The sequence below is a fragment of the Mastacembelus armatus genome, chromosome 5, assembly GCF_900324485.2.
Source record: "Mastacembelus armatus chromosome 5, fMasArm1.2, whole genome shotgun sequence".
NCBI lineage: Eukaryota > Metazoa > Chordata > Actinopteri > Synbranchiformes > Mastacembelidae > Mastacembelus > Mastacembelus armatus.
In genome coordinates, this window is record NC_046637.1 from 25943773 (window position 1) to 26081677 (window position 137905).

Here is a 137905-nt window from a genome sequence, read left to right on the forward strand (position 1 = left end):
CAGATTAAACTCTGTCCCTTTCACCATGGCAACCATGTACAGAGAAACAGCACATAAAGACCTGTTGCCGTCTCCCACGCAATACACACAGCTGCTCACCATGCACACACACACACACACACACACACACACACACACACACACACACACACACACAGAGAGTACGAGTTAATTGAAATATGATACATGGAAATGATAATTAATGATTAATCATGTTATCTTTGTGCTGTCTGTTCTCTTGGAGGTACAGTATGAAGCCACTCAAGTGCATCCTTCTTCTCTTGTGTGTAAAATGAAGTGCTGTACTACACAATGATACTGAAGTTCTCTAACTATAAAACATTCATCGCTATTTTTCGGGTCTTTCCCAGCAGGACAGCAGTTGGGATTAGGTTGTACAGTTATCAGTCCCTCTCCACAGTAACTGGGATGTTTCCTGAGCCTGTGAACTTCCTCAGAGATGCTTATTTAAAGCACAACAATGTGAGGAGCACTCGGTGTTCAGCTCCTTCTATCTATCTCCATCCTTCCCCTCCCTCCCCCTCCACCCTCACCCAATACCCTCCCACAAAATGCAGCCTTCTCAACAACTCGTTGCTATTAGATACTGCCAGGCTTGTCACCATGGCAGCAAATTCTCAATCGTTTTCCACACATACACATTTAGCTGTGATGTGGGAGGGTTGTCCTTGAGACCTCGAGTGCTCCCAGGTCCAGCTGAGGAATAGTCCACCTGTGAACAGAATCCAAATGCTGTAACCTAGAAGGGATGCCATGGTATGCATTTCCATACCACAGTTTCAGCATTTGCACACGCAACCTGTAGCATTTCATGTGCCACTAAAAAGACGCCTCTCCTGCATCATGTGGCAGATTTTTGCACCCGGTATTTGTGTCTGTGCAAATATTTTATGATGACTTCTGAGTCGATTTATAAATAATAAACAGTGACACATGACAGCTGAAAACAAACACAAATAATGGTGTCCAAGCATGTGGATCATCACATGTGGAAGCCTGATATGTTTCTAATTCTATTTCCTATCCTTAAGACATGAAACACAAATATATTCCTCTGCAGACCCAGATATAAACTTTGTGACATATTTAGTTTAGAAGAACTATTTCAAAAACAGATTTTTAATGCAGCATCATTCATGACGCTCTATCTCCAGCCTCACTGCAAAAGGAAAGCGCTAATAAGAAAAAAACTTAACACCCAGACGTGATGCGAATTTTTACATCCTGTCTCAGGAAGCTGACGTCAGCTCATGGAGGATGAAATGTACACACAGAGAGAAAGAAAGGTGAGACAGAAAGGAGGGAAAACTGAGTGAGGAGTGAGAGATAGGAGGATCGGCAGAGCTGATTTTCTTTCTCTAATAAAAGCGACAATCCCCCGGTGTTGCTATGGCGACCTCCTCTCTCTCCCTTCCTTTCAGCGAGCTACCACTTATCCTTGCTGCTTTTCAGTCAGCAGGCCATGTGGGTGTGTGTGCTTTTCTGTGTTGGCTCCTGAATGAATCAAGCAAATGAAGGGGAAAGCCATTAGAGACTGTTACACACACACACACACACACACACACACACACACACGTATAGACACACAGATATACAATGAAACACGCTGGTATATGGCCTCAAGCTGGAAATATGCTTTAAATCTAACAGTCAACTGATTTCTTTCTCTTTTTTTTGCATTCTCTGTCTTTCTGTTCTTTCACTTCTGCAGTGTCGTCTCTGTTTCCTTGTTTTCTTGCTTTCACAACCGTTCTATCAGATTTTTTAGTTAGCACACACCTAATCAAATAAACAGATAACATCTCGCTCTATCACCACTTCCTGCAAATGTGAACTCCAGTGGAAGACAGAAAGATGAAGCTAAATAGGGAACTTTAAGGCTTTTTCCATTAGTGAAAGGTCAGCGATCATAAAAGCAAAAGGTGAATCCTGTACCAGTGAAACTGAATCACCTGCAAACTGTGACAGGGACCAAGACATCACACAGTATGCAATGCCCTCAAACTGAACTTGAACTAGAAAGAGCATTTACAGCACTATCAGATTTCAGCAGAGAAGAAGATGTCTCTACAGCACATGCACTGGTCTCAAGTGATTTTCACAAAAATACACGATACACAAACATGCTCACATAGACACTGTTTTTGTAATAGTCTCGTAGCACTTGTTTTCATGATGAGGAAGAGCTGCCCAAAGTCTGTGCGATTCAGCATCGGCACTGGTGTATTTTTCATCACTGACCAGAGGTTGTGTTTCTATATTCTCCTCATTCTTCAAAGGCACATCATTTAATAATCTCTCAAAGTGCTAAAATAAAAAATGCATATTCTCATGGAAGTTTGTGCCGGCTGCATGCGTTGTTTGACCCAGTAAAAACCCTGAATGTCATCATTTCAGATTGTCTGAATATTTAATAATCAGCATCAAAGAAAACTTTCAACGAATTTTGTCTTTTGTTTTATCCTATTTATACATTTGCAGCAATCAATGAAGTAAAACCTCAGGAGGGTGGAGATTCTGTATAAAACATTAATCCAGGACCTTTTGTTATTCAGAATAGCTTTGGTTTGTAGACTTCACAATGTCAGTGAGGGTAATTTTGACTCTAGTATTCTTTCTACGAGTGTCTTACTTGCCATGCATGGCAAGAAGGGACAAAGACAATTGATGCAGAGAGAAAGAACTAGAAAAAAAGTATCTTTAAACTTGCATTAACTGACTGGCTGGGGGAGTCTGTGAACATTATCATGCTCTGTCTTGCCTTCTTACCCCTTCAAAAACAAAACAACACCATTCATTTGGAGTCTTGTTTGTGTCCACTTGAATTTAAGGCCAGTATTGGCTCTGTGTTTAGTTTTGTTTTGGTCTCTAAGGCCTCCTCCTAAACCTTTACAAATGTTTGGTTGGATTTAGGCACTAAACAACATGGTTAGGTTGTGATTTGTGATAATCACTATGGGCTACTAGGGCTTTGCCACATCAACCCAGACAAATGTTGTTTTTGTGCACAATAACAAATTCTGTCTTTTTCTGAGCATGATTTCTAATTCTCTGTAGATTCTTGCCATGAATGATTTGTGACATATTTTACAAATAGATTTATATTGTTAATATAAAAATATTAATGATGGAAGCTTTGAAAATGTACTGAACCAAACGCTGATTTTCTGTGAGGCCCTGTCACAGAAACTGATTTAGGGACCAGTTGAGTTGTTTTGTTTGAACTGCACATATCAACCATCATCATTTCACAGCACAGGTTTCACAGTGTGATTTAGGTTTTCAAGTTATTTGCTCTGAACACACACTGCTGTAACTGCAGGTGGTCTTTACACAAACTTCCCCTTCTGTCTCCACCTGCTTTACACCATTTGAATCAAATGTGGAGTGAATAAGTTAAATCCAGTGGGAGACTACTTACAGCGCTGCATGCGTGATATTGATCATGTTACTTCTGTATTGCTGCAGCCTGGAGCAACTGTCATACGGTAATGCTTTTTCCGTTTTCAATATACAAAGTAAAGTAATGCCATGAGTTATTCCTTAAAGACCTATAGTGATGTTACTGAAAATATGTACTCTCATGCTGCAGTAAGTCTGAGAGCCTCTCAGTCTGCACCCAGAATGGACTAAATTACTGTGCTTCCATACATAAATTACCAACAGCAGCCACCACCTGTCAGTGTGGCATTATACAGAAGCTGTTAGGAGAGCTGTTCTGGCTTTAAAACAGAGTAGGAAGCACTGATAATGGCGGAATCAGAGAAATGTAATAACTATAAATCCAAAGTCAATTCACATTCTCTCCATACGCAGCCTCTTTTCTGTCTTGCTTTCTCTTTGAGCACCATTAAAGCGAAGCTCTTATAAGCCTTACTGCTACTCTGTTATCTAAGTTTACACAGTGCAAAATTAATATCTGAAATCATGTCCTGCAATTTAGACTGGAGATGTGCAAAGCTGCAGGGACAATAGAGATGAGACACAGCTCCAGCTCTAACAAAAAGTTTGACATTCCAGTTGAATTTTAGACAACGGCCAGACAGCAGTGAACTAGCACTGTACCATAGATACTGAAATGATGAAACGATCATTCTCTGTCTCTCCTGCTGTTTTGAATCCTTTATCATTTATGATCTGACTGTAAAACCAGGTCTTTCATCTGCAGACAATGACAGAAAACTTCAAAGCCACCAGGAGCCAAAGAAAACTTCTCAGCCAGCAAAAACAACACACTACATGTAACACTAACGCTTGTGACACAGGAAAAGAGACTGGTGAGAGAGTGAGGCAGTAGAAAGAGAGGAGGAGAGGGACATGAGCTCTGCTGCAGAACACACCTCATCTCCTCTTTAGCTGGAGGGAGAGAGGGCGAGAGAGGGAGAGATTCAGTCTGTGCCAATTTTCTCTTCAGCTCCAGTGACGAAGAGAGAGAGAGAGAGCTAGGGAAGTGATATTTCAGGAATCTTAAGAGCTCCATGCACATGTATGATCGAGAGGGGGAAGAAGAAAAAGCATCCCAGCACATGAAGCATATGCACGACTGACAGCGAAGCAAGCAGGCAAGAAACGACAGCGGGAAATGTAGTCAGCGCTTCTGGTGCGGTAAGAAACCTGGGATATGTTGATAAAATTTTCTAAGCATACATGACACTGCAGCACTCTCATACACATTTGTGCTCATGCACATGTGCAGCTGATGATCCATGCATGCACAGTCATAAAAGAGTGAAAACAGTATCGATTCAAAGGTGTTGGCAGCAGGTGAATGTGAATTATGAAATGGAGGAGATTGGGGCATCGGGGGGGACATAAATCATAAGTCTGTTTGCATGCTGGAACAGATTCAGCTGCAGGGCAGTGCATCTCTTATTATTATTATTAGTAGTAGTTTCTGTATTCAGCATTTCATCTGTCATACATCCCTCTCTCATGCTTTCTAAATCCACCCTCTCTCCTTTCCACCCTGTTGCAGTGTCTCTTTCTGTTGTAGCTGTACAGCACAAACAAATCTTATGCAATGGACCACTTCATGTCAACATGTCTTTTTACACCGTGACTATTTTTCTCCCTGCATCTTTTAGGAAATATGGGTTTTTAAAAGACTTTCTTTCTCTGCTACACTGAAAAAGGCAAAGTCAAATGGAGTTGACCTCCTGTAGAAGCATGAATGTGACAGTTCTGCCATTAATTGCCAATTAAATGAGAGATACCACCATGTAATTAATTATCTGACTGACTTTAATTAACTGACTGTGCCAAATCACATGGTTTTAGAAAAACAGAAATACTAAAAGATATAAAAAGTAACTTTCTCTTTAGAAAACAAAGTTTGTGAGTTTGTGTAAGTGCATATGTTTTCAGTGTATGTTCTGAGACCTCATAGTGAGTATGTGAGAGGGAAACACTGTAAATTTGTTCAGAGTATTCTTATGAGCGAATACTGTTAAGTATTCATTTAAAACAAACAAGACAAATCTGTCCAATAATGATGTGGATAGATTTGTTATTGAGCCAGAAACCTACACCGCACTTTTATTGAGTAGAGGGACTGATACGACCATCCAACAATCCAGAAAAGCTGAGTAGTTTGGAAAATTGAAATTCCACATTTAGATTTTTAAATTTGAATCTATGCTGTGATTATAAAGAGCATTTGCAGAGTACAGTAGGATGGACTAGTGGGATAGAGTGAACTGTAAGTGTGTATTGATGTGAGGTTAAAGCGAGACATGTACTGTACATACCCTGCATGTTAAAACCACAGCTGCATTACTAATACAGCTGTGACGGATTGATTTATTTGGATTAGGGCCACAACAGTCATTATTGATCATTCTGATAATTATGTTCTTAGTTAACCCAATAATTGTTTTGTCAATAAAATCTTTGATTGCCCATTCTAATTACCCAGAGCTCAAAGTGATCTTCTTGTTCTGTCAGTCCATAAGCCAAGAACATGCAGCTTTGTCAAATATGACAAGGGGATTATGAAATTCTGAGGTTTGAAAAGCTGGAACCATCAAATGTTTTCTCATATTTGCTGAAATAATTATTCAAAATATTTGAATGTCCAAACACTTTCTGATATTAGATCAAATCTAATCAACTCTTCTAATATTTCTGCTAAAAGAGTGGGCACAGTCTATTTACTATGACTTGCTGAACCATGAGCAATACTTGTCTCTCACCACTCAGCTGTAGCTCACTTAACCAGCATCTATACCATAATGCAAGAGAAGTGAGTCTTGTTTTGTAACAAGAATTTAAGGGAAATGGGGTCAAAAGCCCTTTAAAAAAAAAGCTATGCTATTTTTAACTCTCAGCATGACTCCATTTTCAATTTTGACTTTAATCAATAAAACCTTTTGTGGTCTATGCAACCATAAAAAAGTCTGAATCAGCAGGGTGAGATGAGGACAAAATATTTTGATTCATCCACAGGCCATATAGATCTACACTACAGATTTACACTCGTTTTCTGAACAGCTAATTTTTACACTTAAACATGGTGTGTGGACGCTAATACCTTGTATCTTTGTTTCAATAAATGTGCTAAATTGAATATGTCAATGGTTTCTCCTTGTTATTGGAAAAGACTTGGCAAGCATCTCCACACACATTAAAGCCGCAGAGTTATACTGTACTTCCTGTTAGTCATGCTGACTGCAGACCTCAGCGACAGATGTAGAGTTTTACTGCACCAGCTGGCAGGATGGAAAGACTTTGCACATGTCAGAAAAGATTAAAAGTTAATTAAACGACAACTTTACAATCACACAGCAGTTCATCACAGAAACAAGAAGATTGTTCATGGAGGAAATGCAGCGTTGCAGTAATGATGGCTCCTTAGTGTTGTTTTAGCGACGCTTTTATCAAAAGACACACAGATCTGACCAAAACTAAGTCGAACAAAGTAAATCTCACAACACTGGCACAGACTGAGACTGCAAGATTTGTTTCCATGGCAACTATGCAGTAAGTCTTACATGGCCTGCCGACTTACGTGTGTTTCTCATGTATTAGTTGTTTGTTTTTTTTTTTAATTGATGATAATACTAATTATAGTCAATATTTTGTGCTTATTATCCAGTGCTCTGAATAGGTATAGATTTGCTTAAAAAACACACACACTAGGGACACTTTGATAATCGCCTTGCACAGTAGCTTACTGCTGTGAGTCTGTGAGAGTACGCACATCAAATTGTAAACAACTGCAGAAAGGCACTATATCAATGTGGTTAAAATCTTACTAATTATAGTTAGAATCTGAAAAAAGTGTCAGGGGTGACATTCACGTGTAATTCTTCCTACATCAAAGTGCTGTCAGTATTGCAATAATAATACCCATAGTCCATTAAGAATCATTCAGTCAAAGCCAGAAAAACACCCAACATAAAATGGTTACTGTTCCTATAAGTACTTCTCTCATAAGTTAGCACTAAAGGTAATTATTTGGAGTTGAATGCTCTCTTGTTACAAAATGTTTATATGCATTTATAGTTGATTCTTAAATAGAGTTTATCCAGAAATAATTATCAGCTTTCTGCTTTCAAATGATATACATGATGCAACCTCAACAACAATCATCTGATGGTCAACAAATAGCACCAGGCAAACAATTAGCAGGTGAACAATAATGATAATACCAATTATTATACAAACAGACGTGTAAATGAATGGTAAGGTTGCTTCATGACTTCTTAATGTGTAAATAGGTCACTGTTAGTGTTGTTGCAGTAACAACTTTACCAGGTGACAGTATGTCAGTGTTGCTTGTCAAATCACACCACAGTGGACAAAAATCAATGAATACTGGTTAAGGGAAGCTAAAAAATACTGTGATAAATACAAATACTAGCCTACAGCACACCTTTGGCCTGTATTTTCAGTCTTACCTAGAAAGTAGAATCTGAATTGTGTGTACTATGCAGTATAAAAATGTTGTCAAAAACAGGTTGACACCAAATTTTTTTCCTGTAGAGTGTTTTTGCACCATTTGTCAGCTAATTGCTGGGATGATCTCATTGCTGCCAAATGATCAGTTAATTTGACCAGCTTGCTGAGCAGTAAGTCGCTATGGATAAGTCTGCCAAATGCTGTAAATGTAAATACTGATGTAACGCTGATGTATTTTGTGTGTGTGCCTCTGTTTATGTATTTGTTCCAGCAGCAGCTACATTCATGGACTCACTCTAGCCTTAAGTACAAAACGCTGATAATATAAAAGATCCTTGGAGTCTTTTTAACTGTTACATAATGAATGACATTTGTGGGACACTATGCTCTAACAGGCACTGAATGTGAAGTACTAACATGAAATTTTTATATGCTACATGATTTCATCACTCCTGCATACTTACCTTTTCTGCTGTAGACTGAAAGTAACACTTTCAGCAAAGCACTGTTTTTAATCTCCATTATTTCTTCCTATATTTTCTTTCTCTCTCACACGTTTTGCATGATTGCTTTCATCTCTGTCATTCTATGAGTAAATGGGCTACTACACGAGACTAAGGCTCCTTTAGAAAATACAATCGCCTCTATTTGTTCCTATTTTTCAGCCCATTGTCTTTTTTCTCATCCTGAGCCTTTTTGCTTCTATGGTTCTGCATAATACATCCTGTAAAACTTCATGTGACCTTGATAAAGCTCTGATGGCAAAACTCAAAAGTTCTACAAATCCTCAGATGCTCTTCTTTGTGAATTGAGAGAAAAACTTTAAAAAGGTGTTGGTATTTAAATGACAGAATTAGTTTAAACATGCTGTATTAAGCAGTTGATTTTAGTCTTGGGTAGGTTTGTTCTTTGCTCCTTTCCTCTCTGAATCTATTTCTTTCTCCTCTTTTTTTCTGATAAACAGTGAGCAAAACCATTCGTCCCCCACCTGTGGCGAGGATGTGAGATCGATGGTGTGACAACAAAGGCCGTTATCAAGCTACAGCCATTTGGCAGTCCTTGTTCCCCCACTGCAGTCAAAGCTACACATAAAAACACTCTTGGTATAGTACAGTCACGTTCAGCTACAAAGGAAAGATACACATTTCAGTTCATCATCTCCCCAGTCATTGTACAATGCTGTCAATAATATAATCCCTCTTTAATTGGCTACCACTTTATGAATCACTGAACTGTTTGGCCTACCTTTCACAGTTTGCACACACACCTTTAAGCTGTTAAAAACACCACTTCACACACATTTCTGGACAAATGATTCATCATACATTCTAATCCCATCATAACAAACTCATCCTCACTTTGTCTGAGTCAATACCTGTGACCCGTGAGGATTATGAGGCCGACTTTAGTGCTTCTCCAGTCACAGTGTCTCCTGTGTGTGTTTGTTAGCGTGTGTGTGCCCGGTGTTTTGGGCTCGTTACCCCACGCACTGCCATGGCACGTCTCCTGCCCGGTGCGGTGTGTGTGTCAGATCAAGCCATGGTTCTCCCCTGATTCGGTGTACCATGAGGCTCCCACTGTGGACTGCAACGACCTGCTGTTGACCAAGCTCCCCTTACCCATACCAGCAATCACGCACACCCTGCGCCTGCAGAGCAACCTCCTGTCTGAGCTTGACACTGGGGTGCTGCACCGACTCCCCAACCTCACCGACCTTGACCTTTCCCAGAATCACTTCAGCCGTGTCCGAACAATAACTCAGAGCTCCTCCCTGCCCTCTCTGCTGTCTCTACACCTGGAGGAAAACCGTCTCGGTCACCTCCCTGAGGCTGCCTTCTCCTCACTCCCGGCTTTGCAGGAACTCTTTCTCAGTCACAACAACTTACACTCTATTGCACCTGGAGCCTTCACTGGTCTGGACGTCCTACTTCGCCTTCATATCAACAACAACAGACTAACCACCGTTAATCCTCGGTGGTTCAGTGCTCTGCCCCGGTTGGAAGTTCTCATGCTTGGGGGAAACCCTGTGGAGGCCCTTCCTGAGCGAGGTTTCATGGCCCTAAAATCCCTCCGGAGTCTTGTGCTTGGTGGAATGGGTCTGAGAGGCCTGGCTGAAAAAGCACTGGAAGGATTGGATGGCCTGGAGAGCCTGTCTTTCTATGATAACCTGCTGACCAAGGTCCCTACACAGGCCCTGAGGAGAGTCCCAGGACTGAAGTTCCTCGACCTGAACAAGAACCGCATCAAACTGATCGAGACAGGAGATTTCCAAAATATGATGCACCTGAAGGAGCTTGGCCTGAACAACATGGAGGAGCTGGTGTCCATCGAGAAAGCTGCGTTGGCGAATCTTCCAGAGCTCACCAAACTGGAGATCACCAACAACCCGCGTCTTTCTTACATTCATCCGCAGGCTTTCCTACAGCTGAGCAGACTGGAGAGTCTAATGCTTAATTCCAACTCTCTGAGCGCTCTGCACCAGCACATCATGCTTTCCCTGCCCAATCTTCAGGAGGTCAGCTTACACTCCAACCCACTACGATGTGACTGCCTGTTTCACTGGGCTGCTGAGGAGGCCTCCCACCCTCACATTGAGAGAGACACACAGACAACTCGGATGGTGCGCTTCATCCAACCCCAGGCTACCTTGTGCTCTGAACCCCCAGAGCTGAGAGCTCGCAGGGTCAGAGAGGTGTCCTCCAGGGAGATGTCTGCCTCCTGCCTCCCCATGATCCCCACCAGTTCCCTCCCCTCCTATGTGGGAGTAAAAGAAGGAGGCAAACTTGTTTTGCACTGTAGAGCCCTTGCGGACCCGCAGCCTCGGCTTTACTGGGTAACTCCCTCTGGACTGAGACTCGGTCCTGTACCAAGCCATGCATCCAAAGGTTTATCAGCTTCTGCTCTGTGCCAGACTTCCTCTAAGGGATTCAATCACACATCGGCCTCCAGTGTCTCTTCCAGCCATGTAAAAGCTGATAGTCCCTGTATGCCTTCCAAACACTACCAGCTACTGCCTGAGGGAACTCTGGAGATCAACAAGGTCACCCCCAGCGAGGCAGGACTGTATACCTGTGTAGCTGAGAACGCGCTGGGAGCAGATACACGCAGTGTGACAGTGGGAGTGCATAGCAGAGGAAAGAAAAGAAACAGGGGCATGACTGCCAATCTGAAGGCATTTCCATTATACAGAGCGGATGCAAGGTTGGAGGTGATGGAGGTTGGAGAACACTATGCTATCCTATCCTGGCAGAGCGGACGCAACCTCCCCTCAACTCGCCTATCTTGGCAAGCCATATATTCAAACGCCCACACTCCCACATACACCACACGAATCCTGGCTGGCACACAGAGCTTCAACCTGACTCACCTGCAGGCAGAGACATTTTACCGCGTGTGTCTACATTTAGGGGTCAGTGAGGGTGCAAAGTACACCAACAGGAGACCAGGAGAAAGCAGAAAACCTCAGTGTGTTTCATTCAGGACCAAGGATGTCCCAGAGATTCAGCCCAGCCTACAGCTAAGCCCAGAGCTGACCTCCACAGCAGTTACACTCCTGCTACTCGCAATCATACTGCTGCTGCTGGCAGGCCAGGGCTGGGACACTGAGCCTGATGAGGGGGCAGGAAAGCTCCACAGCACCCTCCTCCAGGACAGCCCCAAGGCTTTGATCATCAATCAAAAGACAGAAGGCAGCACCAAACATCAGCCAAAGCAGAATGAGAAACTGCTATTACACCAGGACTGCTGAGATAATTGTACACATTTAAATGGAGACAAAAACTCTCACACACACATACAGATATACACAATGTCAAATATACACTTTGTGAATCACAGCTATAAGAAAGGAGTCATAGCTCAGAGCAGTGGTGTAGAAAGAGATTTGTATTTATTTTCTATACAGTATAAAGTATATATTGACTTTGTTTCTGTGTTAAGCTGTATTGTTAAGAATTCCTAAACCCTAACTAGGGGAATAAAAGTGGACAATCATTCTCCTGCTGCACAGAGAGTGAACACAGGAGGGACAAATGTGTCTGAGCTGCTGATGGCCACTGGACTGAAACGAAAGAAAACCTGATTCAATCCAGGGACACATATTTACAGAGGAGAGCAACTCAGACCTCCAGGGTATTTGTCATGTTTCCATGTACATGTTCCACAGACTGAAGTATACTTCCTCCAAGCAGATGAAACTCTGCCTAGAGACTGACACTGAATGAAACTCCTGCTTGTTAGGGCTCTGTAAGTCAAAGTGATTAATGTAAACAAGTTTTGCTTAGCTTTCAATACCTTGGACTGGGTAGTCCGTCTTGCAGTACATATACAGTATATTCATCCAGATTCCCTGCCTAACTTCCCACGTCCTCTCTCAGCATAAAAGTGATCTAAAGGTGATTGTGTTAAATTCTATTTTGAGCTATTATACAATAAAATCTTTTTAATTTACACACCCTTACTGTTTATGTCATTGTCTGAGCCAACACTTGAGTTTAGATTATACTGAAATTTGACAGGGCACCATTAGCATGAGCATAGCATGACATATGAGAGACCATTGACCAGAATCTCGCCATAAAAACCACATATCACTGATTCATCTCCTTCCTTATCTGTATGCAGTTGCTGCTGCTCCACAGTGCAGATAAGTATGATAATTGCTCAGGACATCACAAAAAACACAAGACACAGTGTGTCCCCTGCTGGATAAGACCTGCAACTGAGGAGTCTTCAGCCAGCTTAAAGGATAGGTTCACTTTTTTCACAACTGTCTTAATAAATACCCCCAAATGCCCACTTAGCATGATTATCATACCTCTCCACATGTCTGCCATTGCTCGCGACGGTGTCCCACTACTAATATCTTCAGGTTACAGTTTGGACAGGAAGAGCAATTAGTCCAACCAGTAACTCTTTCAGTGTACATATGTCATGCAACGATGGTATTAGGACATGGAAAGAATTTGAATCTACCCTTTAAAGGTATCATGTGTAGGTCCAATTGGCCAATCAATCAATACAAGCTGTTTGTGTTTTTTAGCATTATACTTTTTTGGACTTCAGTCACACTGTGGGAAGTAACACACTAACAGTACAGTAAATACATCTATTTTTAGTGGTACTTTGATTAATTTTCAGGCACTTTGCTGAAGTATTTCCATTTTATTTTAATTTATACTGATTCCTCTACATTTCAGAGGGAAATGTTTAACTGTAACTCACATCTAAAGTAGCTAGTTACATTACAAACAGATTTTCCATACAAAGATAAGCTTATGAACATAAGATTTTGCTTTGCAGCTGTATATTAAAATACACCTGTTACAGTATTTTTACACTATCGCTACTCTTCCCTAAATAAAACACTTCAGTTCTCTTACACCACAGGTTTATTGTCAGTTATCTTTAAGACAACACAAACACTGGTTTACTTTAGTGTCACGCTCAGTAGAATTATATATATTTGAATAAAACCTCAATTTATGTTAATTACAGGCTAATCCTTCAATTTCACAAACAAGTACAGGGAAATTACTGGCCAGTAGAAAGTGACTTTCAACAGTAGTTAGACTTTGTATTTATTCACACAAAACAATACATCTCCTTCAAAAAGGCAACACATTACTGTATATACATACATTAATCTATATGTATATCATATTTTATGTTGTTATTTCGCACTAACAACATGTCATTCTTTACTATCACTAGCAAATGTAAATAAATAGTTTAAGAAGTCATGAAAAAAATTACCAGATGCGAAAACCTAGTCTAACTGTTACCACGTCCAAGGCAGCATCCCTTTAGTTACTGTAGTATTTTGTGGTTAATGATATATTTTAGCTGCAGTTATTTTTATCAGAGCAGCATTAGTTCAATAAAAGGAATATAAAATCACATTTTTAGCAGTTATAAACTCCAACACCAGTTAAATACTGAACAGAAAAACAATATATGAAAAATGAAAAAAATCAACTATATTGCTTTTCACAAATGGCATTAACAGCAGTGGCAATTTTTCTCATTACATTTACAGTGACATCATCATTAGGTGCTGGAGTGTTATTCATAAACGGTATGAGGTGCTTGTGGGATGAAAATGTGGCCGATACTTTAAAAAAAAAAAAGTGAAAATATTTTTTAAGAGTAACACAACAATCCACGGTAATGAGCAAGTTGAATGTACTGTACATGATGCACAGTGAGACTGTTATGTTAGTTTAATACCCATTCTCTTCACAGCTGATAGGACTGTACACTCAATTTACAAAAATATACTTCTTTTCTGCATTAACAAATGACAGCAGTGATTAGCGCCAGACTAGAAGTTGAAAGGACCTTAAGTGACACAAATAAAATACATAAAAGGTTTAGAACCAATAAAACCATGAGAATAAACAACTGACATCAAGCAATAGTCCTACAATTTTTATCACTGTATACAAAGCACAAAATCCTGTATGCTCATATGATACATGAGCAGTAACTAAATGCTCCCAGTGCCCGTGGCCATGTCACTCAGATGTTTTTGACCTGCTTTAATTCATTTGAGGTTGGTGCCTCTGGCATGTTCACTAAAAGTGTCAATGAGAGCTGCTCTTTCGTCCCTTTGAGTTCTGTTTTTGCTGTGCACGGTAAGATAAAGAGTCAGAAATCAAAACTATTGATTAATTCAATCACCAAGGGCATCAAACACTCTTGGAATGTAAAAGTAGACTTTTTTAAAACAAACTCCAATTCAACATTTATAACCAGTATATAAGAACAATGAATAAATGTTTTTAACACATTATAATGTAGCTGTAGCAGATATAAAGCAAACAGTAAATCAATGTTTGCTATCATACAATTAACACAGTTGTAACCTAATATAATCCTTTTAAATAAATTGTTTTAATCTTGTTGTCCATGTAGGCACATGAGAGGCAGTACATGTAAATACTTTATAACACATCATAAAATTGTAATTATAAATAATTTGTTACATGGTGAAGGTATATATATAAAATTACAACAATGTTATATTGGGTTACCAATTGTTGATTTCATTTGGAGGTAAAAACCTTAAACACTTGACCTTATAACTGCTACAAAAAAACATTGCAGTGTTATAACGTGCCATAAACCCTTGCACCGCTCACAAAGGGCAAACTTACCCAAATCTATAGTGAATGTATGACTGATAAGGCAATGCAGTGACTATGATTCAAAAGAAAGCTTCACATCATTCATGTGTTGGATGTCAGAGATTTGTTCCTGACTTCCATCAGCATAAAGCTCACAACATAGAGATTAATCTTTACATCTCTTAACATGAACAACACACAGTAAACCTCAAGAACTTCACACAGTTATACACTCAGATATGTGGGATAAGCAAGAGCATCGTCAGGACTTTTCGCTTATCACTAGAATATTTTCAGTTCACTGGGATATATTTAGACTATATTCAGACTAACAGACTAACAGAAATGCTGGATTAGTTTAATTGGCAAAAATGTTGACAAACACCATCATTTGGCTTTTTGGATGATTTGTGAGTTGTGTTAGCATTTTACAATAAACCACTAAATATTTTATTTTTATTTTAGACCACCGGTCAAACAAAACAACTAACTGAAATATGTTACACTGGGCTCTAGAAAAAGTAAAATACTTTTACTTGTTACCATTTTATGAATGCAGTTGATTTAGGGATTCTAAATATTTTTAGATTGTTCAAAAAAAAGATTTAATTAATTAAAATAGATGAATTATTCAATTAGGGTTAACTGACCATGAATATAATTATGGCCACACTGTTCTGTCCTAGTATGACAGACATGATGACAGTAAATACAAATTGTGAGAACCAGGTATTATCCTTGCATCTAACGTGCTTCCGCCTTACATTAATAGTCTGTTTTTTGTTATTTTTATTGCTGGATTCTAGTTGTACATTTTTTTCTTAACTGTTGAACACACAACTGCTGATTATTAATGAGATAAAAATGAGGAACATGATGTTGATCTGCTTAGGGAGACCATCCTATAACCAGAAACAGCATGTTCATTCCTCAGTGACATCAACTTTCCCTCCTACAGGGCTTCCAAACAAGATACAGGCTGAAATAGTGCGTAAATCCCGAGCCTACTCACTTACTCTGTGACATTTCACTGTGTCCGTCATGTGCACAGGCTGGCAGAGTCATAATCAACACAGTTTTTAAGGTGGGACGGTAGCTACTTCATTCTTTGTTACCACACAGACCACACATGACTTAATTGATCAGTAAAACCAAATTGACAAAAATATACTGAAGAAAAGACTAATTTGACATCTTTTCATCCACATTCACCATCGGGAACAGTATCTTTTAACTTTACAGTTTTCTACCTTTGAGTAGCAAGTACATATAAAGATGTTTTCTGTAGACAGCACTGATAAATAAGATTTAGTCCATGAATCTCTACCAGCGCCAGGAGCACTGTACTGTAACAGACCTTTGACCTTCCTGTGAAGCTATAAACACAATTTTCCTATTTCATGAACCAAACAACATCACAAACATGAACGAGAGAAGTCTCCAGAAAATGTAAAAAAAAAAAAAAAAAAATTGTAGCCTTTACTGGTGCTCACATTTGCGGCTAAATTTGTCAAAAGATTGAGTATACTCATCTTTGACAAATACACACATGCATTACACACACACGCAGACACACACACCTCAGCTGTAGTTGTAAGTGAAGTTATATGAGCTAGGCTCCTTCGGCACAGGGGGCGGGGCTTCTGGGATTGTGATGTTCTCAAGGTCAAGAAGGCGGAGCTTCATCTCCATGCTGATGAGAGTATCTAGGTCACTGCGCGTCAGGTCACTGCCCATCTCTCTGCCCAGCAGCGCACACAACCCATCAGTCCAGATGCAGTACTGCCCCGAAAATATCACATACACACACAGTGGAACATGCATGAATCTGACAAGTGTCTAAACTGCCATTAAAGGAAGTTTTATTGTCCTATGTAAGTGATAAAACCCAACATGATATATGAACCACAAGAGTCATGCAAATATAATGTGTCTTCACCAGCTCTAAGCTGTTTGGTTAAAGCCATATTCATATTTTATGGCCACTGAGGGGCAGCAAAACAAGCTGTAAAACTAGCATTAACATTTTACCACTGTATAAAATTGACATGGCAAGTATGTTAGCAAACACAGGTCAACATGTTGTTTGTGCTACTTTTAGCTTAGTGTTGCTCTGCACCAATCACAGCCCCTGTAGCTGCTAAATTCTTCTCTTGTGTGTTCACCAACTAGTTACTAACTTTGTCCGTCTGCTCTTTGAGGCTGGGACAGGAGCATCCAGCGAGTTCATCCATTGTTGTTTTACTGAAAGTAGCTGCCTGCTGTTGCAGGAGGAGGACGACGAGAGACTAATTCAAAAGGTAAAGCTGTGGTTTATAAAAGCAGAACCACACAGCGGCGAAGGACAGGTGATAGTCAGTACAAATGAGCTCTTCCACGCTATACATAGTAACTTGACACGTTGTTAATGTATGTTAATGTAATGTAAAAAATATTGATTAGTGTAGCTTTGAGCCTCAGTTGCTCTCCTTGCAGAGGTCATGCATACTACAAACCAATTACAAGCTGAAATCAGCAGTGAACAGGGCATAAACAAGCATAACTACTTACCTCATACTTGTTGGGTGCAACAAAATTGAGCGTCTCATCTGGATCATAGAGAACTGAGAAGGCTAACTCTAGCACCTCCTAAAAGAATCAAATAGGTCAAACAACACACTGTTCCTACACTGGGTGAAAGCAAAGAATAAGAGAACAGCTATGTGGCTAGAATAACAATAAAAACAGCTGATAATGATATTACCTTGTTTTGTTTCAGAGCACTTTTCTCTTTCATATGAGGGCAGTCCTTCCCTGTCACCACAGACTTGATATCTGAGACGGGGACTGTGGGAAATACAACAAAAGCTTATAAGTAAGTAGTGAAGTTTAGTAACAGTATGAACTGATACAGTACGGTCTTGTTACTGTGTGTTAAGCAAAGTTTATTAACTGAGTTGATAGAATCACTTGGAGAAATAAAGTCTTCAATTTGTCTTACTCTTGTCACTGAGTAGCTCAAAAGGCACTTCACCCTGAGGTGACTCATCGAGGTCCCCATAGTGCAGCACTTTGTGATTCAACGAGAGTCTGCAGAACCAAAACTTCTCTACAAAATAGACAGGAAACACATGCTTAACTGAGTCAATACCAGCAGTGCTCCTTCAGCATTTAAAAGCCAGAGGACTGTACTGACAGTGCATGTACCTTGCCTTCTGCGGTTCCCCAGTTTACGAAAGCAGCTCCCCTCACACAGTCGGTTCAGTCGCTGTTGCTTGATGAGCTCTAAGATCTCAGGCTGAATTCTCTCCCGCAGCTCACTGCAGCACAGACACAGCATGAGCAACAGGGACAAAGTCACAAGACAACATATATAATACTATACTCTTTACTATTAAAGTGGCAAAGCAGGTGGGGACTTGATATTTGAGCAGGATCATAGTTGGCCACCAAAAGAAGACTGAAGTTCTAACATTAATAATAACAAAGTATTACTCAGGTAGTACAGACAGACATACATGATAGGTGGAGACTGGAAGTCATCCTGGCTCATTCTCTCCGACTGCCGCAGACGCAGGATTTCTGAATAGTTGAGGCCTCGCAGTTTATTCTTCAGCTGATCTAAAGATGACGGCTTCATCGCCAGAGCCCTGGTGATCTGCTCACGGACGACCTGCATCACCTGATCAGGTTAACGCACACACATATACACGAGATGACTGAAGAAGGTTAGACTAAAATACACTCCATATTAGTATGGAGTATGAGAATGTTTTTCTCATCAGTTGGCAGGGATGTAACTTACTCTTGTAATGTTTATAGATCAACCTGCATTGGTTTTTAGCAAGCCATGAATATCATTATATTTGTAATTCACAGAATCATTATTTTCCCATTTAGAAGCTCACTCTGTTGGCAGACATCTTTTCCCCATCTAAAGGCATCAATACATAAAATATGGACAAGATGGCTGATTTTATAACAAGAGATTATTATTCATTTCAATAACTGTAGCAATCCATTTAAAAAGTGTTCATCAGGACAAAGTATTTTCAATTGAGATAGACATATATATATATATATATATAATATAACTGCTCTAGTTTATCTTATCTTTATCTCCAGTGAGCCACTCGATTATGTACAACAGAAGAAGCAGGAGCAGCTACAGTGGCTAAATATGTGTAAATGTGAAGTCTGACATTGCTCGCATTCATATTGAACAAGCCTACACTGATGGTGGGTATAATAATGACAGTCAGCCAGTGTAAACAACATGCTATAACCGTCTTTTAAACTAAATGACAAGTAAAATGCTTCAGCATCATCACATATAGAATTTGCTGTTTATTGAAAATACATTCAAACACTGCTTTTTACAGGACCTAATGAAATGCACCCCTGTATGAAGATCTGAAAAAATAATGTTTTATTTTAACAAGAATCACGCTAGAGGCAGCCATCATGTTAATAGCTCTGTGAGATAGCTCTTAGCCACAGGGGGCAAATGCTGACATGCTCACAATGATGGTGCTCACACGTTGTGTAGCAGGTATAAAGTTAGATCATCATTTTATGTAAACACTTGTGTATCCGTATTTAACACGTTGTTCTAAAAAGACGAATGTGAGAGTGCTTTATTCTCAGACCTTGTTGAAGTCCTCAGCTGTGGCCCTCATCTCCTTCCATGTTTTATTAAGCAACTGGATGCAAACGCAGAAGAACTCCTCCCATGCACGGTCATGGGTAAAGAACATGGGGTGGTAGTCATTGCAGCCCTCATTAGCTACACAAAACATATGAATTGTTAAATGTAATAAATGTTGTAAAAGAAGCATTCTTCTTCTCTTTTTTTTTCTGTCACACTCTCTGCAAACACTGGTCCCGAAGACTCTACCTTTATTCAATGTCAAAACATTTTAAGATGACTGAAGCAGCACCTCTTGTCAAACATAAACCTACTTACGCAATTCTCCAACCTGAAGGATCTCGCACAACATTCTGGTGAGTTCAATGGCACATCGCCCGAAGGGACATTCGTGCTTGTCCTCTCGGCTGCTGTTCTCCAGGACAATCTGTTACGAGTGAGGAGACGTGTTTAGTCTGGCTGACTGAGCTAAACAAAGTCATGCCTGAGGCCAAACCTCACCCTGATGTACGTGTCCTGGTGAACTTTGGCGAGATACAGCATGTTGTCCAGAGCCAGCATTCCTGGTGGAGTCTGGGTGAAATCCATGGCTGGGTTCACATGGTTCTGCATTTGAAACAATTTGAACAAGGAAACAGCAAAGCAGTTAGAAAACACTGAACTGCTTCCACTTCAACCGGTTTATAAACAGGTTTTACAAGTACTCCCAACCAGAAGATACTCAAATCTGGAGTAGGGACTCACAGTGAAACCCAACATCTTATAGTCCTTGGTATACATGGCCTTTCTCTTCTCTGTACCAGTGGGGTCAATTTCTCCATCGAAGGCAATCCTGCGCAGCTCAAAAATAATATCTCTCTGGGCCTGAGTCACAGAAAGATAATGTGTGTTTTCTGTTCCTGTGGTGCTTTATCAAACTTTAAGCAAGATTATTTTTTCAGGAGATTAGCCTTAGCCTTGTGACAGTCAAGACATATATATATATTTAGTTTAGTTTCTTAGTTTAGAGGATATCTCTTAGTGTCACATTTTACTACTATTAAAGTATTACCATTCAATATTGTTTTGTTGCCCTTAGCAGTTTTAAAATGCTTATATAGCATTATGGAAATCAATTGAAAAAAATCATCATTTAAATCTTTACCTGATCATTAGGATCCATTTTGGTCATCATTCGTTCTTCCAAAAGGTTAAAGGTCAATACCTGCAGCACATACAACTGATGTGCCATTTCTGCTTTGATTGGTCGGTTTCCTCTTATAACATGCTGCAAAAGAAGAACCTTAATTTAGGAGCAGAACCTCTACACAGGCTGCAAATTTTGGATCAGCAACGGCACAATAAATCACACAGCACAAAACACATCCACCTCTGAAATATAAAAGGAAGGGCCCAATAAATTGTCCACCAATGACAAGCTGAAGGGCATTTGACAAAAAAATTCTCATTTTTATGGCCTGGTTATGCTCCAAGTTAAGCAATTGCAGTAATGATCAAATGCAAAACAAAAGCAAAATAAAGTGATGCAAATAATATGGCATTATAACAGATGATAAAAAACAGACACTGTGAACCTGGAACATGTAACTAGGTCTCATTAAACAGTCCACAAATTCACAGGTTTTGGTTCCATCAGAGTGCACAGTGCTGCGGCAGCTCCAGGATGTTTCCTTGCTCCAGGACGCAGGAGCGCAGCGTCTTACTCACTGACATTTTCAGCCAGTTCACTCAAGCACTTCCAGAGGAGTCAGTGCCAAAAGGAATTATTTTCAGAGCAAATTCTGTTCCACTTCATGGACTTCATGCCATATCACATTTGCTGGTTCTGTGTAAAAGCTCTCCCAGTGAGTATGTTTCCACTTTTTGAACTGTTTGTCTCAGGGATGGAACTCCCAGGCCCCAGTGACCACCAAACCTAACACAGAATAGTCTCAAAGAGTGCTAAGCAGTAATGTTTTGTATTTTAGAAATGTTTTCAATGTGTTAATAGTGACTAGTTTCATACACACAATCTCTTAAACTGCTCAACTACTGTATTCTCACCTGGATATTTAACGGCTATCTGAAAGCTCCAGCTATTCACATCGCTTCAGACTTGATACTCACATTAAGGATGATGGATCGCAGGTGTTTCTGTGCCAAGGTGCTTGCCATTTCCTGAGTGTAAGAGATACAACAATCAAACACACAGGTCCATTGTTGGAAGCCATTTTAGTACACTGCAAAGCAGTACACAGAAGTAACTCAAGCCTGCTTACAAGAAATGGGGATTTTTTAACAGTTACTGAATACTGAGAAGCCACATATCTATCACAGGTTTGAACCATTTACCCTTCACACCTCCTGCAAAACATGACAATCTGTCAACAGAGTCTGTCTGCTGCTGCAGCAGGCTATGGTTCTATCTTAATTTGCATGGATTATGCAGCAGCTTTCCATGACACAGAAAAAGCTAGAGTGAAGGAAGAGAAGGGCTGTGGGGTGGAGAGGATGGTATGAGATGCTGAGGGATGTGTACTCACAGTGAGGTGCTGCTCCAGCGGGTTAGTATATTCCTCCTACGGGTTGGAGGGTGGGAGGAGGGACGTGGGTGTAAAAGTAATGGAAACAAAGAGTGCACACACATAGATCATGAGATACAGAGATACATCACCAGCACAGCATGCAACGGAATAAGAACATGAGACAGCATCACGTCAAATAGGAACATCTAGTAGTCAAGACATATAGCTCACATATATGTCTTGCATGCCTTGAGAGTTCTGAAGACTGTGGATTTACTGGTTTATCCAAATGATTTTGAAAACAGAACTTAAAAATTGTATCAATCCACAGAGGAATCGATTTTGAAACCAACATTTACACATGACAATCACAGTGGTGTTCTGCTGGTCCCCTTAGCAGACATGTTTGTCATTTCCTTCCTAACTAGTAATGAAAAAAGACATCGAAACTGAAGACACAGCTTTATTGCTTTATTTAACTCAAACGCACTTAATGAGCTCTGAACTCATATTTAGTAGTTAGTAACTACTTTAAATGAGCCAACCACATACAGTCTGTACTGTATGTATGTACTGTATACTCTAGTGTTTATCTCACTAGAACTGACTCAGTTCGCCCTCCAGTGGTCAATGACAGCAGCTGAATATAAATGCATGTTCAAGGACAACCATTGTAAACAAAAAAGCCCACAATAAAAATAAAGGCAAATACAGCAACTTCCTGTCTCACAGGTATCAGTGTCATCTTGTATTTGTATTATTTCTTGTATTTGAAAACTATTTATTATTATACATGCAGAATATATGTGTTGCATTTTGTGGCGAATAAATATCTATAATGTAAAATCCAAATTTAAAAATGTCATCTTTTTGTTAGTGGTGTCTGTAGTGTCTGCTTCTACTATACGATGTTTTTATCCTGTGTGTTCTCCTGCAATTTAAATCTCATTCTAATACACAATAGAAAAGAAGTGTTGTTAAGATGTAGTTACAGTACAACATGAAGAACCCTGTTTTAGAAACACATCAGATAGAAGACAGATGAAACAGGATGAGAGACCACACTATGCCTTGTAAGCAGGAGCAAAGTTATGACTGCAGTGTGAGCAGAGCACCGACAAATGAGTGATTACTCATGTACCAGAAGACATCAAAAGAAGCACTCCCTCCTTTAGTTCTTGAACATTTGTCTGTGCTACAAAGATATTCCAGATTGTTTGGATTGTTATGAGAGACTGTTAGTTCAAACTGAATTTAATGTCATGTTTATATGTATTTCTGTGGATATGAATAAAGCCAAGTTTCACTCAGTATTTCAACAGAGAACAGTTCTTTTCAATTGAATTTAGCCTATAAATAAATCTTTGATTACCACATTCTGCTTGAATTTCTTCCCAACTCTTTGTCTACGTGACAAACCGTCACATCCTTCAGTCACAGTTGGATGGCTTGTCTACATCAATGAGCTACTCTGAAATAACTGCAGCTAATAAATGTGCAAACTTCAAAGGAAGGTGAGTGCTATTTTGAGTACGTGTGTCATTACAGCGATGACTGTCGAACAGAACCCACAACATGACAGCTGGCAGACAGACATCTATTCATGAGATTAGCCTTAAATAACTTACTGCTGCAAACATCAGCAGCAAAGCAGCCAGGCAGCAAGGCAGCAAGGCAGCAAGGCAGCAAGGCAGCAAGGCGCCCCCCCCCCCCCCCCCCCCCCCGCCTCCCCTCCCACATGACTAATGTTTTCTTTTAGAGATAATATGAAGATGAAATATTAGTAGTCCAGTTTTGTCTATCTATTTTGTGTTTTAAGTCCTTTCCTCTAATACACCGCACTGTGCTGCGAGTGGTGTTCACTAACCTGCCGCCTGTCCTCTGGTGCCTTCAGGAAAAGGGCATTGATGAGGGCAATAGCGTAGGTCTGGATCTCCTGGTTTGACCTGAAGAATTACCCATTATCATAACAATCAGTTAGAAGCATCTTGTCCCACACATTTTCAATCAGAGCTCAAACTATAGGCTAACAGCTACGTTACATTACACTTAACCCTACCTTCACTGCTATTAATATCGCCTATGGTGGGTACAGGATTTTTAGAAGCCACTCTTTCAAATTAACAATTTTGAATGTGTGTTATTGTTAAATTTGCTGTATACTCAGTAAAACAAAGAGAATCTGGGAAACAGTGCAAGGATATTGGTTTTTGATTTGGTTTTTTAATAAAATTTGAGAAACAGCCTCTGTGTTCAGTTGGGCACATCCAAGAATCCTGAACTCACCCTTTAAATAGTGGCAAGAGCCAAATAATCATTCAAATATCCACTACGTTTCATTCCTGAAATTACCCCACACTGCTGCATTCACTCATCTGCCCCCCGATATCAGAGTGCAAAATGCCCCTGTGCATGTGTGTGTGCTCACACTTGCAGGTGCCCGATGAGCTGTCCCACGGTGATTTCCTGGGCCACTCGATGGTAGAGGTTGTGGCTGTTAAGGACCATGCTCTCCAGGATGGCCAGAGAACGCTGCAGGATGGACACATCCACCATTGGCTGGTTCACATACCCTGCAATCTGAGTGAGGACGGACAAAAAGCAAGATGGAGATAAGTCAATGTTTAACATGTTAGCTGCACATTTCCGAGATCAATGTAAGTGTCATTCCAATATAAGCTTGTAATCCTGAAATGTCATAAAGTTGAAAGATGAAAAACAAATGGAGGTCTGTTCCAAAAGGATAAGTTCACTTCTTCTGTAAAAGAAAACCAATTTAGGAGTTCAGCAAGTTTTCCTTGAGTGACTGTCAAGGTCAGATGTAAGCTTTCTGAAGAACAGTCACATACACACCGAAGGAGCATCAAATAATGTGAGGAGTTGCTAGGCAACAACACCTACTCATTTCCGGCATGTAGGAAGAAATGAAGGTCAAGCAATTAAAGTGTTTGAATAAAAAAGAATAAAACCTTGAAATGTTTAACAGTGGAGAATTGTCAGACAGGATGTCTATGAAACTCTAATGTGTCAGATGAATTGACCTTTTGTTGGAGGAGGTACCTGTTTGATAAAGGACAGTGAGATAAGGTCCCAGGACACAATGCCATGATCCATTAGCTCCAGGAAGGCAGTGAGAGTGAAGGCCAGCATTTCACCAAAGCTGAAGGAAGTAAATGCATCCAGGTTAGTACAGTACAATAATAGCACAGTCACTGAAAATACACTGTCATCAATATGCTTTATTACTGCTAACACAAAAAATGGGGCTCACTGGGTGCCACTCTCTACAAGGCGAGCCAGTGTCCCAATGCCTTCCATATTGATGAACTCTGTGGCAAAAGTTGGGTCTGCGGAGAGCTTGGCAAGCTCTTTTAGAGCCTCCAGACGAGCATCGATGCCGTGGGACTGGATCCTCTCCAGAAGCTGACGAGCAGCACGCCCCTGTCAGCCACAAAAGATATGACTTCCATGAAACATTTGGTCAAGTCAAATTCTGTTTAAAGACCCTAAAATCACAAATCTGCCTCAACAGACTTACAATCTGTTAAAAAAATAAGCGCTGTGGCAGCACTTTTAGTGTGTTGATGTTGGGGGTGTCCCCAAAATGCACTTGGAAGCAGGGCAGCATTAGAATATTTTACCATACGTTATTATTAGTGTGTGTCAGATGCTGCTGCTATCAGTCATGACAAATCACCTCAGTTCATCTCACCCTTGTAAAGGAAATGCTCTCCTACCATGATGTGAAGTGCACTTGTCTGAATTAACAGCCAAAACTTCCTAACGACATGCACAACTGAACAGGAATATGAGTAAAGGTGACTCACAGGTGAAATAGCTAATCGAAGGATGGTCCCGTTTTTGATTTCACCACGGCTCTAAAAGATAATCAAGGAGGCATTTTGGTACAAGTTCGACCACAATTCCAATGTGATCAACACAAGGTTAGGAAGAAAACAGTGAAGTTCACCTGCTCAGTTATATAAAGCTGAGGGCCATCAGCATAACGCAGAGCAAACTGCTCAGATCCTGACAAAGACCATCTGAGGAGAAGCACAGAGAGAAAAAGTTAAATTCATTTTAAGTGTTAAGACACCAACTACCAAATCAGTGGAACATAGTGGAGTTCTGTTATAATGCAACATACTCTAGTATGCCAGAACAAAAGGCTGAAAGTCAGTTTGCTCCCCGCAGAAGTTTGTTTTTACACAAGTGGCATACTGAGAGATTGTGGAGGAGAATTATTCAGTGGGTGTTAACAGTAAAGTGCAAACATTTTTCTGTATCAGATGGAAAGGGAGATAGTGGGTAGATAGCACAGCCAAGAGGTGGATGGTTGAGATAAAAATTTGCAATATTCATCACTACATGTCAAAACAGCAAATATAAAACACAAAGACATAAGTGAAGCCCAAAACCAAAGGTCAACCCATGAGAAGAAATGTGGACAGATAAAAGTCACAACGGTGTGTAAGAACAGTTATGTAAGGGATCCACAGCCCGAGATTATCCCAGTGTGTGAAGCACTAAGGTGCTGTGATATATCTGTAACAACTATACAACTGCATCAACTGTGAATGAACTGGTCATCACGTTTAATAGCTTTTTTCCACAAGTGTTTTTTTTTTTATTATTATACACATGCACGTACTTTACTGCAAGGTAACACACTTAATATAATGATAAGAGCAGGGGTAACTGACGTTATGAGTTATTTTACCACACAACCCTGCATCGATCAAAACCACAGAACGCTCATTCTACTTACTGAGAATCCAAACATAAGAACAAGCAAAACAGTTTTTCTCTGGACATGCTGTTGTAGGTGGCACAGACACCTTAAAGGTCTAGGCTTTGTCATAAATACACAGGAAAAACAGGCTGTTGTGTCTGAACGCAGACCTGATTAAGAGTGTTCATAAAGAATAACTAAGTGTCACTTGAGTGCCTCTGGGTTAGAATAATAAAAAAAAAATCTCTGCTGGAGATTAATGGCAAAAGTGGTTACTGATGTACAGCGATGGATTATTTTTTCACTTTAGGTCAAAAACAGAAGATGACTAAAGAACATAATACTTTGCAACTCTACGAATATTCAATGTATTGGCAAATGAACAGAAACTCACAAAGAGTAAAAAATTATCAGAAAAAAAATGTGTAAGCGTGATCCTTACCCATCACACACTTCCCGTATTATTGAGGACAAAGGTCTTTTCTGCAAACATAAAAACGGATTGCAAATATGCAAAATTATTACATCAAATTGCTGAAAGAAATCATCATGCCGTATTATCATATACCTCATACATTTAAAAAGAAAAATTACATTCCTTAAATCTAATGCTCATGAGGACAGATTTGTTTTGATGATCACTGCAGGCATTTTCCTGTAGTCTCCAAAGCTAAAGCACATCTGAGTAGATACCTGGTCCATCTCTATGAGCTGAGCATTAGCACCTGGCCATTCAATAGCCACCTTTACGATGTCAGCTGGAGGTGGCATGGCTGTGGTATTGCAGCACCCTGAAGAAGAGAAGTGACATTTGTTTTAATCTCTTTAAACACTACTTCATCTGTTGAAAATATGTTTATTCAGAATACATTTGAATCAACAGTGAACTGCATTTGAATGTGAATATGAAATGACATGAAATTACAAAAGATAAATAATGAAATGTGTCAGTTTAAGTATCATTCTGTTGTTAAATGTATATGTATATTTATATGTTTGGACCATAGCTGAGTAAAACCATGATTGGGTTGTAACTTCAAAATAACATGAGCTAGAGGTTATGCAGTGCATCACCTAATGGAGAAGTGTTGAGGGGGTCAGTCACTCTCACAGCTCTGTTGTATAAACCAGTGTATCAGCTCTCCTGTGAACACACAAACCCACACAGTGTCATGTCAGTGCAGAACCTTGTTTTCCTTAAAGCGCAGAAGAAGAAGAAGTATGCTACATCTCTGCATTTTCTCTCATCTGCACTGAATGTGTCAGTGAAAGGATCAATAAGCACGACTGTTTTACAAAACCACCCCCATACACGCACACGCACACTGTACATATCTTGACTGGGTCAAGCCTCCTGCCTACAGGACTGAGGTCTGCTGTGTTTTGATGCTCTGACTACATTTGCACATTATTGCTAATACATAAACCGAGTATGTTTACACTCTATTTGCGTTCCACCTCTCTGCAACCTTTTCTGACTGAAACTGTGGAGGCATCAAACTGTGTTTCTGTTGTGAAGGAATAAAAAGGCAAACACAATTCTTTCATGGCTAGACCTGTCAGAAAATAACAGTGGAGCCCAACTAATATATATGTATCAGCCTGGTGGATATTATCTGCCAGTTTTAGCTTATCACAAATATACTGTATTTGTTGCATGCCACAGAACAAGAAATTCATCATTCAAAACAGCTTTGTCATCCTGCAATTTGCCTCCTGAGAGCAGTGACAAAATTATTTTTCCAGCTCTCCAATGTCTCACTCAGTATTTTTTAATCTAATATTATCCATAAATATAATGAGTTTTCTCGGTGTTTCTCAGAGCTTTTTCAAAGATTTATTACAAAATCCCAGGTCACTGTTCACACTTTAATAACATCTTACCTATCTCTTAATGCAGATCACAGATTTCACATTTACATTTCCACAGTTTCTCCATCGACTTTATAAGACCTTACCTTTAATACAAAATTTCACAGCAACACAGACGCTTATTAAACAGTTTTAATTATTTATAATGACTACTCTAAAATACAAGAGTAAGAACAACGCAGTAGGGACCGGTGTTTGGCAGCAGAAAGAGATCTCTCTCTCTCTGGCCTGACATAAAGGGAGCGTGAAAAGCTGTCTGACAGACTCTGCTGATGACTGCAAGGAGATGGTAAAAAATGAAAAGACACTGCTGTTCTCTAAAAGACGCTTTGCATTCAGGGTCCTTTCAGGATAAAGCATGCTGTATGGCTTAGAGCAGCTCATCTGAAGAAAAAAAATCTTAATTACTACCAAACTGTTACGGAAGAAAAAAAACCCTCCTGAACCAACCTGAGAAGAAGATCATCTTCCCCTGGGATTTACCATTGTTATAGTGCATTTCTAGCACTGCAGCACTTTCTTTCTGAAGTTTCAATGTTTGTCTGAGTCTATAAATATGATCTCCTGACAGTTTACATCAACATTGGCTCTGACACTTTTATACTTTGATCACCCATAAAAAAAAAGATATTTTGTTCTCCGACAGATATTTTTTGAGAAAACAGCCTCACTTGTCAGAGTATCATGATGAAAACATCTCAAAGCTGGGATAAATCTGGAGTACTACAAATAAAAAGCATGCCTGATTCTTTTTAACGCAACAACTTTGAACAACAGAATCAGTGAACTGAACTCTCCACATAATTTGTCATAACAGAGTTTAACATGGTGCGATAAGGGGAAATATATGCATTACTGTAGCATATTAAGGTAAATTCTGCAAATGACACACAGTGAAAACTGCCAATTAAATTCAGTTTCCAACCCGCCATCTGATGGAGAGACTGCACCGCCTCCGCACCTTCAAGCAGACTGTCCATCACATCGCGTAACATGTGATCTCTGTGCCTGCCTTGCTGAAAACTTTTCCACCAGGACTCAAGTTCCGGTACTAATTTGCAGATTTCAGCACCGACAATTAGCTAAAGGCTCACCTGAAAGTTATGCACTACATACTGTTGTCTTGTTAACTATAAAACACACTTATTTAACTGTGGGGTTGGACAGTATGCCAAAATGTTTAAGGTTTCCTATCCAATCTAGTGTTTTTAATGCTGTTTCTAAAGTAAGCCAAATTATCCTTGCTTCCTAAAAATGAAAGAGCTGCAGTATAACGCCTTGTGTGTTCTCTAAACTAGATATTTGCTCAATGTTTGAAAGCCACAATTCACAACATATGACAAAAGACCTTAATAAAGCTGTGTACTGTAGATATAACCTAGTTATTTTGCATATACTGTAAGTTAGGAAATACACTATGACAAGACGCACGTAGCTGTAGCTTTGACAGTTCCACAGTAAGGACATACAGTGGGTACGGAAAGTATTCAGACCCCTTTAAATTTTTCACTCTTTGTGTCATTGCAGCCATTTGCCAAAATCAAAAAAGTTCATTTTATTTCTCATTAATGTACACTCAGCACCCCATCTTGACAGGAAAAAACAGAAATGTAGAAATTTTTGCAAATTTATTAAAAAAGAAAAACTGAAATATCACATGGTCATAAGTATTCAGACCCTGTGCTCAGTATTGAGTAGAAGCACCCTTTTGAGCTAGTACAGCCATGAGTCTTCTTGGGAATGATGCAACAAGTTTTTCACACCTGGATTTGGGGATCCTCTGCCATTCTTCCTTGCAGATCCTCTCCAGTTCTGTCAGGTTGGATGGTGAACGTTGGTGGACAGCCATTTTCAGGTCTCTCCAGAGATGCTCAATTGGGTTTAGGTCAGGGCTCTGGCTGGACCAGTCAAGAACGGTCACAGAGTTGTTCCGAAGCCCCTCCTTTGTTATTTTAGCTGTGTGCTTAGGGTCATTGTCCTGTTGAAAGGTGAACCTTCGGCCCAGTCTGAGGTCCTGAGCACTCTGGAAGAGGTTTTCTTCCAGGATATCTCTGTACTTTGACGCATTCATCTTTCCTTCAATTGCAACCAGTCGTCCTGTCCCTGCAGCTGAAAAACACCCCCACAACATGATGCTCCCACCACGTTTCACTGTATGGATTGTATTGGGCAGGTGATGAGCAGTGCCTGGTTTTCTCCACACACACCGCTTAGAATTAACGCCAAAAAGTTCAATCTTGGTCTCATCAGACCAGAGAATCTTATTTCTCATAGTCTGGGAGTCCTTCATGTGTTTTTTTCGCAAACTCTATGCGGGCTTTCACGTGTCTTGCACTGAGGAGAGGCTTCCGTCGGGCCACTCTGCCATAAAGCCCCGACTGGTGGAGGGCTGCAGTGATAGTTGACTTTGTGGAACTTTCTCCCATCTCCCTACTGCATCTCTGGAGCTCAGCCACAGTGATCTTTGGGTTCTTCTTTACCTCTCTCACCAAGGCTCTTCTCCCACGATTGCTCAGTTTGGCTGGACGGCCAGGTCTAGGAAGAGTTCTGGTCGTCTTTTTCCATTTGAGGATTATGGAGGCCACTGTGCTCTTAGGAACCTTGAGTGCTGCAGAAATTCTTTTGTAACCTTGGTCAGATCTGTGCCTTGCCACAGTTCTGTCTCTGAGCTCCTTGAGCAGTTCCTTCGACCTTATGATTCTCATTTGCTCTGACATGCACTGTGAGCTGTAAGGTCTTATATAGACAGGTGTGTGCCTTTCCTAATCAAGTCCAATCAGTTTAATTAAACACAGCTGGACTCCAATGAAGGAGCAGAACCATCTCAAGGAGGATCAGAAGAAATGGACAGCATGTGAGTTAAATATGAGTGTCACTGCAAAGGGTCTGAATACTTATGACCATGTGATATTTCAGTTTTTCTTTTTTAATAAATTTGCAAAAATTTCTACATTTCTGTTTTTCTCTGTCAAGATGGGGTGCTGAGTGTACATTAATGAGAAATAACATGAACTTTTTTGATTTTGGCAAATGGCTGCAATGACACAAAGACTGAAAAATTTAAAGGGGTCTGAATACTTTCCGTACCCACTGTAGTTCAGCTAAATACCAAAAATTTAATTTTGCAACAGGTATCACCTCAGTATTGCAAATATACAGCATGAAGTCCAACACTGGATCACACCAACTGGCCAGAAAACAGTATGTTGTGTAAACTGCAATTAATTTCTACTTGTGAGCAAGAAAGCCAATAATGATTTTTAAATTGCTAATAGTAACAATCACTCAGGTGTTCAGTAAGCCATGTGTGAGTGAACCAGCGTGCAGGGTGCCAGGACCGAGTAACTGAAGAAACAGCATGAATGAAGCCATCATTAAAGACATTATTTACAGCTCTATTTCCTGAACAGGAGTCAGTAGCATTATTGCACATCTTTAGACCTTTTCCACAACAGGCACAGCTTTCTTTAGGCGTTGCAGAGAGTAAGGCAAGTGAGGCAGCATGCAGTGAACCCTTCAGCTGCCACATCTGCAGTTATTGTTGTCACTCTCCCCTGGTCTCTCCTGCAGTCACATAACATGTGATGTGAACCTGCTCCTGATGTCCTGTGCAGCATTAGAAAGGTGTTCATTGTGTGGTGTGAGTTACAGAGCAGAGCCGCTGCAAGTGATGGGAACTGTCCCCCCTGATCCTGTTGTTGTTGCAGCCCTGTCACCTGTACTGGGACCAGTTCCGGACTGCACGCGCTGTGGTGGTACGTGTAGCATAGCAACAGCTGCTAAGGAGCAGCAGCCTGAAAAGAAACCCCACCGTGTCATTTCAAAAGACACCCCCAGCTTATCCTGCCCCCACCAGCTACTTTCCACTGACGCCATCTTACTGATCCTATGATGTGGTTTGCGGCTGACTGAAATAAAAGGGTCGCACGTTGCAGACTGAGAGAAGCCTAACTTTTATCATAGCTAGTTAGCTAACTAACTTAACTTAAACTGTTGAATATGTAGAGTGGCGCCCCCTCTGGTAATGAGACGCGTATTGGGAGATGACTGCTCACTGAGTGGGGGGAAAAACACTGTGATAAACGTGTTTTATTCTCTTCACAACAAGGTTTTAGCGGAATATTTGACATTTATTTGGCGTGAAACGAGACCGCAGCCATCGGATTAGCTACATGAGATGGACTGTGTGTTGGCTCGCAGACGTTTCCCTTAGTTAGTTAGCAGTTATGGTTAATTCAGTGAAAACTGTTCATTTTAACTATTGTATTTCATTTTAACCATTTTATCTGAGGCTTTAACGTTAACGTGGCCAACTCATGAAAAGCTTTGAGGCCCCACAACAGACACGACAGGACTGGAGCTACAGGGACGAGGGGACCAACTGATGCTGCGGTTTGAGCCTTGTGGTTTTTCAGCGAAATCAACCACAACTCGTGATAATATCGGTACATGAAACCTCGGTTAGTGCAGACACAACTATGTCTCGTTATCGTCCGTGCGGAGGTAACACTAAACGCCACACTGACTCGCTATTACAGCCGGTACCAGCGGTATTTCCCCCCCCCCAAAGGCGGCTAATGTTATTCAGTCATCCAGCCAGTCCCTGCCTGCTCCTCCATTGCGGTCATGATGCAGCCCGGTGGTTTTTCAGACAATGTCCCCGTCGTTACCGGGCTCTGTCTGTATTATAGCGAAGGCTACTTAACTAGCTGCTAATGTCGATGCTCAGTGTTACTCACCCTGTACCCGGGCCATCGATGATGCTCTCAGTAGCTCTCTCTCTCTCCACTGAAATACTTTGGGAAGAAGGCAGCTCCACGCCTTATAGGCGGGACACGATGGAAATGTCACCGTCTGCAGATGAGACAGTCCATCTATCGTTGTGCACAAGCCGACACCTTCTCTAAATGCAGTCTGCCCCTGTACCGAGGGTCCCACATCACTGCTAAAACCAGAAATTACATGACCAATTGCAAATATGTGGCCCGTGTTTTTTTTTGTGTCACATACTGACATGGTTCGTTTTGCTCAACCTTTAAAAGCAACTGTAATTATTGGTATTATTTCTGTGCCAATGCGCTGCAACTCATTGGAATATGCAAGAATGTAATGCAGCTTTGATTCTTTTTGCGGAGCAATTAAAGTCCATAGTGTATTCACAGTCCCTGAACTACAACTAGTCTAACAAGGTCCTTATTGCTGCCAGATGTATATAATCAGGACAAATGTGCGACAAATGAAAAAGTAAAATACTATTAACATTCACAGCACAATACATTTTTATTTAACACACAAACCATGTGTACAAGAAAAATATACACAGCCTCAACGGAGTAGGTAACACTGGCTCACCTCATGGGATAGCTGCTGGTGAAATGTGAAGGGGCAAGCAGACTGCACTTCAATGCACTGAGGAAACAACTTCTGAAAAACAGCAACAGCTGAATGGATTTTAGCTCTAAGTCACATGTCATGCATGACATAAAAAATAGTATTTCTGATATAACATGTTCATCAACAGACACAGATATAACCAGTCTCAAACGATCGACAGGCACAGACATTGAGTTAAACTGTTGTTCTGGAAAGTCTGAATTAATAAAGTTTAGAATTAGATTCAGATTATGTGGCAAAAAAATATATCAGGTTTTATAAAAGCACTATCACTTTATAGCAAGACCTACTGGATGTATTTCATTCAATAAAACATTTTGCAAATTTTTTTTTTGTGTCTTTTTTTTGTGTGTAACTAGTAATCCCAAAGGAACAAACACCAAAAGAAAACGTGTGGTATTTCAGAACTACAAGCTGTTTTATAGATTTCACTGTCCAGGTATTTTCCTTTTAAAATTGTCAACTATCACAGCAAATTCCATTTCCAGGAAATTTGTTTTATGTCATGTCATCAGGAAATACAAAAACGTGACCTAACAGTTCGGTAATGTAAGGAATGTTCAGGGTAACAGTATTTCATTTGACAAAATCTTACAATGTCATTTTCTGCCGACTCAATGCATTAGAAACACAAAAGCAAAGTGACATCGGCATCAACAGAAAGCAAACACAGATGTTTAAGGCATTTTAACACATGACCATACATGACTGCAGAGGTTCAGGGACACAAAAGGTCCAGGAGTGATCAGTTTTTACATCATTGCATCGTCACCGCAAATCATAACACCAATACTGCAGTCTAATCCTTGTTCCTTTGCTGTCAAACACTTAAAAACAAAATGAGTCACAGCAAATTGGAACTTGCAGTAACTAGTTAAAACAATGCTGGAAAGTTACAAAAAAGGTATACTTTTAACTTGGCAGTAAACTAAAGACTTCTTAGAGGTAGGAAATGGACATGAAATAAAGTTCCTAAGATTTATCCTCATTTTCAAGAGCCCCATTGAGCACCACCTATCGAAGAACAGCAAAATGTTGTAACACATTAATAAACAAAAATCCAGCAACTATATTGCACTGGCAGTTAATAATCCAATGCTGGCCCATTAGCACACAGAGCAATAATAATGTTAACAGTCATTGACTTCAAACTCCAATGCAAGTGTTGAAACAAATTTAGACACATCAAAGTCTCTGTTAGCACAGGGTCAATTAAATAACAAAATGTAACTGAATCTCAGTTTGTACATAGTAATTTTATCTTTCAAGTGATTAACAGCATGATCAATTTGCAACACTCCACTAAGCGCTGCAAAACTGATCAAATATCCAGGTCAACAACCCATTTAAATTTGAAGATTGCCAGAGGAACAGGCTTAATAAAATATTCAATTTCACACTGATTACATTCCTACTTGTTAAAACAATGAGCGCTTTATGATACATTTGAAACTACAGTGACAACCGTCAGTGCAGCTGCCATTTTCACCAACTGAGGGATGAACTAAATTGATTCAGTTAATTCAAATAAGAGTTTGAGAGCTATGACTATCTAAGCATCAAATGTATAATGAGCCTCATTAGTATTACTCCACAATTCAGATGTTAATACAAGTACCCAACCACTTCCTCACAATACATAATAACCGAGGTGCAATGACACCTGACACAGATGTGTAGAACAGTTCACACAGAATTGCTTAATGTGAGAATACATTTACAATAACTTTGTTAGTTCAGTTGAGGTCATAAGTTACAGGCCCACAGGTTTGATAGTAACAACACCAGCAGATAATATTGTCAACAGTTTCCTGTCTGTGTCCAGTTATTGAAACACAACCTCCGCACTCGCACACAGTACAAACAGTAAATTACTCTGCAAAGAGCAACTTTACTGTGAAATTATGTGCAAAATATTATATAATCTTTAAACACCTATTATTTAAAATTCCCAGATATGAGGGTGTTAATAAAAGAAAGCTGGAAATTCCAAATAAAACTGTTGATACCAAAAAATTACTTCCACAATATGAGCAACTACTCAGGGATTCAGAGCATCAGCTGTATTTACAACTACCGAAGAGAGCCCATCCTAACTGTGCAAACTGTGATTTGAAAGTTGGCCTGTACTGCACACCAGCATGTTTTAACTTGCTGTTCTTCCATCCAAATAGACTGATTTCAGTCGTGAAGTTTAAAAACAAAATGTGATGAACTGCAAAATGTTACAGTTACTTGAGTAAACTTCAGCGAATTCATGAGAAAATTTTTTACATGATGTTGGGCATGTGCTTAAAAACACCCTTGTCTGTCACTGAGGACCTTTGCAAGAAATTTTTGAGAAGGATTTATATTTAAGTATTAAGCTGTTTACAATAGCCAGTGAAAATGGAAAAAAGGTAAAATCACAACATTGCATCAACCAATCAGAATTTATTGCAATGGGTCATCAATATTCATTTTTGATGGAGGTTGTAGGTCAGTTTGTCTGCATGATATCAGTATGACACAGCCTTTTAACCTGAAGCAACATAACCAATTTACCAGAGAGGAAATTATTGACATTATTTGAATAGGACACTAACTTCAAGCATCTTGTTGCATCAGTTTCTGGTCTTGATAACATGATAATGTCATATCAACAATTCTGCTTTTAAACCCATTGACTCTTAACATATTTTCAGGATATATCCACACATATTTTCAATGTCAAAGCCAATTTTTAGGTGGTTAGTGTTTCTTGAATTTTACCCATTGTCACAAATGACACTATTCTGTCAAAAATGCTTTGCTAAATAAATTTTAGAAAACAAAATATGGAAAAGGTCTATGGACAGAATAAGTCAGTTTGACTGAGCACATTAAATAATGTTAGTATTTTGTCAATTATACTGTATTTACAGTAACTCATATTTACAATGTCAAATTTTCTTTTTCATGCATCGTCAAACTAGTATCATTAAACCCATAATACAGTATTAATACTAGTTTATTCACCTTTAAGAGTAATATAATTGGGGAACCCAAGCAGTGATTTATGGCCTTCACTGGTTTTTCTTAATTACCTGTGATGAGGCTAATTTACAATAAAATACATGACTGCAAATCAATACAGTTGTATTACTTTAGAATATTATTAGTTTTAATAAGCTCAAATTAATTGTGGGCTTCAATCACTGTATCATAGGTTCACAATAAATCTATTTTGAATGGATTGACAGGAACTAAGCTGAGTCAGCTCTTTTCCAGAAAGTGCCAGTGAGATGAATGAGAAGAGAGAGAGAGAGAGAGAGACACACACAGAGACAGCGAGAGAGAGAGAGAGAGAGAGAGAGAGAAGGCCAAAGAGAGAAAAAGCTCAGATGTATGTTGGGTGGTCACTACCACTCTGCATTATCCCAGGTGTCCTCAGCAGGTTTTGTGGGACTTTTCTTCATCTTACCCTCTGCGTTCTCCCAGTTGTTATCCCATGCCTCCCAGCTGTCCTCTGTGCTGTGTTTGTTGTTGGATGCTGCCTCGGAGCCCCAATTGTCCCAACTGTCAGAGCTCTTCTTTGCTGAATTATCTGCGATGGTCCAGCTGTCAGTGCTGGGTGATTTCTTCGCCTTTAAGGAGTTGTTACTGCCAAAGGTTTCCCAGAAGTCCTTTGAGACAGGCTGGCCAGAACTACCTTGATATCCCTCAGCGGCATCCATGTTCTGGTAGCTCTCTCCAACAGACCTGAACACAGTCAGAACATAAAGACATGCTGAAAAATGTGCATGTCAAAACATTATATCACACAGTACAAAATATTTGTTATGTGTAATTTTTTTTAAATTGTTTAACGTTGTTATTACCCATCTTCTGGTTTTCCCGAGAAGAGAGTGGTCAATTTTGCACCAGCTCCCTGAACCTAAGGAAAGAAAACACGTAAGTTGACAAAACCTCAGTTGAAACTCAATGAATCAAATACAGTATTATGTTTAATTACATCAATAACTCATATAGTAGGGTTGTTCAGAAAACTTATAATTGTAGAAAATAAACAGTACAGAGTAACATTAGCAAAAAGATCATTTTAGTCTTAGTAAAACAAGTTGAAGCAGTAATAATAACACTGGTTATTGTGTCTACACAGTACTCACCACCAGAATAATAATGGCAGCAATAAAAAATAACAGATTAAATTAAATTAGTATCATTCACACAATACATATCACAAAACCAGTCTCCTTGGATAGTTACAATGTTGGGGGCAGACTGCCTCAGCACATCTGGATTAAGAGGCCGTGGTGTAATCGGGTATTGATTCAGAGCTACAGTTCCTCACTCAGGAGACTGGTTTTGAGGCTGTACAGCATGGCAGAGGTCTGCCCATCCTACCTTGTTTGCCAGCCCAGTGAAGCTGACAGTCATTTCATCTAGTAACTTTCCATCTTTCACCTGGATGATCCAAATTATTATTAAAAAAAAATAAACAATAAAATGAAAAACAAAAAAATCTTATCGAAATATGTTTGACAAGCAGAGCATGTAGGGAACAACAGTTCATTTTCGATTGAAATGAAATTATGTGTTTTTGTTAAAGTCACCGATAATCAATATGAGAGAATAACTTTTTGTTCTGGCCAAACAAAAGATTATTCTTCTCAAGAGAAAATAACTCCACAATTATGGAGCTACCACCACAGTGCAAGTGAGTATGAAGACTCCTACAAAAGCACATACTATATTAAATCACCAATGCCAACTGTACAGTAAAAGACAAAAGCATTTCCAGTAACCATACACAGAATGAACCACCACATAGCCAGATGACTTCCACTAATTAAAGGGTAAACTCTTCTTCTATTATTCTGTATTATGATTAATGAACATTGGCATCTTTTTTACAGCTAAACTCAAACTCAGTGAAAGACACATCAAGGAGCTGCTCACTTGACAGTAAAAGGTAGAGCAGCTAGATGAAAGCTTTTATGTGGAAAACACTCACCGTTACTTAAAGAAGGTGATACAAAGTTTATTTATAGCTTATGCAAACCCAGAGAGCAGTCCTTGTCAACTGAAGAGCTCCAGGTTGTGTCATTTCATTTTTAAAGATTTCGACACGAAAATTCCCAGGACGAAGACCATGGCACACTATCACGTATCATTCAATGCAGCAATGGAAAACACTACATTCAATGCCAATGTGACATGGTCTGTATATTTAAGCATAAAATGGCTCATGTAATGATGAAAAAGATAACCGAAAGATGATGTACATTTTTCAGGAAACAGAAACTCCATTGTACCAAGGCGTGATGCCCAGCCAAAGACGGTGGCTCCTGAAATTGTTTAAATGTATTTTTAAGCTTTGTCCAGTGACTGAGCTAACGGTCACACTGACTCATGCCAAAAAAAACAATTCGCAGCTGTGTGCTTCTGCAAATCTCATGGTTGAGTCACTGACAGAGAAAGACAAAGACTAGATTTGTATTTATTTTTTTGCATCATGAAACCACAGCTCTTGTCGTTTAGTGTAAGCTGGCATAAAGCAAATAACCCAACAAAGACAGACGGTGGAGAAAAAAGCACATTCACATCTGAAGCTGTTATTTTCCTAAAGCACTGCATCCCACCACCAAAGCAACAACTTCAAACATCAATGTTACCTTTTCTTGGGTAGGTTTGATAACATTCTCATTTAATGTCTGTCCTAACTCTGCAGCCTAGTTGGAAGTCAGAGGGGAGAATGACTTGAATGAAACACAGTGAATGATTCACAGTAGAGCAAGACACTGAGCTGCTTGTTCTGCATTTGTAGGAAGTGACTTATTCTCATTCACAATGACACTGAACAAGCACTAGAGGGTGTAATGGTTCAACAAGATGCATAATCAGTATAAACTTCTCTTCTGGAGCAACACTGCATACATACTTATTTCTATAGTTTTTTCTTTAGTTTGAAGAAACACTAGTATTAAAAGACAAGCTGTTTAGTCTGCTACCAAAGTTCTGCACAGTAACATTTTGCACAAAGGATTTGTTCATTTCAAGTGTCAAAGCATCAGAAGTTTGCTGATTTCTTTTAACAGACCATTACACTCTATTGCACTGTCAAGACAAAAATCATGCATGAATGGATAACCCATGGATGTGAAAGAAAAAATACAGTGGTTGGAATTCAAGACAGTCCCAGTCATATCTGACAATAGAGTTATCCACTATCTTTCACAGGTTATCCATGAACTCAAAGTACAGGAACTCAAAGTACAGGTACCAAAACAACGCATTGTGTTAATATATCCAAGCTAAAGTAAAATGTTTGCTTAAAAAAAAGGAAAAACCAACAAGCTGTCAAAAATTTTTAAAACATTTAAAAAAAACATGATGTGCAGAAAGTGCCATGCGCGTATTATCTGATTTACCGGTTCTGGGGGTGCTCTATAGCCCCTTAACTACGTCCAGAGAGAGCAAAGAGATATTAAAGTAGTACCACAGTTATTACAGTGTGAAAGTTTATATTATAGGTTAAGACATTTTGCAAGAAAATTACGAGAACTTTATCAAGCAAAACAGCATATAGTTTGTTAGTAGTACAAGGGGATGAGTTGATAGAGAGAAAAGGAATTTATCCCTAACAAAAACCTTTAACAGCAGTACCTATAACGGGTTACCAATGACTATGTCAGTCTCACCTTTAAGGTTGCCTGGTTTGCCAGTTTAGTTGTCTGTATGAGGGAGACAAAGACAAAAAGAAATGATTACATTCATTTTATATAAGGATCATTTTTTGTGCTAAGATTATGAATTTTAATGCTGCATAGGTGCTGATCATATTGCATGAATACACTTACATTATCTTTAGCAATAGAAGCAAATTTGCTAGCTCCAACAGTGAAACTGCTCCAACCCTGCAAAAAAGGACAAAAAAAATTTGTCAAGGGGGATGAAAAATACAACAGAAACTACTATTTAGGTTAAAGATATGTGTTGTGACCTACTGAATAAATAGAAGACATGGCGTTGTTCAAAAAGTCATCTTCTTTCTTCTCTGGGGTCACAGTGTTGCCAAAGCCAACATACCGATTCTCCTGATTACCGCTGTAACCCCCTCCACTGAAGAAGCAGTAACAATATTTTAAACACTTCATTGACAGAAACATAATCACGAACAAATGAAATTTAAAAAGGATGGGCCTTTTACCTTTGGTAAGAGTTAACATCGTCACTCAACCAGTCTTCAAAAGCTTTGTCACTAGATTTTGCAGAGTTTTGTCCAGGTCCTCCAGAGCTAAATAACAAAGAGAGCTTTGATGGCTGATCTGTATCTGACATTACACACAGAGCTGATATGTTTAAATCCATCTTCGCTCTTACCGATGAGAGGATGAAAGGCTGGTCTTGGGTTGAGGAGATGTCCAGTTTCTGGCAGGGGATGTCTCAATGGACCACTCCTTCCCCTCTGCTAAAGTTGCAACCTGTCATATACAGTGTGAAAAATGTAAGATATTCTGACCTGGAGATGAAAAAATATACAAGTTAAGACATCTCACAGAAACCTCAGCCAACACTGGACCATTCAGCTTTATATGCAGAGATACAGTTCTAACGCATTGCATTCATTTAGTCAGTATAAACAAAACTATGGTTTTACAATCAAGTTCTCTTCATGCCTTGGTTCAATTCATAACCACAACTTAAAATCTACATGTTCACAAAAATGAGGATTTTGCCCTAAATGTTGTGAGAGAAAGAAATTAATTTAACTGTGGTCTTCATTCTGCAAGAAAATGGAAGAACTCGCACTGCACAGGTCACCTTGTCCCTGAAGAGTGCAGCTGCTCTGCTGTTGTATTTCTCCTGTAAAGTCCAATTGAGGTCATAATCATCTTGGAGTTCAAGAAAAAGACGAAATTTTCCATTTCCTCCTGCCTTCATCTTCTCCAGCTCAATATCTTTCCACTTGTCCATGGTGACAGAACGCACAAAACTGCAAACAAGGCAGAAGAGAGACATGAATCCTTGTTGGACTGTTAAATGTCAATGGCAATGAATAAAAAGTATATGCCGACTTCCCTGGAGTATTCAACTGTACTGTAAATCATTACATGAATGGGTATTATTACAATATTGGAATATGGTGTATATACACGACTCCAACATGCTCTATTAACTTTATTTCATGGCAAGTGCAAAAAAAATGTGCTATGACCCAAAATCTGACAGGTTATGTGAGTGGGCAGTGAAAATCTAACTAAATAAATATCACATGTGAACATGTTGAACATCAGTGTACTGTACAGTCTGATTCAACATTCTTACCTGAGATGTACTCCAAGGCCTCTGTGCTTACCAGAGCACTCAAGACAAATCCAGATGCCATAGGTCACACTAACCCACTGAGGGTTGAAGGCTCCACATTCAAAACACAGCTGCAAATAAATGAATAAATAAACCTCCCATTTCAACAGAGAACAACTTTATTTCACAGAGAATGAGAGAAATTTCTATTTTTTGTTATAACTACTGAAAAAAATGACAAACATTCACTTAAGCTGATGTTTAAATGTAACGTTACTTTCCTAATATGTCATCTATAGCAGCCGAAAGGAAAAGAAGACGACTCATGTTCAGGTAAGGAGACATAACAATACACACTTGACTGAAATTCTCTGAAACAGCATCCAATTACTTAACATTTGCATTTATTACAGTATAGAAAAGGTGATGTTGTACTGGACTGCACTGAACTCAGTCATGTCGCTATATTTTTGTCTTCCACATTTACAGAGTCAGAATATTAGGAACACCAAATATTAGGAATATTAGGATGAAAACAAGGCATTGTATGAAGACCTTTGGAGACATGCTACACTGTCAACCTACCAAACTTCTGCTATCTGCTGCAATGTGTGACTCATTTGGCTCAGTGAGGTAATAGTCTTATGACTAAGAAGTGAACATATGACACATAAATGTGGACTTACATTATTTTCATCCTGGGTTCTCACTTCCTTCAGAACTCTTCTGGTCCTTGGGCTTGCCATGTTGACCCGCACTGAAAGAGAATAGTGAGGAGTAGCTACTGTGCTTGTTGTTCAGATAATGTAGTCAAAACAACAAAACATACCCTTGGGAATGATTCCTTGTGAATGCAGCATTATTACCAAGCTACATCTTCAATGCCAGAGGTTTGTTTCACATACAGAGATCACATATTCCTATTGAATTATTATTTTAAGAGAACATTCCATGTGAAATAAAACATTTTTTTGTAATTATATAATAGAGGTGAATATGAAGTAGTCTCTCCAAAGGCTGAACAGCAGTGAGATAAACTGCTTTAATAATATCATCTAAAACAAACCTGGACCTGCTCCACAAATGGCAGCCTTGCCTGAAAAGGAAGTGAAAGCAACGAGCTGCAGCCAGGGACTTAATATTCAAACCACAAAACCTGCTATATGATATTATACCTGACCGTTTATCAAGTAATTCTTTTTTTACTGACACAGATTCTGAGGAATAGCTCATGCCCAGTGAGAATCCCACTTATTTTAATTTACTACTATGGCTGTAATCAAGCATTTACATCAGTGATTATTTTGTAGAGTATATCATGGATTAATTCATTAATCATTTGGTCTATAAAATGTCAAGTAAAAATGGTGTTGAATTTACAGTGAAATAAAATGGGGAAAAGCAGAAAATCTTCCCAGGACTAAAAGTGTGTTTGGTCATATTCTATATGTATATAAACCCCACAGGCTGATTTATGTCATAACTCTGTGTCATTTTAATCTAGTAAAAACCAGTGTTTCACTATAGTTTATCATGAAGTAATCCCATAAATACCATCCTGTTAATACTTTTAGTGCAGCAAATGCTTATTAATGTACAATTGAAATTAACAAAAGCAGTATCTTCTGTTTAACTATGGAGCCTGGCTGCTTTGGAAAGTGACTTAGCCTTTTTATAATGAAATTATTCATGTTCATGTTCATGTTTCTGAGTGAAGTCAGAAAGGATTTAGGAGGTGGACATGTTTGTTTTAAAGAATAACTGAGGGTTAAACTGTTACCTACCCTCCTTTGCAAATTAAACTAGCTGTTGTACTTACATTTTAAGGGTTATACTGATGAGCTTGGTATCACTGGAAAGGAAACACTTTCTAGTTTATTGTGTTTCCAGATTAAAAAAAAAAAAAAAAAAAAAAAATCAGCCTTATTCCTTAAATATTAAAAAATGAACTGGAACTGCCCATCATAATTGATCACAGCACAAAACCAGATTTTGATCTTCAAAGAATAAAGAGTCAACACCCAGTCTTCACATGTGAAAAGCCCTCTGCAGCAAAGCAGACAGGGGAACATGAGGGCAAACCTGAGCAAGAAAAGAAAGTCTCTAGTGCAAACTAACCAAACACTGGCAGGTTTTAGGACTCCTGCTATCAAACTGACTAGTTTATGTAGGAAAGGTGAGCATTTTTTTATTTATTTGCAAAGCAAGGATGATGATTAGTCACACTAATCTTACCATTTTATGTCAAGATTCTCTTCAAGCACCGTCTGCATGAAAACAGCTAGCGTTATACCTGTAGTTTCTGTTTCTTGAAGAGGGGAAATCACTGAGACATTAGATAATAACAGGTGGCTTCACACTGAGCTGCAGTCGTGTCAAACCTCAATTCGTGACAGATGACATCGGACCTGCTACGTGCGGACAGAGGGTGAAGTATTACGGCCGAAATATGACAAGACTCTGCGAGGCTTTGTTTAGAATCACCCATCAAAAGCTGAACGAGAACCGACATTACATCAAAAAGACGCTGAGGTATTTGCCCGAGCTAACGTTAGCCTAGCTACCTGAGCTAGTTTAAGCTAGCATCCGTTACCTGTGTGTGGCTGAACAACAAGAAGACGCGGGATTCAAGGGTTTGCAGGCTCCACTGACAAACTCTGCGAAGGCTTTTCTTCGGTCGCGGAGGCACAACAAACAATCTATTGCCACAAACTGTGTCAGATGGATTTTAAAAGAGACTGCTGATGTTAAACGCCGGTAGCCATGTTCCTGTTTGCATACGTTGGCAGTGCAATGCATCATGGGAGTCTGTCCTTCAGTTTATTTATTTATTTATTTTTATTTTTTATTTTTTTCTCACCGCCTCTGCTGCTGGGGTGTATGGACATAAACGCTAAACAGATAGTAGATTATTCTAAATTATTTTAGGTCTTTTTTAGGATCACTTCTTAAAAATCCACAGTTCTATATTATGTTATGTTTTATTCATAGGCAGCAAAGTCCAAGGGTTAAAATGAAAACAGTCATTTCCAAAATAAAGTACAAATAACTAATTTAAATCATACATGTCGAGTTCCTAGTCCTCACAGTTTTCACCACATATTTTATCATACTAAAACAAAACTAATAGTGTAATGATATAATCCATCAGTAAAAAAGTATTCAGGGTCTTTTATGATTCAATGACCCTGCTCCATAAAAAAAGTCTTAACCTGGTTTCTAAAGGCTTTCTTTGTCTGTAATAAGCTCTGATTAATTTTATTATTTAGACTGTGACATGTCTAAGTTGTTTCCATGCCTGCTATATGCTACTTGCTTTGCCTCATGTAAAGCCCTTTGAACTGGCTCTGGGGTTCAAAAGCACTGTTCAAATCAGTTTAATTAGCCATACCTGTGCTGACATGTAATGTTTCCTGTTTCTTTGTAATTTCTTCTGTCAAAAACCATTAAATGAAATTTTAAAATTGTTTTGTTGAACTACAAAGTAATATTTTCACAAACCCCTAAAAAGTGTATGCTCATTAAAGTAAACTCAGCACAATATTTTCATCTTTACTGCTTAATTCCGACCATCACAGTTCCCCAATTCACACCTTTTAATCTCAAGAAAGATGCTATAGCTGATCCTCTTGAATTGGAAACACAGATGTTTCACAATGAAGAAGGCAGAGATGACACATCTTTGTGTTGCTTTCCCCAGTGCTGATGTGTGACCTTTTGAACTAAATAAAAGTTGTCCTTGAGTGGGTGTGTGAAACCTCATTTTGTGCACTTTAGATTTAATACACACCTTGAGTGAGGTGCAATGAAAGTAAAATAGCCATATAAATGAGAGTAACTGTGTTTTTAATACATGTCACAACTGATAAAACTTTACAGAGCTGAAGAACTGGAGGAACAAGATTAACAACCAACAAACTTTACTTTTTACATTCAGTTTTAGTAATTGATGGTTGCCTGCTATCTCTTTCTGTCAAGTCAAACCTGTACAAGCAATTACCGATTGACAGGTTTAAACATTAACATCAAAAGTAAATCACACTAAATGGAAAAGATTAAAACAAGGAGAGAGAAAGATAATGCAAACACTGCTGACTTGATCAGTAGGGAATTGGATTGTCTGCACTGTTTGACTGGTCAGACTATGATCTGTGGGAGTATGACAAGTAATTTAAAATCCCCTCTCCACTCAAAACAGTGTTTTTTTGTTTTTTTTTATTGCTACCAGGGTGTTTGACCACACGGCATAGAATTATTTCTAAGCTGAGTCTGACACTTGATACTAATTTGACATTTCAGGGGCTGAAGAGGGAAAGTTTCTGTGGGACCACTGTGCGTGTGGAAACCTGTGGTGGCAAGGGAAGTTACAATAAGATGAAGGTCTTTGCATCAGTAGCTGTGTTTCTCTCAGAGGTGGTTGGCATAGTCCTCTCCATTGTCTGCAGTGTCAATTGTTTTGGTGCGCTGAGTTTGTACAGATGCATACAGATCAGACATGACAGAGACTCCATCTGTGTTGCCGTCATCCTCCTTGTCTGACACCAGTGACTCCTCTACCTGAACTACATCTGAGTATTGCGTCTGTTGAGAGCTGTGGCCAGACTGTAGCCTGGGAGGCTTCAGGGTCAGGTTGGCATAGCAGTCCTGAGTTTTGGACTGAAAGTAGAAACAAAAAAAATTCTTTTTAAGATTATATGTACAGAATAAACTAACTGGGATAATCTTAGCAAAGCGGTTGTGAAAAGTAGTGATGTGAAGTGTGTGAATCACAGCAGATACTATATATATACTATAGTATAATATACATCTACAGTAAAGACCTCCAACTTTATAGAAGAAGTGTTAAAAGAATCTACCTGTGAGTTAGAATTGACTCTCTGTTGATCCCTCGAAGATGATGAGCTAAGTGACAAGTGTTGGATATCATCTTCTGTGAACAAAGCTGTGCCTGTGGAAAAGAAAACTGCAATGTAAGCAGACACAGATGTATAAAGGCATAGGGAGAAACACATACAGTGCACTTACTTGTTTGCATGTAGCTTATGTTTCCATAAATAGGATTATCTTCCATCTGCCTTTGGCTCCGACTAAATTTAATATACACAGCATAACAAAAAATGTTTTTTTTTAACTTTCACTTTAGCACTGAAGATGATTTTAAAGGGAATGTATAAAATATATATAGGTTACATACCTTTGTCTCATCCTTCGGTGACATTTGCCTTTATCTGTTACAAGCATAATTCATTCTTTATCAAACAGAGAAAATGAATTTGTTTTCACTAGATTTTTAATAAGTAAATAATATAGTTACCTGAGCAACATTTTACACAGCAAAAAATATTCCAAGCTATTGAAAGGACCAGCATTGCACTGACAGCCCCAAATAGCACATGTCTATTAAATGGATCACACAAAAACCGCAAGTCTAGAAAAAGAGCCAGAAAAAAATAAATATATTATTGTTCATGTAAATGACAAAATTTCATCAGACATGACACCTGTGTAAGTTGAATAATGGATCAAACTGAGCACAAAGCATTTTTTGTGGACAGACTTAAAAACAGTGACTGACCGAACGTCATCTACGAGAGGGCAAAGGTACTAAAATCTAATTGTTAAATCTAACTATTAAAGACTTATCCTAACCTTAACCATAACCACTGTTTGCCTAACCTAAATATATACAGCAGTCAGAGTACGTGGACTCTTTCAGTTCCTGCTGGGAAGAAAGGCATCAAAGTAAATAATCATGGAGAAAAGCACCGACGTGGAGCCTTTAATTCACCACCACTTCCTTCAGTGAATGTGCTCAGTCGTCATTTAGCAGAAGATGTGGTTTAAATGAGATGCTTGCATAGATGAATGTGTGATCTGTGTAATTTCTCAGTACAACAGTTTTTTGCTGCATGCTCAGCAAATGTTGGATATGTTTCCAATCTCATAAAACATCTGCAAAACCTTGTTTCAGTACAACACACTGCAGTAGGGCAACACTACAAGTAAAATCTTGAAATAAAAAAATGAACGAGCAGCATTTAATAAAAAAAAAAAAACATTTAATGAAGCTTGATAGGATGTATTTGGCATCTTGAAACATAACATGACATTTGAGTAAAACTTGATTGGTCTGGTTGGATTAAAACAGTAAACATAATGTAATGATCATATTATGGTAGTTTAAGAACCATGAGTACAGCTTGCCTAACAAAACCCTTGACTCTCATTATCCTTTTAGGTGGAAACCTCAACTCTGACATAAAAAGCCTAAACTGATTAAATTGTACCTGAATAAAAATCTAAGTTATATTATATATATTTTGTTCATATGTGTATGTGGAAGATTTTGAGTCAGAGAGCTGCGTGTAAGACAACCCAAACTTTTAGTCTGGCCTCTTCAGTGATACTAATATATATTTCAATGTAAAACAGAGATATGAAATAAATAAAGGAGATTACACACATACGCAAACCTCTGCATATCTCCTGCAGGAGGTGGTACCAACCTAAAACATAGCAAACACTGAATATAGAGTTCTTACATTTATCTTTAAACAAATAATAAGATTAGAAATGTGAATGTTCCATTATGTGTGTTAGCTACTTGCAGTGGCTGAAAAAGTACTGAGATCCTGTACCTACATAAAAGTACAAATACCAGTGTAATAATAATAATAATATTTATTAAAAATAAAAGCACATTTTCACATTAATACATTATTGTGTTTATCTGTTTAATGCTGCAGCTCGTAAAGGTGGAACTAATGTTAACTAACATATATGCTTATAATCTGAGTCGCTTTACATGCTGCTGGGCAGCTTGTGAATTTGCTTCTGAGGATCAATTTGTTTTATGAGTTTTATGATTAAACTATTTTGTTCTTCATATCTGATTCTGAAAAGGAACTAGTAACTATAGGTATAAAATAAATATAGTGGAATAAACGTATAATATTTTGCTCTGAAATGTATGTAGTGAAGTCAGAGTATGAAGGAGCAGAAAATGGAAATTCTCAAGTGAAGTACAGATACCTCTAACTCTACTTAAGTACAGCGCTTGAGTAAATGTATTTACTTACTTTCCACCACTGGCTACTTGTTATTTCTGCTACTACTATTTTGTGCAGGTCATTTTATCAGTGTTTTGCAAAAACAGCTGCCTGCTGCAGCTAGAAAGGATATTATGAAAGTGTTGAACCTATTGGAGAAATACAGCAACTCCTCTGTTTGTCACTGACCTTTAACTTGTCATGACCAACGCTTTTAAAATTCCTCAATCCCTTATGAGGATTAATAAAGTGTATCTTATCAAAAGTAAACACATGTAATTGGTAGATAAAAAGAAAAAAAATGTATTTACTGGATACATTTATTTATTAGAAATGATCTCCTTGCATGGAAATGCACTGGACTGATACCTGTATAGTCTTCAACCTGGCAAATACACAATATAAGCCCCTGTAGTGATCCAGCTCACTGTTTTCTACGGTACGTTGTACTTCATGTTGCTGTATTAGCTGAAGAGCACTTAGCTAATTTCTACAATCACAACCATGTAAGTGATTTTCCTGTATTATATAAATCCACATCTGATTTGCAGTTTTTAGCTGTTCCAGCTGCAGCACTTGCACTTCATTTATTCACAATTAATATATTTTCAGATGACTGCGTGACTATGTTGATCTGATTGCATTGTTTCTACTCATGCAATACAAAGCTTGCTACTGACATTTAAAACACAAACATCTTAATTACCCTTTGTCTCACATCCACTCTAACATCAAAAGTTAACATTTTACCCCTTACAATTCCAATTCACCGCAGAACATTTTAAATCCTGATTCAAGACTTACCACTGGGATGTGTGTCATTGCAACAGAAATGCATGACAGTGAAGATTCAACAGTTTTCTCTGCTACACTGTGGCTCCAATAAGAAACACTGCAGCATCTATTGTGTGTTTATGCCTACACAGTGTGACACTATTCTAAGGCAGAAGGTGTTTTCAAAGGACTGTTAACGTGTCACAGGATGTGTGCTTTTGCAGAAAACCACAACAGTTGAAAAAAAAAAAAAACATCACAGCAACAAACACACAACCTGCATTAACAATGAACCTGTTGTATGGAATATGAGCACAGTTAGGTGTGTGAGTTTCTATGGGATTTAGATCACAGGGACCAGAGAAAAGACCAGGTGATGGTCACTGGTTAGTGAAACAGACAACTGTACCTGCTGTACCAGCTGGATGTGTTGACCAAAACCATGTAACCACAGTTTTCACTAACCACAGTTAATCAGAGCATTTTTACTGGTTTCAAAGCTGTGAGGTTTTATGTGAATTCAGCTGGTGTTAGAAACAACTCTGTCCTGCCCCTGCTCTTACACAGCTCATCCTGCTGCAGAAACCTCATCTGAGCTTCATCCTGAAAACAAACACAAGCACAGGCGTTTCCTTTTTGAGGTTTCAACTTATTCATTGGCGCTAATGAACCACAGCGACATCGTGAGGAGGTTTGGTCCATCCACATGTTCCACTGTTTGAGTTTTTCTTTGCGACTTCAGCCATTCTCTAAGACTTTCACACAGACTGAAGCAAATCAGACCAAATCGTTATTTCCAAACAGGATGAATATAGTGGGAATCTCATGTTTTAATCCACTGAATGCAAATGTGGATAATTCTACTGCAAACAATGTGCAAACATTGTGCAAACATTGTGCAAGCGTCTCAGCTTTGATCATGAATGAATAAAGACTATTGGTCCATGAACTAGTAACCTACACGGCGTGTGTTGCATTTTAAGATTGCACAACACGGTTTGAGAATTAACAAAAAGCCACATGTCGATTTTTTTTCTTCAAACAGCCAACTTCCTCATTGCGTAAAGCACAAATCCATCGCACCTCCCAAATCTGCTACAGACGCACCTCACAGGCGGGTCCGCTCAGCCTTACCCCGCCTCCTGCTGCTGTCCTCTCCTGTCCTGAGTGCTGATGTGTTACTGATTTCAGGCTACAGCTCGACAAAAATGTTCAATTTCGGATTCAAATGGTTGCTGCTTTTTCTTCTGGCCTTCCCCTGCGGATTAATATCCATCGGTAAGTGCGGATCCATGCGCTTTCGGAGCAGACGCTCCATCATTAGTTAAAACTTTTCTTTAGACAGCAACATATTGACGTGGCATTGTCTCATAACTCTGCCCTGGCAGCCTGATGTTTGAGTGGCCCCATAGCTCCAATAGAAACATGGAGCTCGTATCCATGATTTTATCACAGCGAGAAGAAAGTTGTAGCTCATCGCGTTTATTGCGCAGTGAATGAAAATGACCGTCTGATCTACCAGCTGCTGTCGCGAAAGTGTAAAACAATAATGTTATAGGTGGCTCGTAAAGTTGGTTTGACTTTTTGAGGCTTAGAGGTGATTTTTAGTCCAGTAGTTGTGAAGTGGTGCGGGGCCGCAGCAGCAGTTAACTAGTTCCTCTGTGTGGGACACGTCACCACAGATAAGATGGTGACTTCTGTTTGGGTCTGCAGGTTTCTCTGCAGCCTACTTTCTCCGCTGAAACACATGGACATGAGCAGTTTTAATGTTGGGCTGTTCACTTTAAACTGGCTACTTCCACGTTATAATAACATGTATCTACAGTTACAGTGTGGGAGAAACAGACTTAGTCATTTTAGACGGAAATTTCAGTTCTTGTTGGCACACAAAGAAGTGGGTGATGGAGACAAAAGCAAACGATATTTTCGATGAAATACCATTTTATATCGTGGTGATAGGAGGGTGATGGCCACATTTATCATCCATTTTCATCTGCAATACATGAAAACACATGTGCTGAGGGCCAGCTGCTAACACTGCAGGCCTTTAACATCACAATATCCTGCCAGTGTCTGCTCGAACATCACACATCAACATTATCGGTTCACCCAGCTTTCCAACCAGCACCCATCCTCCGAATGATGAACAGCTGTGGCTCACATGTACCTCTGTGTCTTTGCTGACCTTTCAGGCCACGTCTCTGCCAGCTCAGACTCTGCTGAGGACATGGCTGAGGATGCTGATGCTGCAGTGGATGAGGAGGAAGATGAAGAAGAGATGGTTGTGGAGGAAGATCAAATACAAACTTCGGTATGTAGAGTATGATTAATGAGCGCCGCTACACCATCATTTTTACACGCAGGTGGTTGAGTTACAGTGTCACGTTGTGTTGGTCTACAGGAAGGAGACGAAGATGACTCTGATGAAGCTGCTGATAAAGTGTTGACCTCTCACCCTGATGCCGACACAACCATCATCTTCATGACAGGAGAAGGTTGGTCTGCTCCTGTTTCAGGTTTTCCAGAAGAAGTGTAGTGAGACGAACCATGTGGTGACATATCAGGCATCTCTGGTATATGACGCAGACTTTATTTGTGCTCATGTTTTTACTCTACTTGATCATCACATATTTAGAGTTTCCTGCCAATGAAATTGTGAGGTTCCTGGTCGGTTTCACCAACAAGGGAAATCAGGATTTCACTGTTCAGTCTCTGGAGGCCTCCTTCCGCTACCCCCAAGACTTCCAGTTCTACATTCAAAATGTAAGTTTGATCTGATATAAAACCAACAGGATGTGTTGCTGCACATTAGCTTCATCTGGAGCTGAATGAATAGCAGCATCATATTAACGTGACCATTTTTATTATTATATTAGTATATGGACAGAGAGAGGCCATGATGGATTTAGAGGATCATGTTGTAGTTTAATGTGTATTAACTCTTTTTTTAAAATGATGTATGTGTTTGTAGTTCACAGCTTTGCCTTTGAACACTGTGGTGCAGCCCCAGGCTCAGGCTTCTTTTGAATACTCCTTCATCCCAGCTCAGCCTATGGCTGGCCGTCCATTTGGTCTTGTCATCCTCCTGAATTATCTTGACGCTGAGGTAAGAGAGCCCTTCATTAATAAGAAACGATGTGTAGTGGAGGCGTTCGCCACTGGATGTCAGTGCTGTTTGGCTTTTTTGGAGGAAAGATGGTTTGTGATTATATTAAAGCACTAACTTTTAAGATTAAGCACATAAAGATTCCCGCCACAGGTTTTACTGATACAAGATAAATAAAACCTGAAGATGTCACTGTTTCTCTTTATTAATCTTTTATATAACTGGGACTACTGCTGCCTCCTTACTGCCATCATTTTCTTCCTGCAGAGCTTTGACAGTTTTCTCCATTCTGTTGAAATTTGTGATAAATGCTGACTCATATTTCCATTAGAACTTTTAAAGAATAGTTCTTAAAACTTCTAAGAAGGTTCCTCAAAGTTCAAGGTGCTTGTTTAGTTAAAGTGTTTTCTCACTAGTTATATGCAATTTTTTTCAGGATACCGTTTTCCAGACTGCCATTTACAACCAGACTGTCACCATCACTGAGAGGGAAGAGGGACTGGATGGAGAAACGTAAGGCTTTCTGCTGCTGGGTTTATGTTATATACTGTCATGTTCATACTTATACATTTTTTAAAAGCATTAGTTTGCTGCAAAAATAAAAGAAGGAGCACAAACTGTAGTGTAGCACGACGATGGCTAAATCCGAGCAGGCTGTCGGCATCTTAGTTCTACGTAAATAACATATCATTCTAATTATTTTGCCCATCTTTTATTTATTTATCAAGGCTGATTCCAGCTCTGTAATGAGGCTCAGATTACTGCAGCACATGTAAGAACATGTTAAAAAAAAATGTGTGAAATTGGCACAGCTTAGTTGTCAGAATTGTGCCGCTGGTGCGAGATGCAGGAACTGTCACCAGCAAATGAGCAAAGCAAGAGAAACTGTTTTCCAACCTAAAATCTCTAAATAGATCAGAAAACGTTGCAGGTGGGTGTTACATGAAGGCACAAATAGAATGTAGTTTGACTGACTGTCTTTATGCTACAAGTCTGTGCTAAAGATCTGCACTTGCACTTGCAAATGAAAGCACTTGGTTCAACAGTGCTGTTTTTTCACCAATAGAATTTGCACACGATGGTTAGCAAGCAAACTGCAGATTCTCTGCTGAAACAGTGATTAAAATGTGATATACAAACTGTGCTTGGTTGCTTTATGTATCTCAATAGCAAAAATAATATTTTCCACCAGAAAAGAATCAAACCATGCTGTTCATCGTGGTAGCTGAGGGCAAATAACCCAAACGTCAAGGTTTATACTGAGTCATCACGTAGCTATGAATTATTTGTGGAATACGCTTTGCCAAAACACAACTGTGGTGAATTCTGTTCATAGATTAAAAGAAATCATTTACATTTCAGGATGTTCATGTACATTTTCCTGGGTGGACTGCTGGTCCTGTTGCTCTTTGGAATGTACCAAGTCCTGGAGTCGAGGACGGTATGTTTTTATCTTCAATAAACTGTTTGTTTCACACGTTTTGGATACACTGAGACTGAAGAAGGCCTATGGTGAAAATAGACTAAGATTTTGGGTTGTTTTTTTTTTTTTTTGAATCTGTGTTTTGCAGAAACGGAGAATGCAAATGAAAGTCGAGAAAGGCACTGTTGGCATTAATGATGTGGACATCAGCTGGATTCCTCAGGAGACTCTCAATGTCATGAGTATGTTCATTTTATTCCCAGTTGTCACAAGTAAAAACAAACTGACTTCTTTTCCGTTTCCACTGTCTGCTCAGTTGACTTTTCTCTCTCTATATGAATGACGCAGCAGCTTTATAATTTTTATAATCTTTATAATCCTCTATCACAGACAAAGCTTCTCCTAAAACATCTCCACGGAAACGAACCAAGAGGGCAGCTGGAACAGATCAATAAAACCGTCTGTCTTCATCCATCATCATATTGTCCATCAGCCTTTCAAAGCTCATTTCCTCACCAGAGTGACTCTCATTCACAATGGATCAACAATTCTGGAGTCCAGTTTGCAGCCTGAGCAATGACACTGCTGCTCAGGGTGGAGCGTGGCCATTTAGTCGCTAATGGGACTGGACTGTTGGTCCTTTTTAAGGGGATTTTTTTAAATGTCTGTGTATAAATGTTGATAAACGCTAAACTGATATGACAAAGTTTTTATGGTAAATCAAAGGGAATGTTCGAAGCATCTTTATGAATAATGTGAAGTCAAAATTATTGATTGAAGGTTAATGGAATTTTATTTGGAGGCTTGTCAGTTTGATCAGGATAAATTACTCATATTTCATGTTCTATCACATACACACCTTTGTGCCTTATCTCTACTGTGTTTGCCTTCATGGTAAATAGATGGATATCCAGTCACGTGTGGTCTAAGCGTTGTAAAACCCTCAGTTTGATGGGATTGTCTGTTTTATAATGGGACCATGGCAGCTGCGGTGCTCTCTGGAGGTTCCTGCTGTTAATTTACCTTTTTCACAACCTGACTGGTGTTAAGTGTGAGCCTCAGTGGAGCGTTTCAAACATGTCTTTCGGATGACATGCCATTATTTGTAATAAAACACCTCTGGTAAAAAATAAAATAAAATAAAACGAAGAACAAACTGTATCTGCTCGGATTGGTGTTATTTTAAACTTGGTCCAATTTCCTGCAGGTTTAGTTTTCTCCATACCGACATGCTGCGGTGTGTAAAGCAGAAGGCAGACTGAGAAGCAGGCGCACCCCGTGAGTCCTGGCCGTGTTGTGTGAGTGTTGCGTGAAGGTTGTGCGGTGGTTCCTGCTCGGGGAGGTGAGAGCTGTCCGGTGCTGAGGGGGAAGATGAGCTCAGCGCGCTCCGGGGCGCAGGTAACGTCAGCAGTCGGCCGGTACCAGGGAGGGACTGTGCATACACACCCAGCAAGTGCTCACCGCCGATTAACCACTGACACTCACCGACACGCTTTAATAATGTGCAGCTAATCAGCCCCGTCTGACTCAGCGTCGTGTTTAATCCTGGTCATGAGTGCCCCGGCAGCATCCCGCGCCCTCCGCTCGGCTTGAAATGGCATGATATGGGATTTTTCATGTCGGCGAAGATCGGAGGGATCCTTGCGTTTGCCTTGGGTAAGATATGTCCAGCTTCCCTCTGCTTTTATGTTACATTTCTGTGTGTCAGTCAGACTGTTTGGCCGCTTTGCGTCGATTTATCTCCCTGATTGTAGTTTTTTTATTTCTCACCTCAGTGTTGCATGATGGTTATAAGATCTGTACCGTGGTCAGCAGCTCATAGTGCAACCCATCGACTACAGCTGCTGGGTGTCTATACTGGGGTGGTCCTGGGCGAGCTTTTGGCCATGAATGCTAGCAGCCAAAAAATGAAACTAAGCCATAAATAAAGTCCACTTTTCTAGTGTGCAGTGTTTTGATATAATGTCTTTTTACAGAGTGTTGTGTCGACATGTCACTGTGTAAAATGACAAATAGCATGACACCCTATGTGAAGTATGCATGTGTTCTCTGTGGTAACTTGTCTCACAGCCTGCCTCCCACTGACATCTGCTCAAAGTAAAGTTCAAATGCATGTTAAACATATTTGCTCATTTCTTGCCTTTATGCCATATCTTATATTTTATATGAGGAATTGAATGGATAATACGTTTTGTGCCAAAGTTGACTGTTGGCAGATTTGGCGAGGACATGGCACAGGAAGAGAAGCCAGATTGAAACTTTTTCACACATAAAAAGTGCCAAATGGTCCAAAACCCTAAAAAGACTGTTAATTGAATCCATGTTTAAAACAAACAACTAATGCATTTGGTAACTTTGCTTGTGCTATTCTTGTGGGCGTATGGACCGGTTAAGCTTTTAAACTTGCCTGTTTGAAGGAAATAGTGTAGACATAACAAGTCTGGTCAAATACGCCGTCTCCCCTGTCTGTTTAGCAGTTTTCCTGTCCCCCGTGGTGTCAGGAGACTCTGCAGATGTGAAGTGTGAGAACATTTACAAGGACTTTTCTGACTGTGTCCTGGAGCTGGGAGAGAGCATGGATAACTATCAGGAGAATGTGACCAGTGAGAGGGGAGTGGCAGCAGTGTGCAGGTGAGAAGACCTTTACCAGCTAGAGGTTGTGTGAACAGCACAAAACAAACTCTGTTCTATGCATCAAATCAGGTCTGTAGATTTTGAGTTGAAGCAAACAACAACCAGAACTAAAAGGCAAACTCACTGTGGCAATGGGTTGGAGTACAAAGCTTCATTAAAATCCACTGATCTGTACCTTTGTACAAATTGTCTTTCAATTCAATTGGTGTGAAACTGTGTGTGTGACTGTGTGAAATAATACAGACAAAGTGTGAGATGTGCATCTCCTGACAAAATACAGGAGAGAAAAAGCAGATGCTATAATCTCAGGGGGTGAATAGAGAAATGAATGGTGCTGAGACACTGAGCTGTTGTACTAAATAATTTATGACTTTGCTGCAGCAGTAATGAAATTCTAGGGACGTTTTTGTCATTGTTACTGTATGCACTCTACAACCCCAGCACAGTGTGTTGAAGACAAAGATTTGCACACAAGCCTTCTGTTGAAAATTGCCCACTTGCAAGATCATCTGTGATATTGTTTCAGTGTCTGATGCAGTTGCCATGGTAATTAAAGCTCAGTTTGACTTTCTTGAAGCCACCATAGCCGTATGAGTGATAGATTATTGGCAGGCAGATTAATCCATGACAGCCAGTGCATGACTGCATGCTGTAGACAGCCTGAATCCTGAGTGAAATGGCAGATGCATCATTGATCTGATGATGGTTTGTTTGCCACAGCCACTGGGAAGCCTTCCACACGTGCGCCCTCACAGCGCTGTCTGACTGTCAGGAGGAAGTCAGCTCCATCTGGGAGACGCTGAGGCAGGACTCCAGGAAGATGCGCTTCCAGGGAAGTCTGTTCGATCTCTGCAGCCCCAGCTCATCTCCCAGCATAAGTTCACCTCTCGCTGCCCTTACTTTGTCACTGATGCTGATCTTGTCAGGGCCGAATTGGTCCTCTGTACTGATGGGGTAGGGGTGGTGGCAAGGATGAGGAGATAGGAAGGCCCCACATTCCCCAGGGTTCAGGCCTCCTGAGTTCAAGCCTAAAGCCAAGGATTGAAGAGAGACAAATGTTTTAATAGGGATTATTTTGACACAGCCACAGATGGCTGTGGCAAGCCAGTCAATATTTGCTGTGATGAATAATTTGAAACCCTCTCCAATACTTCAGCTTCATCTACGCTTATGTCTAGAAACAGGTGGAGTTTTGGAGAAAATTACATTTCTGCCAATTTATCATTCCAGGTGGACTAAAGCAAACACTCCAAGTATTTTAGTGATTTTTAGATACAGTGAGACCAAAGTCAAATCAGTGACACCTGAGGCTCTGGGTTATCAATGTACAAGGAGCAGACACAATATCTGTAACCAAACCAGTGCTGCACTGAACACTATATTTCTAAAGATTATAAGGTTCAATTTTTCAACTCTGATGTCATTTTATGGAGTTTTCATTATAAGACAATAATGTGTTTATGATATTGTGTCCACTCCCTGTATCGTGATTTTATCATCACAGCAGGGACGATCCACACTGCTCTCATGTTTGCATGCTAAATATAAAGCTATCACCAGCAGAGTCACTTAGCTTTGCACATGGCTGCCGCCAGCCAAGAAACAGATTTACACATACAGTAACCCCAAATAAAAGCAGTAAGTCATGTGTTTTTTTTACTGCTCAGCAGATCAAATTAAATATGTTAGTGAGATTTAGAGGCACAAATAGTTCTATTTTGATACCTTTAGGTAGGACCAGGTTAGCTGTGTCCAGTTTTGTGCTAAGACTAAGATAAATGGCTGATGGCTGTTTCATATTTAATGTACAGACAGGAGAGCAATATTTATTCTCATAAATTATTATCAGAAAGAAGGCAAGTAAGACATTTCCCCGAATGTTGAGCTGTTTCTTTCATTCAGAGCAATGGTCTGTCTTAACACCAATTTTAATCTCTAATAAGTATGTCTGCCATCATAATAGAATTTGTTATTTCATTACAAGTAAACATTTAAAGGGGAACATCATCAGAATTAATAGAAGTCATTTTTGACTTTGTTGTTACCTTACTAGTCATCACAATGACCCACCCAGACATTAATTTGAAAGAACTACCACAAAACTAGCAACTAGAAGATGTTCACGTACACTATACATTAGGTGAAATGCCCCTTTAACCTGTTATAAATTGTGGTGTTTGTGTAAGCGACAATCAAGGCACTTGTATAAAACTTTTGACCTCTTCACCGCCCCCCACAACATTTGAGCCCACTGTGGCTGATGTTGCACGGCTGCTATAAAGACACCAAAAACAGTCATGTGACACCCACATCACACGTTCACTTCTGTGACCTCGCCGTCGCTCTATCAGAGGCTCACCCCACGCTTTGGTTCACTTTATTGCTCGATCTTCAATCCTCTGACCTGCTAATGTGTGTAAAAAGAAAATCTAAAGTGTGTGTTGTTTCACATCTTATATCTTGCTCAACTGTAGTAAACAGAATATAACTACAACTTCCAAAACCCAGTATGTCATAGTACACAGGAGTGGATTATATAACAGAAATCAGATTTTCGAGGACTCTGAAGTATAGTGACAGTTCCACAGTCTATCATATTCTAGTGCCTAGTACTTATAAACAATATTTAATTAAGTTTAAATACCTATAATCAGTCTAATGAAGTCAAAGTAAGTGCAGTAACAAAACTAATAGCTGGTGTAGAAAGGGGTGATACAGTTTGTAGCAATAGAACTGGCATCATTCCCTCTCAAGGAGGAGTGATGGTCTTTTAACGACTATGAAATTAGTATTTAGCTTAGATTTCACTTACAAAAATTGCAATTGTGACGATTCAGAGCAAAATAAAACTAAATGAGCAATAGCATCAAATTATTTAGGTCACCATTTGCATATTAACGTTTCACTGATCATCATCATCGTCATCATCATCGTGACCGGCATGATCAAAATAGGGGTGATTTCTAATACTAAATATTTTCTGTCACCTATTTTTATCACAAATGCATGACAAGTTGTGTGGCAGTGCTTCAGAAAAATGGACAGTGTGTTCACCTTGGACAAAGTGTACAATGGTATTGATCTGTGCATGAAGTTAGGCTAGAGCCTCAGTGTATCAGCACCTTCTCTTATGCAGCCATTAGCCACCCGCCCCCACACCTCCATTATATTAGCATGTTTGTTCTAGTTGTTTCTATTTATTTCATGTTTCACAAGTGGCAGCATCAAGCCATCCGCTGTGTGTCTGGTGGTGAGAATACAGTTTTGATGTCCTCAAAGCATGAGCAATATGTGCGGTCACATAAAAGAGGACTCTTATCCCTTCATGTGCCGTTGAAGAAAGCATGAAAGTGATTGTGTTATCATAAGCATTATACCATATGAAATTAAAGTCATTTTAAACATGGAAGGAATTTATGAATGGAAAAGTAAGCAAAGTATCCAGTTTACTCAGAAAAGCACACTATTTACAAAACTGTATAAAGCAATATATGGCAAAGTAATGTGTTTGTAATAATAAAGCACCGTGTTTAAAATCTACAGCGTGTGTGTGTGTGTGTGAGAAAGAGAGAAAGAGAGAGGGAAATGGGGGGCATCACCTTCAGGGGAATGATGTAAAGATCAAGAAGCAGAAAGCAGTGAAATGGTAGAGCATTTAATCAGTGCAACAAAACTTCTGCTGTGCCTTTCATTTACTACAGAGTTTCTGTTTTTAGTCGTCCCTGCAGCACCGTGTTGGTAATGAAAATAGCAACCGGCATATTTCACCTCGTTAGTAGTCTCCCATCTGTTTCCCTCCACCTGGACACTTCCAGCACTGGTTGGAGAAAATGAGGCATCAGGACCCAGGGTGGAAAACCTTAGGAAAGACACAAAGACACACTCGTGCTGTTCCCCTCATTAGAAAAGCTGCCTTTGACATCTGAAGCATAATGGCCAATTATTATTATGATTTTTTTCCACTTACAGTTCCCTGACTGAGATCCCCCAGCCCCCATGTGAATTGGCCATGTTTTATTAAACAGCATATGCCCATAAGTATTTGCTTTGTGCCAAAAGTCCTTGATGCAAGTGCCAAGACACTACATCCAGAGAGGAGAAAACAGAGAATAAAAATCTGTTCATTTTAACTGTGATGTTTCTGTGTGGAGCCCAGAAGGTGCCAGGTGTCTTCAAGGAAAACATAAATAAAACATGTGCACAAATGTCTAATTTGTCCTCTCCAATTGCTAAATCATGCTGTCAAGTCTACAGACAATAGATGCGTACAAGACATACAGTGATTGAGTGCTTGCAGTGGATGATGAGTCTGGTGGGGCCTGCTACCTGATAAGGGAAAGGAGAAGCACTGAATTCGAACTGGAACAGCTCCACAGAGTGAAAGAACAGGGACATTTTGACAGAAACGTCCTCGGTAAGAACTTGGCTCTGTTATGCTTCTTGTCTCTGATTCAGGCATGGAGGCTTTTGGGATCATTGCCAGAACATTTTAACCATTTTTAGTGTCTGTTTGTGACTTGTGGCTTACTAAACCTTTGCCAAACAACACAAAGACCAAACCCTCAGAATATTAAACTGTGTCTACAACTGGAATATGCAGTGTACAATTACAGTATTGAAAGCCAAAGCTCCATGATGTAGCATAGGATGGATTTTGAGTTTAAAACATTAGCTGTCTGACATCTCTCTGCAACATAACCCTCCAAATTAATGTAAATGGGATGAACTGGATATCATAACAAAGTTACAGACCAACCACTTGATTTTCCCCTCAGAGAATGAGAGTGCTTCCTATGGTCGTTCTCACATCATTTACAATCCTTGTGCAGTCTGGGACCGAGGACTACTTGTGCAATGTACATGAACTGACTGTTTAGAGTGACTGCCCCAAGCGCAGTGACATTGTTGGCAACCATTCTGTTCACACTGTCTACCCCTGTAATGGCACCGAATAATCTGCATATGTGGCCACTAATCTAAACCTTGCACTTAGAGAGATTCTGTGAAATCTTAACATTATGGGCCAAATATTAACCTGCAACAATTTATTTTTTATTCTGTGTTGCAGACGATATAGACATAAAACATGAAACAGACATCTGCATAGCTACTTGGATGATGTTAGACAAAAACATAAGGTTGCATAGTGGTTCATAATGTTTTGTTTTCAATCTTCCCATTGAACAGTCTTTGGCTTACTTTAAAGGATCAATTCCTTAGTTTTTATATTGTGTTCAAAAATGAAATGATCAAGTATTAACTTTTATTATCACTGCAGAGTAATGATGAGTAAGTCATGTGCAGGGTTTATTTTTTCTCCATGGTACCTACATGGCTCTGTTCAGAGACTTTCACAACAATAGTCCATCTGTCAAGGTTTTTGTAATTATATACATTATAAAATTAAACTTATTTTAAAAAGTACAAAGGTGGCATTGCATGTGAAAACCTTGAGAGCAGCCATTGACTGAAGAAATAAAATAATAGCTGAGCTGTCGTGATTATGAACACAAGAAACATCTGAACATTTTGGTACGTATGCTTATTTGTTTCCTTGGTAAAAGCTAAATTGATGCCACTCTTATTTGTACTGTAAATACCAAACTACAACTACTAGTAGCTGTCAATTAACTTAACACACAAATTGGAAAAAAGGGAAAACAGTTCACATGGTTTTGCTGAAATGTAACCAAATCCGCCTATCAAGCGCCTTTACAGCTTAATGATCACATCATAGCTAGTTTGTTTAATCTGTACCAAAAATCATTGTGTGATCTCAATGACATTGCACTTTGACAAAAAGTTACTGCGGTGAGGAAAAAAATAGCACATAACCACCCTGTACAACACATAGTCTTACCCTTTTATATGTGCACTGATTAAACTAAACCATATATAAAGAGACAAGCTACTGCATAGTTCACACTATCAAAACTGCAAAGATTCTGATATGACAGTCATCACACGTAATGAAAAAATTCTGAGAAGGTGTTACAGAAGCTGTAATGCTCTAAAAATAATAACCAGTTCATTTAAATAAACTTTTAAAAGCCATCCATAAATGAGAAAGCTGACATTATACCAGAAGAGTGCTGCACATCTCGGGACTTTTTAGGTCATGTCAGCCTAAATTGTCACAGTGTCTTTGGAAACAGTCTGTTGTCAGACCTTAGCAGATAACTGGAAACTGTCCTCAAAGTGGTCACCTTGTCTGTATTATACATTCTGACGTAAATAAGGGAACAAACTAAACTAGAAAGGTAAAAATAAGCCTGATTTTATAGTTCTGACCAATGATGTGTTGGGATCATAAAGCAAAAAAAGGTTCTACATTTTGCTTTACACCAAGTTTGACTGTTTTGCATCAGAAGACATTAGCAAAACTTTTTAAACACTGAACTTGTTACCACCAAAAAAAAAAATACAGAAAACTGCGATGGGTTACTTCACGTACTGTCACCTCCACATTCAGTTAAATGTGACAGGAACATTTAATTTTGTTTATCCAAACTATCTTATAATATCGATGGTCATGATGTTTGCCAACACAAAAACTCAACACAACGCAAAAAAAAAAAGACTAGAAAAGTTGTTGGTGTTATTGACATCAGCTGCTCAGCTTGTTTTGCTCAGTATTTTGAGGCTGTCAGTGTCTATGGGTGTAAAAAAGAAAAAGTGTCATACACCCTAAAATGAGCAAATAGGATGCTCATGCTAATGCACTACCTTAAGAAAAGTTTAATTACAAAGAAAAAGTGTTGTTTTAGAGAAGGGTGTAAAGTGATGTGTACTTTTCAAAAGCCTTAAAATATTAAATATGCTACAGAGTTAACACTGTCCAACATTTAAATGACAGCTATGAATAAATAGATCAGTTCATCTGATGCATTGTTTGAAGAGGAGATGAATCACAATCCAACATGTACTCTGAGCCTCGTGTTTCATCCCATTTACTAACAGTGGCAAAACTTCCTCCAAGCAAGTCCATCAAAGGTTAACCATCCTCAGATTTTCAACTTGGTGTCAAAGATTCACAGGTTAGATTTGGGTCCACTATTGACTGGAATGGCTCTGAGCTCAGTCCGCATGCACAAGTACTCTCCAATCACAGCCATTAATGCCATGCAGGCTACATTGATGAGCCACCATGACAGGGCAGCTGGAAGATGAGCGTTATAAATCCAACAGCCAATCATATGAAAGAAGTGCACAGTGACGGTGAAGTCCAGACACTGTTTCCCTCGACGGATGAAGAACCACAGACCAAGAGCGCTAGGAATTAACAAGATAGAAAACTTATGCTATCAGGCGTGTTTTAAATAAGGTTCTTCTGGTTGCAAAGATGATCAGGATTAAGAATTTCCACACACCAAATCTGAATAAATTTTTTTTTTCACTATTATTCAATGGAAATAAGCTTTTTCAACAATGTCTAGTCCTACTGACTAACTTCCATTGTGCTGATATAAATAAATCCTTGCCCTCTGCAATACTTGAATCAGGATATGTTGAAACAACAGGCATTTGTTAGGATGTTTCATAGTTTTCATCTTTTTCAAAGTACAGAGAAAGGACTGAAGAAATGACTCACCAGGTCAGAGAGTTCAAGATGAATGCCATCATCGAGAGCCTTCCCTGCACTGTTGCAAAACCAAGGACCTGCAAAACAAAGTAGAAGTTTAAATACAGTGCAAAGTTTTGGCACAAACACAGGTTACACAAACAGAAATATAACATAAATTACTTCATAGCTGAAGATCTGGTCCAGTGACCGACTCGATTGCACCAGACTGTCCACTCCAGCCAACCACAGGCCCAGGAAGCTGTAGTAGATGCACTGCATCAACACAATCTGACACACAATGAGGACAGGGTCCCAGATGTAGCTTCTGAAGTGACTGGCCATTGCAGACTGATGTCACAGGTACAGGCCCAGAGGATGTTACCACCTGGCCCATCCAGTATGGTCTGTGTGTGATCTCAAAATCTGAAACACAAAAAGTCACATTCATGAAACACATAAACCTAAATCACATCTTGGCTGCAGACACTTAGCCCAATAGCATCATTACACAGAAATATGACATTAACTGTAACGTCATCACTATTCCAATAACCTAGTTGGCTATGTTGCTGTGAAGTACAATGAGCAAGAAGTGCATATGTGTTAAATCTAAAGAGAGCACCAAATACACATTTGGATGTTTCTGAAAAGCCCAGGAAAGTTCAGTGCTGGAATTCACAGTACGTTTTACTGTTGTAAGAAAAGGCAATAATATAATGTAGCCTCTACTAGCTAGTAATTTTTAAGTGAAAATAAAAAATTTAAGGTATTTTTTTCTAGAGTCTTTGGTACATAAATAACATGATTAGTTTAAGCAGTACAAACAGTACCTTTGCCCATTCCTCAATCAATAAGCCACGAATGATACCAGTAAAATCTTGTCCATTTCAGTGTTTTATATTTCAGGTGCATTAAACTTTTACTGCACCTGGAAAGTAAAACTTTGAAATGGAGCACACAAATACTGAGCAAAACTATTACAGCCCCACTGATACTGGATTTTTGAATAATAATAATAATAATAATACATTTTATTTCATGGCGCCTTTCAAAGTCTCAAGGTCACCTTACAGATAGAAAAGGAAGCATACAGCATGATATACATAGAGTGCATTGAAACAACAGTAAAAAGAATGCATAAACAGCGGGAGAGAATGTAAAGGCAAAAGTGTGGAGTATCTAGGAAGTGGGCGAAGTACAGTAAAAGTAAATTGAAATACAGAAACCCAGATGACAGAACAACAAATATGAAACAGTATGAGACAATATGAAATAGGCAGAGGGTGGTAGAACATCACGGGCTGCTTTGAGAAGTTAAGAGAGTTAGGTGGAAAACGCTATACGGAACAGATATGTTTTGAGTGATGATTTAAAAGTTGATAGGTCCGGAGACGATCGGATGCGATGAGGGAGAATGTTCCAAAGGCGGGGCGCTGTGTGGCTGAAGGATCTAGCGCCCATGGTGGCCAGGCGCGCTGTAGGGGTGCAGAGGAGAGTGGAACTGGAGGAGCGGAGAGGACGAGGCGGAGAATAGATATGAAGTAGTTCAGTGATGTATGGTGGGGCAATAGAGTGGAGGGCTTTGTAGGTGAGAAGGAGGATTTTATAGTTTATACGGAAGGACACAGGGAGCCAGTGAAGTTGTTTAAGGACAGGGGTGATATGATGTGAGGATGGCGTTCTGGTGATGATTCGGGCAGCAGAGTTCTGGACAAGTTGCAGTTTGCGAAGTGATTTGAGAGGTAGACCAGTGAGGAGTGAGTTACAGTAATCCAAACGAGAGGTGACAAAGGCGTTAATGAGTATGGCCGTGCTATCGGTGGTGAGTGAGGAACGGATGCGGTTTATGTTACGGAGATGGGAGTAGGCCGACCGGGTAGTGGTATTGATATGCTGAGTGAAGGAGAGAGTACCGTCTAGGATGACACCCAGGCTTTTAACTTGGGGGGAGGGGAGGACAGTATTGTTGTCAATTTGAATAGAGAAGGTGCTGGTTTTAGAAAGGGTGGATCTGGTGCCCACGAGGAGAATTTCAGTTTTGTCAGGGTTGAGTTTCAAAAAGTTATGGGTGAACCAGGATTTGATATTATGTAAGCAGGTAAGGAGGGAGGGAGGGGGGAGGGTAGAAGATGGAGCAGCAGAGAGGTAGAGCTGGGTGTCGTCTGCATAACAGTGGAAGTTGATGTTATGTTGCCTGAGGATATTTCCGAGAGGAAGGAGATAAATAATAAAGAGGAGGGGCCCCAGGACAGAGCCCTGAGGCACGCCACAACTGACAGTTGAGGGCTGGGAGTGGAAGTTCTGGAGATGGACGGACTGGGTGCGGTCAGATAGGTAGGAGGTGAACCATGAGAGGACCGAGCCGGCTATGCCGATGGAAGCAAGGCGATGGAGGAGAATATTGTGTGAGATGGTGTCAAAAGCTGCAGTTAGGTCAAGGAGGATGAGGATGGAGACAAGGCCAGAGTCTGTGGCTACTAGGAGGTCGTTGGTGATTTTGACCAGGGCAGTTTCAGTGCTGTGAAGTTGGCGGAAGCCAGATTGAAAGTGTTCGTATAGGCTATTGGCCGAAAGGTGGGTATGGACCTGGTGGTGAACGACTTTTTCCAGGATTTTGGAGAGGAACGGGAGATTGGAGATAGGGCGGAAGTTGTTAAGGTCGGCAGGATCGAGACCAGGTTTTTTTAGAATTGGTGAGATGATGGCTGTCTTGAGTGATGGGGGTACGATGCCAGAACTGAGGGAAGTGTGAATAATGTGGGTAAGATGAGGAAGGAGAGAGGGGAGACAGAGCTTGACGAGGTTGGTTGGTAGGGGGTCAAGTTTGCAGGTTGAGGGTTTGGATTTGAGGATCAGGGAAGAGATAACCGTGGTGGGTGGAATGATAAAACTCGAAAGCAGGGAGGATACTGATAGACAGGGAAGGGTACAGTGGAGGCAGTTCGCAGATCACAGACTGATGTTAACATTCCTGAATTTAATCCATTAATGACATATCTACAAATAGTATTTCGTAATATAAACAACAATTTGGATACAGATACCTTTGATTTAAAAAACAAACCATGCCATTATTTCTGAAAGCATCGTTTTACCGTCAGGAGCCAAGCCTGTGGCTGTGTAAACACACTTTGCACCAAACTGATGAAAACACGACACATGGTTTGGCCCCGCAGTGAACTGAGTAACACTACATGTTATCACAGTACAGGCTTGTGAAGGCTCCTCTCGGTATAGTTAAGCAATACGAACTATTGTTTAGCTAATTACTTTAGCAACACACAGCTAACGTCAACTAACGTTAGCTAACCCTCAGCGATTAGCACAAACCAGTCACGTATGAATACATCAATTAGCTGTTTTAGTCATTTAACCCCAAACACTGCGACACTTTGTGTTGATTCACACATAAAAACCCAAGTTAACAGACATTTAACAGCGACGTCTTGTCTAAATCAGGGATAACAGAGGTGGTGACCAATGACGTGTTAGCCTGGTTGTTGTCTTCAAAGCAGCGGAAGAAGAGTTGTCACAAACACACGGTCAGTTGGTACAAACCTGACTATTCGGTCAGAAACGGCTCAAGGTCAATTCCTTCGGCCGTTTGCTGTTTATAAAACACCACGATATCCAACCAGGCCTCGTAACCAACCGGCCGAAGCTTGATAACAACACGGAAGTCACGGTGGAGGAGCAGGAAGGAAAACTTAACAGCTAGCGCGTACTTTTCAAAGTAAAACACCATAGAGTTGTTATTGCAGTTTTCTGGTAAATTAACTACTTTTCTGTGAGCAACATAGAGACGAAAGCTCTCTTACCTTATTATGTAATCACCAAAATTATGCTGTTAAAGATGGACTTGAACGAAATAAATTATATTGAAATAAAAATAAATTATTTTGATATCCTTCTGCAACTATATTCCGGGTGTTTGCAGTAGTTTTTAAAGTGACCTAAACACTGCACATATATATATGTATCAGAAAACATTCAACTTCTGCTACTACTGCTACTGCAATTTGGGCATCAACTTCTTTGAGAGGTTTGTGGAGCTTTCTGAATTAAAAAAAAACAGGTTTTACAAGGTTTTACAGGTTTTTCAAATGCTTGAATAAGTAACATATTTGTTTGGTTTTGGCAGCAGTACATGCAGTTCACCCTTTTAACTACAGTAAGGCTTAATATTTAACTAACTTTATTTCAATGATTGTTTATTGAATGAAAATTGAAATTCATGCATCTCTTTTTTAGCACAGACAGAAAGATCATATTGGTCAGAGCAAATATGAGTTTGCCAACAATTCTGCAGCTCCCAGAAATCAGGAAATTCTTCACCTTACACAGGAAGCTGGAAAGTTTGCATCATTCAGGTAGTGAAAATATTATTTGGCATTTGTTATGTTATTTGGGGTGTTTTTGTCTGGGAGACCCAGTAAAATCTACTCTGACTGTGAGAAAAGCTGATCCATTGTGCTGCAGGTTTCCTTTTCTTGCATAAATAGCTGATTGTGATGGATGTCATCACCTGGTCTGATAAAAAGTATTTGCTTCTTCTTGTAGCCAGTGCTGAATGCTAAATGCTAAAAAAATAGAGCTAATTCCTTAAAACTCCTCATGTTGAAGTTAAAGTGTCTCTGGCTTCCAGTGAGTGTGGGGGGAGTATACAGGATGTTTAAAAATTTCCTCTGTCATAGCTTTGGTGCAGGTACACTATGCACACACTGAGTGCATAGTCAGCAGAAGAAATACTTTCAACAGAATGATAACAACTGTGTAATTCAGTATTCAAAAAACACTGTCCTATAATGCCTTTTTCTTTTATTATACTTAAACGTTTATAAGTATATTTTTCTATGAATTATAGGGACAGCTCGGTGTAGGAGCAGTTATAGACCAGCCCCTTTACTGTCAGCCTCTCCTGTCCGTGCCCTTGTAGATGAACAGATCATCATTAAAGGGGATTTCCTGCCCTCACACTGTCCAGTTACAGTGTGTTCACGATTGTGCAGTGAGGATGGTGATGTGTGGGAAGCATTCGCCCATTATAATACAAATGCCGATGGCACTATCAACTGTGAGTCACATAGTTTTGTAGCACTGAATATTCACTGAATTACTTATAATGCTTTTGTAAATTCCTTATTAAAAACAAAACATATTAACTTATTTTATATTATATTTTAAGAAAATACATGTATTGTGATTTAGTTTTATGTTTTCAGCTCTCATTTAACAAAAACATATACAGCAGATACTACAAGGTGATTTCAGCCAGTAAAAAAGCAAAAAGAGTAATTCAAGTGTGACTAATTATCGTAGTAAATAATATAAAAAGTCAAAAAAGTAGTAAAACTAACATGATTAAATCTGCTTGTACTAGACGTAAATGTAATGAGTTAGATGTTAAGCAGACAGTCGTGCTTCTGTGTTCTTCCCTCCGAAAGTGAGCAGGGATCATTCGGTCGGGGGTTCATATATGGGCTGTGAGCCAATGGGACTCTTCTGGGGACTGCAGCCAGCTCCTGGGGCCAGAGAAGGTTTGAGGTAGGTCATGAAAATAAGCTAGTTGAGAACTAAAGACAGTGAAGTTCACCCAGCTCTCTCCACTCTTAAACAGATTTGTTCCTCTCTATTGCAGCAGCGGCTGATGTTTCCTGATTGTGATCTTTTTAACAGACTGAGAAAAATAAATGTAACAACTCCATACAAAGTGCACCTGTCCCTACTGGAGGGCCATGTTTCATCCAGCGTGGCACAGGCCACTGAGCTGGCTGCTGTAACTACTGAGCGCTGGTACACGGCACCAGGCGTAAGAAGAACAGACATTCGACATAATGGAGTTGTAGGAACATTATTCTTACCTCCTGGTAAGCAGATGATGTGAAACATTCACTCAGTGAATGACTGACATGGAAAGCTGGTTTACTTTTAATAGTGTCTATGTTACTGATTTCCTGCAGGCCCAGGTCCATTTCCAGCCTTGTTGGACCTGTGGGGAATAGGTGGGGGACTGGTAGAATACCGCTCTGCCCTGCTTGCATCCAGAGGCTATGCAACTTTGTCCCTTGCCTATTCAAGGCACAAAGATTTACCTGGCCCACAAAAGCGCATCAATGTTGGTGGTTCATATTTCAAGGTACAATAGGACACAGTGCAGGCCTGAATTTATTCTGTGCTATATTTTCTGTATTGTGTACATGTCCCATGGCATTTATTTAGAGAGCTTTTGTCTTTTCCTCAAAAATGTGTCATTTGTTTTGTTTGGACAGTCAGCGTTCCACCTTATTCAAGATCATCATCAGGTCTGTGCCAACAGAGTTGGGATCATCAGCCTGTCATTTGGAGTCTTCCTGGCTCTTCGACTTGCCATTCAGGCTGTTGTCAAAGTAAGTCAAAAGGTCCTCACTATGGCGTACATTTCTAAATCTGCACTTTGATGAAGACATAGCTCCCTGTGCTGTACCTGATCTGGTTTTTATTTAATCAGTACATAATCAATGTTTAGCAACAGAAAGTTTGCTTGATTTTTGGAATTTGTTTATGTTCTCTCCAGCCATCCTGTTTGATCTGTATCAATGGTCCAGTAGGAGGTTCCATTGATATCTCAAATTCAGAAGGCATGGATTTTGATGGGTAAATTGTACTTACAGATACAGGTCTCTTCACTTCTTTTCCACACTGTATCCTAAAGTACTCGTTACAGTCTTTTAGATCAATAGTTCCTTATTAATTTAAACAGTAATACACTGAGATCAGCCCAAAATGGCTTTTCCTGTGCACAACTTGGACTTCAAAAACATTTACTACACACTGCTGAATCTCCATTGGTGTCCTTTTAGAGACAAGACACATTGGCTATATGAGGATCAAAACCATGTCAGCTTCAGAAATGTCTCTCTGCCTACTAACTTTTTCCCTGGGACCATATTGAAGGTGATATGAGACTAAACAGCTTTTCTGCCATGTTAATACCACACAACCAGCCCACATGTACACACGCATTAAGAATATGCACGATATTAGCTTTTAACAACTGTACACACCAATCAAGAAATATTTCTCATGTTTTTGCAGATGGAGAACCTTGCCTGCCCAATAATGTACATAGTGGGTGAAGATGACCTGAGCACTTCTAGCACCGAAAACGCAAACCTGGTAGGTTTTTTTTTTTTAAGTAATTATGTAGGAAATACTGGTTAAATATTCACTTTTTTGTTATACAGTATGTGGTCTCGGTTAATTTCAGTAAATGAAAAATTTTAATTTTAAGGCTGATGGTTCAAGACCACACTCACCTTTCACTGTAAATTAAAAATATTTTCTTTTACGTCAATGCTCTTGTACATATTGTAGCCATACAGGCTCAATCCACAATAATGGGTTGTCTTTCTAAGACTCATTTATTGGTCATCAGCTCGAGGAGACACTCAGGGCTGCAGGTAAATCCAAGCTGCTGACTCGTTTGTCATACCCTGGTGCTGGTCACCTGATTGAACCGCCTTACTCACCAAGTTCAAGAGCTTCCCTGTGGAGCATCAAACCAAAAAAATGTGAGTCCTATCACACAGCTGCATTTTTTTGTTTGTTTAGCCAGAACCTATTTTATACTTTTCATTATATTTTAACTGCTAGAACCTTAAATATAATAAGGCTGTCCTATAACAAAAAGTCATAATGACTGTAACGCTGGTTTTATTTTATTTCTTTACCCCTGCAGTGATCACTCTATGGGGAGGTCACCCTGCACCCCATGCTGCTGCCCAGGAAGATGCCTGGAAGAAGATCCTGGACTTTATGGAAAGTAATTTGAGACAGTAAATCTGCAGTGAATTGGACTCGAGATAGAAAATGCCTTGTCATAAACCAGACTGTGACAGGTTGAATTTATCTGCCAGTCTAACATGCAGAGAACAGCATTGTTTTTAGATATGGAAAACTAATTCTACTAACTCACAAACTCACTGTTTAGCAGGCTGCAAATGCTCCACAAGGTGGAGCTGTTCAATAAAGTTCAGCAACTGCAACCAACTCCATCAAAAGGGAGGAAACTCAGCTTAGCAGAACTTTAGACAGCAGGGTGTTATAACATCAGGTGCAGCAGGTGGTTTAAATACACCTTGTCCGTAGGCGAGACATATTACATATCTACATTTGCAGGTCTAAAATACTTTCTTTTCTAGCAAAGTGCAGATGAGGCTGGAATTTTTTATTCAGAAATGCAGATCTGGTGCTGTGGCTCTACTGCTGGATGACATAACTGAGTTCTGTTTCAGGTGCTACACACAACACCCTTGTTGTAGTCAATAGTTGTTAATTATGCATTTTATTTTGTGTAATGTAAAATGTGTAATGTAAAATGTTTATAATGCCAAACAAACAATGAAATAAAGAACAATTATTCAGACTGATGAACATCATCTCAGACATCCTGGTAATTCCTGCTTCAAAAAATTCAGACACTTACTGTGTTTCTTGTTTTTAAAATGTACGTTTATTTTATTTTGTCTTCTTTGGACTTGGATGTTTTTTAATGGTTAATCACTAATTACTATACATGCTAACTAATTATCCTAGTGATATTTTGGGATGAAGAGTTCGTGGCATGCTGAGGTGACCATGGCGATGAGGGTGATAAACTCTTTAAAGTCAATCTCCAGATCTCCGTTCTGGTCGAGGTCAGCAAAGAGCTCGTCCAGAGTTTCATTCTCTTGAATTTTCTGTTCAACAGGAAAAGTAAAGGACAGTCAGTTTAACAAGGCTAAAAGTCTTTAACAATGGAAAAATAAATTGGGAGAATTGGATGGAAGTTGGAAAATGGAACAGGAATATTGTTAGTTTATATTCTGTAATTTCTATAAGCTCAATATTTAAAAATGTAAGTTTTCATTTACAACTTTATTTGCTATGGTAGCTTTAAGTCCAGTATATATCTGAGGTAGAACCGAAATCAGTGTTTCTGACAAGTGTAAAGTTCAAATTTATTATCTAGAGACACTGATTGCCCACATGAACCAATTCATTTCACGCTACAGCAGATCAGTGTCAGACTGACAACTGGCTGAATATCATTAGAGTAACCAGTGCAGTCAACATGTACAAGTATAAACTTTAAAATAACACATTGTAATTGTGGCACACACAAATGACACATTTATTAAGGCTCGTTGTCATGAGTTATTAAAACCACTATTTAGAAATCTCTACTACAAATATGCCAGTTTTTACAATTCCATGACTTACCATTATGAAATGACTCATCTCATTGTTGATAAGCTCTTTAAGCTCTGCTTTCCTCAGCTTGCACTTATGACCTGAGTATTTGTGAAACACTTGAATGATGGTGGCCATGCCACCCTCCAGTTCTGACATACTCTCCTTTGAGGCCTGCAACAAACAATTTAGGTCAGTTCTCAAAAGAGTCATATCCTTTTCTACCACAGGATGTTACAATAGATTTTTTATAATCATTTGTGTATTTTTATAAATGTGCATGCATTCTTAGCGTATCAGTTCACGCTATTATCATTTTAAATGTCTAAAAATAAGCTGTTGATCTCAAACAGCTCTCTAGTCTTTCTTACCTCCATTTTAAGAAGCTCCCGGTGTCTTGTGAGAATCCTAAATACGACTGAACGCTTATCCAGCAGCATGTAGACTGCCTCACCCAGTTCACTGTGGACACTAAACTGTATTGATCAAACTCACAGAGGCTTTCCTTTTGCCATGCACTACATAATGCATTACTAATGGATATTAGTGGTCAGGGCATTGACCAAAAACCATTTGCCCCTAAAATGTGTCATTTGACAATGATCAAGTTTCTCAATTTTGCCTTTTCGTGTGTGTGTGTGTGTGTGTGTGTGTGTGTGTGCTCTGATTATGTCTAATATATTCAATAAACATTTTGTTATCAATAACAAATCTGACTTCAAACACCTTAGGTGGTAGAACAATTGCAAATTGTATACACATTGGATATAAAGCAACATTTGCGTCTGATGCATTTTCATTCATGACACTTCTATGGTTCACAAAAGTGTAAGTAATATTTGAGCTTATGAAGTAATGTTCAGAAATCATTTTTAACAGCCTATAGTTGCACATCATTTAAAATGTAAAGTTACACATTGAGAACAAAGGAACAAAAAGTGTTAGTACTAACAGTTCTTTATGTTACACATGCACAAACACAATTAAGCTACACTTTGTTGTTTTTAGTTGTAAGACAACAAATGTAACAAATCTGAGCCCATATAAAATGAGTGAATTGTTGTCAATGATGCATCATGACAGGCCACATAATGTTCCTCTTACATTGTGAATAGTGCTCAACAGTGGTCAAAGATTTTACAGGAAGAGAAGCTGGAGATTGCTTTTTCTGAGATGCTCTCCACTTTTAAAGTGATGTAAAGAGTTAAAATATTAATATATTCAGAACTTTACAGTACAAATGTGGTTAGAATTGAACTCTCCTGTCTGCACACCCAGTTTAAAAGCAGGATGCTCAGTCACTGCAAACCTTTAAATGTCAAATATGTACTTGTGCTACAGGGGCAGCTTTATAGTCTCTAGTTGATTTCTGGGACTTGATTACTAAACCTAGTTTTTATGTTTGCACTGAATATGGAAAATATATTTCCTTACTGTAACTTCGGGCATATGTGCAGGTTTATTATTTGCATACTGTTTTATGAGGTGACTATCTACATAAGATCCACACTTTAATCCATGGGTATGATGTATGCACTGATTAAAAAAGATAAACTAGAAAATATTTCTCATAACAGCTTTATAAGGTATCCACATAGCCAAATATAAAAAAGTATGCCTACTCATTTGTCATCAACAGGACAGGTCTGGTCAAAGGTCAAATTTGTATTTTTTTCTGCCTCAGATTTACTTTATTTCATTTTTGTAGATAAACTTTTTCACCAACTAGCAACTTTGCACTAGTTTCAGTACCTGTAAAACCCAGTATAACCAAGTAAATGTGAATATGCTTACCAAACAGAGATTACAGCTAATATATTGATTCTAACATGGATTTTCAAACAGTCTTTATAGCTTTTAAACTTATTTTTATTTTTTCCACATCCACAAATGTGTTTCTGTTTCTGTTCTCAGTTCAGTGGAAACTATGCGGCTATAAAACACGATAGTCTCGTCTGTAAATTAGGTCAACTGCAAGCATTACTAATACCACGTCAAACCAGTTGTTTCCAGTTCTTTTGATATTTTATCTGACAACAGATTGGCTGTGACGTTTGCCCACACACAAACCAAACAATGGATTAGTGACAGTAAAATCTTTACCTTAGGTATTCTGCTTGTAAAGGGTTTCATTGTTATGTTTGTGAAAACTATGCTAATTAGTTTGACTTAAAACGAGGCCTGTTCAGCTAATAAGTGAATTTAAAACCAACTCGGGTTTATTTTTTAATATTTACAACTAATCACTTTAATTGTTTATTTTTAATGGTCACATTTTATATGTTCATGGTTTTTAATTACATGCCTTGTTCTTTGTAAAGTTTGTATTCACCAAACCACAATAAAACATATATAACGACGGGTCTACCTAGGAAGGTTGAATTTCCTATTTGTACCCGAACGCACCACGCGCTCTGCTTCCTGTTGTCTTTACCTTATAGAGTCGACTCGCCGTGCTCGTTCCTGTCTGAACCTTGTGCCTGTCGGCCTAGATGTGAGAGGACCGTCCGCCCTTCCTCTCGGTAGGAAACTCGCGCTGACGTAAAGAAGCGAGCGCAGACAGATCGCAGCGCTAATTAGAAGCTCAAATAGCGGCTGTTTTATTCCTGCCTGCCTGAATCACCGTGTGCTGCCTGCTGGGCGGTCAGGAAAAAACACAAGTACCGAGAGGGCCAGACGGCAGGAAAATAAGCAGCGAGACACCTGGGTTTGGTAAGGTTTTATCCACATCACTGTGTGTGTGTGTGCGCGTGTGTGCGCGCGTTAGTTATTTACAGTCCTCATGTACGCTTATCAATGCTAAGCTAAACCCGATCAATCACTATTGACTAGTCGGTTAACGCAGATCAATGTAGTGAGGTCGGTCACAGACACAAACAGCTGGGGAGACATTGGTGCTTTTCATTGAGGTGTGACTTTTCATCCCAGTAAACTCACTGATGTGTTGTAATGTCATTTACTACTCATTTCTACACACTATGGGCCTGTGTGTCTCTCCTGCCTTATCCAGTCACTCTATCGTCATTATTATTATGAAGTTCTGCACAGTTTAGAAATATTTACTTGGGAAGTGTTTTGGAGCAGCTCATGAGCTGTAAAATTTACTTTGTATTTGACTAAAGCAGAAATATTGTGGTTGCTCATATGCAAAGGTCTGAAACCACATCCCTCCCTCACACTCTTTTTTTTTTTTTTTTTTTTTTTTTTAATGCCCTGTTTTCATTTTGAGGCTATACTTAGCTCAGTGTGTGTAAGTGTGACCTAGCTCATCTCTTTTTTGCTCTTTCTCACACACACACACTCAGTTTCCATCTGTGTTGACTAAACCCTTCCTCCCTCCGCCCTGTTCAGGCATGGCTGATCTGCTGAGGCTGCTGCTGCAGGTGGCTGAGAAAGCGGCTAACGTGGCTCGGGTCTGCAGGCAGGAGGCTCCTCTCTTTCAGCTCCTCGTGCAGGAGAAGACCGGAGACGACAAGAACAAGAAGTTTGTCCAGGACTTCAAGACGCTCGCCGATGTGGTGATCCAGGAGATGATCCGACATGACGTTGGTGCTCAGGTAGGATATGTGACTATACACATGAACTAAAAGTGGACTGTCAGTTCAGTTCAGTATAGCACCACATCACAATAAAGTCATCTTTACATAGAAATCCAAAAAAAATCCTTATGAGCAGCACGTGGTGACTGTGGAGAAGAAAAACTCCCTTTGATGGTAGAAACCTCCAGCAGAATCAGGCTCAGGCGGCATCTGCCTCAACTGGTTGGGTTGAGTTTTTTAATTCTGTCCTGTGTTCTTCTGTGCAGTTCCCTGAAATGGCTTCCTTCATTCATGGAGAAGAGTCCAACAAGTTTGAAAACGGGCTTGGTAATGTCACAGCTTCACACTTAACACACTACAGATGATCAGCGTTTTGTGCCTCGTCGTGATTGTGTCATTCTTGATCCAGAATAATCAGGACATAAAGCCAAAGCATCAGCGCGGCTGTTCAAATATTCAAGCACGTTGAACTGTGTACATATTTAAAGTCGTTTGTTTTGTTTGTAATGAAAGCCTCGCTGACTCTGTGTGACACTAGGAGAGAGCGTGACGGTCACCGTGTGCGCTACAGAGGAGGAGACCGCGGCGCTGCTGGCCACGGTGTTGGACGATGACCACACAGCGGCGTCTCTGCTGGCTCGAGCCATCCACCAAAACCCAGCTACCATCGACACCAGCACGGACGGTCTGGCGGTGCCACTCGCCCCCTCTGAGCTCGGCATCTGGATCGACCCCATAGGTGACAATATAGGGGGCTCTGCCTTTTCCACGTTTTGGCTGTAACGCCCTAGAAATGTAGCAACAGGACTCATCTCAGACCTCGGTGAGGACTGATCATTTCTGATGTTTTTACTTAAGATGCCACCAGCCAGTACATAGAGGGCCGGGAGGAGGTGCTGGAGGACGGCCACCTGTGTCCTTCAGGTCTGCACTGTGCTTTGGTTCTGATCGGGGTTTACCTTCGCAGCACAGGCAAGCCCGTCATGGGCGTCATCAACCAGCCGTTCAACTGCAAAGACCCGGCAGACGGAGGGTAAGTGTAAAAACAGAAGTATATGATGTGTCATCGACACAGCAGCGTTTCTTTCTCTACCTCACCCCTGGGAAAGTTTCCTATTCTGGATTTTGAAGTGGCACATATACCTGCAGCACATATACCTTAAAAACTGAACTTAAACATTTTACAATTTAAAGTTAAGGTGCTCTGTGCAAATTGTATGGTACCTATACTTTATAGATGTAAAATGGTCAAGAAGTTGTCAGGCCTTAACAGAACTTATAAGGCAGATAACATTAGGATCAGTAGGAAATAATCCCTCATCAGTTCTCTGACTCTTCAAACTTTATAACATTCAACAACCATGATCCTCCTCTTGACTGACTGAGGATCTGAAATGAAAACCGTATCCTGCCCTGAAACCCCTACACCACTGCAGACGACTGCAGGAAGCAGTTCACTGCAGCTCACATCATGGGCCAGTGTTACAAAAACAGGTCTACATTGAAGAGTCATCAGGAGAGAACCCTACTATACTGAAAGGTCAACAGCTGCAATATGCAAATGGATAAACCAGAGTCATTTTGGAAACAAGTGCTGAGAAGTTAAAATTGAGCTCATCCACTAAAGTGTTAGCAGAACCTCTGCAGTTTTATTTTACAGCAGCTTATCACCTGTTAAACAAGGGAGTGGAAATATCCTGTGTGCGTGTCAGCCAAGGGAAACAGTGGTAGAAGGAAGAATAGGTTCCACTAAATATAAGCAAATTCTAAATGCAAATATCCTGCAGTGAGTCAAGACAGTGAACTGAACAGAGAGGTTGGCTTCCACAACAGGATGAACTAGAATGTCCACTATGGACTACTTGGAAAAAGGACCAGCTGAAGATTCTTCCCGACTTAAACATTATTGAAAAGCTGTGGGTGGATCTGAAACATGCTGTGAGAGCTTCAGAGCTGGACGTGAGCCACAGAAAGATATTCTCCTAAATTAACAATCCAAAGACTTTGCTGGCTACAAACAGTGTTTTCCAGCTGCTGAAGAGGGGGGGACTAAATCCTGGATACTTCACTGAAATAACTAACAGTGTGTGTGCAGCAGAGGTTGTATTCACTTTAATTTATATGACACGTTAATTCATCAGACTGCCTTAACTTTGGCTTTGTGTATTTACCTCTGGTTTTAGGTTCCATTAGAAAAGAACATTTCCCAGCATTGGTTATCTGTGTTTCCAATACATGTAGTATTTTTTTGTCTACAGTTTGATTAGATAAATACATTGGTCTAGTAAAACATCAGGGTTGTCAGGATGAAAACACTCATCTGGTCATTTTCGTATGTATATCTTTCTCTGAGCCTGACACAGCCAGAACTGATCTTGTAAGCTCAGTTTTTGTTTGGAGACTGAAGTCTGGAAATCATTAAGTGAGAAACGCTCAGTGACGAGTCCAACCAGACACCCTACATGATCAATTGTGAAACTGTGTTTAGGTGAAACTCCTGAACCGTGGCAACAACTGCATAAACAAGGTTGGATAAAAAGTTTTACATAATTCTTGACAATTTTACAGCTTGAATTGACTCAGAAAGTGATTTTGGTGGATAGTTGCTGATTGGTGAGTGCTCTGCTCAGGTTCATGTCGAACTATCAGTCATCTTTGATCAGGTGTCTGTTGGTCAATTCCAATTCCACCAATTGCATCCACTTGTGTATTTTCCATATGTCTTAGTCCTGCCCACAAAAAGAGGCCAGGGAACCATGTTTTAGGAAACATGAGATGTCATTTCCTCTGATCCATAATGTGAAGCGGCCAATCGCAAAGTGATTTCCTATACAGGGGCGTCTGTTACAGGTTTCTGTGAAGGAACAGCTTGTGTATCCTCAGCTATAGGCAGGGTCCTCACTCCTCAGAAATTAGAGTTTTAGGACGTACTTCATGGCGAACTGGAATGACTTCCAGGTCGACCGAGGAGCGACAAAACAGGGGACCTGACATTGACTCCTTGTCTTCCTCCTCCTCCCTTCATCCTTCCTCCAGTGCAGTAACATGTTATCTCCGTTGTGCTGCTTGTTTGAATTCACAGCTGGAGGGGGAAGCATTTCTGGGGTGTGTCCTACGGCGGTGTCAACGTCTGCTCACTGTCCCGGCCTAAAGGTGGATCTGAAACGGGGCGAGGTCTCTCTGTGGTTCTGAGCTCCAGTGAGAAACGGGTAGTAAAGGAAGCCCTGTCTTCCCTGTGTGGCCCTGACAAGCTGATGTACGCCTCTGGAGCCGGCTACAAGATCCTGTGCGTCATTCAGGGCCTGGCGGACGTCTATGTCCTCTCGGAGGGCAGCACCTTCAAATGGGACTCCTGCGCCCCTCACGCCCTGCTCCAAGCCCTCGGAGGGGGAGTGGTGGACCTGACTAAGAGTCTCGAGTCCTGCTCTGGACCACAGGATCACCACACAGAACTGACCTATCACCAGCCTCGCACCGAGTGTAAAGGAGCCGACCGCTGGGCTAATGCTGGAGGCCTGGTGGCTTATACAGACTGTTCTCAGCTGCAGAGGATCGTCGGGGCTCTGAAAGACCGGCTGTAGCTGAACACAGTGGATGCAATCAGCACATGCTGAAGCGGTTATTGTTGCATATGTTATTATTATATATTAACATATAATAATATATTATATTACCACGTTTTCTCTGTTAGAGGAAAGAAAGATGTAGTATACAATATTTTAATTATAAATAATCCTGTCTTATATTTTAACCAGATATATATCCAGTTGTGTATTTCATAAAGTAAAACTTCAGGTCTGGGCCAAGTAATATTTGCAAATTCTTTTATCAGAGGTTCCCAAACTGAGCAATGATGGAAAAGAAACATGTAGTTAATGTTCCCAGGGCTTTCATCTGTTAATAAATTAGTAGTAGTTGTTTTTTTTTTTTTGTTTTTTTGGCTTCCAGTTGGGAACATGACAAAAAAAGTTTGGAAACCACCAATTGACATTTTACCAGATAGGTGAGACTTCCCACACAAGGCAGTGCGATGGACAACAGCCGAAACAGTCCACAGAATTTTTTCTAAAGTCAAGAGTTTTGAGTTTTACAGCCCTGAGTGACAAATCATCTACCGTCAGTGCTGCCCAGGTAACACGCTGCAGTCTGGTTGCTTCCTCCAAACAGCTGCAACAGTCTTACTACTGGATGTGAATGTTGTTTAGCTCAAGCCTGATATTCATTTATTACACGATGCAAAGCTGATGCAAAACAGTCTAGTTATCAAAATTAGGATCAGCCAGAGTGCTCACTGCTGGCCAGCTGAGGAACGCTTCACTGCCAGAGGAGAAGTGATCACAAGACTGTTTCGGACTTGATCTGAGGGATTTTTCTTAGATTTAAAGGAATAAACTATAATTATGAAAAATGCTATAATGAGACAGGGAATGAGACTCAAATTGAGCAGTGTGCAGGAATCTCAGAAACGGCTCCTTGTAAGGAGCAGAGGGGCTACACGTTCCCTGCCCTGTTTCCAGCACCATTAGTTACTAAGGTCAGAGCATGAAAAAGCCATATGAGGTAAAGCAGTGACACAGAGCCCATTTCAGTGCACGTTTACAGCAAAATGAAATAATCGGCCAATTTGAAGAATGGGACCTATGCAGGGACAGTCCTATCATGATGTCTGTAATGTAGATGTGTAACCATGTTAAAAATGTTGTTGATGTCCATGTAAAGAACCTAAAAAATGTTACCTAAACTGAACAGAACAAACACTGTGCAGATAGGAAATCAGTTTTATTTTGAAACCCAGATAAAGCAGGAGAACGAAACCCAACAGTGACAGAACTGTTTACCAACCAGGGAACTCACCATAATTACTATGAAAAAACCCTGATGATTGTCAGATATTTTTTGCAAGATTTCTGCATATTCTGTTAAAAACTTCAAAAGAAACAAACTGAAGTGTTGGCTCTTCCTTTGTCTTGAACTGCTGTACATTCTCAAGTTAAAACAATGTTCTGCTCAACACAGGTCCACTTTCCCAAACACAGACTGAAACAGGTATTTGATAGTAAATCATGATCTAAGTACATTTGTAAGTTTTACGGTTAATATGTGAAAGATGATTTGAGGTGAGAAATTTGGCAGGATTTCAATCCATGTCTGGGAAACTGGTCAAATATATACGAGCGGAAAACAATCTGACACATGCTAGAGAATTGTGGTGAACTTAATGTCCTGCTTCACTGAACTGAAACGGTAAGTGCAAAAGAGGTTCAGCTTTTAAAGCAACTGCACAAACCCACATTATGCATAATGAGGGTTTAAAACGTATTTCTGGTATGTGGGTCTCACCAGAGGGGTTGTGCAACTCATATGTTGTTTTTCAGAAATCTGTCACTCATTTAGGATTTAGATTCTACCAAAAAAAAAAAAAAAAAAAACTTAATTTGCAAATGAGCTGTGAGCTTAGTGAGCTACACCTCCTACTCAGCTGCAGCTGGAGGATTCTGGTTAGGATAAATCACAGATGACTGTTCAAGAACCCTGGATGTTATTACAGAGGTGGGTGTGCAAATTAAAACAAAACAAAAAAAAAAAAAAAACAATGAACATGGTAGTTCTTCTGATTTTCCATTATAAAAAAAAAATAATCAAATGCCTTTCATCACTACAGTTTCAATCAGCACATATCAGGTGTGCCCAATAATGCACAGTTACACACCTGTGATAAAAATTAAAGTGTCATTTTTTTCTGCAAGAGCAATTTCACAAAACCAAACCCTTTAAAATACAAGCGATTACTGCTTTTGTGCCTCCTTCATGTTGGTACGTACAGAAATCAGATGTTCAGGTTGAGATTAGATTTTCTGTGAAACTGACCTTGACATTTTGAAAGCTGAACCACATCCAGTTGGACGTTTTAACCTCTGCTCAATAAGCCAGCAGCTGACACCACCACCACACAATTTACAAGTCAGAACAGTCATTTTGGTAAGTCAGGAACCACAGAGATTACAAATGGATGGAAACCAATCTAAGCTATTCTCTCTGAGGATTCGACTGATTTTAGATGTTCCTCTGACTGACTTATCCTGAGCTGGGTGACGTCCATGACAGATCACCGATGTAGAAAACACTCCACATCATAGCTGAAGCAGAAATGCACTTCACACAGGGAAACATTTGATAATGGCATCAAAATTCTGACAACAGTAAATTATTTCAGCAACAATGTGGGCAACAATATAAATCTATGAAGCATGAATAATTCTTTTTTCAACTGCAGCCTTTTTCAGCTTGCTGCAAAATTAGTATTGATCAAAATAAATTAAAAAAAATCTAAAATATTAAAACCCTGTTCCAAGTTTTCATTCAGGTCAGGTTTGCTTCAGTATTTGTAAATTAGCATAATATCCGAGTTTAAATTACATCAGTACCTTAAGGACTGATGGCTCTTAAATGTTCTGTTGCATTACACACTGTCAGCTGTGGCATGTTTTCAATGGGCCTATGATGTGATTACAGGGGATCAACAGGGGGCAGTACAAATCTACTGTTTTTGTAAAGCATTGAGACACATCAACATTTCAAAATGCCAAGGGGTCACTCCTTAAGGTTTTGAAAAACACCACTGAAATCATTCCTGCCCTGGAACTGTGCTCTAACACCGATCTGTGGCTAAACCAATAAACAGCAGGCACATCTATTATGTCTGAATCAGTGGTTGTTACTTCTGGCTTCTGAGAAGAAACGTTCACCTCTAGGTTGTGATTCTCTAGTAATTGCCTCACAAATACATACACACAAAGAGCCTGGGACAAATATCTGCGACTGCTATTTGTCTCAGTGTGGATCTCTAATGCAGGAGGATGACTGTATGTGACTCCTGCGGTCTGTATGACTACTACCAGAGAACCAGACAATGGCTTGATTTAACTGTAAAAACTGACTAGCCTCAATTCAGCTCACCAATAAAAATGTAGATACTGCACACAAGTTTTAAAGGTTTGCTGATGTTTTTGTGAATTTAGTTTAGATGTGTTGGTCTTGGTGGGTCTGGATCCTTTCTTGGAATACGATGGGCGAGGTGCAGATCTACAGGTATGCCAAAATGAGAGTAACTTACAGTGAAGCTGCCCAGATTAATTATAGTGATGATAATTCACAGTTCAAGTGACTGCAACCTTTTTCAACTGTCTGAAGCCAATGCTTTAAACTAGCCTTATGCAAAACATTAATAAACAAAGTGACACAACTGAAGTGATAAAATTCAGGTCAATCATGCGTTGCAGGATTTGGCAGAAAATGGTGAGAGGAAAATATTTCAGTACAGCATCCTGCTAAGGACTTCAATGCCAAGGCTACAGTCGTCATAAAGACCAACACAAAATAAGGAGAAATGAGAGGTAAACCACCTTTTCTGCCACCCTTCAATACTTGTCTTCAGCCCACAGTTTCCTCTTCCTGATCAAGTCTCCCCTCTAGCTGATCTGACAACAGCCTTACCCACATGAACCGTCTCCAGTTCTGATCTTGGAATGCCAACAGGCAGGCAAGAGACAAACATGGCCATTATTTATTGTGTCCCTGCGTTGATACACTGAGAAGCCAACAGACTTCATCTCTGAAAGGGCTTCCGGACCTTCTTCCTCCTCCTGGGTGGTTTGCCACTTTCAGCCACTGTCTCACTGGACTCGGGCCGGTGTCCTCCCGGCATGTAGAAACCCGTCTGGCCTGGGGGAGGGGAGAATGGGGGTACACCAGCACCAGGTGGGGGATGATGGGGTGGACCTGAGGGGAAAAAGCCCCCATTGGCAGCCATGTCACTAGGAGGTCCTCCTTTGAAGATGCGGTTGAAGAAGTCCTGCAAATCGGCAGGGTTGGTCGGACCCGTGGCGTGCTCTGAGGGCGTCCTGAAAGGAAAAGTTTGAAAGTCCAGAAACTTGCACTGGAGACTCATGTCAGCACAAGAAACAATGCCCAGCTGTAAAAAGCATTAGCTACAGGATGATAATCTTTATAGACATCAAATATATCGATGAGAAATACGGCCTAAGCTAATTTTTTAACACTGTTATTACACTAGCATATTACTCCTATACTATAAGCATCTATGAGGAGGGTGAAGATGGAAGAGTATATGCTTTAGCACCAGGCAGCCACAACAAACTGTATATGAAGAAAATAATGACAACAGCTTCTAGTGTCTGTCAACCTATATGGGATATGCTCTATTAAAAACACTTCTTTCTGCTGAGGGGACCTACCTGTGTCGTGTGGCATTGCTGTTGTTCTTTGAGCCGAAGGAGATGTGATAGGGCACACGATGTGTGTCAGGAGAAATGCCTATTCTCTGACAACCTGCCCACTCTGAAAAGGACAGCAACACAACAGGGACAAAAAGTGTAACTAAGAAATACTCAGAAACTTTTTTTCACCTGTGTTGAGAAATAGATACTGATAATAAAACATGGTCCTTCATAGTCACTGCAGCAGGACACAATATTGGAATAAAATTATGATGGTTACCTGTAATATCATAGACTTTGCCATCCATACAGGCAAAGTATGTGATGCGCAGGCCCAACATGCTGGACTCAGCCCACAGGTCCCCCTCCTCAGCACTATGGCAGCGGTTGCATTCAGCACAGAACCGGGCCTCAGCAGGTTCACGGTCCATCTCAAACCGCCTGCACGAAGGAGACATGACTGGTCACCGTCTACTTCACGACTAAGTGTGTAATACACAACGCTTAACCGAGACGTTTCAGACGCTGATGCAGTTATGTGACGATGTTGGGTCTGCGGCGACTTACTTGTGTTTGCCTTCACACTTGGTGCACATCATGGTGTTCATGGCTTCCTTCAGGTCATCTTGCAGTTTAGTGAGAAACTCATTCATGGACTTTGAGAGCTCAGTTGCTGCCATCCGCTTCCTGTAGTGGGACAAAACACAATGGTTGATTCTGCGTTATGACATTGCAACCTTAAAGAATTTCTATTTACAATCCTTGTGATGGCTGGTGTCCACTGATTAGTTTGCTCTACAGTGGTTAACAAAAGAAGGATATAAAAATAACATTTCAAAAAGTTAAAATATTAAATTCTAACAAACCAATACTAGACTTTATAACAGCAGAACATGTTGATCAGTGATTTGAATAGCAGGTTACTACTTTTTCTGTGTACTCACAACTCATACTCCCGTCGTGTTTCTGGATTACTGACAATATCCCAGGCAGCCCTCAGTACTTTGAACGCCTCTCCAGCTCGTGGGTGTTTATTCTTGTCTGGATGGACCTGAAAGAGAAAGGACAGAGGTTGCATGAGTAAAGGAGAAAAACTCAGAGCCTCAGATACTATTTATTAGTCATTACTGCAGGCTTCCAATAGTAATATTTTAAATACGCAGTACTTCACTCAGTCACGGGCACTTCACACACACCTGGACAGCCAGCTGTCTGTAGGCCTTCTTCAGCTCGGCCTCGGTGGCGTGCACCTCCACACCAAGCACTGTAAAGGGGTCTAGCTCTTCTTCTGGCACCTCAGCCAAAGCCAGCAGTCTCTCCAGCTCCTGGCCTTGCTGGCCTCTCCCCGATCTGCCTGGTGACTCAGGTACAGGTTCATCTCTCCGGAACCAGCTTCGGACTTTCTCCAGCAGGGACACAACTGCCTTCCAAAACTTTGACTCCTGAAAAGCTGAGCTGAGGCGTTTTCCCCGCTCTCCACCCAGTCGGACAAATACACCCTTTGCCCAGTGGGACCCGAGAATAACCAAAGCACAAAAAAGTGTGAAACAAGATAAGGCAGCTGTCTTTACCCACTTTACTGATCTAACAATTTTATCCACCAGGTCTGCTCCTGTGGATTTAGTCCAAGTCAGAATCCGACTAGCATCTGCCTTCATCCCAGGTATATCTGTAATCTTTGTAAAGAGCTGCTGCCCAAAGTTGTAAAGTTTCACCCCTCCAGTCTCCACACCGACTCCACAATTGTGAGTCAATGTGACAATAATCTCAATCATCATGTGGACGCAGGAGATGCACCAGAAGCTGAGAGATTCTGAGAGCATCTCCTTGAAAGCTAAGACGAGCTGTTTGCCTGTCCGCCTGCGGCCCCGGTTCTGCTGATGGTGGTGGTGGTTACGTCTGCGGGTCTGCTTGTGCCGACCACCACTTGACATAATGTTGCCTTTTGGAATAGAGGCAAAAGCAATTTGACTGCCTGGCTCTGAAACTGAACCACTGCTCCTCTGTCTGCACCTCCTTCCACTTCCCACATTCCTCCAAACAGACTCTCCATTCATGTGCTGCTCCTTCGCAGCTTCATCCTCTTCTTGATTTATAACCTGCGAGTTCTCAAGATCTGCAGTGCTGTCATGATCAAACCCATCTGAAGCCTCCTCAGTATCCTCTTTGGCCTCTGTAGAGCCATAACACTCTGCCTCACCAATTCCAGAGTCTTGTGGAGTGGCTGGGTTTGAAGTGTCCTGAGATTTGAAACAGGCTGTTTTGTCCCCCTGCTCGCAGTCCTCGCTAGGCTCCCTGGCCTGGTACTGACTAGATCTGGTCACTGTGGTGGAATCATCATCAGGGATCTCCTCGTCAGCGTCTGTAATGCCATCCATCTCCTTCTCAGCTGCTTCCCTCTCCATGTTCCTTACAGCTGTGTGAAAGGAGTCTAGCTGTGAAAGTGAACACTCATGGAAGATAACACCTTACATCCTCAATCTGTGGCCACATTTTCCCCAGACTCTAAAAACTGAGACTGGGGCCTCCTGAGGGTCAGACTCAGGTCCACCATATCAGCAGTCGCCTGGAGGGTCAAAAGGTCTCACAGCTCACATCATGCACTAGGCTGGTACCTAAAAAGCAAGAGATCAGGGTATAAATCAGCGGTCATTATTACTGCAATACATTTAATTACACTTCCCCAAAAGACTAAAACACACAAACATAAGATCAGTATAAATGAGCAAAAGTGATGACAAAAATCTATCAGTTTTCAGAGATTTTGAGATGCTGTTTACACCGTGGCACATGTTCTTTTAATATTTATGGACTGTTTCATGTAAATACTATATCAGGGTGATATACTGTGATTTGTTTAGGTATTTAATTCACTCAAGCCACAAACAGACACTCCCATCTGCTTTTCTCACCTATAAACCAAAACAAATGTACCATCAGTGTGTATATCAACATCCCAACATGAAGTTACATAAACCATAAACCACAGATTTTATGCATAACACCAAAAAATGTAGTTAAGCTGAAATTACCAGTTAACTGACTGATTTGTTCAGTGTCAGAAAATAAATCACCAACAATTTTAAGCACATTATCAAGCAAAACTGTCAAACGTTCTGCAACACCACAAACTGGATTTGGTGCTTTTCTGTTTTACGTTTGAACACGTTTCACTATATAACTTCAAGTTAAACTGAACAAATGGATGAATTATTTACATTAAACAAACCAAACAAGGGTCTGGAAAGCTCATCATAAAGAAGAAAACTGCATGTTGAAAATGTGTTATAAACAGATGCAAGATCAGGGACAAAAAGGAAAAGTTTTAACTCTCAAATTAATGCCACCATGACTGTGCACCATGAGGGCCCCTCCTCACATAACAAACATCCTCTGAGGATCTGAAGGCGCTGGTCCTGGATAAAGCAAGAAAACCTCAGCACCGATGAGTAATGTGATAAATTAATGACTCATTACAAGTAGTGACCTGGTCTCTTTGTATTAGTGACAATTCAAATATGCATGTGTATCAGCAGTGCATCGCACATTACAATAGCAGTGATGTGTCGTTTGCTGGTTTAGTTAAGCCAAATAACACCAGGTCTTTCAGAAAACAATCTATGTGTCTGAGAAACCGCATGCTCATTAAACTCCAGATGTGTTAGAGGCGGCTAATGTTAGCAGGCTGTTAGCATGAGGGTGAGCCAACCCACAGCATGACAGACAGGGGCTAAAATTAGCTGCCCTGTGGCCTGCCAGTATTTAATATGGTCACAAACAAAAATAAAACGACAGCACAGCATCTACATGTTAACGCGTTTAGCTAACAGGCAACCGAGCGAGCAGCTAAGTCTTAGCTAGTGCCAGTAGAAAGAGCTGCTAACATTCACGCCTTCCTGACGAGTGAGCTAAAGCATGTTTTGGACACCGGACGAGTCCATTAAGTAGGCAAATTATTTGGCAGTTTTGCATTTAAACAAACTAGATGTCATCTATACCTCTCAGGAAACTGTGTAACCCTGTTTGTTAACAGACAGCCAAGTGTCGTGTTGTTTTTAAGCCACTTCTGCTGCAGCTGCTGCTTTTTCCTACTTTCTTCTGATTTCTTCTTCCTGCCACCTTCTTCTCCTTCTTCTTCTTCTTCTTCTTCTTCGTTATTTTTAGCAAACCGCAGAAAGGCACTGCTGCCACCTACTGTTGTAGCGCTGCAACTGATAATGTTGAAATACTGTTCACGTATTTACAGGATTTGCCTCTGATAAATCCAGTAAAACCACCCCAAACATTTATTTTATAATTTCACCCTAACCATCCAGCTAAATAACCTTTCACAGTTTACAAGACTACAGGCCTCTATGCACGTAGGCCCTCAAACTCTTCTAAATAAGAGCAATACACCATGAGACATTTGGGCCCTTGTGTATTGTGGCTCTGTTTAATCTTAACAGGATCCTCTTCAGATGCTTCAGTATTACCAAGCACATTTATAACACATGTGCACTGTCCACATTACTGTTGCCCCTGACCTTAGTTGCACTGAATGAAATCTTAAAGGGTTAGCCCAGATGTGTCATCTGACACCTCCATAAAGATAAGATAAACAAAGATAAACAAACCTTGGTCCTGCAGTATGATCCTCACGTTAGTCAATTAATGCTTTAGTTCTGATTTATGGTTTTGTGAACGAATAAAAAAACAAAGAAAACACAGAAGTAATATATGAGTTATAAACCCTTCCTCCTGTCTTGATAAAACACAAAATGTGCAATATGCTCTCTATGTTATAATCACTGACATAGTATGAGGTTCTTTAGTTTTTTTAGACTGGAAACCTGATAAATCTAAAACTGCAAGTAATGAATATATGCACAATGCATACAAATGATACATTCACTAATTATAAAACAGGAGATGAACGAGCTGGCCTGCACAGTCAAAAGACTAACATGTAGAAAATAACAAGCTGTAGAGGATTTTTTTTTTTTTTTAAAAACAGTAAACAGACATTTAGAGATGATAAAAGAGTCAGAGCTGTTTTAACAGCACATGAAATTCTGTGAACTGTCCCTTTAGATTTGCAATGACCTTTGTTGCTGCCATTTAAAAAAAAAAACACTGTAGTTTCACCTGTACTACAATAATTGACGACCACCCACCCCCGCCTTAAAAAGAAAAGAAACTACAGATACTGTTGAGTCAAATCCACGTGTCCCATCTGTTCACTGCTCTCTGTATGAGCCTCTGGGTGTGACTGTGCTCACAGGGTGTTAGGGGGTCTTTGACATGGCAAAACTCTGGGAACCCCCAAAGCTTTTGCATCATAGACAAGTCTTGAAGACGCACAGGGTTAATTTCAAGCCCCCACCACCACCACCCACATCTCCAATTTGAAAGCCGCCTCTCTACCGGGAGAGGAAGGCTCTTTTTCGGTCAGATGGCGTGCTGCAGTCCGCCCCCGTCATTCTCCAGCCCACACAGACAGCAAAAAGGCAGCCAGCAACCAATACGGTGCGCCGGAGGAGGATTTCTGCCAGTGATTTCAGACGAAGTACGATACGCAAAGGGGATTTACTACGCCAATCTGAGCCGGGGACGCTGTCGGCAGTAGGTAACAGGGTAAGAAAGGAATAAGACAAAAACAGGGTATTTTCTGCGAACATTTGGCTCAGAAATACTTCAGCCTTCAGTCGATAGTTTTATCTGTACTGGAGTCAATAATCCATGTGCTCGTACTTTAGTGCAGTATAAATATAACGTCATTTTGTCTGACTGACCAGGCGACACAAATTCTTTATATTTATCAGTTTTATATCGGGAGTAACGACCCGTGCCATCGGTGTTTGGACACACACCTTTGCGTCATTTCGCAGGTCTCCGCTTTGCACATCCGTCTCCCTGACCTGAAGAAGGTAAGGAGGTTTCTATTCACTCCACCGTTTGTGCTTCAACGAAAACACGTTTAAAAGAGCGAATGTAGTTTGTTGTATATGGAAGAAGCTATTCTGCCCCACAGCCTGCACGAACTTACTATTTGTTTGTTAAATACTTCATCTAGTTGGACAAATTTGGAAACAGATGGTGTAAAAGGTGTTGTCCACATGGCAAAGTCATTATCTAAATAAATAACTTGTACAGCCTTTCTCCACCTGCAGGTTCCTGTCTTTCCTTTCTCCTGCCTAAACTTTCCAGTGCTGTGTGCCATGTCTCTGCCACGCACACTTGGGGAGTTGCAGCTCTATCGGGTGCTGCAGAGGGCCAACCTGCTGGCCTATTATGAAACCTTCATCCAGCAGGGTGGTGACGACGTGCAGCAGCTCTGTGAGGCAGCGGAGGAGGAATTTCTGGAGATCATGGCACTAGTTGGCATGGCCACCAAGCCACTGCATGTGCGTAGGCTGCAAAAGGCCCTCCGAGACTGGGCGGCGAACCCTGCCCTTTTCAGCCAGCCTGTCTCTAATGTTCCTCTTGGAGGCATCCCACTCTTCAAAGTTGATGGGACAAGCACAAGTGGATCAGCCGGTGGGCCCAGGAAGCCTTTGAGCAACGGGCAGCCAGGATCGCCGTGTGAAAGAGAGGATCGGGCGTGTCTTACTCCAATGCACAGTGGGAGTCCAAGAAGCCCCTGCTCCCAGGCCTCCCCACAGCCACCTGACATACACTACAGAGAGAAACTGTCACCCATGGACCCACAATGGCTCAGCCCAGAGCCAGATGCCACTTTGGCTTCTGCATCTGGAATAGAGGAGGAGCCACCGAGCCCCCCTTTGCTGTCAGTGTGCCCTCCTGGTCCCTCCACATCTCCAAACCCCTCTGCTTCTTTTGCCCCGGGAGCTCTGTCAGCCTGGCCTGGAGGACAGCTGGATGGAGAGACAGCAAAGGCGGTAGTGGAGAGCGTGGAGAGGCTCCTCAGGACACTGCCGAGGTCAGATCCTGCAGAGGTGAAGACTCTATTGAGGATGAACAAGAAAATGGCAAAAACAGTGGGGCACATCTTTAAAATGGGGTCCCAGGATATGAACAAAGAAGAGGAGATCCGAAAGTACAGTCTCATTTATGGACGCTTTGACTCCAAGAGGAGAGAAGGCAAGCAGCTCACACATCATGAGGTAAAACCATCACAGAAAGAGCTGAGATGAGGTGTTCAAATTATTACTTCCAGTTTCAAGCCTATTGTAACAGCAGCTCTAATCATAGATAAATAGGCAAAACAATCCAGAGATGATCAGTTTCTTATCCTGATGTCATTTTCACAGTGTCCAACCCTCCTTCACTCAGTGCTTTTCCTCCTCAGCTGATCATCAATGAAGCTGCAGCCCAGTTCTGTATGCGTGACAATGCCCTTTTGCTGAGACGGGTGGAGCTCTTTTCTTTAGCTCGGCAGGTGGCGAGAAAATGTGCCTACACCTCCACGCTAAAGCATGCAAGGTAAGAGCTGTGCCTGTGGAGAAGAGTGACATGTTCACCACTCCACAAACGATCACCACACCTCACTCACTGGGTACTGACGGCTCCTCAGCCCAGGGAATATGGTCAATATAAGGAATATAGCCGTAAAGACTTGTAGAAAAGTACAAAGAATAGAGTCTCGATGACATGTGTTCAGGGCTGAATAGCATCATGGTATAATGAGCCACATGTGAATAAATGTGAATGGATTGCTGAAGAAACACTTATTGTATTTAGCATATTCTACATGTTCCAGGTGGTTTATATGAGTCATCTTCCCACCTGTGTATTCATTTCCAGAATGAACCTGGTTCAGATCACAGGAATTAAACTCTAACCTCTGTTGTTAAAGGAGTGAACTTTGGAGCCACACTGGAATACAAAAATACTCAATATACACAATACTTTGTTGATTTGTGTGCACAAAACATTTTCATGTATCGTTATGCAGGTGACCGTGAGCAGATTTCTGAACTAATTTCCCCTCATAAATGAGTAAACAGTAAAACAAAGCACAAACATGACAGATTATTATAAAAATGCTTAACATAACATACACCCTAACACAAAATCTATGGATTCACATATATTCAACTGTAGTAGACGCAGTGTTTGATTGAGAAATTATTGTTGTTTCACAGGTTAAATAAAAGTTGTGACTTCAGACATGTGGTCACATTGATTTGGTCCAAAAAATCAAAAAAACATTGTCTCAAGACTTTAACGCACACTGGTGTCCTGTCCAGGGTGTCCCTCTGCCTTTCACCCAAAGAGAGCTGGGATAGGCTCCAGCAGATCCTGTGACCCTGGTTAGGAATAAGGGGGTCTAGATGATGGATGGATGGATGGATGGATTTTAACACACATCTCAAAGTCTTCATCAGACAAAGGACCTAAAGCTTCATTTTGTTTTCTCTTTGTCATAACACTGTTTTTAAGGTCAAGAATGAGCTTTGACCAACAGTTGGTTTGGTTGTTTTATTGCTACAGGACAAATCCCGATGAGAACAGCGTGCTGTCCCAGAAGAGAGCGAGACACGAGGTGAGTCTTCAGAGCAGCAGCGGCACCAGTTAATAAAGCCAATCTGGAGTGTGCACAGATTCACGTGTAGCTTCTTGTGCAAACATGGCCACGGTTCAGGTCAGGTCGGCTCAGTTGTTTGTTTGAAGTGGTTCATCAGTACTGAACTGACACGGTGTGTTTTAGGTAATTGTGCCTGAGAGTGTGTCATCGCTTCTTGGAGTGGAGGGCTCAGAGGGTTTGACACAGAGGGCCGACGATGACAGCTTATCGGCAGAAAGCCTTGACGGTGTATCACATGGTAAAAACCCAGACACAGTGCATGTCATAGAAATAAGCTTTTTGCTCTGAGCTCTGATCCACAGTAGACCATCTCCACTCCAGACATTCTTCATGTTTCTATAAAAAAAAGTAGTGTTTGAAGACAACATTCACACCCAGCTCTGTCTGCCCTGTTAGACATCAGCTCTCAGTGCAACCAGTCTCCATCCCCCCGTCCCCACACGGACACCTCCAATCCTGCCAACTGGAGTCGCCATCTCATACAGCAAACGCTAATGGACGAAGGGCTGCGATTGGCTCGGATGGTGTCACATGATCGGGCTGGCAAGATCAGCCTAGGGTCAGAAGGAGCTCACTCCACAGGTGACATTTCCAATGATTTAACAGTAATATGTGCTTAACAGTGGACACAGAATAAAAGTCTGTTTTGCAATGTTTGCTCATGTTTGTGTGGGTTAAGGGAATAGTTTGACATTTTGGCAAACACTGTACTCTTATTTGTTTTCTGGCAGAGAGTTAGATGAGAAAATCAATACCATTCTCATGTCTGTGCAGAAAAATACACCGCCATCACCAATACCCACTTAGCTTAACATAGAATAAATACTGGAAACAGGATGAAACACCTAGCCTGGCCTGTTCAAAGGCAACAAATCTGTCTCTCAGCAGCTCTAAAGCTCATGTAGTATTATGTTATGTCTCATTTGTTTCAATCCTGTGTAGAAAATGACAAACTGTTAGTTTACAGGGGTTAGTTATGGCATTGTTCATTGTCTGGGAGCAATTTTACACTTTGGTGTAAGTTTAACCAAATAAGCTTTGGGTGTGCTGGTAGACAGAACCTGTTACCTCTGAATGAAACCAAACCGTTTCACCCTGTTTACACATTTCCTGCTCAGCTAAACTAACTAGCTGTTGGCAGTACGTTCGTGTTTAGAGTACAAGCATGAAGCACATTTTCTCTAAATGTCCAGCTATTTCTTTTAGCTGGAAATAGTAGAAGAATAGAAGAAATACAGAGTTGATGTTGGGGTTGACTCAAAAATGACAGACAGAATCTCCCTAACCTCTCCTAACAATGAATATTTTATAGCTCTACAGCTTGAACTCTAGTGAGTCACAGTCGCTCTGAGGTGACGCCTCCCACCATGCACAGCTGAACTTCAGCAGACTGTAAATTAGAGAGGATAAAAGTTAGAAGGGGAAACAGAAGGAGGCGGAGAGTGATATAGAGAGGAAAAGAGTGAGAGAAGGATGGTGGTGATGATGGTGGGGAGGGGGGGGGGTGTTACACTGTTATTGCACTTCTTTAATACCCTGTTACTGTAATATTTTCTGATGCATCACAGCTTCTCACAAAGAAGAAAAAAGCAAAGTGATCTGGGCAAGTGAGTCGTTCTGGGCTGTGATAGCCAGTTGAAGAGATGAAGCGAGGAGAAGGAAGCCAGCAAAGACATGAGGGGGCGGGGAGGGAGGGGGGGAGGATAGGAAGTACTCTGTGGGCGGCAGGAATCAGACCCCCCCTCTGAGCAGAGACTGACGTCAGAGTGTGTTAGGTGCGTGGGCTGAAGGGCGGGATGGATGGGGCGTGGGGGCGAAGGAGTGGGAGGTAATTGGAGGGGCGTTACATTGACTCACCAAGCGACAGTGAACAAAAATAAAACCTGTGGGCAGGGAAATGGCACAGTCTTTTTTATACATCTTCTCCCTCTACCAAAAGGACTACGGAAATAACAAAAAATGACATATGTTTCATCTCTGACGTCGATCACCCTCACTTTGCCTAGTTTTTCTCTCTCTCTCTCTCACTCATACAAGTTTCCTACTTCTGTCTATCTCATTAATCAGAACTTTCTCTCGCTTCCTTTAACGTCACTGGTTTCTGTGATAACGTATCTTCCATTGTTTGTTTATCCAGTCAGGATATTACCTCTCATACATCATTTGAAACATTCAAATCCAGATCGTTAATCTGATCTAACCTAACCGCTGGTATTTTTATGGATATGTTGCTAAATGTGTGCTTTGAATGTGCATTGTTGATTTATTATTATGTCACTGCATGCAGTTCAAATACATGGACACTGAGGGTTTCTTAAGGACAAAATAAATGAAATAAATAAATAAATAAATAAAACTAGCCTATAAATGTTTATTTTGATTCCTAAAAACTTTGGGTGTTGTTTGGATTTCAGACGTTATGATGCAGTTGTGTGGTGCTACATGCAGAGGTGACAAGAGTACAACAAGAGTAAAGTTGTTTCCAAGGTGTATGTCTATGTATAGATTTTCAAGATAATTGATGCACCTCTGAATTAAATGTCCCATTCAACTAAATGAAAATTTCCGCATCTTGTTCACTTTTCCCAATACCTTATCATCAGCCTCTACAATGCTTGAGACTTTTTGTTAATCAGCAGCTTGGGTTGGTCATATAAACCCTAATGACTTTACACCATGTGGGACACTCCCTTACTGAATTGTTCAGAGCTCTTAAAACGCTGATTACATCTGGATTACTGGGACTAAACTGCTTTATCTTAATATGATAATTGTCCTTGAACATCAATAGAAATGATTTTCATGAGAGAGAAATGAATATTGGTTGTCAGTTAATTGGCATAGCCCTCAGTAGGTGTTGCAGACTTCTGAGTGGATCCAGTCCTGACTGGAAGAAACTGCGAAGTTGCAGTGGTTCAACACCTACTACTTGTTCTTTAAGCAACTACTATGCTCATCTAAAACTTTCCGTCTCTCCACAGATCATGACAGTAAAGCGGAGAGGCGGAGCTCGATAACAGTGTGCAGGAGCAGTAGTCCTTGCATCACCAAAGACGACTCCAACCACCGGGGGAAATGAAGATGTTCAGAGCTGATCAGAGAACTTGTCATCCTCAGGCCGGCCACTGAACTCCACTCAGAGTCAGCTGTAGAGGCTGTAACTGAGCAGGTTTTTCCACATTTGCTTCACTGACATTACAAACATCTGCTGATTATTAAATCAATACAGCAAATGTCAGAATGACATAAACCTACAGTGACTTCTAAACGCTGAGGTTGTGGATCAAGTTTCAGATGTTTTGCTTTGACTTTATATTCAGTAAATATGTTTGGGAGACACTTTTTTTGTTTTATTTTTTCAAACACGTGGTTGAAATAACCTGGAAAGTTTAGCTGATAATGGACAGATATCAGTTAAACCCTGATACTTTGTTTTGTTCAACTAATCTGTTGTGACCTTTTCTGATGGAGAAAAAAGGAAGCCACGTGTTTCAGATGAAATCAGCTCGACACAGCAGGGGGCACTGCAACTTTGAAAATGGACTCTTAATTTACTACAAACTGTAGTTACCAACAAGTTATTCTATAATGACAGTATGATAATGTTCTGTGCAGTCCATCACCCTCAGGAAACAACAAATCAGTGTGGCAAATATAAATATTATTCCTTGAGATTGAACTACAGTCTATATAGACAGAGCTGGAAAACAATGAGTTTTTGTGGCTTATTTTGATCTACTATAGATTTCCCAGAGTTCACACACAAACACCTCTTGGCCTTTTGTCCTTTGCTGCATCATCAACAGGCATGCTGAGGTCTATGAGCTATGAAGCCACAAATCTTCATTTACTCCTTCACATCTTTCTCAAATACCATTTTGCATAAATGGCTGATATGCTGTTTGTATGAAATAACACTTAAGGCTTTTATTTGAGGCATTTCATTACCTTTAATTATGTAAAGATGTATTCAGAACAACACTAAATGGCATGAAAAAGAGATGCTATCCAGTTGAAAGCTGTTCAGTTGCCTGTTCCTGCAGGTCTCAGACTCACAGATCTGCAGGGTTCAGCGTCTTGCTCATGGGCACTTCATAAGAGAGGGTTTTTTCTGACAGCATGTCACTCTCACCTACACATACAGATTGTGCCCTGTAGGTACCATTGTACAGCCTTTGAAGAAACTGCACTCAGAGCTGTGTTGCAAGATGTAAAGATAAAAAAAGCATTTGAAAAGAAGAGTTACCACAGCTTTTTTCTGAAAAAGAGGTGATTCGTGTAGATTTTTTTGTTTTTTGTAGCAGAAAACTGCAAAGCTAATGAAGTAAAACACACAGAGGTTCAAGAAAAGAAATCACATGGTGCTTGGCCATTGATACAGCACCTTCTTATGAAGAATTGTTGAACGGTGTTCAGACATCATATGAGGTAATGACATGACTTATGTTAATAATAATGTTAAGATTTTTCTACACTTAACCAGTGAGGTACTTTGCTGTGCATCAGTTACACCTGCCTGTCTCTTGAGCATTAGTAACCTCCTCAGTTTGTTATGTTGCAAAACAGATTATTTATTTTGTTACATCTCAATAAATGTTATTTTATTGCTTAAAACCACAGCATGTTGCATTATTGTCCACAAAGAAGCCTTTTGTCTTTGTTGTTGGAAGAGACTGCAGGAGCTGCGTCACGCAGCGAACACCACCTCTGCTGTCGTCTTGTTTGTTGCACTGACGCTCTGCATCGAGCCTCGATGCCGGCATGACTCACCTGTACCAGTGATGTCATCAGGGCTCATCCACGCACACTCCCTCGCTCAATTTGCAGACAGATACCAATGAACAGGAAGATCCAAACGTCGACTAACCCAAAGAATTTAGCTGCAGATCATAAAACCACAAATTAGTTTCAGCTTATTGCACTGTATGCAAGATTACATACTGCATGCACAATATGCATTTACTGTCTGTATAAAATCTTGAAGGTTAGCATACAGTGTTGTTAGAAGGATTAATCCTACAGACTTTGGTGGGGGGGTCCCCTGGCCTCCTCTAGGGCAAAGGTGGGGATGTTCATCAAGACCCAGTGGCAGCGGGCCTCAAGGAAGATGGGTAGCCCACACCTGCTGTAAAGCAATCAGACCTTTGGTTTTCACTGATATCTCAAAAACTGTCAGGGATGGATTAGAAAGTTGTTACATTCCTAAATTCATTACACCCAGAGGATGTAAAACCTTAAATCTGACCTTTCAGCAGCAGGATTATCAAGATTTCTGTTTATTAAATACCTGCAGAGGCACAATTACATTAATTCTCACTGGTATTTTGTGTTGATTGCTAATTAGTAAATGTTAGCATGCTATCAGGCTAAACTAAGATGTCATGCATTATACCTGCTAAACAACAAGTAGGCATCAACACTGTGAGCATGTTGGCATTTAGCTCACTATACATCACTATACTTTCTCCACTTTGACAGAAACCTGCTGTTAATGGTGATGTTTATGTAATATTTGATTGATTATATACAATTACATACACAAGTTGGTTTCTTTGCTGTGAAGTTTTGAGAACAACCTCCAGATGAAGGGAGTCGCCATCATCAATCAGCTGTCAGCACCTCTAATTAGGGAGTTAAATCTTAGTCTATTCTTAGCCTGTGCTCTTTCTTCGCTAAGACTGAACCAAGCAGCAGACATCTGATCACTTTATGCTCGACTCCAAACATTTAAAAAGCAGCAGACTGACCATGCATGTAATTAGGAATTCAAATGATCTCCATAATTGAATCTGAATAGTTAATTATTTGATGGAATGTATTAAAAAGTCTGTTTACCCTAAACTGATTTAATTAGCTAATATTTTTCCTTAATTTGAGCTTGAAAAGTTCATTCAAAGAGTGATACAGCTGAACCATAATGACCCTCAGTACCATCAACCATGAACTATGGTTTATTTTGCTTTTACAACTAAGTTTATCCTTAAATACACACAGGGACTAAGAACAAAAATATATCTACATACAAAGGTGAAGCAGTCAAAGTTACAGTTACCTAAAGGTGCAATATTCACTATTATTTTACAACTGAACCCATGTCAACCATGTTACTGCTGGAGAAGAACAAGATCATGAAAGAAGAATTACATGTGATGTTCAAGCACTTTTGCTGCAGTTTGAGGATAAAACTACCATTTTTTGTTTTACAATGATCCTTTCAGTTATTTAGAATAATGATAATGTTTCTCTCCAGCAGTAACTGGTATTACTGGTCCAGAAAGACTTTGCTGCTAAACAAAGGAAGAATATGAAGCAAATTTACCTCACAAATTACATTTTTATTTCAGTTATTTCTTTTCCTACATTTATATAGTTGCTAACATGCAAATCCTCAGGATCATATTATTTCTATAAATTTCTTGTCAGGCAGTGTTTCTGTTTCTGGGCATTATAGCCCAGTAGAAAAGATATATTCACAAGTTTGCAAAATCATGGGCTACATTAATGCATCTAAAAAAAAATTACAAGTCAAGATACAGGACGTCAAGATGTCTTTAACTGAAGGAGGGATTATAAACTATCACAAAATATGTAGTGGTCGCAAGGTGAAACTATAACAGTGACTGTGGACAAAGTTCGTGCCATTATAGGTATTACATGAAGTAGCTTAAACATTGCTTTTTAAGAAACGGTCCCTAATAAAATCACTGAGTTATCACTAGTCCATCACAGCACATCATACAACGACATAAATTAAATGTCAGACTAAGAAGCAGGATCGTTTTAGTCTAGGTGATGTGAGTGTGGAGATGTCGTAGGAACTCTCCTCTGGTGGTCGTGTCTCCGGGGAAAACTGCCTGGCAGAACTCACAAACATGAGACTGCAGCACCACGTCCGACATCAGCAACCCACCAGACTGGCTCAGGAAGTCACCGACCAGGGTGGGACTGTCCGTCACTGGCATCTGACATATAAAGGTCAACATAACATGGACAACATAAAGGAGGAATGTAAAAAAAACACAAGGACAGATCAGAGAAGCTATGGCCACAGGTGGGACACTTACCCGGACTGTGTGCACAGCCCTGCTTCTCCCAGGATGATCTGCTTGTCCTGGAGCTCTGGGTTCATGGAAAGTGGCTCCTTGCAACCTTGAGGTGTCCAGGGTTACTAGAGGTGCGACCAGTTGCTCCAACATCCCATCCTCTTTTCTCTGATGAGTCACATCCACTGAGAGCTTGGCCATGTCTTCTGTGAGGAGATCAGAGTAAGTCCCCACATTTCTGGAGAGGCGACTGACACCGCACTGTGCTCCGGGGTTTTCTAAAGTGGCTGTTAGTGGTTGAGGCTTCTCGTGGAAATACACAGGGGTTTCTTGGGTACACCGGACAGGGCTGGACATCATATCACTCAGCTGTCCATTAGGAACGGTGCCACCTGCAGAAAGAATTTTACATGTGTATTGATTGAATCATGACAGAAATCCATTTATGAGCATTAGAATTAGGCTTATGTGGACCTTGTTGTTTCTGCAGGGCTGTCGTGAGTTGATGCAACAGAGCTGCCTGTCTCAGGCAAAGTGACCTCAGGCGTAGAAACTGCTGGTACAATTCAATGTATGCTTCCTCCATCTCACCAGCTCTGGGATCTACAGATAGTAACACCACAGAGGAAATCACACTGAGCTACACAGTGCATTTAAAAAAAAAAAACAAAACATGGGTGACAAAATGAGGAACCTACATAAGCTTTACATGTCAGATAGAAGAGCAAGAAAATACTAAATGTTAACTACATAGCATGACTACCTGTTTAACTGTCCCTGCCAACCAAACAGATCAATAGATGAAATGCATCTGTGTGGCTGACCAGCTACTGAACAGTTTCTAGGAGGACGCTCTGGTTTCTATTCCTTTGTATCTGAATGAAATATACGTTGATTTAAATGCAGAAGTTGAGATTTTGGAAATAAATTAAAAAAACTCTCTGCAAAATTCTCATTTTCTCCTTAGTTTAGAGCAAAAACAGAAGGGGAAAATACAGTATGTGGAAAAGCCCGAAGAACACTGACCTACTTACTCGTAAGCTTGTCTGCATGCTCCTCTCCAAGAATTCAGGACTGCTTGTGTTTCCTTAGAAAAACTCCCTTATATTGAGCCTCCTCCATCTCAAACAGGCATTCCTGTTATTTTAAATGAATCAGACTCTGTCTCAGTGTTTAAATCCAGACTAAAGACCCATTTACTGAGCACAGCCTACAGCTAATTTGCAACCGTGAAATCCTTTCTTGTGATGTGGCTTTATCTGCCGCACTAATGCAAGACTTTCTTGCCTGGTGGGGTAAAGGAATTTATGCTGCAATACCATATGCTCTGTTGTGAACTGCTTAACATAAGGAAGTAGCTCTTGAAAACAGGGAAGTGAAACTCCTAAGTTATAAAAAGGAACCTTACAGTCACTCAGTTCAGCTGTTACACAATAGTCTACAGAGTATTTTTTAGCATGGACTCAAAGCAGGAATGATCCAGGTTCTATTTTTAATGGAAAAGAACATAAGCACAGCCTTTGCTTCAGCTGATAACAGTTGTTTGGTTGGCTCTGATTACCGGTTTGGTGCATCTTACAGAGACAAAGATCATCGCCAGGGAGGGAAACAATTTTGAGAGGTCGAATAACAAATTCAAACGGTTCCTGATTCTTAGTCTGATGTACAATTTATGGATTCGAAAAACTGCACACACAGTCCCTCTTTGTTTTACATGGTTTAATGCTGAGAGTTTTGGAAAGTGGCCATAAATTGATCAAAGTAAGAACTGGCAGAGGGAAGTTATTTCTCATTTGCATGTTACTTCAAAGTTACTGCATTTTTTCTAAGGAATTTTATTCTGAACAGGCAATGTGATACTGGGGATTCAGTGCAGCTGCACCTCAACATTATCATACCTCCTATTTCAAAAGAGTCCAATAAATAAGTTATCTAAGAAATGAAGCCTGGTGGAAAAGTACTATACTTAAGAAAAGGCAGAAGTTATGTAAAAATTTGGAAAGTATTTAGAAGCTTCATTTATTTACATTTATTTTATTTATTTATTTATCACAGTGTCTGGTGAACAGCAGGCTCTGTTGACCACCTTATACTTTTCCACTTCCAGCAGCAGCTGTTTTAATTTCTCACACACAGACATTTTCATTATCTCCTGACTCCAATTTTTTTTTCGTTTCCTTCCTTTTTTCCAACTTTCTGTTAATTTTCTTTTTTCCTTTATGTAAAATCCTACATTTATCTTTAGCTTCTACCCGACCTGAGTCACAGTTTTGTCATTTGCTTTGTGAACTAAGTTGCATTTTAACTTAAAAAACGCGGAACTCATCTGACAGGTGTTGACTCACTCAACTTCGTTTTCTGCTTCTTTTCCAGCTGTGAGACGACGGTCACGTGAGAATTTGAATCACACACAAAATAAAGTTTACTCACATGAAACAACACGACAAGCCTCCTGCAGACTAGAACTGATTCTGGACCTGGACCGGGCTGGGTGACGTCACAACCGCAACCTAAAAACACCTGCGTCAAATCCAGGTAACGCTGCCAAAATAATACTTCCTGTTTAGGGAGGCTGACTTCAAAATAAAAGGGACAACATTGGTGGAGGTGAAGAAGTCTGTTAAGTGAGACCATTAGACTGAAAACGGGTCCCATGATAATGTAATACTGGGCTAACATCTAATGTTATAGGCTAGCTAAATGAATCACTAAAATAAACCATATGTGTCATATCACCTACTATTTTTAATTATTATTTTATTATTCTGACAGTAAACATGGGCCTACTGACGTTGTAAGTCCACCTCCATCAAAACAGAGAAAAGGAGAAAGTCTATTAAATAATTTGTATTGTGCATTTTATTTCATTTTATTTTATTTTTTACATTTCTGTGTTTTTTGGTCATCCTTCCAGCCATCCATTATCTAACTTCTAACCTTTACCCTTTAGGGTCACCGGCCTGTTGGAGCTAATCCCAGCCAACATGGACAGATCACCGGTCTCTCACAGTAAATTTCGCTTCCTCTCATGAAGGTCAAAAAGATTTCTGCAGTCTAACAGGAACACTGTCATTCATTTGTTTGTTTTTTTGTTTGTCTGTTTGTTGTTTTTGTGTGAGACTCAATAGTCTTAAATTTCTTGAATCACAACTAGGCCTACTGAAATCTGCCTGTGAAATATCTATCCTGGAATATAAACTCCCCACATGCACATAAAAATGACATAACCTCAGTGTCTTCAGTGCTAGCTGCAGCCTGCTTCTATTGAGCACTACACTAATTTGACCACTACAAAGTCAAACTTACCAAAATGACACAACAAATTAAAGATGTTTAAACATGTTCTGCAGTGACAAGAGAGTAATGATCCCCATTTCCCTCAGGAGCTGTATCATGCTGAAAGCAACATTTTAAACCTGTCTGAAGACCTGTTACCTCTTTAACTTAATATAATTGGATTTTATTAGATTTTTAAGACACGTCTGCCTTAAAGTGAACATTAGTTGGCACAATGTCAGACATAGAGAAATATGCATAATACTGCAAGAGTACACAGGTCTGTTATTAATTACTGTACAGGCAGGTGTGGGCTCACATTTCAGTAATAATTAGGATGTTTTACACAGGAATCTCCAGTGCATCAGTGCACAGTGCATTTAAACCGCTCTTCATGAATGAGCCATGGCCAAACATTCCAGCTTTATTTGAGCAAAGCAATATCTTAGTGCTCTTTTTAGGCGAGTTTTGTATTTTGCTTTTGAACCAGCATTGATTGAGTTTGTTGGCCACTTGGGGGCAGAAGCTGTAAACAGCTGACATGTTATCACCTTATAAAACTGATGTGACCGCTGTTTTTCAGTCCACTTGACTTTGCAGCTACATTAGCAATTGTGCCACACTGTTGTGTATTTAGGTAGAGCATTGCTTTAGGCTAAATACTAACATGTTACTATCTAACTTCACATGCAAAAGCAGGTATAATGTGTATCATGTTCACAGTACATCAGAGGCTGATGGCAATGCAAATGGTTTTGCAGGTATTTGGTCAAAGTTATTAGAGTCCACCTGAAGGGGACATTAGATATGGTTTATGGTGGAAATCATACTGGATACTGGAGAGAAAACCATGGAATGACCAAAGGTGGTAGGATTCATCCTCTGGGTAACATGAATGCCTGTGCAACCCACTAAGAATTTATTTTGGTCTATACCACAGTGCTGGAATGGCAGTGCAACATATGACACTTAACAAATAACCATTTTTGGTGCAATCAATTTGGTGCACCTGGTGAAATCTGAAAGATCATCAGCATTTGACCGCTGTTTAATCTCTCACACTAGTCAATTAATCAGAAGGGGACAGGTGTGTTGAGCTGGTGCCACTGTGAACGGAGCTCACTATGGAAGTGTTTAGTCATGTGGCTGATACTGATTTAAAAATAGACCCATGTTAAGGCATCAGGGTCTTGTGGGTGCCAGCGTACCTTCCATGCCATCCATCCACTTTGGAGAAGCATCAATTTTTGCCCTTAGTGTCAACTCCTGAGTTCACGGCCAGCACCTTGTGATATTAGACCGATGATAGCCTCCTCTACTTCAGACTTGGTTATGCAACCTGTGAGTGTGGCGGCTGGGCAGCCTACATGTCTGATACTGGGAGAGTCATATCTCTGTAATGCTACTTCTCTTCCAAGAGGAAATATTTTTGTCGTTGGCATATTTTATTGGAGGTCATTTTTTTTGGTTGTGTAATTAAAATAGTTAAGCATTTTAATAACTCTGAATGAAAACACTGCTCAAAGTCAGCCCCCATAAACTACAAGTTCTTCTTTTACATTTGTGTTTTGTACAAATCAAAGTAACTAAATATTGTATGTTAAAAAACAAGATGTGCTGTGTTTTTTTTTAAATGTTGGAAAGAGTCAGGCCAGTTGTTTCCTCTTGTTTACAGACTATTGTGTTAAGTTCATCTAACCAGCTGCTGGTTCTAGTTTCATGTTTAGCACAGAGACTTGAAAGAAGTGTCAGTCTTTTATGATCCTCCTCTTGTCTAAAACTCCAACCAATGTATTTCCCAAAATAGTAATACAGATATCACCTTCACTACTTCGCGCCTGGTAAAGTAGCTACAAGTCAAGGTAAAAACATTTTTTAAACACTTAATCAGACACAGAAACGAGACTATGGCAAACAAATTATACACAAACATGAGTTTTCTAACTGAAATAAGTTGACACCAGACTGGATAATGATGAATTTAGCCTGAGCAAAAGTAAAGAAGCCTCAGACTCCATGTTTGTGATGTGTGCACGTCTGTATGTTAATTACTATTTTTAACATCTCCTTGTGCTTCCAAGGACATGTGTGATATGTTATCACTTCCAAAGCTCCGAATGTGATGTGAGTGTTCGCAGTAACCAATACAATACACACTTTACATGTTAAAGATGCATCGTCTTCAAGTTAATTGAAGCAGTTATTTTTATGAACATTGTACTTTATATCACCCACCTCCAGTGGTAACCACCACCATGCATTTGCTCTGACCTTGAACACAAACACACATACACACACACCACGCCCTGTTCACCAGGACCATTCCTCCACCCCCGTCCCTTCGCTCTTGATCCCAGTGTTGGGGCTTTCTGAAATGTGTGTGTGTGTGTGTGTGTGTGTGTGTGCTTGTGTGTGTGTGTGCGCGTGTGTGTCTGTGTTTGTGGGCTTTGCTGTGAATAACTCCCAGGCACACAGCCAAGATCTGTCATTTGCCAGTGCAACACTATCCCTCCTGTCAATCTTGTTTTATAATTGTAACATTCTCATATCCTCCAAGAGAAGCAGAGACAAGTTTCCAACACAGTGAGACACAGAAAACAGGAACAGAACACACATATATTCTTCTCATCTTATTAATAAGGTTTTTTAAAAATACAGGTTGTTCATCATTGCAAATGTGACGTCATCAAACATGCTCTCATTAAAACTAATGTAGGTGCATTGTTTATACTTAATGGCTAATATGCAAAATGTGAAGCTTTTCTTTATTGGATAATTAAACTACTTTAAGCAAAACATTACCATTATAATATTAAGTCTTTCCTTAAAGATGAGGTTAAAAACAAAGACTGCATACTTTAAGTACTTTAAGCTTTAAGTGTATTAGCTTTGAAATATGACAACGGTGCAAAATATAAATGAATGCCCAAGAACACAACAGCAACTGCCGTCAAAGGTCCACAGAGCAAACAGGTTTTCACCATCTCTCCTTCTCGGACACTTCAGAATGATAATTCAGCAGGCTCACTGGTCACTTATGAATTTAATCCTGCAGGGACCAAGAGCTTAAGACGGTGATGGGGGGAAGGGACAGTTATCACAGAGATGGCATGAACACTGACGTCTGCCAACTCATTTATCACAGGACCCTTGGTGAGAGAGCCCAGATCCAATTACAGAGGTTCCTATGGGCTTAACAATGGCCTGCTTTAAATACACTCACAGAGGGGTTTCCGCAATCAACAACACACCCACACACACATTAATACTGTTGCATAAATATACAGCACATGTTGAATTGAATGTGCAACTGGATGATGATTTCTACCTCAGACACCTTCATTTTGATCTATTTCTCTTGCATAGTGAGGGATTTTGCTGTCTTTGCAGAGCTGGTATAGAAAACAAATATGAACATCTACAAAAGAACATGTGCACCTGTGTGTTCATAACAACATAGAGAAACAGAAGAGAGATCAGAGGAGTAAGAAACACAGAAACCCTCACAGAGCACTAAACAGCTTCACAAAGTTATTTACAGCTCAATCTATCAATAAACGACACAACAGGTGCAGCATCCTCACAAACAAACCTATTAGCTTTCCTCCCGCTGGAACAATATCCTCACCAGCAATCAGCTGCACACACACACACACTCACACACACACACACACACACGCAAACACACTTTGTGACATGTTGACACACCAATATGCAAAGTTTTCATGTTATACATAACTGCTGAATTTGTGAAATTTTAATTTTAATTATTTGAATGTGTGTGTTTATTTTGTTGTAAATTATGTTTAGGAAGCACTTTCGGATCTTAGCAATTATAAACACTAATATGAGGTAAAATAACTGAAGGTCCAACACTTAAATTTTAACTTGACTAAAATAGAGTAGCCTTAACAACACAACACACTTAAAGTATCAAAAGTACAAGTGCTCGTATTGCAGAATAAAATCCCCTGAGTGTGAATATCATTATACAGTGTAATATTTTACTAGATTATTTTTAGCTAGCAGCATGGCTCTATGGATGGCAATGCCAGTCAGTTTACCACTTTGGGTCCAGCTTAAATATCTTGACACCTATTAGATGGTCTGAGATGAAAACAAATTATTTTTGAGATGAAAATTAGGGTGAAAACCATTTGTGGTCCCATGAGAATGACTGCCACAGCCTTTGGTGAACACTTAACTTTTTCTCCAGCCATGTTAAGGTTTACACCTGTGGTTTTACTGTAAATGAAATCTCTTGGCATATAAGGCCCCTCTCAGGAGCCCCTAACTTTTGAAATTTCACTTATCCTACTTTGGTTTCTGACAGAATACCAGCAAAACTAATGACATTCCTGTCTGCTTCTGCTGGCATTAGTGCTGAGTGCTACTTAGCAGATAGCATGCAAACACACTAATCTAAGATGGTAAAGGCTGTAAACATTATCCCCATGAAATATCAGCATGTTAGCATTGTCATTGTGAGCTTGTTAACATTCTGCATTTAGCGGTTAGTTCAAAGCACCTCGTAGTGCAAAGTTACGTTAACGATAGCTGTGCATCGAATTCAGGGAACATATTCAACTAAAGCACCTCGACATTGTATTTACAATGAGCAGTGTACATGAGTAAATGAACTTTAACATGGAGCGCTGCACATTTGTGCAGTAAATCACAATGACAAGCGACCCACATACTACTGGTCAGAACATGGTGTGCAGGCTGTACCACTTTAGTTGCCTGAATGCTAAATGTTGCATTTTAGGGCACAGGTCAAATGTTAAGGGGCCAGTGGCAGCTCTAGATAGTACCTTAAATATACTGACAAGGGATGTATTTTAGGTTTGGGCAGTGTGAAGGGGCAACATGTCTGACCTGTCAAGGATACGTACATGACCATAAAGAATAAAGTCACACTGAAAGCCAAAGGGCTTAACATTCTACACAGTTCTGCAGCCAAGTAAGAAAATGCTTGTAGGTAACTCTTTGAGCCTTTGCATTTATCTAACTCAGGCTTTTGAAACTGCATTTGTCTGCTGCTCCCATTACAACTGCCTTGCCATTTTAATGAACACCTCACTGCAAGCTAGCTTTTTTCCACTCTGTCAGCCAACACCAAAATCCAGATGACCAGTACCCGGTGTACAGTAGGATCCGGTGTCGAGCAGATGAATGCAGTCATTGCTGCAGTCTGCTGTGGCTGACACTGGGCTGGTGTCATCTTCCTCTGGTTAAGGATGTTGCCAATGTTAACACCGTGAGTGATCAAACAACACAGACTTAGTGAAAAGGAGATGAAGGTCTACTTTGGTCACTTCTTATCACACCATTAGTATGTAACAACTTGCAGCACAGTAGGTCCCCTGTTAAATAAAGATACGTTTGTTTCTTCTCCTGTACCGACTCACTGTACCACTCTGGTGAGATCGTCATTCTCTTATACGACCAAACCAACAATGAATTCATGCTCTTAACAACTTTTGCACCCAAACACTGATATAATCTAGACCTATTCTGTATTTAGGGTCAGTTGTATATGCTATATATATGCTGACAACAGCGTGTCTGCATACAGTGGTCACACTAACACTAACTACACAATCATGTTAATATCTTAGTTCAAAGTCTCTGCATGTTAACATTAATCATGGGAATGTCATTAGTTTATCAGGTATTTGGCCATAAAAGGTAAAAGTGTTGAACAAATAAGGAAATCGATGAGGTGATAGTGCTATAGTTTATAAAATTCACTCTCAGGGGAAATACACAAACTAAATTTCCATTCAAGAGTTGTTGAGATGTTTCACTGAAGAACACAAATGTTAACCTCATGTGACAACAGAGGAAATGTCAGCGGTCAGTCTTTCACATTACACAGTTCTCCTGCTGTTGGTTAAAAATGATACCAGCAAACACACATTTTGCTCCTGTTTGAGTAACAATTACTAAAAACTACAGTGTCCACTTGTCTTGGGAAATGATCAGCCATGAAAAAAATGGAACTGTAACCTTATATCCACAATGTGTTTTAGATTTACAACTTCAGGAGAAAGGAATGGGCTTGTGGCTGAATGCCAGAGGGAGTGTATGTCAGCAGGATAGTAAAAATATATAGCATTCACCTGCCTTATCCTAGAATCATTTTTATAAGTGGCATATAGACATTATGCAAGAAATTATACAATCTATGCATTTTTAAATATTTAGAAATAACTTCACATTATTTTGTGTTAATTTCAAACAGTAACAAATGCAAAGTCAGAATAAAAATGTAAAATATATAACAATGTTTTGTAATTCATGGATTCATGAATATGATCATTCATCTTTTACAACTAAACCCAGACTGCAGCTACATTTAAAGAGAAAGAATAGAAACTATAATCTGACAAAGGACAGGCGACATACAGCGCAGCAAATCTATCACTCCACTTCCAAACATTTAACTGAAGGTAGCCAGTGGTGTATTTATTACCAAATATTCTCTCTGAATACTTCTGCACCATTTTATGAAAGCAATGTCTTCAAAGTTCACACACATCCCAAACAAAACACATACAACAGAGGAAATAGTCACTGTTTGAACACTCTTTAAAGTGCTCTTAGCTGCTCATATTCTCATCACTTTTCACTGTGATGCCTTAAGATACTGCATTTCTTTTCTATTCAACCGCACAATTCAGAAGAAGGTGGAAGACAATAGGTGGGAGGTTTACAAACAGAGAGCTGAGGTTCAACATAGATGATGGGTGATGTACAGTATCTGCATGTGCCAAGAAACAAGTTAATGTCACGCAAAAAGTGTCTGCCTTTCTTCAGTTTTGGGGGTTTTACATGTATAAAAATAGAAATTGTTTTCTGTATCAAATTGTGGAAACAAGGAGACTGAAATGTGCTTTGACTTAGTTAAGTGGAGACTATAGCTAGCTGTAGTAATAACTGTCACTGCCTCAGGAACAGCATCCTAAACCACCTGTCATCACGTCATGTCCTTCCAGTTTAGCAGTGTGAAGTGTGCATTCAAGTATTGCATGTTCACACTCACGTCTCAGGCACTTCATATCAAATACTGGCACTGACCTGAAATCGTATTCATCAGTGATAACTTCAATATAGATTCTGACTGTGACACTGAATTATATTTTTTATGTATCTCATCGATGCTGCTTGTTGCATCTGATGTTTGGAATGAAAATTCACTTAGTGTACTGAGGCTTTATAAAGGCACTTTGCATTTTCATTCAGCAAATCATTTTTTTCTGAAAAGACTAAGAAGTATATCATTTCCAGGGACATGCAGTTCAACAGGAGCTCTGCCAGCATCGGCCCTTGCAAGATGTTGCAAAATGGCAACACGAGAGATATGGCAGAACATTTTCTTTAGCTTAAGGCATTAAGGTTTGTAACTGGTAGTATCAAAATAAGAGTAAACTTTGGTCCAAGACCTTCCACAGGAGCATGATTAGCACTAAAACTATCTTTTGTGATACAAAGAAAGCTCTAAGTACCTCCCAGTGTAAAAACTGGGACTCCACGGTTCCACAAGCAGGCCTCGTGAATCTGTCTGCTTCTTTCTATTAAATGATCTACTATCTCAGCTTCTTAGTGGGGTCTTAGTGGGCTTTTTAAGAATTTAGTGTGTTTGCGAGTATGTAACACAGCATTGCATTTACCCAAATATTCATATCACTTAGCTGCATAGCAACATTCACAAATCTAGCACAGCAATAAAGTCATTTTACAAATGCACACAAAAATATACATAAACGGTGTCCTGAACTCTTAGTACCATTTCATCTCCATCCTCATGAAATCAGAAATCCTCATGCAGTACTCACACAGGTATTACAGCTTAAAACTTAATGTTAAAAAAATAATGGTCTCTTGAACAATGTCAGACTTTTGTCAGCACACGGGCAAGTGTGATGGAAGGTGTTGCACTAGTTCAATAATAATGCCTCCCATTCGGTATTTTAAACTCCCACTGTGCCTATCATTTTATGTAAAATACATCTCGTGTTCATGGATTTCAGAATGGTAGAGTATCCAAAAAGATTTTCTCTACAATGGGTGGTGGGGGGACCAGGTCCTCTAGTTTCAGGTAGAAGATTCTCTGAAGGCCTTGCGTACACAGAGTCCTTAGTTCAGGGAGTTTGCCCAGGAGACGAGAAAGATAGTTGGGCTGGGTCCTGCTCAGTTCTGATCCATTTCCACTCACATGTTCCCTTAAACAAGTAATGAGATGATTCTGAAAGTCCTCGACCCGTTTGGGCTCTTTGAGGCCGTGGCGATCTAGATGAAAAAGATGTTCTCATGAGAAACACAACCCTGAAAATGAACAGAAAAAGCAGTGAAACCCAAACAAAGACTCTCACCAGTGATGATGACGAGCGCTGCAAGGCAGGAAAAGAGGGAGACATCTAAGTTCATGCGATGAAGGTTCTGGGAGAAATCCATGATAGAGTCAATCCAGTCACCAAAACTGCGAACACACTGCAGTCGGTGTAGGACAACTCCATTACAGAAGATCAGCTTGTTCTTCTCTGGATTTGACCTGCACAGTTTGAAGTCATCAGTACAATCAGGTTAGCATGGTCTAGTGAGATAAAGGTTAATGTGGCGTTTTTATAATCAGCAAGGAAGCCAACCTGTATGCAAGTCGGAGGATGAAAAGCTCAACAAAGGCCGATTCAAGGAGCAGCTCCTGGTCCTCTGTGCAGAAGTCTGTGAATCCTGGGATGGTTTCAGCCCAGGTCCTGATGACATCCAGAGCACCACTTAACAGGTCATAAAACTGCTGGATGTCATGAGCATCTTCCTTTTCTTTCAGGTTGTCCACTGTCTCCTGATACTGAGGAGGAAGAGAAGGGAACGGTCAGTGCTACTGAAGAGATTTTCACTGAGCTCTCTAATGTGACTATCTATTTACAAATGTTGAGGTTTACTTTGGAGTAGTCAAGCTTTCCAATGGTCGGGTTTGAGTCTAGATGTGACCGGACGAGAGAAGATATGATGTTGACACCGGAAGTCGTTGATGAAGCCTCAGCCACAGTCTTGGGTTTGGAGGGCAGGCGTCCCCGGCGACCTTTGAGGCTGTCTGTACGAACAACTAAGAGAGGACAGAAAAGACGAGAGGAGCACTTAATGCTTAGGCTCTCACATGGCTGTCACTGCACTGTATCAGTTTCAGTTTCCCTGTTATTGCAGCTAACACTGTAAAGCTACAAACCACATTTCTCAGGGTCGTACATTAGTTACCAAAAGCTTTGAGAAATGTTCACATTGTGTTACCTTCTTTGACCATTCCCACAGCTAGACATTTCTGGAAACGGCAGAACTGGCAGCGGTTTCTCCTCCTCTTGTCCACTGGACAGTCTTTATTGCCGAGGCACACATACTTCGCATTTTTCTGTACAGTTCGCTTTCAAACAGAAAAAAATCATGTTATTATTGGTTTAAAATGAACCACTGTCCATGGCAGAAATGCACCAATAAATCAATACAAATCAAGACAATATTGTCAAATAAGCAAAGATATATATTGTTTTTTTCCTTTTAAACATATTAAGTTTTCTTATTATTGAAATGTCTGAAAAGCTTCATCTCTTTTTTTTCCTTTGGACCAAAATGCAAATTAACATCAGCCAATAATCACTGACATGTTGCTGGTAAATGCTTGAAGAAAAATGTCTTGTTTAATCTGAATGTAAAGAGCTGGCACTCTTTTTTAAGCTAATACCAAATTGATGCTTGGGAGCTAAAAGAATCCAGTGATGCCTCAGTTCATATTGGATTTTTTTCTTAAACACAAGAGGGCAATTGTTTATATAAGGATGCTGAATAGGATACCCTAAACTTGCTTTTCAAAAAACTCTTTTTCGTGGTATTTTAGTTGTCAATGCTGAATCAAATATGTAATCATATACTGTATGTGTGTAAATTTACTGTTTCTTCAGTGCACTGTTACTGTTACTGTTATTTTAGCCAAAGTATAGTCGATACCAACATGTCTGGTAAAAGCTAATGTCAGTCAGTGCTTTTTACCTTAAAGAAACCTTTGCAGCCCTCACAGGTGCGGACCCCATAGTGCTGACAAGACGCATTGTCACCACAAACTGCACAACGGCCCTCACTGGATCCTGGATTTTGATTTGTAGGTGATGTCATGGTTCCCTCAATTATCCTTGGACTCTCCAGAGGTCCATGCTCCAGGGACATGGGGGGACAATGAAGTGGCGAGACATGCTGTTGAGAAGACAGGAAGAAAGAGTCGTCCTGGCCTAGCTGAGCATCCTGATGCTGCCCAAGGGGAGAGGGCTGCTCCGCTGTGGGGTTGAAGGTGAAAAAGGAGAGCTGCTGACCCATGGCTGCCTTATCAGCCCCAGAGGACCCGGGGACTGAGGGATAGGGGCTGAAAGGGGAATCCCAGACAGATGTGGACTGGGTCTGAAAGTTTGGTGTTGGAGGAGAAGCCGCAGTATAAACTGGGCTGCCATAGTAGTCTGAGCCACATGATGACACTGTTTCATCCAGACAGCTGAGCGCAAAGGAGCCGGGGTAACACCCATACACCTGGAGATCATCCAACTTGAAGGCCTGGTTTTGCATCTGAGCACTGGAGCTTTCAGCTACCGTGGTGTGGTTAAATGAAACTGAAGAGGCAGGAGGAGAGGTGGTAATCTTACAGGAATAAGCATCAAACTCCCCCACATAGCCATTTCCCACCAAAGTATTGATGCTGGGCAACGACGATGTAGACAGCTGGTCCTTTTGGCCACTGATGTCCATCACCAGTTTGGCACTGAGGTCAGGATTCATGAACTCAGAGTTGAAGTAGGTGTCATGGGGCAGGGATGCATACTGGGCTTGTACACAGGGCATCGCTATGACACAGGACAGCAACATTTACTACCAGTGGCAAAAAAATCCAAAGGCTTTGTCAGGTAAAGTAAATCTTGTTTACATATACTCAATATGTACCATCAACCCTAAGTAAGTATTAAGTATTTTGAAAAAAATATCTGTGCAGCCTATGTAAATGTGTTGTCATACATTCAGCTTTTCATGCTGACTTTTTCCAAATTAAAGCAAGTGAGTTGACTCACAGGAGATAACTGGGGCTGATAATGAGCTGACTGGTTATGTGTAGTAAATTAGATATTGCTTGTATCATTTAGGTCAGCATTTTTTAATCCTCCTGTAACTATCTGAACGGTAGACTACATTAACACCTTGAATGCACACTGTCTCATTTCCCCTACATGCCATTTCTCTAGCTTCAGGGCCTTTAGAAAATGCAGAACGTGGTCCAGTGGAGCAATCACATGTTGCCAGATATTCTGTTACTGGCTGTTAATGTCCTGAAGAGCTCCTTCAGTGGAGGGCAACCCTCTTTCACAGGCTCTGTACCAGGGAGTGTTGCAGATTGTATTTCAAGGGGGGCTGAATGGCAGATGAAATGGAAAAGCCTGTGTGTGTGTGTGTGTGTGTGTGTGTGTGTGTGTGCGTGCGTGTGTGCGTGCGTGTGTGTGCATGCAAGGTTGGGTGAATGTGCGTGTATCCACAAGTGCTAACTTCCTCACCATATAATTTTGTTTAGTTTTTTGTGTACAGTGTCTTCCCATCTCATGAGAAGAGCAAACTTACAAAACACATTTAGACCAAATTGTTAAATTATCTTCCTAAAGGTGCACTTAAACCTCTTCTGCTCAACATGTGTTTTATAGCCTATAAATATACACGGCTCCTTATGTGTTCTCACACAGAAACAGCAGTAGACCCACACATCAGACATAAAATCACACATCATTAAGATAAAAACACAGTGACACAGGCTCTATGCTGAAACATGTGAAGACAGAAAGTGTCAAGAGTTGAAGTATAGAAGTATAGTGATATAGTTACAGCAGTATAATCACTGAGAGGAGTTAGTCAGAGGCAGGTTTCCTCACTAATAACAGAATCTCCTCAGTTCCCAGTGTTATTGGAGTAGGGTCAGCTAGAACCAATGTCCAGTTTTTGTTGAAACTGTTGATTCATCCTTTTCAGTGGGAGTAGCCTAGAAAAGCAGCACCTCTCTAAAATAGTTTCTACAAAACTGAACTTCATGAAGGAAGCATTTGTTGCAGGGCTGTACCAAATGACTATACAACCAACAGCCATGAATGCAACCTACATATGGCATAGTTCATTAATATTAACATATTTCATTACATTCATTTAGTACAAGTCGCAAATGTGTGATTGAAACAGCTACGTAGTCTTGTCCTGTGAGCTGATGTTTATAAAGAATACACAGTAAATCTAAAAATGAGGCCCCTGAGTAAGTAAACAAACTCTCACTCACCTGGTTTATGTAAATATCCGTGTTTTGAAGCTTTTCATTTGTTCCAGACCAGTGAAACCGATGAATGTCACCTCTGCCAGTTGCTGCCAGCACACACACTCACTCACACTCACACACACGCCGTGTCGGCTCCATACACTCTTGTTTTATTTTGGCTGCTCCGCTGGGGGGTGGGGCTCTGCCCAAATATGGTGAACGGGGCGGTGGAACGTTCCGGGCCGCGAGCCAATCAGCGTCGCGTTAGCGCAGACGTTCCTCCGTGTGACGCACGCACGGGATTCCATTGACGCAAGAGCCCAAGTTTAACAACGGCGGCGCTCACGTGGGGCTATTACTGAATGAAAAAAACGCTAAAAATAGACGCAGTTTGGAGGTGCAGACGTTTTCTGACTGGAAACGTACAGTGCAGTGTCTGAGGCACTAAAAATACACAGGGGATGTTTTTAATGTAAATTACATAAATTGTTTTTCAGTTATTAACTTCATACAAAGTGCAATAAATAGAACAAAACCTAAATCTAATCAGTATTTGCAGTATTTCCCCTTTGCCCTTAAACCAGCAGCAGTTCTCTCTGGTTGGACCTACACACAGTTTCTCCTGGTACTTTTCAGCACCTTGGAGAAGCTGCTGCAGTTCTTCTGTAGATTCAGGTTGTCCCAATGTTTCTGTCTCTTCATGTGATCCCAGACTGACTCCACATTGCCCAGATCAGGGCTCTGTGGGGGTCAAACTCCTGGTTCTTCTTGCCTCTGAAAATAGCTCTTCATAATTGGTTCTTTATGGACTTATTGTCCTGCACAATGAACCTGGGATGAATCACACACATGATGGTGTTGTGTGATATGAATCTAAAACATCTAAAGTGCTTAAAGCTGCACAGTAGATATTATACATGTTTACACAGAGAGCTGCATTGTCACAAGGCTGCATAAAATAATATTTTAGTTTTCATAAAACAGCTACAAAGACCCTCTGCCATCCCTCAACTAGTCCACATAAATCGTAAACACAGATGAGATCTTGTTGACCCAGATCGTTATAAACACATTATGCCCAACTATAAAAGCTGAGATTAAAAAATAACTTGAAATAACTTTAGTGAAGATTAAATTATTTCCCAGTTCTGTCTTTTATTGACTATTTTGAAATTGATAAAAATAGATTTAACAATTTCCTTCATTAACCTCAAATTCCATTTGTGGCTGCTGCACATGGACATAGGACACATGGAGTTTGCCCATGAATTGTGGACTTTAAACCTGCAATAACTATTTTTTGGCCACATGGGTCAAGTGGCAAATAAAACACAGACATATCATTTATGTCAATATGTTGAACTTTTTGTTTATCCAGCGGCTACACATCAATAACTGTGAACGACACTCGAATTCATCAAACAAGACATCACTTTTCTGAATGAAGAATTCACTTATTTTGGCTAAATTTCATGATAAATCCCCTCCACACAGGAGCCAGGCCATTTCAGACAAACCTCCTCTGTATTTTAACATAATAAATTTCCACTATGAACAAAGATCTTCTCACCTACAAAATATAACGATTACAACAATTTGACTTTGACCATTTTGTACTGTAATATCATCTTCAGGCAGTTTGCACTATGCATGTCACACTCACAGCTGCAGACATCCATTTGTCAGCACGAATGTAAGCATCATCTAATACCCCTTATGTCATGCCTTCTCCACAACAACCAGAAAAAAACAACACACACTAACACTTGAACCCTCTCTTGGGCTTCTTGGGCGTGATCTAGTTTCTTTTTTAAGAATGCAGAAAGTGAGAAGGATCACTGAAGGCAGCAGAAGCAGTGAAGCTTTTCTCCAAAGATGGAAGACCCCTGCAGCTAATGTGACTGCCACATGGACCTAAATGCCTACTCTTTGCCTCTCATACACAAGAATAAACATGCACGTGTATATACAAATTTATAAGTAGATAGCAAGAGGAGCATGCACACTATTGAAACCTTGAACTTGCATTGCACATGTGGCTGATTAAATCAGTAAGAACTGACCATCCTGCACTGATGGCCTCTAAAGGGACTCCATTGGGATTTCAGTGTTTTATCTCCCCTTGTTGTCATTTGTTATTGTTATTATTTCAGAACTGTTCAGATGAAAGATGTTATTAGGAACTGATATTTCTTTAGTACAACAATCTCACTTGCTTTATCCCACATTTTGAATTTTATTTTTAAAACAGGTTAGTTTGTACAGAAAACAGATGTTAATAGACAAACTGACTTGTAAGATGAGATTTCAGTGACTTGCCCCATGCCGCACTGTGTCAACTTATAAATAACCCAAACAAAGATAATGACCTCTGACCCAGATAAGGCACGTGACATTTACCAGCAAGGTGGGATAATTTATTTATTCTCAAAACAAGTGCGACTATATTTCACGTTTAAATATATCACTGTCCTATTTGGTTTTTAGATTTGCATTGTGACATTTAAACTGTAAGCATATAAAATCAGGTTAAACACAATTACTGCAACACATTTTAAATCATTTGCTTAATGGTAAAATCACAGTTCATTGGTTTAATCTTTAACTTCCAAAAACGTCCCTGTCACCCAAAAATCCTCTCGTCATATTGACTCTTTATGTGTGATGCCTTGTGCAAAGGCACTAACATGCTATCTACAATGAACTGAACCTTCACTCTCTTGATTTCCTTCCCACATCAGTGTTATATGCAGAGTAATGTTACATACATATAATATTTTAAATACATATACAAGGCCAAAAAAAAAATATAGGCATTAAGTGCTGACAAAGATATTTGTTAAGCATGGGAAAGCATCACATACTGTTTGGCTTAATGAGCCGACAAGTCCCTTACATGTACAGAAGAACGCTGTAAGTCCAATGTCACTGAGCCCTGGAAGTTGAATACACACAATGCACTTAACGTTTTAACAGAAGCATTTTTCAATGTTTCTGCAGTGACAAATAAATAGTTTTTATTCATCTTCACCACATTTTTACGCATCAGTCACATTTCATCCCCAAGGCTCAGTGCATTATCTGACTCTTTCTGAGAAGCCATTGAGGATTCTAGTAATACTCACATTCATCACACCTTTCAGGACTCTAACTATAGAGTGAGACTTCTTAAAACCACATTCACTTAGTGTAGACAAGTGTTTCTAACATTATTTTATTAACACTTATTTAAGAAACAGTAAATAAGTAAAACATCAGATTATATGTTTTCTTTCACTTGAATGTACGCTGACGGGGTGAGACGTGTGAACAGACTGGATGGAGAGCTGCTGCAAGCGTCTGAACACAGTCACTTTATCCTCAGCTGCATTAGAAAGAACAGATGACACTCAGCATAACAGAAGTAAAAATATTTCCATCCATTCACCTTATTAATCGACTGTAGATACGTATAAATTTGCACACAACAGCAACAAACAGACTTTTGATTTGCTCAGTGTGGTCTCTGTGTAGTTGAGATTTATTTTAGGACATGCATGCAAAAGGCATTATTACTTACTAACAACAGAAAGTTATACATAATGATGATGGATATTCTCTTGGGCTGCTGCTCTACTTGAGGTGAAAGAAGCCAGAGGGTTTGGTGGGTGCAGCCATGAGCATGTTAGCTTGGTTCTTGTGGGTTATGTGGATCTAGAATAAACAAAGAACAGAAGGTTGGTGAACTACAATTTAATTATTAATGTTCAAACTTCAAATTGAAACATATCTGTTAAACACGGTGTCATTTATAAGCAAGTAGTATCCTACACTAATGGAAACGTTGGTGCTGTTATCTGTTTTGCTGAGTGCACTGCATTACCATTTTTAATTAATCTAAAACACAGTGTCTTTATTATTAGTGTTTGATTTGAATTATTCACAACACTTACAGTACAAGGAGGTTGCATCCAGGGTTCCCCATCAATTTGCATTGGCAGAGATTTATTTGTTCTGCAAACAGGGAGGAGTGACAGCAACATTTATTTTGAGTACGTTTTATGTTGTGTGTGGACGTTATGACAGACGTGTGTCTATTTAAAACAGGCTAAATTAAATGAGGATAAAATAACACCTGACTATATCATGCAATCCAAAACAAAGGCAACTGGAGCGCGTGGTATTTAATATGAGATCGCAGTGTTCACATCAGTCTGTGACGTCTGGTGTGACATCTAACATTAGATGAAAGTACACAACCTGATTGTAATTTGAGAGGTCTGTGCTAGTCGGTGCCCGGCGCTCTTTAGTCCAGTGTAGATTTGTCCCATCTCTATAACTCCTTCTAACCCCACCACCTCCAAAAGCTTATCACTCATGTCTGTGGAGTCACGAAACACACAGATGGAGAGAAAAAATAAATCAGCATTAGAGGAAGCAGAGTTTATGCATGCTAGGATCCATGAACACTTTGGAAAATATTTGGACACTACAAATCTTAAAAAAATGATTTAGCAGAGTACAGATACAGGTCCAACCAGCCCAGTCTTACCCTGTGAGACTGTTTTAAGTAGCTCAGGGTCAGTGATAACTTCACTGTGCTCCACCTCTGGCACACCATCAGGCTTCTTGGACTCGCCCCAGAGGTTGGAACCTCCATACATGCTGGGTATGTTGAGGACAGCTATGCCCTCCAGTGACACGCTGCTCAGGTCCAGATGTTTCCCGCAGCACTATTGTAGGCACAACAACATGTTGTTTAGTTTGTACACAGCTGGAAAAAACCAAAACTCATAATTCAGCAATTCTGTGAATTAGAAATCATTCGTTTTTGTGGAAAATCTTCATGACCAAAGTCGAAACATTCACCTCAATCCTGAGAGAGTCCTTCAGCCTTTTGCAGGAGGCGGAGATGGTCTCAGAAGTGGCAAACTCTAAATACCAGAGTTTATTCTTCATTCTTAAAAAATAACAACAACAATAAGCAAACAGCAAAAGCTCAGTTATGCTTTTCACTGGAAATTTCACTCTTCATACAGTCAATATGAGTCCCCACCTGCTGTTGAACCTCTGGGGGTGTTTCTCTCTCATGGAGTGGAAACGATGAGCAATAGATGCATCCTGTTCACACAGAAAATAATGCAATCACATTAAGACATATTTTGAGCAATGTATTCCACTTTCTGTTTACGTCAGTCAGACGTTGCAAGAATGTTTGACTCACGACGCCAATAGAGAAGTAGTTGTTGATGATCTCATAGGGCACAGGGTCTCCTGCCTGTTTAGGGTCTTCAGGTATCACCCGAATGCTCCAGCGGTCCATCAGAACCAACTCGCTGTTTTCAATCTCCTTAAGGATCTCTCTCAAGTCTGACCCATCATAGCCTATCATGGTGTTACAGAAGAAGCTGGATGAATATAAAACCTATGCTTTCAATGTCAAGGCCAATACCCAAATGATACTTTCTTGGTTTAAAGTTAATGTGTGGACAATTTTACCCCCTCCCCAGCGAAGACAGCGAGCTAAGTCATTCCCAGTGCCCAGAGGCAGGACGGCTACTGGTGGATGCACCTGGAGGTCCGCTTTGTCTGAAATCACACATATGTTACTCAGCCATGGAGAAAGTTCATCTCTCTGACCATAAACCATAAACCATAAAAAGAATGTGCAATACCTATTGCTTCCAGGAGCCACCCGACTGTGCCATCTCCTCCACACACCAACATCCTGTACTCACTCAGATTTCGGAAGAAGTGAAGTCTAAAAATACAAATTCAGCAATAATGTGAAGAAAGTCACATGACAAGTACACTCAAACTGCAAGTCCCACAGAAGCTGAAGCGTACTGTACCCTGGGGCAGGGCCTCCATTAGAAAGGTTGTAGACCTGACGTGGATTCAGCAGGTACTGAAACTTCCTGAGCACCCTGTAGAAAACACAGAAACACATGGAACAGGAAAAATGTGGTATTTTTTCTAATAAAGAAAAGATTACCTTTATACTATACTATCAGTGTAAGGTAGATCTCCTGGAGGGAGAAACGTTTTTGAACAAATAATAGTGTACATGTAGAAAAATATATATATACATGTGTGATATCACTATAATATATCATATACATATGATATATCACTATACAGATACTTTGTTCTTATCATTATGGTAATCACATCACGACAAGCTGCTTACCGTTCACCCTGCTTTCCTCCACTTTTTGGGTTTACAAACACCAGCAGAGGGTGAGTATCTGGAATCTGAACAATCTGAAAAATAACACATGACAGATTCATATCCAACTGAGAATCTATCTATCTGTCTATCTATCTCCAGTGAGGTGCAGCCTGTTTGCTTCCTTCAGATGAGCTTCAGACGTCCTCTACAAAGATGTGAGAGCCTGCCAGAGGGATGAGCAGCTCTCCATCAATCAGATATTTATAGATCTTAGACTGAAGAACATTCACAATAAATGTACTTAAATGGACACATAAGGGAACTGGTCTAACTCAGCTGAGCCACAACAGAAACAGTATGGGGATATATTTCAAACAGAAGTAGATCACGCTGCATGAGTATTTTTGAGAAGTGTCTGAATTTTGGTACATTTTTCAGTCATGAAAACATCACTGTTGAAAGAGAAGTTTGTTACAGCTGTTCAGCTTTATGAGGCAGCTGTAAATACTGGATCAGGTGGCTTGTCTCTGCCAAAGCAGACATATTTACATCAGATGTGTTTGCCCATCACTTTATCAAACATACTGAACTAAACCAAAGACACTAGAGGAGTCCTTTTAAACGCTGACGTCATGATGAAGTAATAAAAAAAGTAGTGCTATGCAGATGGAAATTTGAACAGGCAACTTGAAAGAGATCTCACAAAAACAAAACAAACAAAAAAAAAACACATGGGTGCACAGATGGAAAAGAAATTGAAGTATGTAGGAAGATTTAATAACAGCAGACCTGCAGGATGTGGCCATCAGGGGTGACATTTAACAGGCTACTGTCCTCCTCCTGTAGGAATCAAATGGGGGGCAAACAGACAATTAAAGGAGAATAATCTGAAAATCTGCTAAAGCAAATATTAGTGTTGTTTTTTTTCTGGCTAAGTGGCTCATTTTACCTTGGAGACAGTGTATATGGCCCATGGAGGCAGTATATGATCTCTCAGTGGCCCACAGTCACAGGATGATAAGCCAGAACAAACACACTCATCATGACGCTTGAAAAGAAGCAAGACTCAGTCAACACTTTAAGACGCGATCCAATGTAATTTATGACTTTATAAACAAACAATCCTCACCATCTCCTGACACCACACACAGCACCTGCCCGCTAAAGTTTTGATCTTCTTGTGACAGACCTGACACTTATTGGAGTTACAGTCAGTTCTGATCCAATCGTGAGCTGCTACCTGAGACACAGTGGCAGAAAGAGGAGGCATTATTATTAATTTAGACTGTTTTCACAGTAATTCATGCTGATTTCAATAGTGTTGTTCACATGTTATTTTTTGTTTCTAATGCCTACACAAGTCTGAAGATGCTGTCTACCATCAGCTGCAGAAGCAATGTTTATGTTCACTCCTGTGGTGCCAACACAATAATCCAGCTCTGGATTACTGCAGCAAACGTTATGTCATTGTTGGCTAGAACAAAAGTCAGCACAGACCACACCTTCCTCCTGAGTAATAGGGGAAGTTCTGAATAGCTTCAGATTCACCACTTTTTGGACACCATTGACTTGGCAGACATGCATCACCAGATCGAGTATTCTTAAAGCACACCACATGCTCCAGAGGGGCTGGAGATTTTTGGACAGCTCACTGTTGTGATCCTTTACAGAAAGTGTGAATCACTGAGATGTGGCTGTGACACTGCACCAGAAAAAGCCAGCGAACAGGTCATTGTCTACGCTTGTGTAAAATTAGGACATTTAACAGATGTACCGAGCAGACGGTGCCGACTGTAAGCTCCATAAAAAATACTGGTACCGGGCTGCACTTCATATCGACTAATGCACCATAATGTTTTTAATGTGTTTGCTCACTGCCATTTGGTTTTTGTTCAGGAAAAAGAGGATTGTCGTGAGTATGTTCTCTTAAAACAGATGGAAAGAACGGGAAACGAAGATCATTCTGCTTCTTACACCAATCTCCTTTTTAGATCTGACAAAGGTGCGAGCACAGGATTCAGGGTTCTTGTTGGCACACTGGCTGTGGAGAGTGTACTTGCAACCTGTGGGAGGAAACATGGACCAACTTTACTGAGGGGTCTGTGTTCAAGATGAAGAAAACCTTTCCCTACAAGAACATATATAGGTTTACAAATAAATGCATGTGTTCCTATTCATAGCAAACTGCAGCCACACTCACAAATAACATAAGTGAAATGGAAAAAGCTTTTTGTCCCACAGTTCGTTTATACTCTGTAGTGGTGCATGTCTGCCCCCTGGTGGCAACTGCGAGCTCTTACATGTGCAGCAGAGTCCCTGTTTCCCAAGGCCGAGCAGCATGTTCTGACACACGCTACAGTAGGCCGGCTTGTTAAAGTGCTTCATCCTCCAAATATGCTGCCCATCCCTTTCTGTCATCTGAGGATGTGACAGAAGGTGAATATTAAAAATGTATACATCAAAATTAAAGGGGAACTACAGTGAATCACAACAAGGTACTGTAAAGCTGTTTTTCACCTTCAGTCCTAGTAGAACGAGTAAAGGCACATTGTTCATGCCCCCCTTTACCCATTCCTCTAAAGTGACGGTCCCACTGTCATCCACATCGATCGCCGTCATCATGTCTTTGAGAACCTGCCCAGTAACACAAGCATCTATTGAATATTTATCATCTGTGGCCAGTTTATTAAATGTCGAGTATTATGTAGCATTTGTGTTTATGACCACCCAAAGCTCATCATGTGTCATCAAGCACTCTCTCTATTAAAAGTGAAAATCAGAACACTCTCACCTTTCTAAAGAGCAAAAAAAAAAAAAAAAAAAAAAAAAAAAAGTGATGCAGACTTAAAATGTGGTGAAACTGAAAAGGAGACTCATACTGGTCTGAGTTCAGTCACGTCCCAGCCCAGGTAATCAGCAGCTCGCATCATCTGAGTGATTATACGATCCACTTCCTGATAGAGAGACCAAAGTTCACAGTTTGCATTCACACTTAACTTGGGTGTAACTGTCTTAAATCAGTGTGGGAAATACTGTATGCAAGAACAGCATGTAATGCTGCCCATCCAAAACCACCCACACCTTTTAAGTAGTAATACAGCGTGCTTCGTTTTATAGAAGGATTATTTTAGGTTTATTGGACTGTAAAGCCTTGAATAAACTGTTTCAAAAATGCAGAAGATGAGCAGTTTAAATCTGTCAATTTGCATTTATTTATAGCTTCGATAAATTTATGGGGGTGGTGTTGTGATATCCACTTTAGCAGCTGTGGCACCAGAGAGATGTGTGTTAGCTGCTTGTTTACTGTCAGAGGCATTTTCTATGCTGTAAATAATAACACTGTTAAATAAGTTTTTCAGGATTGATATGAAGTAATTACCTTATTTTTTTAGCCCCCCCAGTACAATGAATTGGGGATTTGCAGGTGGTGTTAAGTGTTAAAAAGTCCAAGACCTGAGAACCCCTATGTTGTAGGCACTGATTGTGAATTTCATGACTTTGACAGATGACAGATGTGACTAAAGATTAACGTAGATTGTGCAACCCAACGGCAAAAACTGACTGATTCACATTTTGCGGAATGAAAATGAGCACACTGTGATGGACTGGTGACTGGTCCAGGGTGTCCCCCTGCCTTTCACCCAAAGAGAGCTGGGATAGGCTCCAGCAGATCCCCGTGACCCTAATTAAGAATAGATATAGATAATGGGTGGATGGATGGACTATTAGCATAGGGCTGGAGAAAACTAGCAGTGACTCACAGAACTGTCCAGGAGTCCGTTGCTGTCTTTGTCGTAAAGTTTGAAAGTGACTAGAAACACAACAGAGAATATCAGTGATCCAACCTTTGTGTCTTCACTTTGTCAGACCCTGCAAATTATCAATCTTCATTATTCAGTCATGAATCTATATCAAATGCAGTTGCACAACAATAAACATGCTGCAGAAAAAGAAAATGAAACCAACATTCGAGTTTGTCCCGTGGCTGTCCATCCTCCAGCACCGAGAAGTAACAGGACACATCGCGTAGAAAGACCCCACCTGAAAATAGAGAAATGTATAGACAACATAAACATATTCATCAGTTTCTGATGAAACTCTAATACTGCAGTGTAACATGAACATTTTATCATAGGTTGGCTACACCTACAGCCTCATTCCTGTGACATTGCTGTGACTACAACACAAAAATAAGACAAACAAGTAGGTGGTTGACTGCAACCACTGCATTCCCCACCATTATCTTTGCATGACTGTAAAACACTTGCGCAGGCATGCAGAATGACGTACCTGCTTTGGGCAGAGGGCTCTTTGTAATCCCATCGTGCTCCACATGTTGAAAATAATTGTACAGGCGTTGGCAGAAATCTGCAGGAATGTCATCCACCTCTAAGTAGGTCTTAAGAAATAGACAGAAACCTCCTGCATCCACGCGCTGAGGACAGAACTCACTTAGTATCAGAGGAGCCGTGATGAGTTTAGGAGAAATGCATTATGTTATGGATCTCATATTTTAAAAATTCTGCATGACCACCTTCTGGCAAATTCCCTAAAATGAAATATATAATATAATGTAACATACTAATAAATGAGATTTTGTTTTGAGGAATTGCCTACTTTCTTTGTAATCAGTGCCCAAGTTTATAATTATTTCCTGAAAAAATTATGAACCGTAAAATAAAGTGCCATCATTTCATTGTTAATTCATTTTTTGACATATTATTCATGTTGCTGCATGACTGACCTCTCCAAAGCTGTGCTGGGCCAGCCGACCCCGGGGGTGGAACTCCTTAATAACATCTTTCACCCTCAAACTGCTGTCTGCAAGGAGAACATCAGACAGAAAGGTGACTAATTAGTGAAACAAAAAGGACACGAGGAAAGAAGCTGAATCCCTGAGATGAATCTGCCATTTTTCTGCTCCAAACGTGACTCACAAAACATAAAACTTTCTATAGCAAAACTTAGAAGAAGGTCAGCAATTACTTCAGCTCTTTGTGTAGCTGCCATTTGTCCCACGCGTTAATTACAAATACAAGATCACAAAATGATGAACATGGATGTGCCACGTGTCTCCTGCATTAAATTGAGGGGTTATAATTATCCGTTCATCCATTATCCAACAGAGTGTGGGTCCCCCCCCCCCACCATCACCTGATACTAGAAGCACTCAGATTTATTTCATTTCTTTTAAAGCCACTGAGTGGACAGTACCATATTTTAGCTCAATAGCATCTTTTGTTTCCTGTACACATGTTTATCAAACTCTGCATTAGCTAAAGGGCTCTCCAGAAACCACTGTGCAGTGTTGCTAAGTTGAGGGTGTGTGAACATGAGGAACTATCTCAGTCATATATTTTATGGTGTTGTTGTCCAGCAATCTACTTATTGGCTACAGCTGCGTTCACTGTTTGTGTAATATACAGTAGATGTCCCAAAGGAGAGATTCTCTGTTCTAAAAGTAACTGGAAGTAAGTCAGTGATCCAGCAAGAGCAAGAGAAGTTTGCACAGTGTAAGTTGAATCTTTCAGTTCCTATATGACAGTGAAATGCACAGATGTTTAGGAGTGCAGAACATACAAAGTTAAAGAATGAGTTAAATGGTTTTCTTCTAATTGGCAAATTGGCTCTAGCTGCACTCACTCCACTCTCCTTTGCACCTTCATAGTTTTTATTCTGTCAACTTTCAATCTATCAGCTATGAAAATGCAATGACGTAAAACCTACTTCCCCCTGAAATGTAGTGAAGTGTAAAGTAAATGTGTTCAGTAAATATATTCACCTAGCATGCCCCACATAGTATATGTCTCTATTTGACTAAATATACTGGGATTCAAACAGTGCAAAACATTTATTACACCTGTTCAGCTGTAAGTGGATAACAACAGATCACTGTGTTATAAATATCTTTATTTCCTAAAAGAAAAACTGTCTTTCTGCTTATCCAGCTGTGACAGTCAAAGACACTCTGAGCTAAAATAAAAAACCTCTTCAGTTATGGGCACTAGATGTGATATAGTTAGCATGATATATGAGGACTGTGCCAACAAATGCATGAGCCTTCCTATGGAGGGTCCCTATTGGCGTGACAGTAAATATCAGGTATTTGTTGAATGAATGCAAACTTACACTCCATGTATTGCTGCAACTGGATAAAATCCACAGGAGTCAGACACCCTTCTGTTTCATCAGATGAGGCCATGTCTATCAGCTGAATGAGCAGAAAGGAAAAAAAGACAGGTGAGTCACAGAGGCGACCGGCACAGAAACAACCCCTGGATGAACTGCTGATTTGAAAGAAGCTGCAAAAACAAGAAATGAATCTCTGAAATGATCTGCTGTTTTGACAGCGACTCATATGAGCTGATATATCTCCATTTGTTGTATGGTACCTAACAGCTGTAAATGTGCTTCTCTGGTAATGGACATGAATCGACCACAGTGGAAGTCTGAGCTGGTCTGGTCCAGTGAGGGATCCCAGGAATTAAATGAAGTGAACCAGGTTGAGTGAAGTTAGGACCAAATATAGTGCAGAAAACAATATCAGCACATGATGAGGAGCTGTCAACAAAATAGTATAAAACATTGATTGATTGATGCAAGCAACAAACACTGCACTTTGTTATATCCCATCAGCACCATAGGGTCCTGTAGGACTCAGACTCTCACAAAGGTTCAGAAATCAGCCATAAAGATTAAAAGGAGCGCCCATCACACAGGATTACAATCTGGGAGACTGACTGAGAACCACGATTTTTTAATTCATCCATCTCTCTAAGTGCTGCTCAGGTGTTCAGTCACACAGACGAGAAGAGGACTGAAGCTGAATCCCCCAAGACGCCTTACCTTGTCTCTCTCAGCAGAGGTTAGTAAAAACGGTCCCAGCTTCACCACACGGAACTTGGCTGTTTGTTGGCAGCAGCTGTTACTTGTGGGTAAACGTCAGCCGAGGTATAAGCGGATATAAGGGATTAAGAATGGGTGGAGGAGGAGCTTTTGGCCACATAATTACTTTTAGTGGCACCGCCTCTTGCATGAACGCACACACAAACATAACAGACACGCACAGACGTGCACGCTCGTGTCAACAAGGCGACGCATTCTCTAAACACTGAGGCTTTAAGCCTGAAAATCAAAATGAGGTTGTGGCTGTTTGCTCTGTAGTTTTAACAGACTGCATAAGCAGAAATGGATGAATGAATGAATCAATCAGTCAATCAATCAATCAATATCTCTTTATGAACTGACTCTGAACTCTCCTCTGTGGGTCCCTGCAGAACAGCTGAGGCTTAAAACTCAAATTAAAGTGTGATATTGATGATTATGCCAAGTGTATGGAGGCATATCTGACACAACCCAAAGAGGCAAAAACCAAGACAAAAAAATGTTGCTCTCCTTCCAAGACTGTGCTGCTGATGTGAAACTGCCATTTTAAGGCAGACCTTCAGAAAGCCATCCATGCAAGCATGCACAATGTTATGACCTATATCATCACCATCACTGCATTGACTGACACTGTACATGATGCAGAATCACACATCGGAACTCTCAGTGAATGACAGAAATTACTTGCAGTAATATCACACTCTCTATAGGCCTAGATAATGTAAAAGGAGCATAAAAAGTAAATATAGTTTATGAGCCAGGCAGAAGTTGACGGACAGGCTGAGCATAATCTAAAGTAGATAAGATATGCTGAGGCAGAGAGTAGGTGGAATGGATAAAATCTCACAAAGTGAGAGTGCAATGAACAGATCCAAGAGTTTTCAGATGAGAAAGTGACACTGTAGACACAAGTCTGATGTGAAATGGCCTAATTACAGGTGTAATAAACAGAAAGCAAATAGATTATCAGAGTAAACAAACTGTATTGTTCGTGAATAGCCAGTTAAACCTGTCTTTAATGGGATACTCACAGTGTAAAAACATATACACTGAGATTAAACTCATATAGTTCCTCCAATTATTTGTGTCCAGCTGGAAAAGCAACAGAAAAGAGCAAAGTTTGGCTGTGCAGGGGATTGTCAAAGTCAGTAGGTGTCGCTAATGAGCTTCAGTTAGAGATGAACGCCGCCGTTTTTCTGTAGTAGAAGAAGAAAAACCAGCAGTTACGCAGGTGTTTACGTTTCTCCACTTCCGTAGCAGCTTAAAGCGGGATAACGTTTCCAATCTGACCTTAAATCTAAAATTTATACGAGAAATTGTCGGCCATGTTTCTTATTTTCAGCTTTAGCATTAGAGAAGCTTAGCAGGTGAACATGACCCAGGTCGTTTGCTGTCCACTGTAGTTACTGTATCGCGAGTATTTCCCATCATTCATCGTAGGCGAAGCTAAAGCTAAAGCTAGCGGTGTGTTAGCAGTTTATTAAATCGTCGCCTGATCCGCAATCTGTTAACTTAGATAATATCAAGTAGGCAGTCATGGCCACTAGGCGTCTGACCGATGCCTTCTTGTTAATGCGGAACAATGCGATCCAAAACCGGCAGATTTTGGCTGAGCAAGTGAGTACATACGACCCCCGTCTGAGTACACGTAGCAATGCTGCGGTGAGTGGTCTGCATCGTTTTGACATTTTACTGTGTGTGTTTGCTTATAGCCAGGCTCTGACACCTCCTAGATAGTTACTGCGGTGTGTCATTAGCTGCTCATTGTTAGCCAGGAGGACATCTATCCCGGGAGCCTGCCTGTGCCCCGTCATTTCACCCCAGGACCGAAAATAATAGCGGTCCTCAGAGGGTCCATATGTGGGTCTGGCCTACATCCACCTTTTTCAAGGTGTCTAGTGGGCGATATGGATACTACATATTTACTACAGTGTTTCACTCACCTCTGTACTTCACTACAGTGATGCCAGAAAAGTGCAATCTATAAATCCACTGTTGCCATTTGCAGTCCTGCCTACTGACTCACAATAGACTTAAGAACCTACAATAAATACTGATTAAACCTGTGCTGGGCTTATCTGTAATGATGCCATTAAGGAAAAACAGGAAAGCTCCTCGTTAGTTTTTTTGTGGGGGGGCAGTCCTCTTGTGTTACACCAGCAATAATTACCAAGGACAACTTTTGTTTTCTCTTTCAGTTTATCTGTGGCATAAATGTGACAGATCACAATTATTGATTGAAAAATATATATACTTTAACCGCTAAGTAGAAATGGTCAGTTTTGTGAACCTGACAGCACAGTTTGTGGCTGATTGAGGTTTTTGACTTGAGCGCTTACAGGTTTTGCTCCAGAAGTGTTCACCTTGTACTGTACAGAGAGCAGGTGTTAGGTGACCACGTCCATTCACACTCAGCTGGGACCATTTTAACCAGTTCCTTGCTCCCAGAGGTAGATGTACAGAGACATGAACATAAATTGATAGCCATTCAGTGGCAAGCAGCCTATACAGCTGACAGCTGACTATTTGGATATCTGCTGCTGACCTGGATGAACTGTTACTCCTTACCCTTATTTATTTATGTTTTTATTGCTAAAAGTATATTACTCTGCCATCCCCAATGGCACAGTGTAAAGAGATGAGTGCACCTGGAAATGCTGATCTTTCACTGACACAGATGATTTTAGCTAACAGCTAAGCTTACAGAGCAGAGACCTTTAGATGGCTGTGGTTCCTGAATTGACAGTCTGTTAATGCTTCACAAGACAAGAGTGTATTAGAGTGATGTGCTGGGGTAAACCTCAGGACCATCAGCAAAAATCAGCAAATAGTATCAGCGTAAGTCCCACACATAAGAGATCTGTGGCCTGGAACATTTTGTTTGGAGTGATTCATCTCTAATGGTGCAGCTGCTGTGCTCTTGCAGATGAGCTGCTTACACATTGTCTGTCATTGCTCCCATTTAGAGAGAAAAGAACATTATCCATTCAATACTCAGCCCCCCCCCCAATTTTCCCTATAGAACAATAACAGTCATTATGGACAAGCCCAGCTATTTTACTTGGAATAGTTAAACACTCATGCAATAACACTTGTATACACCTGCAGGATACTGTTTTTGGACGTCAGCTCTGTGTTCGTCATCATCAGCATGAGCTTTAACAGTTTACAGTAGCTTCAGAAAGTCTTAAGACCCATTTACTTCTTGCACACTTTAGAGTCATTTTGTATTCATTTTACATTGGTAGTTTTTAAACATTAGTCAACACTCAGTAACCTTTAACGACAAAGTGACCTCTGTCCAAAGGGTTTATTTTGTGTCCTCGAATCAGATAATCTTTGTCCTCATGCTTTCAGAGTACTTTAAATGTTAATTGATAAAGTCCAAACAGGCTGTCATATGTCTTTAAGTCAGGGCTGCTCTGCCTAACTACTCTACCATAAAGGCCTTTTCATTTAAAATGGTATGTAAAACACAAAGTGTGCAAAAGGTGAAGTGGTCTGAAAGTAGTAAAGTGGTGTTTGCCTGAATGTTCTCCATCACATCACTTGGTTGTTTGTGGTCGGTGGTTGGGTTAAGTAACTTCTTAAAATAGTGGTTGAAATGTAGATGATTGCTACAGCTCCTCAAATATGAGCCAGCATTTTACTCCTTACTGATTAGACTAATCCAAGCAGGTTGTGTGTTACGTTATGGATGTCAAATACATAAATAGACAACAACGAGTATAGCCTATATAATATCTGTATTGTTCTGCAGTGTCTCTTTTCAGTGTATGTTTGGTCCCGTTGTTCAGACTTCATTCATATATGTTGTGAACCACAGGCTGCCAGTCGAAAACAGTCAACCCAACAATGTAAAAACAGCTTAAAAAGTCGCAATCTGTATTTTCTGGCTCTAAGTTGCTTTGTTGAGCAGCGAGTCACGTTCATTTCATTTTACAGTGATGCAATTGTGATGCACATGCAGGCTTCATTATATTTTGACAGTCAGTCTTCAAGCTGAGCCATTACTGTTCTTGACTTTTTTCCTCACTGTTTCTTAAGTGTTTCTTTAATGATTTTTTTATGTGGAATTATTTTCTTACTAGATAGATTAGATAGGTTCAACTTTAAAGCATACGTATGTATACGTGGACACATAAACTCAAGACAAATGTAAATGAAGTTAAAATGGTTAGATTGAATTTAAACAGCTGTTTAGTGTAATCAGCATTCTTATCTCAAATTAATGAAATTATTGGTGGAGGTGGATGCAAAAGCTCTAACTTGGTATTCACCGTTGATTGGCTGACTGTTACTTTCTGTCTTTCTCCCCTTTTTTCTTGTTCTCTGTGGGATGGGGCCACTCTGCTCTCTGCCAATCACGTTAGGAGCTTGATGAGGTACTGCTGACTTCTCTCTTTGTAGAATTCAACTTATAAAAAGGTGCATCATCACCATGTTGAATTATTGTATGAAATGGTTTAATAGAATTCTTTGTGTTTTGAAGTTGGCTGACGATCGAATGGCCCTGGTGTCAGGGATCAGCCTGGATCCTGAAGCTGCCATTGGAGTCACCAAAAAACTGCCCCCAAAATGGGTAGAGGGGGTTGATGAGGTAAAACTGAAAGGGGATTAGGAATGTACAGATATATGTGAAAGAAAGTCTTTGCAGGGCTGTTGACTGTCAATCGTTGCCTTTCAGATCCAGTATGAAATCACACGGATCCGTCAGAAGATGAAGGAACTGGCCTTACTTCATGACAAGCATATGAATCGCCCCACACTGGATGACAGTAGTGAAGAAGAACATGCAATAGAGATCACTACTCAGGAGATCACACAGGTATATTCATTTTACCATTACTATTTGAGCATAGTCATAAGATCATATGATATTGATCCTCTCACTGATTGACCTAAGAAGCGGACATGGACACATCTGACAGTAGTTAATGAGCATGAGTTTGAAATGGATAAAACCCAGTTCATTTGTGGTTGCAGATGTTCCACCGATGCCAGCGAGTTGTGACAGGTTTGCAGTCTCGTTGTGGCCACTGCACCGAGCAGGAGGAGAGACTGTTGAGAAATGTGGTGTCGTCTCTGGCCCAGAGCCTGCAGGAGCTGTCCACCAATTTCAGGCACACGCAGTCTGGCTACCTAAAACGTAAGAACTACAGTAAAGCAGGGTTAGGTCTTCTGACGTTCTCTTTCCTTGCTCTTCTCTACTCTCATATTGTAGTTTTCCATCTTTATGTTCTTTTGTTGGTATTTGAGCATTGAGTAATTGTTCAATCTGGCAGGTATGAAGAATCGTGAAGAGAGATCAAAGCACTTTTTTGACTCGGGGCCACTGATGGAAGAGGATGAGGATTTAGCTCTATATGACAAGGTGAGTGTGTTCTTTCTTTTTTTTAATAATTGGTTTAAAGGAACTGAGTAAGTGTACACAGCATACAAACAGAGTAAGAAGTATGCTTTCTTTAACCATGAGACTAGTTGGAGAATATGTGTTGGCTGGTGCAGAGCTCCAATTAAAAGAGTCGTCACATACAAGTTGACTTTTCAAAATTCTGTTTAAAATATTAGGACTAATTCAAAGTCTCCTATCCATTCTGATGTCCAGGTAATGAGGTTGTTTTAGTTCATTGGTACAGTATGGTGTTATTGTTATTATTCAGGGAAATCAGTCACATTTTACCCTGTTTTTCGTTTTCCTATAAAATGAAAATTTAAGTCCCGTCAGGCTATAGCTGCATTGAATAATACTTTACTATATTGTATATTGTGTATATTGTGTTCTGTATTACTATAGATGAACCTAATTTTATTCTTAATTTCTCTTTCAGGGGTTCACAGACGATCAGCTGATGCTGGTGGAGCAGAACACAATTATGGTGGAAGAACGAGAGCGCGAGATCCGACAAATAGTACAGTCCATCTCAGATCTGAATGAGATTTTCCGGGATTTGGCTGGAATGGTGGTGGAACAGGTATTCGAAGCAGCCCAGACACTGAAACACAGAATTTAAAAAAAGTCAATTTATGAAAAGATGTTAACGAAGAAAAAATTATACAGGATACTGAACAGTACAGATCATAGTATGCAGCTTTTAGTGAGGGCTAAACACAAAATTGTTTTATATTATTAACTGCTAATTCACAACAGTGTATCTCCATGTAAAAAACAAATAATTTGCACCAAAATCTTACTGAATCAAAAGATCCTTTCCTAATAATATTGTCCATTTCGTTTGAAGGGCACCGTTCTTGACAGAATCGACTTTAACGTGGAGCAGGCTTGTGTTAAAACAGAAGATGGATTGAAACAGTTACAAAAGGTAAATACAAAAGGCTCGTGTGTCGATGCAACAATGTGCTTTTCATCACAAATGCACAATACAGGCTGCTGTTGAAGATTTTAATATATTTAACTGGTAACTTTAGACACTCAGCATTTTCTTGCAAACTAGTAATGACACCCAGAGTGGAAATTAAACCAGCAACTGTCAATGGGCTAAAGATGTTAGGTTTGTTATGTCTTGGTATATTATTTGCCACTTCTTCAAGTCTTAAATGAAGTAAATTGCTACAAACTGTTAAACACTTGTCCAAAATACAATATTTGACCTGTTTTCATTTTCTTTGCAGGCGGAACAGTATCAGAAGAAAAACAGAAAGATGCTTGTCATTTTGATCCTCTTTGTCATAGTCATTGTTCTAATTATTATTCTTTTTGGAACAAAGTTTTAATTATCCATTCCTCCACCTTTTGTTTTCTGTGTGGGCGTTTGTTGTGCATCTGTGTGGACTTGGAGTTGGTTTCAGCTCTACTCAAAACAAAGCCAACTGCTTTTCATACCCACCAGGAAATGTCTACAAGAATTCCATGTTTCTCTGCAGTGGCACTTTGGGCTAATGGGAGATGTTGTTGAGGTTAATTTTAGTGAAAAAAAGAAAATCAACAGTCTGTTCCAGCCGTGGCTATTTTATGAAGTGACGTGCACCCAAATCGGTAAGACTGTCACAGAGGTTTGTCAGAATCAGCCATATTGACATATTTGTCTTAAACAAAAACACTTATCGGTTTGTAAAAATGGACTACTGATGTTAAATGACTATAAAGCAGAACGTTCTCTGCTTGAGCTCAAAGCACGAATTGTGATGTTTGTTGTGTAAGGATGCATCATTTCTGTTCAATATCATTGCAGATGTTTTGTTTCTGTGAGATGAAGAGTGAATGTTTGTAAAAGAGACATGCAGCAGATATCATTGTAGTACAAATTACATTTATGTCCTGGCTCAGTATTTTATCCGAAAAGACTAAAGGAGAACAGATAAGTGCAGTACCAGATGTGATAAGAATAGTCAATCAGAACCAAAAATATGTCTGTGGTATAAGGGTTTTGTTTTGTTTTATAATCTTACATGTCCCTAAAATTCACACTAAGCTCCTTGTTACTCCACCTTTGGCCTGAGGGGGGCGTCGACATCCATGAGCCTTCTGAGGTCCATGCTGTTATTTTAAAATCATGTTTCATAGAGGCTGCACTTTTCACAAGGTGCTCATTCTAAAACACTTGTTTTTGTTTTCCATGGTCCTTATATAAAGTGCTACCTTTTTTTAAACTTTTGCAGTTTGCACATATTGAGGCCTGAGGGGGGAGGGTTGTTGTGTTTATGGATGTAATACTACTGTCATCTGTGTGATGAAAAGAATTATTTATTTTTTA

The 137905-nt window shown here is 40.1% G+C and overlaps 15 protein-coding genes across 35 annotated transcripts; 7 read left to right on the plus strand and 8 right to left on the minus strand.

Annotated features, from left to right (window-relative positions):
• Positions 1 to 9310: 9310 nt before the first annotated feature.
• lrrn2 (leucine rich repeat neuronal 2) lies at positions 9311 to 11668 on the plus strand. The gene has a single exon (XM_026307358.1). The coding sequence runs from the start codon at positions 9314 to 9316 to the stop codon at positions 11666 to 11668; it is 2355 nt and encodes a 784-aa protein (XP_026163143.1). The 5' UTR covers positions 9311 to 9313.
• A 1835-nt stretch (positions 11669 to 13503) lies between these two features.
• elmo2 (engulfment and cell motility 2) lies at positions 13504 to 33556 on the minus strand. Of its 4 annotated transcripts, none has more exons than XM_026307751.1 (23): positions 33522 to 33556; positions 27985 to 28054; positions 27604 to 27701; positions 27353 to 27393; positions 26149 to 26221; positions 26006 to 26056; positions 25450 to 25619; positions 25239 to 25338; positions 24613 to 24758; positions 24046 to 24124; positions 22197 to 22232; positions 21781 to 21831; positions 20819 to 20941; positions 20419 to 20538; positions 20176 to 20280; positions 19993 to 20101; positions 19676 to 19812; positions 18545 to 18708; positions 18234 to 18346; positions 18028 to 18135; positions 17791 to 17873; positions 17598 to 17675; positions 13504 to 16829 (listed from the first exon to the last, which is right to left on the minus strand). In XM_026307751.1, the coding sequence occupies exons 3-23, from the start codon at positions 27679 to 27681 to the stop codon at positions 16629 to 16631; spliced, it is 2166 nt and encodes a 721-aa protein (XP_026163536.1). In that variant the 5' UTR covers positions 27682 to 27701; positions 27985 to 28054; positions 33522 to 33556; the 3' UTR covers positions 13504 to 16628. The 4 variants fall into 4 exon arrangements, with proteins under 4 accessions (XP_026163536.1, XP_026163535.1, XP_026163538.1 ...); XM_026307750.1 differs by having other exon boundaries at positions 24607 to 24758; XM_026307753.1 differs by lacking the exon at positions 22197 to 22232.
• Positions 33557 to 34043: 487 nt separating this feature from the next.
• On the minus strand, positions 34044 to 45249 carry arfgap1 (ADP-ribosylation factor GTPase activating protein 1). 2 transcript variants are annotated; one of them, XM_026306808.2, is made up of 13 exons: positions 45038 to 45249; positions 43131 to 43201; positions 42466 to 42575; positions 41962 to 42133; positions 41521 to 41621; positions 41348 to 41434; positions 41145 to 41259; positions 40998 to 41054; positions 40839 to 40871; positions 39813 to 39869; positions 38542 to 38601; positions 38016 to 38071; positions 34044 to 37896 (listed from the first exon to the last, which is right to left on the minus strand). In XM_026306808.2, the coding sequence occupies exons 2-13, from the start codon at positions 43188 to 43190 to the stop codon at positions 37557 to 37559; spliced, it is 1248 nt and encodes a 415-aa protein (XP_026162593.1). In that variant the 5' UTR covers positions 43191 to 43201; positions 45038 to 45249; the 3' UTR covers positions 34044 to 37556. The 2 variants fall into 2 exon arrangements, with proteins under 2 accessions (XP_026162593.1, XP_026162594.1); XM_026306809.2 differs by lacking the exon at positions 39813 to 39869.
• Positions 45250 to 51389: 6140 nt separating this feature from the next.
• LOC113129754 (translocon-associated protein subunit alpha-like) lies at positions 51390 to 55952 on the plus strand. The gene is made up of 9 exons (XM_026305824.1): positions 51390 to 51545; positions 52460 to 52578; positions 52669 to 52762; positions 52903 to 53030; positions 53239 to 53373; positions 53810 to 53886; positions 54736 to 54814; positions 54945 to 55038; positions 55187 to 55952. The coding sequence occupies exons 1-9, from the start codon at positions 51476 to 51478 to the stop codon at positions 55249 to 55251; spliced, it is 861 nt and encodes a 286-aa protein (XP_026161609.1). The 5' UTR covers positions 51390 to 51475; the 3' UTR covers positions 55252 to 55952.
• A 406-nt stretch (positions 55953 to 56358) lies between these two features.
• Positions 56359 to 58510, plus strand: LOC113130880 (neuritin-like). Its single transcript, XM_026307847.2, has 3 exons — positions 56359 to 56452; positions 57274 to 57427; positions 58151 to 58510. The coding sequence occupies exons 1-3, from the start codon at positions 56401 to 56403 to the stop codon at positions 58386 to 58388; spliced, it is 444 nt and encodes a 147-aa protein (XP_026163632.1). The 5' UTR covers positions 56359 to 56400; the 3' UTR covers positions 58389 to 58510.
• On the minus strand, positions 58324 to 68685 carry sys1 (SYS1 golgi trafficking protein). 2 transcript variants are annotated; one of them, XM_026307846.1, is made up of 5 exons: positions 68553 to 68685; positions 65175 to 65417; positions 65022 to 65089; positions 61199 to 61289; positions 58324 to 58458 (listed from the first exon to the last, which is right to left on the minus strand). In XM_026307846.1, the coding sequence occupies exons 2-5, from the start codon at positions 65334 to 65336 to the stop codon at positions 58453 to 58455; spliced, it is 327 nt and encodes a 108-aa protein (XP_026163631.1). In that variant the 5' UTR covers positions 65337 to 65417; positions 68553 to 68685; the 3' UTR covers positions 58324 to 58452. The 2 variants fall into 2 exon arrangements, with proteins under 2 accessions (XP_026163631.1, XP_026163630.1); XM_026307845.1 differs by lacking the exons at positions 58324 to 58458; positions 61199 to 61289 and adding an exon at positions 62672 to 64702.
• A 261-nt stretch (positions 68686 to 68946) lies between these two features.
• On the plus strand, positions 68947 to 73403 carry LOC113131056 (bile acid-CoA:amino acid N-acyltransferase-like). 6 transcript variants are annotated; one of them, XR_003295751.2, is made up of 13 exons: positions 68947 to 69036; positions 69136 to 69165; positions 69246 to 69364; positions 69859 to 70068; positions 70439 to 70538; positions 70671 to 70861; positions 70955 to 71130; positions 71264 to 71380; positions 71548 to 71627; positions 71834 to 71927; positions 72069 to 72149; positions 72389 to 72544; positions 72712 to 73403. XR_003295751.2 is itself a non-coding variant. In XM_026308105.1 (13 exons), the coding sequence occupies exons 3-13, from the start codon at positions 69280 to 69282 to the stop codon at positions 72810 to 72812; spliced, it is 1299 nt and encodes a 432-aa protein (XP_026163890.1). In that variant the 5' UTR covers positions 68947 to 69036; positions 69136 to 69165; positions 69246 to 69279; the 3' UTR covers positions 72813 to 73403. The 6 variants fall into 6 exon arrangements, 5 of the variants coding, with proteins under 5 accessions (XP_026163890.1, XP_026163893.1, XP_026163891.1 ...); XM_026308105.1 differs by having other exon boundaries at positions 69931 to 70068; positions 72409 to 72544; XM_026308103.2 differs by having other exon boundaries at positions 68954 to 69036; positions 72409 to 72544.
• A 122-nt stretch (positions 73404 to 73525) lies between these two features.
• LOC113131057 (protein S100-B-like) lies at positions 73526 to 74418 on the minus strand. The gene is made up of 2 exons (XM_026308109.1): positions 74235 to 74418; positions 73526 to 73711 (listed from the first exon to the last, which is right to left on the minus strand). The coding sequence occupies exons 1-2, from the start codon at positions 74415 to 74417 to the stop codon at positions 73565 to 73567; spliced, it is 330 nt and encodes a 109-aa protein (XP_026163894.1). The 5' UTR covers position 74418; the 3' UTR covers positions 73526 to 73564.
• Positions 74419 to 76642: 2224 nt separating this feature from the next.
• Positions 76643 to 81665, plus strand: inpp1 (inositol polyphosphate-1-phosphatase). Its single transcript, XM_026306567.2, has 6 exons — positions 76643 to 76916; positions 77556 to 77761; positions 78010 to 78070; positions 78282 to 78482; positions 78602 to 78776; positions 80826 to 81665. The coding sequence occupies exons 2-6, from the start codon at positions 77558 to 77560 to the stop codon at positions 81322 to 81324; spliced, it is 1140 nt and encodes a 379-aa protein (XP_026162352.1). The 5' UTR covers positions 76643 to 76916; positions 77556 to 77557; the 3' UTR covers positions 81325 to 81665.
• An 838-nt stretch (positions 81666 to 82503) lies between these two features.
• On the minus strand, positions 82504 to 90116 carry dnajc14 (DnaJ (Hsp40) homolog, subfamily C, member 14). Its single transcript, XM_026306565.2, has 7 exons — positions 89979 to 90116; positions 87177 to 88595; positions 86925 to 87031; positions 86548 to 86667; positions 86261 to 86421; positions 85999 to 86101; positions 82504 to 85644 (listed from the first exon to the last, which is right to left on the minus strand). Exons 2-7 carry the CDS (start codon positions 88383 to 88385, stop codon positions 85350 to 85352), a joined length of 1995 nt encoding a protein of 664 aa, XP_026162350.1. The 5' UTR covers positions 88386 to 88595; positions 89979 to 90116; the 3' UTR covers positions 82504 to 85349.
• A 1271-nt stretch (positions 90117 to 91387) lies between these two features.
• Positions 91388 to 99127, plus strand: nab2 (NGFI-A binding protein 2 (EGR1 binding protein 2)). Its single transcript, XM_026308064.2, has 8 exons — positions 91388 to 91596; positions 91785 to 91889; positions 92133 to 93086; positions 93272 to 93405; positions 94417 to 94468; positions 94634 to 94748; positions 94907 to 95092; positions 97492 to 99127. Exons 3-8 carry the CDS (start codon positions 92181 to 92183, stop codon positions 97587 to 97589), a joined length of 1491 nt encoding a protein of 496 aa, XP_026163849.1. The 5' UTR covers positions 91388 to 91596; positions 91785 to 91889; positions 92133 to 92180; the 3' UTR covers positions 97590 to 99127.
• A 1693-nt stretch (positions 99128 to 100820) lies between these two features.
• LOC113130464 (uncharacterized) lies at positions 100821 to 104088 on the minus strand. Of its 6 annotated transcripts, none has more exons than XM_026307125.2 (5): positions 103984 to 104072; positions 102580 to 102690; positions 102028 to 102156; positions 101575 to 101945; positions 100822 to 101472 (listed from the first exon to the last, which is right to left on the minus strand). In XM_026307125.2, exons 3-5 carry the CDS (start codon positions 102137 to 102139, stop codon positions 101296 to 101298), a joined length of 660 nt encoding a protein of 219 aa, XP_026162910.1. In that variant the 5' UTR covers positions 102140 to 102156; positions 102580 to 102690; positions 103984 to 104072; the 3' UTR covers positions 100822 to 101295. The 6 variants fall into 6 exon arrangements, with proteins under 6 accessions (XP_026162912.1, XP_026162910.1, XP_026162911.1 ...); XM_026307126.2 differs by lacking the exon at positions 103984 to 104072 and adding an exon at positions 103899 to 103917; XM_026307123.2 differs by having other exon boundaries at positions 100823 to 101472; positions 102588 to 102690; positions 103984 to 104069.
• Positions 104089 to 110555: 6467 nt separating this feature from the next.
• Positions 110556 to 117300, minus strand: LOC113130367 (probable nuclear hormone receptor HR38). Its single transcript, XM_026306934.1, has 7 exons — positions 117179 to 117300; positions 114877 to 115715; positions 114124 to 114253; positions 113778 to 113941; positions 113481 to 113683; positions 113208 to 113386; positions 110556 to 113124 (listed from the first exon to the last, which is right to left on the minus strand). Exons 2-7 carry the CDS (start codon positions 115711 to 115713, stop codon positions 112862 to 112864), a joined length of 1776 nt encoding a protein of 591 aa, XP_026162719.1. The 5' UTR covers positions 115714 to 115715; positions 117179 to 117300; the 3' UTR covers positions 110556 to 112861.
• A 2022-nt stretch (positions 117301 to 119322) lies between these two features.
• Positions 119323 to 130224, minus strand: dgkab (diacylglycerol kinase, alpha b). 3 transcript variants are annotated; one of them, XR_003295677.1, is made up of 25 exons: positions 130152 to 130224; positions 129435 to 129516; positions 128050 to 128126; positions 127596 to 127740; positions 127272 to 127346; positions 127067 to 127116; positions 126185 to 126259; positions 125823 to 125939; positions 125606 to 125723; positions 125280 to 125368; positions 124435 to 124545; positions 124255 to 124353; positions 124095 to 124145; positions 123324 to 123397; positions 122986 to 123060; positions 122809 to 122894; positions 122633 to 122722; positions 122358 to 122518; positions 122190 to 122254; positions 122003 to 122093; positions 121686 to 121866; positions 121394 to 121514; positions 121087 to 121147; positions 120714 to 120847; positions 119323 to 120518 (listed from the first exon to the last, which is right to left on the minus strand). XR_003295677.1 is itself a non-coding variant. In XM_026306756.1 (25 exons), the coding sequence occupies exons 2-25, from the start codon at positions 129505 to 129507 to the stop codon at positions 120515 to 120517; spliced, it is 2166 nt and encodes a 721-aa protein (XP_026162541.1). In that variant the 5' UTR covers positions 129508 to 129516; positions 130152 to 130224; the 3' UTR covers positions 119323 to 120514. The 3 variants fall into 3 exon arrangements, 1 of the variants encoding a protein (XP_026162541.1); XM_026306756.1 differs by having other exon boundaries at positions 120771 to 120847; XR_003295678.1 differs by lacking the exons at positions 125280 to 125368; positions 125606 to 125723; positions 125823 to 125939; ... (5 more) ...; positions 129435 to 129516; positions 130152 to 130224 and adding an exon at positions 124662 to 124749.
• A 1188-nt stretch (positions 130225 to 131412) lies between these two features.
• stx16 (syntaxin 16) lies at positions 131413 to 137128 on the plus strand. Of its 4 annotated transcripts, none has more exons than XM_026307586.1 (9): positions 131413 to 131852; positions 134564 to 134575; positions 134683 to 134790; positions 134878 to 135018; positions 135177 to 135339; positions 135476 to 135564; positions 136022 to 136165; positions 136433 to 136513; positions 136824 to 137128. In XM_026307586.1, the coding sequence occupies exons 1-9, from the start codon at positions 131727 to 131729 to the stop codon at positions 136923 to 136925; spliced, it is 966 nt and encodes a 321-aa protein (XP_026163371.1). In that variant the 5' UTR covers positions 131413 to 131726; the 3' UTR covers positions 136926 to 137128. The 4 variants fall into 4 exon arrangements, with proteins under 4 accessions (XP_026163371.1, XP_026163373.1, XP_026163372.1 ...); XM_026307588.1 differs by having other exon boundaries at positions 131413 to 131807; XM_026307587.1 differs by lacking the exon at positions 134564 to 134575.
• Positions 137129 to 137905: the final 777 nt, after the last annotated feature.

What these genes read in the sequence shown, in the direction of transcription:
- lrrn2 (XM_026307358.1), top strand. Translation starts at nt 9,314, where the DNA reads ATGAGGCCGACTTTAGTGCTTCTCCAGTCACAGTGTCTCCTGTGTGTG.
- elmo2 (XM_026307750.1), bottom strand. Translation starts at nt 27,681, where the DNA reads ATGCCACCTCCAGCTGACATCGTAAAGGTGGCTATTGAATGGCCAGGT. An exon ending in TGCGATCCATCATCCTTAAT is followed by an intron (nt 20,942 to 21,780) that starts GTGAGTATCAAG and finishes CTTCTTTTGCAG; the next exon opens with CATGTTATAAGAGGAAACCG. An exon ending in TGAGCTACTCAGTGACAAGA is followed by an intron (nt 17,874 to 18,027) that starts GTAAGACAAATT and finishes TATTTCCCACAG; the next exon opens with TCCCCGTCTCAGATATCAAG.
- arfgap1 (XM_026306808.2), bottom strand. Translation starts at nt 43,190, where the DNA reads ATGGCAAGCCCAAGGACCAGAAGAGTTCTGAAGGAAGTGAGAACCCAG. An exon ending in GGCCTTGGAGTACATCTCAG is followed by an intron (nt 42,134 to 42,465) that starts GTAAGAATGTTG and finishes CCTTGTTTGCAG; the next exon opens with TTTTGTGCGTTCTGTCACCA. An exon ending in CTTCTATTGCTAAAGATAAT is followed by an intron (nt 40,872 to 40,997) that starts GTAAGTGTATTC and finishes TCCCTCATACAG; the next exon opens with ACAACTAAACTGGCAAACCA.
- LOC113129754 (XM_026305824.1), top strand. Translation starts at nt 51,476, where the DNA reads ATGTTCAATTTCGGATTCAAATGGTTGCTGCTTTTTCTTCTGGCCTTC. An exon ending in CATCTTCATGACAGGAGAAG is followed by an intron (nt 52,763 to 52,902) that starts GTTGGTCTGCTC and finishes TCACATATTTAG; the next exon opens with AGTTTCCTGCCAATGAAATT. An exon ending in TCCAGTTCTACATTCAAAAT is followed by an intron (nt 53,031 to 53,238) that starts GTAAGTTTGATC and finishes ATGTGTTTGTAG; the next exon opens with TTCACAGCTTTGCCTTTGAA.
- LOC113130880 (XM_026307847.2), top strand. Translation starts at nt 56,401, where the DNA reads ATGGGATTTTTCATGTCGGCGAAGATCGGAGGGATCCTTGCGTTTGCC. An exon ending in GATCCTTGCGTTTGCCTTGG is followed by an intron (nt 56,453 to 57,273) that starts GTAAGATATGTC and finishes TCTGTTTAGCAG; the next exon opens with TTTTCCTGTCCCCCGTGGTG. An exon ending in GGAGTGGCAGCAGTGTGCAG is followed by an intron (nt 57,428 to 58,150) that starts GTGAGAAGACCT and finishes TGTTTGCCACAG; the next exon opens with CCACTGGGAAGCCTTCCACA.
- sys1 (XM_026307845.1), bottom strand. Translation starts at nt 65,336, where the DNA reads ATGGCCAGTCACTTCAGAAGCTACATCTGGGACCCTGTCCTCATTGTG. An exon ending in ACCAGATCTTCAGCTATGAA is followed by an intron (nt 65,090 to 65,174) that starts GTAATTTATGTT and finishes TTTGTTTTGCAG; the next exon opens with GTCCTTGGTTTTGCAACAGT. An exon ending in ATCTTGAACTCTCTGACCTG is followed by an intron (nt 64,703 to 65,021) that starts GTGAGTCATTTC and finishes GTTAATTCCTAG; the next exon opens with CGCTCTTGGTCTGTGGTTCT.
- LOC113131056 (XM_026308103.2), top strand. Translation starts at nt 69,280, where the DNA reads ATGAGTTTGCCAACAATTCTGCAGCTCCCAGAAATCAGGAAATTCTTC. An exon ending in GAAGGCATGGATTTTGATGG is followed by an intron (nt 71,628 to 71,833) that starts GTAAATTGTACT and finishes GTGTCCTTTTAG; the next exon opens with AGACAAGACACATTGGCTAT. An exon ending in GCACCGAAAACGCAAACCTG is followed by an intron (nt 72,150 to 72,408) that starts GTAGGTTTTTTT and finishes ATTGGTCATCAG; the next exon opens with CTCGAGGAGACACTCAGGGC.
- LOC113131057 (XM_026308109.1), bottom strand. Translation starts at nt 74,417, where the DNA reads ATGACTCTTTTGAGAACTGACCTAAATTGTTTGTTGCAGGCCTCAAAG. An exon ending in AGATGAGTCATTTCATAATG is followed by an intron (nt 73,712 to 74,234) that starts GTAAGTCATGGA and finishes CCTGTTGAACAG; the next exon opens with AAAATTCAAGAGAATGAAAC.
- inpp1 (XM_026306567.2), top strand. Translation starts at nt 77,558, where the DNA reads ATGGCTGATCTGCTGAGGCTGCTGCTGCAGGTGGCTGAGAAAGCGGCT. An exon ending in CATCTGGATCGACCCCATAG is followed by an intron (nt 78,483 to 78,601) that starts GTGACAATATAG and finishes TTTTTACTTAAG; the next exon opens with ATGCCACCAGCCAGTACATA. An exon ending in AAAGACCCGGCAGACGGAGG is followed by an intron (nt 78,777 to 80,825) that starts GTAAGTGTAAAA and finishes TTGAATTCACAG; the next exon opens with CTGGAGGGGGAAGCATTTCT.
- dnajc14 (XM_026306565.2), bottom strand. Translation starts at nt 88,385, where the DNA reads ATGGAGAGGGAAGCAGCTGAGAAGGAGATGGATGGCATTACAGACGCT. An exon ending in ACAGACAGCTGGCTGTCCAG is followed by an intron (nt 87,032 to 87,176) that starts GTGTGTGTGAAG and finishes TTTCTCTTTCAG; the next exon opens with GTCCATCCAGACAAGAATAA. An exon ending in ACACGACGGGAGTATGAGTT is followed by an intron (nt 86,668 to 86,924) that starts GTGAGTACACAG and finishes GTCCCACTACAG; the next exon opens with GAAGCGGATGGCAGCAACTG.
- nab2 (XM_026308064.2), top strand. Translation starts at nt 92,181, where the DNA reads ATGTCTCTGCCACGCACACTTGGGGAGTTGCAGCTCTATCGGGTGCTG. An exon ending in CCTTGACGGTGTATCACATG is followed by an intron (nt 94,749 to 94,906) that starts GTAAAAACCCAG and finishes CTGCCCTGTTAG; the next exon opens with ACATCAGCTCTCAGTGCAAC. An exon ending in AGAAGGAGCTCACTCCACAG is followed by an intron (nt 95,093 to 97,491) that starts GTGACATTTCCA and finishes GTCTCTCCACAG; the next exon opens with ATCATGACAGTAAAGCGGAG.
- LOC113130464 (XM_026307127.2), bottom strand. Translation starts at nt 102,139, where the DNA reads ATGGAGGAAGCATACATTGAATTGTACCAGCAGTTTCTACGCCTGAGG. An exon ending in AGCCCTGCAGAAACAACAAG is followed by an intron (nt 101,946 to 102,027) that starts GTCCACATAAGC and finishes TTCTTTCTGCAG; the next exon opens with GTGGCACCGTTCCTAATGGA. An exon ending in GGGCTGTGCACACAGTCCGG is followed by an intron (nt 101,473 to 101,574) that starts GTAAGTGTCCCA and finishes TTTATATGTCAG; the next exon opens with ATGCCAGTGACGGACAGTCC.
- LOC113130367 (XM_026306934.1), bottom strand. Translation starts at nt 115,713, where the DNA reads ATGCCCTGTGTACAAGCCCAGTATGCATCCCTGCCCCATGACACCTAC. An exon ending in GCTGCAAAGGTTTCTTTAAG is followed by an intron (nt 114,254 to 114,876) that starts GTAAAAAGCACT and finishes TCTGTTTGAAAG; the next exon opens with CGAACTGTACAGAAAAATGC. An exon ending in GAAAGCTTGACTACTCCAAA is followed by an intron (nt 113,684 to 113,777) that starts GTAAACCTCAAC and finishes CTTCCTCCTCAG; the next exon opens with TATCAGGAGACAGTGGACAA.
- dgkab (XM_026306756.1), bottom strand. Translation starts at nt 129,507, where the DNA reads ATGGCCTCATCTGATGAAACAGAAGGGTGTCTGACTCCTGTGGATTTT. An exon ending in GAGCCCTCTGCCCAAAGCAG is followed by an intron (nt 127,347 to 127,595) that starts GTACGTCATTCT and finishes CTCTATTTTCAG; the next exon opens with GTGGGGTCTTTCTACGCGAT. An exon ending in ACCTCTCAAATTACAATCAG is followed by an intron (nt 121,148 to 121,393) that starts GTTGTGTACTTT and finishes CCCTGTTTGCAG; the next exon opens with AACAAATAAATCTCTGCCAA.
- stx16 (XM_026307586.1), top strand. Translation starts at nt 131,727, where the DNA reads ATGGCCACTAGGCGTCTGACCGATGCCTTCTTGTTAATGCGGAACAAT. An exon ending in GCAGTCTGGCTACCTAAAAC is followed by an intron (nt 135,340 to 135,475) that starts GTAAGAACTACA and finishes TCAATCTGGCAG; the next exon opens with GTATGAAGAATCGTGAAGAG. An exon ending in GATTGAAACAGTTACAAAAG is followed by an intron (nt 136,514 to 136,823) that starts GTAAATACAAAA and finishes TTTTCTTTGCAG; the next exon opens with GCGGAACAGTATCAGAAGAA.